Source organism: Equus asinus, chromosome 1 (assembly GCF_041296235.1).
Source record: "Equus asinus isolate D_3611 breed Donkey chromosome 1, EquAss-T2T_v2, whole genome shotgun sequence".
In the NCBI taxonomy this organism is placed as follows: Eukaryota; Metazoa; Chordata; class Mammalia; order Perissodactyla; family Equidae; genus Equus; species Equus asinus.
In genome coordinates, this window is record NC_091790.1 from 161,207,950 (window position 1) to 161,351,446 (window position 143,497).

At 47.1% G+C, this 143,497-nt stretch overlaps 1 protein-coding gene across 8 annotated transcripts; it reads left to right on the plus strand.

Moving 5' to 3' along the window:
• The first annotated feature begins 2,006 nt into the window (after nt 1-2,006).
• ADCYAP1R1 (ADCYAP receptor type I) lies at nt 2,007-61,032 on the plus strand. Of its 8 annotated transcripts, none has more exons than XM_070511467.1 (19): nt 2,432-2,829; nt 6,176-6,335; nt 13,850-13,989; nt 15,429-15,534; nt 29,425-29,535; nt 30,978-30,998; nt 32,296-32,337; nt 34,732-34,841; nt 35,486-35,583; nt 36,060-36,192; nt 37,069-37,222; nt 37,641-37,701; nt 38,259-38,328; nt 42,151-42,242; nt 45,149-45,232; nt 49,109-49,189; nt 52,436-52,565; nt 53,963-54,004; nt 56,157-61,032. In XM_070511467.1, exons 3-19 carry the CDS (start codon nt 13,939-13,941, stop codon nt 56,343-56,345), a joined length of 1,575 nt encoding a protein of 524 aa, XP_070367568.1. In that variant the 5' UTR covers nt 2,432-2,829; nt 6,176-6,335; nt 13,850-13,938; the 3' UTR covers nt 56,346-61,032. The 8 variants fall into 8 exon arrangements, with proteins under 8 accessions (XP_070367579.1, XP_070367568.1, XP_070367575.1 ...); XM_070511474.1 differs by having other exon boundaries at nt 6,176-6,325; XM_070511478.1 differs by lacking the exons at nt 2,432-2,829; nt 6,176-6,335 and adding an exon at nt 2,007-2,170.
• The last annotated feature ends 82,465 nt before the right edge of the window (nt 61,033-143,497 follow it).

Below are 143,497 nucleotides of genomic sequence, written 5' to 3' on the forward strand. Positions count from 1 at the left end.
GGACTAGGCAACCCCCTTGGATCCCAGCTCTGTTGCCTATTTCCTGCTTCACCCAGGCCGCTGCTATTAGGTAGGGCTGGGATTAGAAGCCATCTGCAAGGACTGCTAGGCCATATAGCACCTTGGAGAGAACTGGAGGCGCTCCCGCCAGGAGCAACTAGAAAAAGTGCCCCTTTTGGGGAGACTCTGCATGCCTGGTTTGGTGGGCGGTGGACAGAGCAGGAGCTGGATTTCCACCCCTACTTGCCCCTTGGCCAGGTCCTTTTGTGCAGGGCACGAATTGCACAGTGGTACCCAGAGCCCTGACTGACCCCTAGCTGTGGCTGGCTAGGAGCTCACCCTCTGGCCAGGGACCTTGAAACAAAGGGAGAACAGGCGAAGGGAAAGGGTGTGAGCAGAGGACCGCTGGGTTCCTTCACTGTCTGTCTGGCTGCCCAGGCAGAGGAAGGTGTGCCCGAGTCTGGCACCATGCTACCTGCTCACTGCCCACACCAAGATACATCTGAGGACACAGAACAGAGAGCAGGGGACCCAGAGCCCCCTCCAGAGGGGGACCTGGAGAACTAAGAGTATCGGAAAGGGGATAAACCTGGAACTGAATGCAGAACCTCAGAGCTATGGGGACCTCATCTGGGGGCCTGACTGTGGATGTTTCCAGGGTGAGCTGGCCTGCTCTAGGTGACTCTGGTTTCCACTCCTCCTCACATGCCTGAGCCCCCAACAACCTGCCTTCCACGCTTCCCTCCTGACTCTGAGGCTCCTGGCAGCCCTTCCTTCCCGCTCCTGACATTTCACAGTTTACGGAGCACTTTCACACATAGCATCACAGTTGATCATCACAACACCTGGCTGGAGCCTGATGAAGGAAGCAGGCTCCCAGGGTTAGGGCGACAAGCTAGGAAGGGGTGTAGCCAGGTCCAGAGGGAAGTCCTATCTGTCTGACTCGAGCACAGCACCTGGCCCTCTTCTCTCTAGAGAGGTCCCACTCCTTATTGATACAGAGAAAGACTAACAGTCTCCTCCTCCAGTAAGCTTTCCTGGACTGAAAGGAATATAAGTCATGCAAATCAACAGTGTGGTATACCAGCGGGGCCAGTGTCTTCTGTGCGGTAAAGAAAAACCATCAACTCACTCTGCAGACCCAGGGTACTCCTCGCTTCTTTCTGGGGCCTCAGCTGCTTTCCCTTCAAGTTTCCATTATGGACTCCTGCTCCATCCTCCAGACCTCTTCTCCTCACTTGGCCTGGAATCCCCAAGGAAAGGCTCAAGTCTCTTTTTCCTCCCTCCTCCTTCCCCAATTGGAGGCTTCCCCAATAAGGTGGCCACACCCAAAACTTGGGCCCACAGGGAGGCTGGACGATGACTCACTTGAGTGAAGGGCAGAGCCTGGTAGCATAACTGTGGATGGGGATATTGAGGGAGCCCTTGGGATACTGATGCCTGGGACGGTGACCAGAGACTGAGAGCAGGGACAGGTGGGGGCAGTGGGATGGTGGGTGGGGTGAACAGAGGGCAAGTCCTCTGCCTGGGAGTGGTAACTAATTGTTCTCAGCTAGGGTTGCGCTCCATCACTTACTGGCCGCGCGACCTTGACCTGTTTAGTTCTCCTTATCAAGCCTTAATTTTCCCACCTGTACTAGGAAGAGATTCAGCAGGACCACAACAACAGAAGCAATAGTAATTTATTCACGAGTGAGTAAATAAAGTCAGCGAAAACCTATTATGGGGCGTGTGTTCCATTCTTATTTAACGCTGTTGTCAAGAGGGAGGGGTTGGGGGAGAGGTGGCTCTACCAGTGAGGAAGCTGAGGTTCAGAGAGGTCAAGCCACCAGCCCAAGTTCACAGCGCTAACCCGAGCACAGCCGGGACTGGAGCCCAGACAGCTGACTCCAGAGCAGTATCATTTTCAGTTACTGTAAGCACCCCTGTAAGACACCCCCCTCCGGCCCCCCGCCCCAGCCTTTTCTGGCCATAGAGGGCTTCTCCAGGAGATCACACTTGAGGACATCCAGGCAAGCACCCCAAGCTAGCTGACCTTCCCAGGACTGGGCTGTGGGAGCAAAGGAGAGCCCAAGGAGAGTCTGGGACTTGCCCGGTAAGGAAGGCTTCTCGGAGGAGGAGGAACAGGCTCCGACAGACACGGAATCATGAGGACGTGGGAGAGAGAAAGGTGAGGGCTTTCTCGCGCCGGGTATCTTAGGGAGGGTGGAAAGGAGGGCGGTGAGCCCCGGGAAAGGCCTGACTCCGAGCCCCGGAAGCGGGGCGACAGAGGGGGGCGTCGCCTCCGCATCCTCGCCCCCAGGGTCTCCGCGCCTCAGCTCCCGCTCTTGTCTGCGGCGAGGCCTCTAAACCCCCGCCGGCCCCCTCCCCGGCCTAACCCCTCCCCCGGGCGCCCATTGGCCTGCACCCCACCCCCCAGCCTGCGAAGCGCGCGGGGGAGGCGGTGGTCGGTCGCTTCCCTCCTGCCCCAGGCCTGGCTTCGCGGCGGAGGCGGCGCCTCTCCCGCAGGCAGACCCGGCCGGGAGGGCGAGGGCGGGCGGGGGGTGCCGCGCGCGGGCCCCGGGCGGCGACTGGCGGCGGCGGCGGCGGCTCCAGGCGAGCGCGGTCCCCGCGTGCGCACACGCACACGCCGCCGCGCAGGGACCCGCGGACAGCGAGCGCCGGCGGCCACAGAACGCGGAGCCCCGGCCCGGCGCGCGCTCCTCGGCGCACACGCTCCCCGTCCCCGGGCGGCGCGGGGCGCGGACTCGCCGCTGCGCTCCCTCGCCGCGGAGTCCGCCCGGCCGGCAGGGCAGCCCGCAGCCCCGCGCGAGGCCCCGCCGCGAGCAGGTAAGGGCCGCCCCGCCGCCCTTGCCCCTCCACGCCCCGGCCGCCCCCCCCCCCACCCACGACTCTAGAACCTTCGCCCCTCGTGGCCCGCAGACCCCCCACTCCAGCTCGGCGGTCTCCACTGCGTCCTCCACCGACGGAGAGTGGGCCAGGGCCAGCGCGGGGCCAATCTCCCGAATCCCAAACGAAGCTCCTTCCCGCCGCTGCTCCCTTCCTGCGCGACAGTCTGACCCCCCCACCGTGTCTGGGGGTCGCGCTTGGGGTGACAGATCCCTGCACCCCCCAAGGGGGTGGGGTCGGCCTAGCCACCTCGCGCCCCTCCGGGTGCTGAGAACCGAGAACCAGGGGCTGGGAAGGCTCTGCGGCCAGAGGGACCTGTCTCTGTGCTCCCGAGGCAGACGGAAGCGCCTACGCGAGCTGGGAAGGCGACGCTGGTGGGTCGCCGAGGGCTGGGTACCGCAGTCCTCACCGGGTTTGAGGGGTGGGCAAGCGATGTGCTCGGTAGGGTGTGGGGTAGGAGCCAGCGTAGAATGCCCCCGCTATGGTGAAACATTCGGGATTGTTCAAAAGAGCGTTGTCCCTCGGTTTCCCGCGGCGCGGAAGGGCCGGGGCCAGGATGCATGGGCTTGGGGGGTCCCGCTAGGAGACACCCTGCGGCGGCCTGTGGGAGAAAGGTGCTCGTCTCCCGGGCTGAAGCTGGCCGGCCCGAGACCCCTGCCCGTCCCCTTCAAGGCACAGGTTCCTGCGGCAGCTGCAGGAGGGGCGGGGCAGGGGGGGGCGGGGGGGGCAGGGGGGGGCGGGGGGGGCGGGGGGGGGCGGGTTAGGGCTCAGCAGGGAGCCCAGCCAGAAGCCAATTGTATTTCACAAGGAGCTGGGGAGTGGAGCCAACCCCCTGGAAGCTGCTCAGGCCCCCTTTGGAAGATGCTTCTTGGGGGTGGTAGACCCCTGCTCACTCTCCAGACCATTTCGAAGCTTTTAGTGCAGATGCGTCAGTTCCACTTTCTTTACCTCCCCCAGCCACACAGTGCCCCACAAAGCCAGTTCCTCTCAGAAAAAAAAAAAAAAAAAAAAGAAAACCCGAAAACTGAGACACAGCATTTGGCTTTTCCTGTGAGCAGCCCTGCGCGGGGTGGGGGTGGGGGGGGTGGGTGGGTGGAGGGAGTGTGGAGGCGTGCAGAAGGATGGGAGTGGGCCGCACACACTGTGGAGGGCAACAGCCTTGAAACTGCTGTTGGCAGAGGAGACAAGCATCCTGAAGGTCAGGCTAGAACCTTTTGAGTGGCTGTGGGCTTCTGAAGGGGAGAAAGAACTATATGGGGGTGGGGGGCAGGCTGTGGCAGCACCCACATTTTCTCAGGAGGCCCCAGTTTGTGTTTGGTGCTGGGTGCAGGTGGGGTTGGCGGAGCTGAATCTGGGGCTCCTGCTTCCCACTGACCTTGGGGAGGGCAAGCCAGGCCGCCAGTCTGGATGCAAGCCAAAATTTGTACATACAAATTAGAGACAGAACATACTGGGTCAGGCCCTAGGCCAGATCATCCATCGAATCCATCAACAAGTGTGTGTGGGGTGACCAGGATGGCGGAGTTGTCCCTTCCATCCCCCACCAGGAGTCCTTCATAGGCGGTTCTGTGTCTGGGATGAGACCTGGTGAGTCTCTTTGCCCCTGTGTGTGGTGAGGGGAAGTATCTGTGGGGAGCCTCTCCATGAACCCTTTCCTGCATTCCACGGAGTAATCAGACTGAAGGCTCCATTAAGGTCCTGTTTTGTGAAAGGTTCAGGCTGGCAGGGGGTTGATTGGAGAAACACTGTGGGACCCATCCTTTTTCATGCAGCCACCCCCTCTCTGCCATGCTTTACCTTGGACACTCCCTCAATTTGTGTTGGATAAACAAACACACAAAATGCATGTTTACAGATCAGTATATGCAACTGAGGAGGTAGGAAGGGCAGGAGCTAAGGCCACAGGGTGGCTTTCTTCCTGAGGACGTGGCCTGAGGTTGAGGATCCCAGGTCTGACCGAGGGCTGGCACTGATGAAGTGCAGGATAGCTTGTGCTGCCTGGCCTAGGGCAGGACCAAGGTGTGCCTGGCACAGAGCTTGAGTTCGGCTCTGTGCCAGGAAGGCCTAGCTTCCCCGAGAGCCGGCCAGCGTGGAGCTGACACCTGGAGTAAGTGGTTTCTTGTCCAGGGAGGTATGGGAGCAAAGATCTGATGCCCCGGATAGGGGCTGCCTGGGGGCTTTCTGCACTGGGCTAGAGGCCCTGGAAGCTTCAGCCGTCTTTGACCAAAGGAATCTAAGAGTCCAGGGTCTCAACAGGCTGGGCCTAGTGGTCCAGCTGCCTGGCAACCTGCAGGCTGGAAACTCCTCGCCTGCAACGTGTTTGTACTGAGCCCTGGATGCCGTCAGAGGCACATGGTGACAGCCACCCCCACAGTGACACACAGAGAGGGAGTGACACACTGCTGGGAAGGCATATAGACTTCCCATGACGACTGCCGGAGAGCTGGGGCAAAACATGCAACAGCAGAACGACAAAGGGACCTGGCGACACACCCACTCACACAGATCTGGTCACAACTGGAGGCTCAGACATTTGCCTGAGGAGGATCACAGAAGTCTGCCTTGGTGAAGTCCAGATGCACGATGAATGGAATGGGGAAATTCTGCGTGGGTTGCATGAGACCAGAACAAGAGTTGACAAACTTTCTGTAAAGGGCCAAATAGGAGATATTTTAGGCTTTGCTGGCCGTAGACTCTTGTCACAGCTACTTCATTCTGCTGTTGTAGTGTAAAAGTAACCATAGATGACAAATAAAAAAATGAGCATGGCTCTGTTCTGATAAACTTTATTAACGGACATGGAAATTTGAGTTTCATGCAATTTTTGTGTGTCATGAAATATGAGTCTTTTAGGTTTTTTCTGACCATTTAAAAATGTAAAAACCATTCTTGGCTCACTGGCTGTACAGAAATAGGTGACGGGCTGGGTGTGACATGCTGGAAGGGTTTGCTAACCCCTGGGCTATAAGGTTAGAGAAGAGAAGTGGTTTAAGAGGTGGAAGGAGGGAGGGCCTTAGTACTGAGAGCCTGAGCTGCCCTAGGGGGCGTTGGATGCTTCCCTCCACTCTGCTTGGAGCTCAGAGTGCCCGTCTGCATAATGGGTCAGTGCCAGGAGAGGCCCCCCGCCTGGCCTGAGCACCCCACCCCAGGCAGCCTCCGCTGTGTCCGTGTCATAAATCTCCCACTCTGAGGACACCTCGGCACAACATTCATGGGACGACATCCCAGCGCTGGGACTGATCAAACAGATCCTGAGTCCCCTTTCCCCTTCACCCTCTGTGCCCAGGTCTGTGCCCACCTCCACCAGGAGGGAGACTGCAGGGAGATCTGGACATGCCCCTTGTTTCCAGACAGGACATGAAACTGACAGTGAGCAGCACAAGACCTGAAACAGCCCAGGCAGGAGTGAGGGGCTCTCACCCAGGAGGAGGGAGAGGTCAGTGGAGGTGGGTGCAACCAGGATGGGCTTCCTGGAGGTGGTGGGAGGAGGTCAGGTTGGCCTTGAGGAACACCTGGACGCTCTCATCCTACTCCATGCATTGCCTTAGCGGTCCTCATCGTTCCCCCCTAACAAATGGGCACCGCAGAGGGTTGGCTGAGAAAAAAAATGTAGAGCTCCTTGCTAGGCACCTTGGAACTTCCCAGCTTCTGATTTAAGGCTGCGTGGTGAACCAGGTCCTGCCTTCAGTTTTTTCTTATCCCTTCTGTCCCCTTCTGACATTTCCTTCCTGCTATTTCCCTGGAGGTAGGCCAGGGAGACTCTCCTCTCCCATTGTCCCAAGTCTCTGGATTGTGTCCCCCTCTTTCCATTCCAGCTGCCCTTCCCCACCCGGGCCCCCATCACCTCTACCCTGAATCCGGAAAACGGCCTCAGTGTGGCTTTTCTGCCTGCACTTTCCCTTCCACTCAGCTCACCAGCACTCTGTGGAAGGTTCCTGAACAGGGACTCCTGACTTCACTCTCCTGCCGCACTCTCGTCAGTGCTCCCAGCCCCGTCCCGTGGAACAGGGCAGCGTCCCTGGCATCTGAGGACTGGCACCAGCCTCCCACCCTCTTGTCCACCGCCACCGCCTGATATCTTGCTGTGCCCGTTGACACCCCGAGTCACCTTCCCAGACCCATCCGCCAGGCACTCATCACAGTGTCCTGGGCCCCCACCCCGTGCCCTGCCCGGGCGTGTGCCGGGGGCATATGTGAATGGGAGCTGTCCCTCCTTCCAGGAGACTTGGGACTGCTGGTTAACAGGGTCAGTCCTCCCTCTCCCTGAGCCACACCCTAGGCCTGGGAGGTGCTCAGAGTGCCCCCGCCCTTCCCCCTGTCTTCCAGCACGGCCCTTCCCACCTTACTCTTCCCCCTTCTATTATCTTCTGCTTCCTCCTTCCCCCTCTTCTCCCTTTTTCCTCTTGCTAATGGGGGGGCGGCGGTGCTCTCCTTGCCAGAGAACTCCCAGAACCCCTCCCGGACAGGGGATGTGCCTGGACTGTCCAGGGTCGAAGGGCTCTGCAGCATGACCCTGGGAAAGTCTCCCTGTCTCTGGGGGCCTCACACCCTCACCAGTGAAATGGAATAATATCACCAGCATGCAAGTATGTGCTCCTGCCCCGAGTCCGCGTTCCCTGAGTGTAAATTGTAGGGCTTAGGTGGAATCATCACTGGGGGCCCTTCCAGGGACCTGGCTTCTGTCACCAGCTATGTGCAGGGCCCTGGGGGCCAGGTTCTGAAAGGGGAAGGTTTGATCGCCAAGAGGAGCATCAGTATTATTGATTAATCCCGCGATTGCCAGGATGCGTCTCCTCAAGGTGCCGGGCTCTGCCTTTATCAGCTCTGACCTTCCTGAGGAGGAAAGGGGTTCCGTCTTCCTTCCCAGAAGCAAGTGCAGTTCCCTCCTTTTGAGGGGTGAGCTGAGGGGGAGCAGCGTTTCATCTTTCAGCCTTCGCTCCCTGGTTCCCTGCACTGGGAGGCAGAGGAGGAATTGGGGTGCAGTCCTGCTCAGGTCTAGTTAATAAAGGGAGCATGTGGCCAGCAAGGGAGGCCGTGATCCACTTCTCCTGGGTCATCTTCTGTCTGGTGTCCAGGCTTGGCACTGCCCTGTGACTGAGAGGGATGCTGAGCAGCCAGAGGACTCCAGTAGGAGATTGCCCAGCTGGCCCCAGCTCCTTCCAGGCAGGAGAGGGACCCCAGGCTGTGCGGTCCAATGGAGAGGGAGGGCAAGCTGCCACTCCCACATGGTGGGGGCTTCACGAGGCAAAGGATGGCCCAGAAGGACATGGTGGGAAGACGTCAGAGCTTGCTCCTGAGGGCCCTGGACCAGCTCTGGTGAGGGGTAAGTGCCCCATCCCAGGAGCCGGGCCGTCCTCAGCTGAGATGCTGCAGAAAGGGTCCTGCAGGGTGTGGGGCAGTGGGGGATGGCTGCAGGGTCTGTGAGTCCCCTCCCACTCCATGTGGGAAGTCGGGAGCCCGGTGAGTCACCTCTGGCTCCAGTGTGCTGAGTGATGATGCCATCTTCCTGTGTGCCTGGTGCAGTGGCTCACCGGAGCACAGGACGTGGCTGCTCGTGTCAGTTCCCGCTCCTGGTCGGTCGCTGGGCTGATGAGGCCTGAGGACGGCAGGCCCCCCTGAGTCTGGAAGGGGGCATGTACTTCCCTCCGGTTCAGGTGTCTGTCACATCCCTTTCTGCCAGGCAGGGCTCTAGGACTCTCCACTGTGTGAACCGTGGGAAGCGTCTCCCCCTCTCTGGCCTCGCTTTCCCCACAGGTAAGTCAGTACCGCTAGGAGGTGGCTTTTAAAATCCATTTCAGGTCTGAAATGCTGCGTCTATAATTAACTCTTCCTAAGGAGGGTGTTTCAGATATAGAAATATGGGCAAGGAGTAGCCGAAGCCCTAACCAGTCCCCAAAGGTGTGAGAGGGATCACTAATGGGGTACCAATGGGTTCTGAGCTGATCTTCCTTTTACCAGTGACAGAGAGTGGCAGGAGCACAGGGATGGAGCATGCAAGCTTTGGAGCCAGGCTGCCTGGGATCACTTCCCAATTCTACCATGTATTTGCTTTGTGACCTTGGGGAAATTGCTTAGTCTTTCTGTGCCTCAGTCATCTCAGCTATAGAACGAGGATAATGCGAGTAACTACTTCATAGGTTTTGGGCAGGTGAAATGAGTTAATGCATATTTATTGCTTGGAAGTGCGCCTGGCACATACTGAGTGGTTAATAAATGTTAGTCATTAGCAAAGAAAGGCACAGCAGGCCTGCCGTTCGCATTTTGAATGTGACACAGGGCTATGGGGGTAGAGGTGACAGCAAGAGGATGCAAAAACCTGAACATCAGTGGTAAGATGATAATAGTTACCACACGTGTAGCTAGGACAGTCTATACTCTGTAGGGTTTACTTATATAAATTTGTTTATGCCTCAGAGTAATATCTATGAGATAGGTATTACTAGTATTCTCATTTTACAGGTAATCAGATTGAGGCACAGAAAAGCCAAGTGGCTTTCCTGAGTCCCTAAGGCTAAAAACTCTAGCAAAATGGTCCCTAGCTTCACCACAATGAATACCAGGACATAGAAGTTAATTGTCCTCAGACCAGTTGCAAAAGCCAGTGGCCCCAGCAGAGCCTGGACCCAGGAGACAGCCTGCGTGTGTCAGTGAGCAGATCATCCTGAGCCACTTGTGTGGCTGGGCTGGAAGAACCCAGTGTCCATCCCCAGGGAGAGGGGAGACCAACCCCAGGCTGCAGTGGCTGGGCCTAGTCCTGTCCTGTGAGAGGGCACTGGCTGCTTGGGGGAGTCCAGAGGAGGGGGGCAGCCAGGATGAGGAGGAGGAGGAGCCCCTGAAAGGGCTGCAGGTGGCAGGCCCAGGGGATGCATCTCAGAGGGCAGATGAACCAGCATGTGGCCCTGAGGAGGACCAGGTGCCTGAGACAGTGAGCTCTGAGCGCTGTCCAGCAGGGATGCTGCAAGGTGGCCTCGGGCAGGGATAGGATGGGGGCAGAGGTGCCAGGAGGGGCTGAGGAGATTGTCACCCTGGGAGAGGTCAGAGTAGGTAATTCCACAGGTCCCCAGCGGAGGAGTGGGCTGGTCAAGGCCGGGCAGCTCCCAGGTTCTCTCTCGCTGGTGTCCGTGTGCGCGGTTGGGCAGGAGTGGACTATAGTGTGTGTATGGGGTGTTAATAAGCCAGGACAACAGTGGGCCAAGAGTAGATCTTACAAGTTTTCATCACAAGAAAACAAAGTCGTAACTGTGTGGTGGTGGATGTTGGCTACACTTATTGGGATCATTTCACAATGCGTACAAATGGGGAATCATTATCTTGTGCACTTGAAACTAATGTTGTATGTCAGTTATATCTCAACAACAACAAATAAGAGAGGGCAACAGTGGGAGTCAAGACCCTGGGTCTAGTTCCAGAGAAGGCCCACGTTGAGTTCCCCAGCCCCTCCCCCTGTCGTCAGGTGGAGGGGACACCTCTCCCTGGTTCATGTCGTTGCCTAAGCAGCCTGGTGACAGTGCAGGGAGCTGGGGCTGGTGGGGCTGAGCCGTCTGCTCCAGCTTCTTTTTAATCCACTGCAGGGGTGGCTGAAGAGCGGCCCTGCCTGGAGCAGGGACGAGCCTCCTGCAAGTCTGGCATCCCTGTGTGAGCATGTTTGTGCCCGCATGCACACACGTGTGCATGTGCGTGTGTCTGTGTGTACCTGCGCCTGCCTCCGAATCCAGATCCAACTGCCTCTGTGTATCTGAATGCCTTTGCAGAATAAGTGTGTCTGTATTATGATATGCATCAGTGGTCTGGGAAACGTACCTGAATATCTAAATGTGTGGTTGCACCTGTAGGTGTCTTTGTTCTATATGTGGTGAGTGTGCCTCTGCATTTCTGGGGAGGAGAGAGTGTGTGTGTGTGCGCGCACACGTGTCGTGTCTGCTGGTCCCTGTAGGACTCTCCACCCTCGTGTGTTCTACACATGGCATTTATATGATGCCTTCAGGCGGGCGCCCTGGGGATCAGTGTCTCTCTTTTTCTCGGTGGGATTGACATGTCTTATGCTCTTCTCTGTGGACCTTTTTCTGTGTATTTGTGTGTGTGTGAGAGAGAGGCAGAGAGGGAGAGGAGAAAATCAGAAATCAGCCAGCCCTCAAAACACAAACTCATTCTCTGCTTGCCTGCTGCCCCGCTAACCCTCTGGAGCAGCCAGAGCAGTGGAAGCTGCTAGCTCTTCCGGGCCAGCTCTGCTGGTTCTAATAAAGGTTAGAACAGAGGCTCTATAATCTGACTCTATGCCAGAGTCACCTGGAGAACTGTAAACAACACTGATGCCCGGGCCCAGCCCCGGAGAGGCCCACTCAGTCGGCAGGGGTATTTTTAAATACTTCTGAGTGGTTCTGATGGGCAGCCCAGGGGAGCGCTGGGCTGGGAGGTCAGAGCGCACCTTGGGAGCAGGGTCAGGGCTTGCGGGAGGAGGCAGTGAGTCTTGGTTTGAAGGAAGTGGGTGGTGCTGTTGCCTTCTCAGGGTGTTGCTGGGAGCTCTGATTTCATTTCTGAGTGCTCCTCCCTCTTCCCAGGCCTCCTCCTCCAGGAAGCTTGCTCTGTGCCCCAGGGCCGGGGTCTCTCCCAAGAGACAGAAACAGTGGCTGGCTGATGTTTCTAGTAGCATCTTGCTAGGAGTTGAAGGGAGACAGCTCCTCCGGAAGGAGCACTGTGTGTCCACATAGTGACACAGGCTGTGCATCCGTTTCCCTCCTGTGGCTCTTGTCTGGGCCCTGCTGGCTGTGAGGCAGGCCAAGGACGGAGCTCAGATGAGGAGTCATCTTCCTCTTGGCTAAGAAAGCTGAGACCCGCAGAAGCAAAGGATCTAGCTTGTGGCCCAGTGCTGGGGCCAGAACCCAGGCCCAGGCCGCAGATTGAGACGGTTGGCACCCCACCGGAAGGGCTGTGTGGACCCCTTCCTTACTTCAGACCTCACTAGCCTTTGGCCTGCCATTGTCCTAGGTGTGGGAGAGTCAGCTCTGGATCTCGGAGGCCTTCTGGCTTGCCCACGCTTCTCTAAGCCCTCTGCTGGCTGAGAGAGACTGCCTCCAGCATCTACTGAGGGCCGATGGGCCAGGCACTCCTCTGTTCCAGCCAGGCAGGTCAGAAGTGTCAGCTCTCTGCACACTGAGCTCTGGGCTCCCCAGGAATAGTGGAAGTGACAGAGCCCCCCGGGGGCCACCAGTGCCAGAGGCAGCTGGTGACCAGCAGGGATGTGGAGGGCTCTGGGAGGGGTTACAGAGACTAAAGCCTGAGTGTCCAGGACAGCTGGTACCTCAAGGTGCCCAGGGATGCTGAGCCGGAGCCTGCCCAGTCCTGACCTGCAGGGGACAGGGTGGGCCAGCATCCCCATGGGCCCCTGGGCTTCTCAGAGCATCTCTTAGGGGTACTCACAGCCTCCCTCAGCATCTCTGAGTGGTCCCTGAGCCGGCAGGGCAGCAGGTGGGTGAGACGAGGGCCCCTTTCCTTGAGCCTTCCTGTGGCTGGTTTTCTTTCTCCTTTTTGGGTGCTTGCTTGTCATCAGATTGAGCTCGGAGAGGCCTAGGGGAGCTTGGAGAGGTAAGGAGTGGGGAGGGAGGGATGGGTAGGCAGACAGCCAGGAGCACAGAGGCCCCGGGGTAATGGCAGCTCTGCCCACTGGTCGGAGGTGTGCAAGGACTGATGGTTGGGATGCAGACCCCCATGGGCCTCCTGAACCAGGCACCTATGGGTTAGTGGTGGCCCTGATATGGGCCTACTCAATCTCTTTAATAAGAATTTAATAGTAATGAAAGTAATAATTTTTAAATTACCATGTAGTATTCCATTGTATGAGTGTGCTGGGGCCTATTAACAGTGCCTGCCTGATGGATGCTTTGTTGCCCCGGTTTTTGCTGTTGATGCTGTTTTAAATGATGCTGCGGTAAACATCCTTGCATTTGCTTCTTTTTGTATGGTGCAGATATTTCTCTAGGAAAGACACCCAGATGTGGAATGGCGGGGTTGGAGGGAATGTGTGTTAATGATCCATTTTAGAAGCAGACCAGACTCTTCCCCTGGGAATGTGCCAGGGCTCCCACAGCCTCCTCCCTTGGCTCCCCGTACCCTCTCTGGTCCCCACTCGCGGCTCCCGTTCTTGAGGACCCCCCCCCCCCGACTTGGAGTTCTGCAGCTCTGAGGCCTGAGCGCCCTCTTCAGCAGTCACTTTGGTTTGTGTGTCGCGGTGGTAAAGGCATTATCCTGGGGGCCAGGTGGGCTGAGGCAGAGTGGAAGGAGGTGAGGTTTGTTAGGAGAGCCGGCTCCGCAGTGGAACAGCGGCCTTCATGGAGGGAGCGCTTTAGACAGAAGCGGGTTCTTTCTCATGCATCGGCCTGGAACTGGCTCCACCTGCCGGGCCGGTGTGGCCTTGGCCCCGTCAGCTCACTGAGCCATCTGGGCTCCTTTCGGGGCATCGCTCCCTGCCCCTGGTGTTGCCCCTGCTGCACCATCACAGCTGGTCCAGCACTGGGGAAGGGTGGAAGGACAGAAGAGGAGAGTATGCGATGCCTTGTGGACGGGTGGTGCAGAAGTGGCACTGCCCCCCATGTGTCCTGGGGGGACCTTCGTCATAGGCCTGCACTTGAGGGACCTGGAAAGGTCCTCTCCAGGTGGGCATGCATGGGCCAGCAAAACCAGTCGCTGTCGGGGGAGACTGGGGGAGACAACGTCTGCTGCAGAGGAGAAAGCCATCCAGCCCGTCCCAGGAGTAGGACGGGGGCTCAGCCAGCGTGTTCCCCACTGTATCCTCGGTGCCCAGCACTGAGTAGGGGCTCAGCTGATGTGTGTGGGATAGAAGAATAAAGAACAGCACGGATGAAGGCATGGAGGGGGATTACCCTCGGAGGCTGAGAGCCTTGCTGCAGGGAGGGGAGGGGGTCCCTGCCCCTCCTCTGGATTCACACTTTTCCTTTCTCTCTAGCCCGCAGACACCTTGGGGCTGACCAGCGGCTGCTCTGACTGGGAGGCAAGCAGTCCTGGCCTGAGCCTCCTGCCAGGCTGAGAAGTGTCATGGCCAGGATCGTGCAGGCCTCCCTGGCTGCTCTCCTCCTGCTCCCTATGGTAAGGGCCCAGGACCCTCTCCTCCCTGACCAGCTGGAGCCCCAGGCTCACCTGAGCCCCCACCCCCGGAACCTGTGTCTTTCATGTGCCCTCAGTGAAGCTCAATTCGCCTGGCTGGTATCTCTGCCAGCACCCACAGCGGGCCATCCAGCACCTTTGTGTGAATCAGAAAGGGTGCCCCTTCCTCAAGACCCTGTACTGATTTGACTGGAAATTGTTACATAGTTTACATCCCTATTATGATGGTGATGTGCGGCAACCTTTAGAGTTGTGCAGTACACAACCTGCTCAACTGTATGGAGGGGCCCTGGTCAGGGCTGCAGATGGCTTTTTTGATTCCAGTCCCCAGCCCACAAGTCTTTGCCAGGTTAGAGCTCAAAAGCCTGCTTTCTGCTCATGTCTCTCCCCCAGCTAGGGGGATTGGGGGAGGAGGCTTCCCAAGCTTTGGCCCTTTCCCCTCAATCTGGGAATTCAGCCCTTCAATGGATACAGCAGTCTTCAGAGCCCTGGATGCCGGTCCTGCTTCTGCTCTGCCTTACTGTGACCACAGACAAGCCCATCCCTCTCCCTGGAAGCTGCCTGCACATCTGTGAACAGTCAGAGCTAGACTGGATCCCTGAACACTGCCCTGGAGTTTTGATTAAAGTGACAGCATTAGGATGCAGCTGTCATGGGATGATGCGCGGGCTTTGAAGTTACTTGGTCCTGCGCTTTAATCCAGTATCTGCCGCTAACCACCTGTGTGACCTTGGGGGCGAGTTTCTTAACTGTTCTGAGCCTTGGTTTCCTCTTCCGTAAAATGGGCCGGGAGTAAATGAGCGCAGCTGGTGGGCCCCACTGAAAGCAACCGCTGCTCCTTCTCCTGCAGCTCCTCGGGCTGGGCTGTGCCTTCTTCCTGAGCCCTCAGAGGAGACAGAGGAGGAGCTCTCCCGGCCCCTCCTCTCTCCCACCGCGACTTGCTCCCATAAAGTGCAGTACTAGCCGAGTGGTCTCTGGAGCCACAGCACCTGGGTTCATATCCAGGCTGTGCGTCTACTAAGCCATGTGACTTTGAGCAAGTTGTTTAACATCTCTGTGCTTGAGTTTCACGTCTGTAAAATGGGAAATGGTGAAAATAGTACCTACTTTGTAGTACTCGATATATATATATATATGGACAGAACAATGCATGCACATGGTAAAGTGCCATATATGTGTTTACTAATATTATTAAAGACGTGGCTGCAACTGACACCCAGGGAGGGGGTGGGATCCACCCAAGGCCACATGTTGAGGTGGTGAAGGAGAAGAGCCCTCATGGTATGTCAGGGTCCCTGCTGGCCCTGAAATCTCTGTCACTATCCCCTTCCTGCTTCTGCCACTGCCCCCCACGGCCCCTGGGGCTTAGGTAGCAGGCTTGTAGACAAACCTCCAAGCTCCCTCCTGTGTGTTCCCTGCAGGCCACCGCCATGCACTCGAGCTGCATCCTCAAGAAGGAGCAAGCCATGTGCCTGGAGAAGATCCAGAAGGCCAATGAACTGATGGGCTGGAATGACTCCTTCCCAGGTGAGTGGGGTGTTGGGGAGGGCACAGCATCCCCAGCACACGCAGGCCAGGCTTTAGAACTGGTATCCCAGCCCCCTGCCACCTTGTGGAAAGTGGTAGAAGGTACAGGTCCCTGGGTCCTTCAGAAAAGCCCTTTGTGGGGATGGAGTCCTGAATCTGCTCTGGGCAGTGACACTGGGCTTGCCCTCCTTGGGGACAGCCTGCTCTGGATGCCTCCCTCTGGAACGGGCTGTCCTGTGTGGCTGGAGGTGGCCACCTTCGATCCCATGGGGGCTGGGATAGAGAGCTGGTGTCTGGGCTGGGCAGCGGCTGTCCAAGAGCTCGTTAACGGGCAGCTGGGGCCTGGTGGCAGCAGGGACACAGCTGTTGTTTGTGGCCGAGCTGGAGAGCACCTGGTCCACCCAGGGCAGGAGGTGTGGGGTCATTTCCCACCTGCTTTGTTTGCTCCATTAGAAGCCAGAGAGCAGGCAATGGCAGGAGCTCCAGTCCTAAGCCTGTCTGGGGCAGTGCTTCCCGGGGCTGCTGTTAGCCCTGGGGGGATCCTGCTTCCTCGTAGTGGATGGGGCTGTGCCCTGCAGGACATTTAGTGGCCTTAGCTCTCCCCAGTAGATGCCCGTAACACCCGGGATCCTATGACAGCCACAAATGCCTTGCAACATTTCCAAATGTCCCGAGGGAGTGGCATGGCCCCTGTATGAGAACCAGTCGCCTTGTAACCCGTCTCCTCCTGACTTCCCCACTGTGCAGACAGGACGCCGAGGCCCACAGGGCAAAGGCACCCTCAGCTTCCTGATGCCCAGTGGGGCCAGAGAGAGGCTCTGCGTGGGCATTTGGAGATTTGGGACTGGGGGCATCCTGGAGGCCTCGACAGCCTCACTTATGCCTCAGTCGCTGGAGGGTGTGGCTCTCTGCCCAGACTAGAGGGATCCACTTTTCTGTACAGATCCTCCCCATTTACAGGAGCTCTTCTGAGCACAGTGTTTAAATGGTAATTCATCTGCAGTCCAGTTCAATGTTATGGTAGGCACCCCCCGCCCCCCACCCTACCCTGAGCCCGAGCTCTCCACCAGTCAGCAGTGGACAGGAACTGGTAATGGAACCTCTCCGGCCATGCTGCCTTTTCCCTCCAGCCAAGCTCTTGGTCAGCCCTAACCGAAGCCGAAAGTGGATTTAGGTTCCACCAGCCAGGGAAACTGAGGCAGGGGGCCCAGATGGGCGCACAGTTGCAGGAGACCAAAAGAATATCTGGCCCACGCCTCTTGTCTAGGGGATGGGAAAATGGAGCCCTGAGGGCAGGGACTCTAGACCGCATGGAGGGAGGTGTGTGTGAGGCTGAGGTGGGCCTGGAGCCCAGCTGTCCTGCCTCCCAACCCAGGGCCATTGTTCCTGCATTGTAGGTCTCAGATACATTTGGAGCTGAGCAATAAGAAGCATCCAGGAGGGAAGAGCAGAGCGGGGAGGTGGGGTGGGGTCCGGGCCTGCAGGTGAGCTGCGTGCCATTTGTGGAGCCCTGGGCTGGGAGAGGACGAGAAAGCTCACCCACAGGGGTGTCCTGGCAGGAGACAGGTGTAAGGATGGACACCCTCCCAGGAGGGGGCAGGCCAGTGCTGGGGAGGGGGTCTCACCCCAGGCATGCTCAGGAGAGGAAGAAGGGCGTTCTCCGTGGGGAAGGTGGGCAGGGATCCATGGAGAAGGGGGTATTTAAACTAAATTCTTGGTTCTCCAACCTGGCTGCACATCAGCATCACCAAGGAGCTTTTAGAAAAATGTACCCGAGCCACAATCCAAACCAATTAAATCAGAACCTTGGTTTGTCATAGTCACCTTGATTTTGAAAGGCTCCCCAGGCGATTCTGATGAGAAGCTAGGCTGAGAACCCCTGAGCTGGGCCCTAGGGACCAATAGACACTTGACGTCAGGTGAGAGTTGAGGGATGGGTGAATGGGGAGAACATTCTAGGCTGAGGGAACCACAGCAGCAAGAGTCAGGGATGGGGAGGGGAGGAGTGAGTAACTCCCTGAATCTGGAGCCCTGAATTCGGGTGGGTGGTGTGGGCTGGATATGGCTAAGGGCCCCGAGATCAGGTATCTGTATGTTCCATGTCCATCTCTGCTGGAGTTGGAGGTAGGAGGGGACGGCAGTGGGTGGCTTCCACTAAGCTGGCATCCTTCCAGCTTCCCCCGGGACCCCACGTGGCCCTCCTCTAGCCCTGCCTCGGGGGCCCTGTGAGTCAGGGCTGACCACAGCTCACCCCTCAAACCTGAACTTGGCTCAGGGCCCCCCTAAGCTTGTGGGAGAGATTCACTCACCCACCCACCCACTCCTTCATTCACTCACCCACCCACCCACTCCTTCATTCACTCACCCACCCACCCGCTCATTCACTCACTCACCCAATCCTTCATTCATTCATCACCTCACCCTCTCACTCATTCCATTCACATGACAAGCTGGAATCTTAGGTGTCTGGCCTGGGTGGAGTGAGGGCAGGGCCAAGGGTAGGGGACTGCAGAGAGAGAGGTTTGCACTCTCATAGCCAGGATTGCAGTTCATAGAGGTCATGCCACTGGGGAGAGGTGGAGCTGGTGCTGTGGGAATTCAGTGGAGGGAGAAAGCACTTCCTGCTGGGCAGGTGAGTGTAGGTGGTGGGATCAGGGAGGGCTTCAAGGAGGAAGGGGCTTTCAGGCTGGGCGTGGAGGAGGGCAGAGTGTGAAGGTATCTCCTGGCGGCAAGGGAATGGCCTACCTCTAACCCTGAGTGCCCAGAGGAGAGAGGAGGCTGCACCCTCCCATGGTCTGCCTGAAGAGAGGTTCCCCTGCTTCTTCCTGTCCCCTTTGAGTCATAGGGTAGAGCTCCATAGGATAGAGCTGAGACCTAATTAAGCAGAGTCAAAAGGCAGCCATTAGGTGGAAATGAAGATGAGACTGTGGGCCCAGCTGGACCACTACCTCCGTAGCCTTTTACTGCTCTGTGCCTCAGAACCTCCTCTATTAAAATGAGGTGGCGGGATGGATCATATTCATAGCCAGTTCTTAGATAGGCTTACCTTGTCCTAGTGCTTTTTCCTCCCACTGCAGCAGGGGGTAGGGTCTATCATTACCCCTATTTTATAGTAGAGGAAGCTGAAGGACAAGGAGGTTATGTACGTTGCTAAAGCCAGTCCAGTAAGAGGCAGGGGTGGAACTTGTATTCAGGCAGTCTGTGGCCTCAACCAGTGGGATGCACTGCCTCAGAAGAACGATAGGATACACTTTGAGCCCCAGCCCCCTGTCACCAGCCATGTGATCTTATTAAGGGCACTTAATACCTTCATTTTCTTGCTGCAAAATGGAGGAAAAAATACTATCTACCACATGGGATCATTGCGTTAAATGACAATTGTAACGAGTGCTAAGGATGGTGTGTGGCATTTGCTAAGTACTCAACAAAGACCTCGTCATCAGAGTTGTTGAGTGCCTCCAGGGTCTCCCCTCTTCTGCTGGATCCGAGTTCTTCTGGGGAGGGGTGGAGACATCTCTAGGAAAAGGTTGGTGCAGTTTGGAACAATCTGGAAAGGCTTTATGGAAGAGCAGAGGAGGGGTTGGGGATCAGATCAGGGCTTCAGAGGATGGATGGAGAGGCATGGGGAGGCAGGAGAGAAAGGCCCAGGGGGTGACCTGAGTCAAGGTCGAAATGAGCAGTGGGTATGGTGGGCAGGAATTGTAACAGCTAGCACTTAAATACCAGGGACTGGGTCAGAATCTTTGCACACACCCCGTCGCACAATATGGCTCATTTAAACCTTACCAACCTATGGGCTGGGTAGAGTTTCTGTCCATTTTTCAGATGAGGCTCTGCAGACGCGCTGTTAAGTTGCCGGCCTGGTGCCTAGTAAGTCACACAGCCAGCAAGCGTGGAGCCAGGATGTGCGTTGGTTGGTTCACAGGCCTCGCTCTTAACCACCACACTGCTTTGCAGCTCAGAAGAGGAGTGAGGAGACACACCCACCCCCTGCTGTCCCCTGGCTACAGTGAAAGGTCATAGACAGGCAGAGGAAGTCCAGATGAGGCTGGACAGAGGATTTGGGGGAGGAGGGCCTTGAATGTGCCCCCAGAGGCCTGCACTTTTCTTGCCTATGAAAAGGCCAAAGGGCATTTGCATTTCTAAGAGCCGGGACAGCATAAGGCTCAGCCTCTGGTGACCTGCTTGGCTGGGTGGCCCAGGCCCCAGCTCCAGTGCGCTGGAAGGAGAGGGGCAGCGTGAGGGGGACCAAGGAGCATGGTCGGCAGGGGCTTTTCCTGGCAAGCTAGTGTTGGCATTGCCCTCCTCGAGGGGACTTGAGAGCAGGTGGCCACCGGCACTGTTCCAATGCTGAAGTCCTGGCAGAGTGTTGACCCTGCTGTCAGCCGCCAGGGGAGGGTTTGCTCCAGCCTTAATTTTCCCGTAGGCTCCCTAGGAGCCTCAGGCCGGGTCCTTGGGGCATCCTTGTCATTGCAGCTGAGCTAGGCTTCTTGGCTTCAGATTAAACCTGCTTGTGCAATACAGGCAGCAATCCATCTCATTGCACCGTACGTGCATTAGAGCCCCTGGGAGCATTTACAGAGGCGGATGTCCAGGCCCTCCCCAACCAACGCGATCAGCATTTGGGTTGGGGCCTTAATGAGGGTATGTGTCTAAAAGCCTCCAGATGATTCTAAAGTGTATCCAAGTTTGAGAATCACTGATGTGGCCAGAGAATAGCATCCACCAGGGTTCTCATGCCATCTGGGGTTGGAGTGCAGCCCCCAGGCACAGGTCAAGCAAGCTGGAGCTCAATCCTGGGAGCCAGGAGTAAAATTTGAGTGTAACGGAGAATTGGCAGTTGTGTGGTATGTTGTCAATCTGTGCTTTGTGAATTGAGAGAGGCCCACCACCCTTCCATGGCCCCCCTTCTCTGCACCTCCCCTGCCCCTTCTGTCCCTAAGCATGCACACTGTGCACAGAACGCTGGCCTGAGGTCAGCCGGTGTCCCTGAAATGTACTTGATATGAAAAAAGAAAATCTGTCAGCTTGTTCCAGTGACTGTGTGAACTCACAGCAATGCTTTTATATATTTTTTGTGTATTTATGTATTTTGTGTATCTTCCCATAGTCTTTTTTTTTTTTTTTTTTAAAGATTTTATTTTTTCCTTTTTCTCCCTAAAGCCCTCCGGTACATAGTTGTGTATTCTTCGTTGTGGGTTCTTCTAGTTGTGGCATGTGGGACGCTGCCTCAGCGTGGTTTGATGAGCAGTGCCATGTCCGCGCCCAGGATTCGAACCAACGAAACACTGGGCCGCCTGCAGCGGAGCGCGCGAACTTAACCGCTCGGCCACGGGGCCAGCCCCTTCCCATAGTCTTTTAAATCGAATAAAATGAGTACATTGGAATGAGGACACTGACTGTTAGAGGTGAGGCGTGTCTGTGGCACTGTGTATGTGGTCGGGGGGATGGTGACGGGCTCCCCGGAAGGCACCCACATCCCCTCAAATTGTGGTCCCTCCTGGTCCCTGGATCCCCCACCCCAAAAAGAATATGGCATGGTTAATGCATGTAGTGGCCTTCAGAATGGAAGCTGAGGACGTGCTGGGGGAGGCGCCAGAGCTGGGCAGGCAGCTGAAGGGTGGCTAGGGAAGGTAATGGAGAGGGGAAACAAGCCTCTGACTGGGTGGTTTTGTCCACAGCATCCTTGGCGTGTTTTAAAGATGTTTATTGGGTTGGTTATTGAGGAGATAAATGAAGTGGTTTTGTTCCTCATTCCAAACCCCTGAACGCTAAATGGGACTTGAGACAACATCGAGTCCAGCTCTGTCACGTGACACACAGAGAGGCTGAGGCCAGGGGTGGCAGTCACTGGCCAAGTCACACTGAGGGCTGGAGCCAGCTCTGGGACGGGACCCAGGTCTGCCGTCCCAGCAGGGAGCGCCCTTTGTGCGGCAGGGCTCTTGTGCCCAGAGAGCAGGAGAAAGGACTCCTGTGCGTGGGAACCAGCCTCTCTGCTCTTGAGCATCCCGGGCCCACGCAGGTCACAGGCCCCGCCTGCTGGGCTGGCTGCTTTGTTCTCTCTGCTCAGCCCAGGCAGCCTGCCTGCCCAGGGTGAGCCCAGCCAGCACCTCCTCTTTGCAGGGCTGCAGGCTTCCATCAGCCCGGAGGCTTTGCCTGCGTTTAAGCAGGGCTGGTGGGGTGTAGTCCACCTTAGGAGCCCCCCATACTCTGGAGACGATGGAAGATGCAGGCCTGCAGTGGCCTTGGCAGGGACAGGAGGATGAGAAAGCCTGCTCATTGCTATTCTGACCCGGCCTCTGAGGCCTGTCCAGGGAACAGAGTCCCTCCTCCCAGCCCCCACCTCCACCTCACCAGAAGAGGAGCGGCCTGGAGGAGGGGGAGCCTCCCCAGGGCTGGGCCCAGCCTCCCTGTTCTTGGAGCAAGATCAGCTTCTTATCTGCGCCTCCCAGCTGCTCTGAGACTGAACAGGCACCCAGCATGGGGAAGGGTGGGGTCCGCTGGGACCCTCGCTCTGAGGAGCTCACTCCCCAGATCTGACAGAGGGTTCTGGTTCAGTTTCTGTCCTTTGTCCTGTAGTCCTGAGACTTGAGCCTGCATCAGAGCCCCCTGGAAGACTTGGTAAAACAGATTGCTGGGCTAGCCCCAGAGTTCCTGACACAGTGGGTCTGGGTGGGGCCTGAGCATCTGCATCTCTGGCAGTTCCCAGTCGTGTTCCCAGTCTGGAGTCCACCCTTTGAGAACCACTGACTTCCGGAGGGGAGGGCTGCATCTTGGGTTCTCCCCTGCCCCCCAGCTCTGAGCTCGCAGCTGGTCCTCATTTTAGGGATCAGAAACATTGGCTGGAAAGTAAATTTTAGTAAATGGAATAATTTTTTACCCTGGAATGGTATGCTAAAATGAGGGGTTTGTTCTAACAATGCCCAAGCATCCCGGAGCGGCTTCTCAAAGGGAGGACCGTGCCTTTGTCTGAGTCCCTTTGGTGCCCTGGTCTCACGGGTTTTGAACTGGACAAAATCATCACCATGACAACCCGAGATTAGCTCCTTATTTCGTTCCAGTCGAGGCTAATGGCTCCTACATTCTCTCCGTTCAACCCGCCCAAGTGGGCTTTTTCCTTTCTGCCATTGTCACTGGGCACTGCCTCTCCTTGGCTGCTTTGCGTGTAGTGTCCTCATGGGAGCAGCCCTGGGGGATGTGCACAGCATCCTCCCACCTCCCAGGAATCCCCCCAGGCCTGAATTCCTCTGACCATGTTTCATAGTGGCTTCCGGTGGGATAGACTGAGCCGGGAGAGCGCAGGTGGACTCAGTGTAGAATGGGGGTACAAGTGGAGAGGTGAACAGGGAGCCTTGGGGGTGTCAAAGTGGAGAATTCTCCCAGGGAGTAGGACTGGTTTGATTTTTGACCTCCTATGCAGGGGGACGAGGAGGAGGGGAACTTTCTCCACCTCAGGAGTGTCTGATGGACTTGACCATCTCCTCCTTAAAGTGTGCCCTCCTGGCTATGTCACTCACCTCTCCTGGTTTTCCTTGTGTTTCTGGCCACCCCTCCTCAGTCTACTTAATGTCAGCTCTTCTGAATGTTGGCATTCCTTCTGCGGGCGCCAGGCCCTATCCTTTTCTCTTTTCTTCTTCTCAAATCTCGCCCTCTACACTAGACATATCCTCTGGATCCATGGCACCACATAGCATCCCTCTGCTGACCACTTCCCGTTCTCTTTCTCCAGTTCTGACCTCCCCTCTGGACTCCAGACTTTTCTCTAACTGCCTGTTTGAAATCTAGCTTCACTTGGCTCTTTGCACCATCTCAAACTAACCCTATCGCAAATGAAACCCTTGAGTTCCAGCTTGCCTGATTCCCTCCACCATTTGCTTCCCATCCAGTCCTCTGTCCCACTGTGGCGAATGGCTCATCCATCCAGACATCCAAGCCAGAGACCCGGGAGCCATCCTTGATACCTCTCTCCCCTTCACTGCATTAGTCAGAGCAGCCTAGACTGCACTGCAGTCACAAATGAATCTTAAAATCCCAGCGACTTAGCATAATAACATTTATTGTTTGCACATGTCACAGGCCAGGGTGGTCAGCAGAGGTTAGGGGTGGAGCTCCACTCCAACTCCACATGCTCATTCCAAGATCCAGGCTCCTTCCATCTAGGAACACTGCCACCCTCAACATGTGGCCTCCAAGGATGCTGCAGAGAGGGGAGAGAGAAGGGCTGTGAGGGATGTTTTTGGGATCAGTTCCACCCACTTACCGTTGGTGAGAACTCAGTCACGTGAGATGGGTGAGCACCAACAGTCCCTGGCACACTCGCCGGCCGTATCCAGCCAGTCTGTCACCAAGCTCTGTCAGTCCTGCCTCCAGACTCTCCCACATAGAACTCCTTCTCATCCCTGCTGCCTTGGCTCCATTCAAGCGCCTCCACCCTCCCCTGGACTGCTGCCACGTCCTAATACATGTCCTGTGTTTGCTTTTCTGCTCTTGACATATACTACCTTCCCACACGGCTGAATCAGATCACGTGACTCCCTGTCTTAAATCCATCTGTGGGAGGCGGAATAGTGCCCCCACCAAAGATGTCCACATCCTAATCCCCAAAGCCTTTGAATGTGTTCCCTTACATGGCGGAAGAGACTTGGCAGGTGTAATTAAATTAAGGATTTTAAGGTGGGGAGAGTATCCTGGATGATTCAAGTGGATCCAGTATCACCACAGGAGTCAGAAGTGAAAGAAGAGGGAGAAGAGTCAGGGAAGGAAAGAGGTTCGAGGATGCTATGCTATTGGCTTTGAAGATGAAGAAAGGGGCCACAACGCAAGGAATGTGGGTGGCCTCTTGAATCTGGAAAAGACAAGGAAAAAGCTTCTCCTCTCCAGCTTCCTGAAGGAATGCAGCCTAGCCCACATCTTGATTTTAGTGTAGAGAGACCCATTTTAGACTTCTGACTTATAGAACCATAAGATAAGAAATTGTCATTCTAAGCTGCTAAGTTTGCTTTGTGACAGCAGCAATAGGAAAGTAATGTACTGTCCAAGGGCTTCTCAGCATTTAGCAACAATCCAAAATCTTTCACGTGACTACCGGGATGGTAAGCTCTGTGCAGACAGACTGGGCTGTTGTATTCACTTCGGCATCGCTTTGCGGCGTCTGACTCAGAGTGGCACTTAGTATTTCTTGAATAAATGAGTGAATAAGAGGGAGGGGGAGGGGAAAGTGAGAAGTAAAGAAGGGTGAAGGAGGAGAGGGAGGAGAAGGAGAAAAGGCATCTTGAAATCTTCATTCCCAACGAAACTCAGCTTTATTAGGACCGGAACCTGGAACAGATGGGAACAGAGGAGCTGGATGTATTCTTTGGGCGTGGAAGGAAAATGAGTTGCTGTCTTTAGTTAGAAAAACCCCAGGCACTCTCAGGAGCCCAAATCCTGTCCTCCTTTCTCTGGCAAGGGTCCCTGGGAGGATTCAGCTCCAAGGCCCCATCAAGACAGGGAGAGGAGAGAGCCCATATCTCTTGTCCGGGAGGTGATAACTGCAGGAGAAATGGGCACAGGGCATTCTGGGAAGCCCTGAGGAGGTGACTTGAGCATCTTGTGACCCCAGTGATGCAGGCCAGAGGGGTGGGCGGAGGCTGTGAGCTCCCGATGGAGTCAGGGACGTTGTTCCCTAGAGGAAACTGCTGCTTTACTCACAACACCAAGCAATACTCCAGTTTTCTGTGGACACCAACTGGATGTCCCTACAGTTTAATTCAATTCTGACACTACCTGGAGTTAGGGCACCCTACAGATGAAGAGCTCAGTCTCACGAGTCTGCCCCCTACTTCAGAGGCCAGTTGCAAGTCATGGGTCCCGAGGTTACCGACACTTCTGTCTCACTTGGCTACAAATCAGAGGTTCCCATGACCTCCTCCTGAGGTTTAATAATTTGCTGTAATGGCTCACAGAACTCAGGGAAACACGTTTACCAGTTTACTGTAAAGGATATTATAAAAGATGTAAATAAACAGCCAGATGAAGAGGTACACGGGGTGAGGTCCAGAAGGATCCCAGGTGCAGGAGCTTCTGTCTCCGTGGAGTTTGGGGTGCACCACTCTCCCAGCACATGGATGTGTTTACCAACTCAGAAGCTCTCCGAACCCCATTGTTTAGGGTTTTTATGGGGGTTCCATTATGTAGGCGTAATTGATTAAATTACTGGGCATTAAAGATTAACTCGATTTCCAGCCTGCCTCCCCTCCTGGAGGTGAGGGGTGGGACTGAAAGTTCCCACCCTCTAATCCCATGCTTGGTTCCTCTGGGAACCAGCCCCCACCCTCTGAGTGTCACTTCATTAGCATAAACTCAGATATGGCTGAAAGGGGCTTGTGAATAACAAAAGATGCTCCTCTCTATTGGGAAATTTCAAGGCTTTTAGGAGCTCTGTGCCAGGAATCTGGGATGAAGGCCAACTACGTAATTCTTATTATATCACAGTATCACAGTCCCTAAACCCGGTCACTGGGATGGGCCCTGGAGTGAGGGGTTCTAGTTCTCGGCTTCTCACCTGCGCTGGTGCTGCAGGAATTGCCCCAGGACCCTTAGTCTCTGGATGGGACGCAGGCTGGGAACCTCAGGAGGGCTTTGAGAGTGTGGCAGGCCATGGGGTGGGGTGGGGGGACCTTGGCAGATGCCCCCAGGGAGATGTTGGTCTTGGCAGTGGGCCCAGGGAAGGCAGCCCCAGCCTCCCCAGCCATTCTCCTGGGTACCAGAAGGTCCTGAGTGAACCGCTATTCCAGATTTGAGCTCTGGACACTCAGAGTTGGGAGTACCCTCAGGGACACCCAGCCCTCGCTGTGCACACAGGGAAACTGAGTCAGGGTGGAGGGGTAGATAGTTGCCAGAGGTGTGCAATGGGTCTTTAGCAGAAGTCTTGTGGCTGCTGTGCAGGTGCTGAGGGGACCACTGTAGCCCTGGACCTGATGGGTTGACACTTAGTAAATAGTTGTTAAGAGAATGAAGCCTCGCCGGCCCAGCCTCCACACCTCTGACCTCCACCCTGGGAGCTCCTTCTCCCCTCATGCCGTCCCATCTGAGCCCTGTGTCCCTCCTGTCCCTCAGCCCTTGTGACTGTGCTCCCTCTAGCTCAAGTGCCCTGGGACCCCAGGAACGTCAGCTGGCAGTAGCAGCTGGCTGTGCCAGGGCCTAATGTTCCACATTAAGGGAACATCTGTTGGCTGGGGCTCCCCAGGCATGGGCCACACACAGCCACGCTCTGCGGCCATTCCTCGGTCAACACAGGCCACGGCAACCAAAGATGAGCGGTTGGGTCTCTTTCAAGGCCATGATGTCATAACCAGCACATGCTGGCTGCCTGGCCTGCTGTGATGGATGGACAGGGATCATCAATAACAGGCCTGTGGCCGTGAGACCTGGGACCTGGCTCCTCCCTTGTGGCCCCCAGTGTCCTCGCCTTCTTGATTTGTTGTCCTCAGAGCTTCCTATGGTGCTTCCAGCTCCCAAACTTGGTCATTTTGGGAGCAGGATGCTATAGGCCAATGTAACTGGGTGTGAATTCCCAAATAGCCAGGTCTGAGTTCTGAGAGACAAGATTTTCGGTGCCCTGAAGCCATGGGTGCCTTCTGGTCCAAACAGCACCCACAGGTCAGTCATGGACCCCAGCAGGGAGGCTGTGAACTCATGAGGCCTGGCCCAGGCCCCCTGCAGGCTGCCTCTGTGACCTGTCAGCGGCCTCCCCTGGCCTTCCTTCTCACCTCACGGGGCTCTGGTTCATCTCCCTGCCTGGGCCTCTCTCAGGGGAATGATTCCCAGGGACACCTAATTGAAATAATGAAATTAATTTTCATAACAACAGCAAACATGCTTTGAGTGAGCCCAGCGTTTTTCTGAGGGCTTTACATATATGAACTCATTAATCCTCACGGCAGCCCGTGCGCTGGGACCCTATGGGTCACCCGCTGGCTGTCTCTTCTCTGGCAGAGTAGCCCTCTCCCAAGGCTGTCTTAACAGATGGCTCAGCAGGACGCGGTTCCTCTCCTGAAACTTCCCTCTGCTGTCGCACACTCACTGCTGCCTCCCTCCTACCCCTTTGCCCCTCTCTCTTGATTGCATCACAACATGTACTTCCTCTGCCCTCCCCGTAAATATGGGGGTCCCCGGGGTCCCCTCCTCCACGCTCTTCTCACTTCATATCCCTTCCTGGGGTAAACTCTCATCCCGTGGCCTCACCCACTCCCCATGGGCGTGAGTTTAAGGAATTGAGGTGACAAGAGCACTGCAAGGTGTTCACTGGGGGTGGTGGGCTGTACGACCCTACCAGACCTTCCTTTTGAAGAGAGCATGGTCACAGCTGTGTGGGGTTGAGTGAAGAGGACCCTGGAGAGGCTGTCACCATGGTCCCAGTGCAAGGTAGGTGGCCCTGAACTAGGTAGGGGTGCAGGATGGACAGCAGGGCGTGGATTCCACCAGTATTTGGAGGTCACACCAGCAGGACCTGCTGGCCGATTGGATATGAAAGATGGAGGAGACGGAGGCAAAGCAAGGTGACTCCAGGTTTCTAGCTGGGGCTGAGACAGGAACCAGGTTTCAGCAGGAGATGCTGAGTTGAGTCTTGGACACGCTGCATTTGGACCATCTTTGGCGCTTCAAGGCCGGGATATGCGGCAGGCAGCTGACTGTGGGAGGCAGCCTGCAGGTGGTGCAGGAGATGGGATTGGAGTTGTCTGTGTGGTTCTGTCCTTAAGTCCAGGAGCCAGGTGATTTCATTCAAGGTGAGTGGGGCAAGGGGCCAGCACCTGCCTTCAGTCAGGGTGGGGCCCGGTCAGTAAGGGCGAAGAGAGAGTTCGCTGGGGGCCCAGGAGAGAGGCATTTCAGTGGAGAGGAAGGACAGAATCAGAGAAGGGAGTGAAGCATGAAGGGGAGGTGAGGAGGTGGCCACGAGGGATGCAGAGACCTCCATGGAGAGGCTGGCAGGGACCGCCAGGAGAGAGTGCATGGCAGGCAGAGGGGTGAGAGGGTGCACTGAGCCCTCAGATCTGAAAACCTGGTCGTCAGGCTTGACATCTTCCTCCTCCTCACGGCTCTCATCCACTGTCACCAGTCTTGATACTTCCTAAATACTTCTCACTTTGTCCTTGCTCCCTCTCTGTCCTTTGGCATTCACCTGATCAGGGCCTGTGACTTCTCACAATGTGGCCACCAAAGTGGTCCTTGCCTCCTGTCTCCTTGTGCTCCGGGTCCTTTCACAGTTCAGGGCCTCGGCTGCGCAGGCCTCTGCCTGGATGGCTTTCCCCTTTTCCCCATCTGGCCAGTGTGTGCTCCTCCTTCAAGTCCTAGCTCCATACCATCCCCAGAGGCAGGTGTGGCTGTGGAGCTGCTCCCTCAGGCTAGTCAGTTCCTGCTATTCCTCCACCTAGGGAGAGAGAGGGCCCATAGAGGAGGACCACAGAGAAGCTGGACCGCACAGGGATGGCGGAGCCTAAGGATGCGGAGGAGTTGCTGCAGGGTGATGTGCGGGGAGGGCCACAGAGACTCCCAGCATCTCATTCTTAGGAGTCCTGCCCTGGGCTGTGGCTGGGCCTGCTGCTTCCTTCCCCACAATCCTGCCTGGACCATAGGGCTGTGGGCTGATGTAAAATCAGATGAGGGCTCCCTCCTCACCCCAGAAGCTCCTGAAATGTCTTCTCTTTGAGGATCTTCCCAAGACAAGGCTGAGTCCTGCCTCAAACAGTAGGCCTCACCTTCTCTCCCCTTAAACGCCTCCCTCCTCCTGCAAGGGCGTGGCTCTTGAGCGTGTGATGGGCATGCTCACGGATGTGTGTATGCATATGGCGGTGCCTGCAGGTGAGTGTGTGAGGGCTATGCCCCCTCTCAGCAGGGTTCTCTTCTGCGCAGGCTGCCCCGGGATGTGGGACAACATCACCTGTTGGAAGCCTGCCCACGTGGGTGAGATGGTCTTCGTCAGCTGCCCTGCTGAACTCTTCCGAATCTTCAATCCAGACCAAGGTGGGTTTCCCCTGGGGCCTCTTCAGGCCATCCTTGGTCCCTCCTTCTCCCCTCACTCGGGCCCCAGGCCTTCCTGGGGATCGGCACCAAGGACACGGGGCGCCCTGCAGGCAGATGTTCCCCACTTCAGAGCTGCTTGGGTGGGACCTTGGTTCAAGGAGGGTGGAGGGCAGGGCTCCTGAGGGGGTCAGAGGGGTCTAAGTCACATGTGTGGCCATGCACAGGTCCCTTGCCAACTGGGCCTCAGCTTCCTCCTGCACTTGCCTAAGGCTTCAGCTGATGTCTTTCTAGAAGTAGAGAGTTTCCACGCTCTATGCTCCGCTCCACTGTGGAGTCCTGCCTGCTGCCCTCCTCTGTCCTGTCTGTGAGGGGTGGAAGGCAAATTCTCTTTCACACCTGGAACTCCACCAGCCTTGGCTCTGCCTGGAGGGGAAGGTGATGCAGGAGGTGGCAGAGGGAGATGGTGGGTGTCTGTTGGGGTGCCAGGCCCCTGTCTCTGGCCCCCATCCCAAGACCAGAGAAAGCAGGGTTTAGCTATGATGTACCCCACCTCGCCTCCCCTCTTCCCCTTCTGGGGCCTCTTAACCACACCTCCCACCTCCAGACCTCCTGCTGGCCCGGACTTGGGGATTGAGTGGGACCCAGAGCAGGACAGGAAGTGAATTTTGAAAGAGGAGACCTACGAGGGAAGTCCTGAAGTGAGAGGCACAGTGTGAATGGTGGGACGTCAGGCTCAGTGGCAGCCTGGTGACTCAGCCCAATCTCTCATTCACTTCCATAGAAGCCAATTTAATCACTTCCTCCATTCACATTCTCCTTCCATTCAGTCATTCATTTAGCGTTTATTGAACATCTACTCTGGGTCAGTACCGTGGCAAGACAGCTTCTTTTCAATAACAAAAAAAGGCAAAATGAATCAGCAGTAAAATAAGATTTTCTTAAGATGAACTTGCCTTCAGCCTCTCTCCCTCCTCTGGCAGTTGCACAATGAGCATGTTATTTACACCTGGTTCTTAATGGCTCATTAAGGCAGGGCCTTTTAGCAGCTCTGTTCGCAAAGCTGGATTAGTGAGACTTTCCTTACTTAGAAAGCTGAGAACGGCATTTGTCCTTTCATTTCTTGGCCCCCTGGCTGAAGCTGGTGTTCACTGTGACAGTGGATGCTTTGCGGGTTATTGGAGATACAGGAGCACTGATCTCTCCTCCTCTTAGGTGCCGCTGCTCCTTCTGTTTAACTGTGTCCTGTTCTGGGAGGTAGAAGCCTTCACTGTCTGGCCAGTCCCCAGCTTGCAATCCTCATGCCTCTGGGCCCCTAGTGGAGCCTTTGCAGAGTTGGGGAGTGGGGAGGAGAGGGGAGGGCATCGTCAGCGGGGCCCCTGAGTGCAGACCCCCTTCAGCTCCCTGGCTCACCCCTGCATTCTCTCTCTCTTTGTCTGTTTCAGTCTGGGAGACGGAAACCATTGGTAAGAGGAACCTTGGAGAACACAGGCTGCTCCTCATCTGACCCTCCAGGGGCATCCATGCTCTGACTCTGGGAACGGGTGGGAGTAGAATGAGAGGGACCAGGTTCTTCCCTCTCCCCCCCACCCCACTCTTGGTTCTCCCAGAGGTAGGGAGGATACAGGAAGATGGAAGACACAGCCCTTGGCCTCAGGGTGCTCATGAGCTTGTTTGAGAGGACAAGACTCACCCATGGAGGGTTGGAAAACAAGCCCACCCATGGGCATAGGCTCATGCGTGTACAGACCTGCAGGCCTGAATGTGTGTGTGAGCCCGCACAGACACTGACATCCCCAGTGGCCATGAAGTTGGGATCTACAGCAAGCTCAGGAGCAGAGGAGACCTAACTATGCATAATGCAGGCAGAATAATGAAGAGGTCAGGGGAGGCTTCCTGGAGGCAGTGGCATGTCAGTTAGACCTTGGAAATAGGATTTTGAGAAGTAGAGAGGAAGTGGCAGTTCATTGCTAGCAGGGGATTGGGCATAAGAAAAGGGTAGAGGTGAGAATAAAGTCAGGAGAGAAAGAAAGATGTCTGAGGATGAAGTCTTTGGAGTTCTGGTTTCCCTTTGATGAGAGCAGTTTCGGGGCTGAGGTGGAGGGTTGAGCACCAAAGAGGAAACACAAGCCCGGAACCCATGTTGCTGTTCCTTGCCCCCCCCTTTTTTTTTTTCCATAAGGAAGATTGTCCCTGAGCTAACATCTGTTGCCAGTCTTCCTCTTTTTACTTGAGGAGGATTGTTGCTGAGCTAACATCTGTGCCAGTCTTCCTTTATTTTGTATATGGGACACTCCACAGCATGGCTTGATGTGCAGTGCGTAGGTCCAAGCCCGGGATCCGAACCTGCAAACCCCGGGCTGCTGAAGCGGAGTGCACTAACTTGACCACTAAGCCACCAGGCCGCCCCCTCCTTCCCCTTTTCTTGAAAAGGCCCCGTCATCCTTTTCCATTCCTCTCCCACTCCCGAGGCCCTCCCATCGTTCTTTCAATGTCCCCTTTCCACTTCCGGTGGTCTAACGAGGAGAACTGAGTCATGGGCTGTCCTTAGCATCACAGGAATTCAAGGGAGATTGGCGCCAGAAGGGGCGGTGTGTCAGAAAGGTGTGCGGCTCCTGTGTGTGATGCTGCCTCTTGGCCGGGACCCCAGCCCCTCTTTCAGAGCAGGGGCCACCTTGGCCTTCCATGGTGGAGAGTAAGCCGTGGACGGGTGCAAGCCGATGCCCGAGCGTTCTGACTCATGCCCACGTCTGTGTTTTGCAGGCGACTTTGATTTCACTGACACTAACTCCTTGGATCTCTCAGGTAAGGGGATAAGTTGAGGTTGGCCATGGGCGGGCTGGAGGGAGGGCATTGGCTGAAGTGTGAGCCTGGAGACCCCCCCCTTTCCAGGATGGGCTATGCCTCTCTGTGGCTGTGTGATCTCTGGCAAGTTGCTTTCCTTCTCTGATACAGCTGCAGATTTTCTCCATAGAAAGTTTTACCCAAGGGCACAGACAGAACATTGTGCGTGCAATTTCAGGGGAGCACAGATCTCTAAGCCCCATCGTGGAGCCCAAGTAAAGAACTGGATTAGATGGCCGTGATAGATTTGAACTTCTGTGTTGTAGTGCAGTGGTTCTCAGACTTTGTGATCACTCACCCAGGGGGCTTCTTAAAACTTGGATTTCTGGGCCCCACTGCTAGAGCCTCTGATTTAGTAGGATTGGGGAGGGGCCTGAGAGTGTGCATTTCTAGCCAGTCTCCCAGGTGATGCTGATGGGCTGGTCTGGGGGCAGGCGCCCACTTTGAGAACCGCTACCCTAAGATTCTGTGCTCCTAGGAAATCACTGGGGCAAAAACAGCCGAGTGAAGTGGGCGCAGTCACTGCGGGGTTTTGACAATCTGAAGAGCCCTCATCTTCCGGAGATTTGTATGTGCACAATAGAGTGGCAAATTCATGGAATAGTTCTGAACAAAAAGGTTTATATTTCTCTGAGCCCACACTGTATTAGAAAAAGAAAAAGAAAAGGAAGGAAAATAAAAGAAAGGAAATGGCTTCTACCTCTAGAACAGTTTAAAATGTTTTTTAAAGCAGCCTCCCTTCCCTCTTTTCACCACCCTGATGTGGGCAAAGCCGAGAGGAGATGAGGCCTGGGGAGGGAAGAGGCTTGTCCAAGGCCACGATCCCCTAGGACGTGCAGACTTGCTGACAGAAGTGTTCAGAGGCACTTGGAAGGAAGTTGCCAGTAGCAGCCTGAGATGGGTTTGCTGGAAGAAGGAACGGTTTGGCTTCAAACTGTGGGGCACAAGTAACTCCTCTCCCTGGGCCTTCCAGAGGTCCTCCTTGTCCTGTGTCATAGAACTCAGAATCCGAGAAGTGATGGAGACCCATGTCCTGGCTCTGGTCAGAGCTCTCTTCATAGCAGGGTCACCCCCTCTGCAGCTTCCAAAGCCCCAGGAAGAGGTTTCTGACTCTCTTGGCTAAAAAACACTGGTCTTATATCTTCCAACTCAACTGGCAAGGATGTGAGGTTGGAAAAGTAGAGGGGTCTCCTGTCTTGGCCTCTGCCTTTGCCTCCTTCCTGAGCTCCCCAGAGGTGGCCTGGTCACAGAGTGGGGATTCTTCTAGCGACATGGGTACTGGAGCCCCATTTGTGCAGATGCCTCTTGTCCACAATTTCCTGGCCCCTGAATTCTGTGAAAGGAAGAAGCATCCCCATGTGTGCTAAGACACCAGGTAAATTCCCAGGAAGCCGGTTTTGGAGCAGAGGGCAGTCTGAGGCCACACTCAGATGCTGGCCTGGAGGTGGAGCGGGCTTCTTGCCTTCTTCCTATGCCTGGACATCCCAGTTCACCCTTACAGACAATCAGGAGAGGGGAGGATGAAACGAGCAATCTTTAAACGCTAAAGCAGCCCCAGGCGTGGTGCAGACTCCGTTCTGCAGCCAGCAAATGACTCCCACCCCCTCCAGTGCCCCACAAAATGGCCTTTAAAGTTGATCAAAAGAAAATTAAAGTACATTAGTGACAGGAAGCAGCACTTGAAACCTGGAAAGGCAAAAGTTATTTTAAAGAAACCTAAATGTATATCTTAATAAGATCTGGTGCTAGGTTCATGGAGATCTGGTCCTTGTTAGTTAAGCAAGCCATGTGTCCCCTTGGTGCCGGATATTACAGCTGCTGGGGGCCCCGGAGCTCCCAGTGAAAGCATCACGCAGAGCTGAGCTTCTCCAGGTGTGATGGGAACTCCTGCCCCACAGTCACCTGAGGTGATTCCTGGACCAGAATCCCTGAGTGGGTGGGCCGTGCTGGAATCTGCATTGTGACCCCAGGTCATCGTTCTACTCGCTGAAGTTTGACAACTGCTAACCTCGGGCCTGGGCTTGGGGCGGGGGCCTTTCTCTGGCGAGCGTTTGTCAGCTCCAGGAGGAAGGAGGCTGGATCCAGCCCGGCTCACCCCTCACCCCTTGTCAAGGGGTCAGCCTGTGCCTTGTCCCCCACCCCCACCGTGTCGTTTGTAAAGACTGAGCTGGAGGTCACCAACAGTCACTCTTTTCCCTCAGACAGTGAAGGACTTCATGAACCCTTGGTTGCCACGCTTCCCAGGTGGGCATATGGGTTTTCAGGAATTCCTACTTAGGAAGTAATTTTTGAGTACAGATTTCAGAGTCCTCTTAAATCATTTCTGTGCCTCACCGAGTTCTCCTTCTGCTGCAGACACGAGGGTCGTGAGCCGGAACTGCACGGAGGATGGGTGGTCGGAGCCCTTCCCTCATTATTTTGATGCCTGTGGGTTTGATGAATATGAATCTGAGGCTGGGGACCAGGTGAGTGTCTGCCCCCCACCTGAAGGTGGTGAGGGTGGGCCTGAGGAGGTGGGTGGAAGGGTGTTCCCATCAGGGGCCTTGACTCCTGATGGGACTACGGGACACTCAGGTCTCTAGGCAGCATTCATGAGTACCTGCTATATACCCACGCCAGATACACGGAGAGCAAGACTTTCGTTGACTCATTCTGGGCTGAGAAGCAGGGGTTTGCTTCTTGAGCTCCTCCATCCCCCACCAGTGTCCCCAACTTCCCTGGCTGCTCTTGTAGGACACCTAGCCTTCCTATGGCCTAGCACCTGAAGGGTGAATGCTGGGCTCAGCGGGGGCCTCCTGGACCCTTCTCCAGGCCAAGGCTGGTGACTGCTCTGATTGGTCAGTGCTCCTGCCTTTAATAAGCATTCACTGAGCATCTGCAGAGCGGGACACTGTGCAGAGGGGAGTACTCAGTGGGGGATGGGGAGGTTGGCGGGTCGGAGTGGTGGAGGAACTGATGGGGGAGTGGAGGAGGTGAGGTCCGTAGGAGGAGAAGAGAAGGAGGAGCTGGGTGTTGGGCCCAGAGGTGGGCAGGCCCTGGCCTGGGACGCTTTCAAGGGGGGCTGCCCCAGCCCCCATATGGAGCCCTGCATGTCTGCGCCCTGCTCTAGGATTATTACTACCTGTCGGTGAAGGCCTTGTACACAGTTGGCTACAGCACGTCCCTCGTCACCCTCACCACCGCCATGGTCATCCTGTGTCGCTTCCGGTGAGACCCCAATCAGTGTCCAAGTGAGCGCAGCCCATCCCAGCTCAGAGCCCTTGCTCCCTCCCTCCCACCCCAACGCCTTCCCCTGGGTGCCAGCCCAGGAGCTCCCTTAGAAGGCATTTCCCCCACTCGTAGGGTAACAAATGGGAAACTTGACCCCAGAGAGGGCACCTGGCTTGTCCGGGGCCATATTATAGCAAGGCAGAGACCTGTATTCCTCACTTTTATCTTCCTGGTTGAGATAGAGAGAGGTCACAGGAGGGAAAAGTCTGGCCACATGCATGGTGGGGCCAGGCAACAGGGGCCTGGAAGGGAGTGAGGATTTAGAGAGGTTGGAAGAAGGGAGTGATCTAGGTGGGGGACCTCTGTGAGACAGAGGCGTGGGGTTGGCCCCAAGCAGAGCCTGGAGTGGAGGGCTGGAGTGCCGTGGGGTTCGTGGCTTCAAGGCCTCTTCCTGCGCTGGCCCCCTGGTGTAGGAAGCTGCACTGCACCCGCAACTTCATCCACATGAACCTGTTCGTGTCGTTCATGCTGAGGGCCATCTCCGTCTTCATCAAAGACTGGATCCTCTACGCGGAGCAGGACAGCAACCACTGCTTCATCTCCACCGTGAGTGAGCCGAGCCCTGCCAGCTTTCGCGCGCCCTGCGACGCCCCGCTGTCCGCGTGTTTTCCTGCAGGTTAACGCGTTGTCCCCAGGGAACACACAAATCTAGGAGTGACCATGAGGTTGCTGGTAGCCAGTGAGACACCCCCGTCCCTTGGCCAGTGTGTGTACTTGGCAGAGCAGATGAGGAAGGTCAGGTGGCAGTGCCAAGTCCACTTAACTGCGGGGGAAACTAGGCTCAGAGAGAGGGCCTGCCTGGCCCCTCATCATTTAACTTGCCCGGGACAGAGCCGAGGGGCCGATTGGCTGGTGTTCTTTCTAGACCACCCCCCAATCCTCATACTTTTGGAGGTAAGTAGAGAAGATAGGCACTGATGGGGTAAGATGGAAAGAGCAGGCAGTCCAGAGCACGGGGCCTTGATCTGGGAGCGCACACTTAGCGGGGTCTCTATGAGATTCTGGGGGGCCACAGGTATCCTCCACCCTTGTGATGTGTAAAACCCTCATTTTACCGAGGATCCTCCAGTGGGGACTTAGCTTGCCTGTGGGGGCTGGGGAAGGGGCAGTAAAGTGGGGGAGGCTGAGCTTGGGGATGGGGGGCTCTATGCTCACACCCCCACCCTTTCCTTTTCTGACGGGTGCAGAGTTGCCTCCACCGGTGGCTTCAACTTGGAACCCTAGGATGCTGCAATTTTAAACTCTTCAAATCCACGAATGCTGAGTCTTTCAGACCCGTGGGGTGTTGGAGCCTGAGCACGCTGGAGCTCAAGGGAACCTCAGGACTCTCCCTGGTCCTGCTGGGCTGGATTTTCAGGGCTCGGCGCGGGGCCAGGGAGGGGAGGGGGGCTCACGTTCCTGCCCTCACGGCTCTCCCTGCAGGTGGAATGCAAGGCTGTCATGGTTTTCTTCCACTACTGCGTGGTGTCCAACTACTTCTGGCTGTTCATCGAGGGCCTGTACCTCTTCACCCTGCTGGTGGAGACCTTCTTCCCCGAGAGGCGATACTTCTACTGGTACACCATTATTGGCTGGGGTAGGTGACCGGCTGTGGCCAGGACAGGCTCAGGCCTCATGGCCAGGTGTGTCCTGGGTTCTGCTGTCAGGGAGTGTCAGGTGAGAGGAGGGAGGTGCTCTGCTGGCCCAGCTGGCGGCATGCTCTGTTTCTTGGACCCTTTCTTGCTCTTCCTGCTCATAGGAAGCCCACCGACTGAGACAGGACATGCTTAGGAGTCCTTCTGAGAGGAGAGATAGCCCGGGTCTGGGGGAGATGTGGACCCCCAGGAGGCCTGGATGTGAGAAGCACTTAGGGTCTGAGAGGGAGACATGCCCCGTGGCTCAGAACCCCCACATCTGAGGGTGAATGATGGCCCCTGGGAGGCCCAATTTTGAGGGGGACCCTGGGCCTGTTGGCTTTCCTGTTATCAGAGTGCTCTTTTCCTTGCTCTTCTCAGGAACCCCGACCGTGTGTGTGTCGGTGTGGGCTGTGCTCAGGCTCTACTTCGATGACACCGGGTGAGTACATGCCCGAGGGCCGGGGCCAGAGCCCCAGGTAGGTTCCCACAGATGAGTTCTCAGTGGCTGCCCTGACTTCATGTTAACTGCTCCAGACACACCATCCAACGCCGGGCCCAGCCTGCACCCCGAACCCTGGGCACCACTGCAGGTGGACCCGCATAGTCACCTCTCAGCCGGAACCCAGTGAGAGAATGTGCACGAGTTTGGAGCCCTACTCTGCTCCAGTGTCTGTTTTCCTTTTAGGGAGGGGAGGAAGAATGTTGAGGGTGAGGCGGCACCCCCAAGAGCCCTAGGTCTGAAGGGGAAATGTGGCCCTTGCCCAGGAGCCCATTGGCAACCTTTACGCTTGGGTTCCAACCCCTGCCTTGAAGGGGAGCAAGGCATTTGAAGAACCAGGCTGGGTTCAGGTCTGCAGCCTGCCCAGGAGCTCTCCTCCCAGCCAGCCCTCCTCAGGGAGCTGCAGGGGAAGAAAGCACCACCCACAGAGCCAGGGGAGTGTCCTGCAGGCATCCCCGGCCCCAGCACATAATCTGTGTTCTTTCTCTGTCTTTCAGCTGCTGGGACATGAATGACAACACAGCTCTGTGGTGGGTGATCAAAGGCCCTGTGGTTGGCTCCATAATGGTGAGTGTCCTTGGGACAAGGAGTGGGGAAGAGACAGGGGTCTGGGCAGAAAGGCATGACAGGAGGGGAGATAAAGAGGTCACCACACATGCCCAACCTCCTTCTTTTTCATGGCTGCATTATATTCTGCAACATGGATGTACACATCATTTAGCTATCTCAATATTATTGGACATTTACATTATTCCATTTTTCCTCATTACAAAAGACGCTCCTAGGAACAATTCTGTGCATAATTTTGAGGCCATGTGAATATTTCTTTAGACTAAATCCCTTAAAGTGGAATTCCTGGGCCAAAATGGGTACCCCGTATCATTGTCTGAATTTATAATATCAGTCATTTAAACTTTTGCACAGTCTTGTGGGGGATAATGGCAGCTCAGTGTCTTACTGTGCATTTCTCTGTATTGGTAGTGCTGCAGAGGATTTTTTTCCCAAATGTTTATTGACAATTTGTTTTTATTCTGGTTATTACCCATTTATTTCTTTAGCTCATTTTTCTAGCCCAGTTGTCGTCTTTCTTACTCTTTGAAAGATAGTTAACACTGTATCTGGAATACATATTGTAAGTGTTTTTCCAAGACAGTGTAACTCTTACATAGTCAAACCATTGGGCTTTCTCTTTACTAATTCAGAGCCTTGTTTTCTGTTCATAGAGGCCTTTCCCAACCTGAGATCTAAAAATATTCTTCTTACTTGTTTTATAACGTTTTTGTGGATTGGGTTATTACATGCACATCTTTAATCCAGCTGAAATTTTATTTCTTTGTCTGATATGAAATGATACTTAATTTTGTCTAATTTAATTTTTTTCAGTGGAGAGACATTCCACCCTCTGAGGGTTTTTTTATTGAATAGATCATATTTTCTCCATTATGTTGAAATGTTGTTTTATCATAAACGCTAAATGTCATCTTCTTGTGTTTGGCGCCAGACTTTCTATTTTATGTTACTAATCTATTGGCTGTTCCCATGGCGAACTCCCCATTGTGCTAGTTACTGTAACCTGGTAGCATGTTTTGATAGCTGGTATGCTAATTTCCTCTTCTTTATTCTTTTTTTTTGTCAAAATTTTCTTGCACATTTACTTTTTCAGGTGGATTTTCAAATACCCTTGTCAAGTTGCAAAAAAAGTCTGGTTGAGATTTTTATAGGAATTGCATTGGATTTATAAACTAATTTGGAAGATAATTTTCTTAAAACATTGAGTCTTCTTCTCCAAGAACATGGCATGATTCTCCATTTATTCAGTTTCTCAGTGTGTCATCTTGTGCAGTTTTTCAGTTGTCCTGTTGAATTTACCTCTGAGGTGTTTTTTGGTCTGTGCTTTTATTGTGTCTGGAATCATTCTTTCATTTATTTTCTAGTGGGTTACGACTGGTGCAGAGGGAAGCTATTAGTTTTTATTTATTTTTTCTTTTCTTGGTTACCTTTCTAAACTCTCTTATTAGTTCTCATCCCTTTTCAGTTGTTTCTTGTGGATTTTCTAGGTAGAAAATTACACAGTCTATGAATGAAAATAGTTTATACTCTTCCTTTCCGGTATTTATACCATTTATTCCTTGGTTTTGTTAGGATGATGTTTGCTATAGATTTGGGACATTCCCCTTCAGTGACTTAGGAAAGTTCCTCTTCCTGGCTTGTTTCAGTGTGTATTTTTTTAAAGTCAGGAATAGGTGTCGAATTTTGTCAAATGTGTTTTGGAGACATTTCTTGAAGCCATTGTTCCCTTAGTAATGGACGATTATAGTATTCCAGTTTTTCTTCGTTATGAACAATGCTTCAATGGATGTGTTTGTGCCTGCCTTTGAGCATGTGTGAATATGTCTTGAGAATAAATCTCTGGGAGTGGAATTTCTGGGACAAAGCATGTGTACATTTAACATTTTCATGGATATCAAATTGCCCTCCATGAGCAGCCTACAGGAGTGCTCCTATCTTGTGTCTTGGCTGATTTGTTTTTAAATTTCATCTTTGTTTTGATTACTGAACTATTCGCCCGTCTTATGCGGGATAATGGTAGCTTATTGTTTTAATCTATTAATGTAACGAGTATTAGTTGATTCTTTTTGCATTCCTGGCGTAATCTTTATGGCTATGATCTGTTCGTTTTTTTATTACACTGCTAAATTCTATTTGTTAATATTTTATTTATAATTTTTGCATTGCTCTTTGTAAGTTCTCTGGTTTTAGGTGTGTGCCTGTGTGTGTGTGTGTGTGTGTGTGTGGCTGTGTGGCTGTGTGTGCTTTCTGTCCTTATCTGGGTTTTGTAGCAGGATTTTGTTAGCCTCATAGGGAATTTGGGAGCCTTTCTTTTTATTTGCTTTTAAACAACTAAGTACAGTCATGTGCTGTATAATGACGTTTCAGTCAACGGCGGATCATGTATATGACGGTAGTCCCGTAAGATTAGTAGTGTATAGCCTAGGGGTGTAGTAGGCCATGACATCTAGGTTTGTGTGAGTGCGTTCTGTGATGTTCCCGCAGTAGTGAAATCGCCTAATGACACATTTCTCCGAACATAGCCCTGCTGTTAAGCGATGCGTGACTGCAGTAAGTAAATTACATTTCCCTTAAGGTGTTATGAAACTGGCCTATAAAATTATCTGGCCCTGGTGCCTTTTATTGCACATATCTTTGATTACTTTTTGAATTTCTTCTGGGGTCATTGCTTTACTCAGATTTTCTACATCTTTTCAGATTTGATTTTGTTAATTTATATTTTCCCATTTTGTTTGATTTTCTCCGTTGACTTAAAATATTGTATATATCTGTTGTCTTGTCCTCTGTCTCATCCCTAAATTTGCTTACTTGCATTTTCTCCTTTTGGGTGGACTAACACATGCACTTAGCACTGTTTCCTGTGCTAAGTTCCAGGTACCAGTTAGACAATGGGCAGGTAATAGAGGACACGACCACTGGGCCCCTGCCTTCGGGGGCATACTGCATCACTTTCATTGATCTGTGAAAACAAACAACTAAACGAAACCAAAATTGAAATTTATTTTTATTGATCAAGTCTACTTTTTTCCCTGTTTCTTTATAATGAATTTTTATCTTTATTAATTTCCTTCTCATATAAGTCAAGTTTGTGGTGCTCTTTCCCTGGCTTTCAATTTGAGTTCTTAGCTATTTTGTTTTCAGTATTTATTATTTTTAATAAGTTAGTGTTAGGCTCTACATTTCTTTCCCTGGGCACTGCCTCCTCTCCGTCGGGAAGATGTTCCTGTGTGGTCCTCTCGTTGTGCCTCGTTTCTGTGTATCTGCTCCCCTCCCGCCTCCTTTCTCACCATACACACAGCTTCCCACTTGGCTTAGAGAGCTTTTGTCCCTGATCTTCCTCTGAGGGTAAATGCTGCTCTTGCTGTTCCCAGCTGTCCTGTAATTAATAATGCTCATGGTTGTCCTTTCCGGTTCTCCACATTCAGTGCCTCTGAACTTGGAGTTTCTCCAGAGGACAGCTCTCACCTCTGCGGTAGCCTCTTCTCTGTTTGGCATTATAGCTTTTCCATCATCCTGATCCTGTTTGCCCTTTCTCTTCCAGAAATTACTCACTTTTCTGGCTCACTTGTAACTCTCTATCCTGTTTCTCAATACTCCTATGGAATTCTTTCTCTTCTATTTCTCTTGTCATTTCAATGATATCGTAGGAGGCTGGGAGATAACGAGTGTTCCCATGCTGCCATCTTGGATTATAAGTCTAGATGGATCTTGACTGGAGGTGGGAAGGCCCTGTTGGGGGAATAACAGCCTAGGCAGAGGCAGGGGTATGGAAAGTCTTTGCCCAGAATCGTTTCCATCCACTATTTCTTTGTTCCTCAGGTTAACTTTGTGCTCTTCATCGGCATCATCGTCATCCTTGTGCAGAAACTTCAGTCTCCAGACATGGGAGGCAATGAGTCCAGCATCTACTTGTAAGTACCACTGTGTGAATGCCACAGTCACTCCTAACAGCTATGTGGGCCCTGTACTAAGGTCACGGGCAGGAGAAGGCCTGGACTTTGCTCATAGGGTCACCTAGCGTGGGCATTTGCAAGATTTCCTTCTGATTAAAGTGCCTTTAAAATATAGTTGCCCTCCCATCCTTCAGCCAACCTAGGAGTTCCTAATTCACATGCTGATTACATCGCAGGGAAAAAGAGAGAGGAAGAGACTGGTAGATCCCTTGTCACACTAGGAAAATCAAGATGGAAAACGCCAGATCTCCTAGGGTGGTTTAGAAGTTGGATTTCCCTTGGGGATCTTAGTTCCATGGGAAGCTTGTGATCCCCACTCTCAGCCCAGCGTGTACAGTTTGCTCAGCCCCCACTAGCGAGTGAGGTGGACGTTCTTGCCAGTCTGGGTGTTGGAAGTGAGGATTCTTTTCCTTCCTCACCTCCCCTCAGGGCAGCTCTACTTCTGAATCTGGTCCTCCTTGTGCAACTCCCTCCTCCCTGAGCAGAGGACCGTCTGATATGGTTTTGGTTGATGGGTTTGTGGGCAACCTCTTACCATTGAGTGTAGGGTTTTGTCCACTTCTGTAGCCATTTGGTTTGTTTCCTATGAGAGTTTTTGCAGTCACATCCCTAACAGCTCACCCCTGCTTGCTCTGTCCCAGCCCTCTCCCAGCCCTCGATCCATTCTGAGTCAGACCAAGTAGCTTGCACTTCACCCTTCTTACCTCGTGATCAGGAGCATGACCAGCTGGATGTGTAGGATGTGGGGACACTTCTGATGCTGAGGAGGAAGGTTGGTCCCCTCTGGTTGGCTGGAGGGGTAAGATGAGCATAGAGAATCTGAGGACAGTCTCTGGGGTCCATCTGTGGGCAAGGTAGAACCCATATGTGTTGCTTCCTCAGGTTGAGAAGAGAGCAGGTTAGAAGGGAGCTGAGGTGTTCTCATGGCCTCAGTGGGTGCTTGGTCCTGCCTTCATCAGAGACCCCAGTCTGGGGCTCAGAACCTTGATTGTCTGCCCAGTGGACAAGTGGCTCAGCAGAGACCCCAGCAGAGGATTCCCTCTATCCAGCCATTCTCCTGGAGACAGGCAGAGGCAGGAACTGCTCAGAGACCAGTCCCAGATCCTTCCCTCAGGCTCCTTGGGGCTTCCCCGGGGAACAGAGCTTGCCCCTGGTCTGTCTTCCAGCCTGGGCCCCTGCCTTGTGGAACACCTTCCCCAGGGGTGGGGGGTCGGCCCAGGGCCTGGCATGGTCAGCCTTGTCTTCCCTGCATGTAGGATGATGTCATTACATTGGAAAAGACCCCCCATCCCCTCCCTTTTTCCTGTCCATTTATTGTCTTTTTTCCCCATGTTCTTGCAAGTTTTTACCAACTTCTGTTTACATGTATGTTATGTTATGTAGTCGAAAGTTGTTCATCCATGTGAGTCATAGTCTCTGAGGCCCTGCACTGGGGGGCCGGTGGGGCCCATTCTCTGCAACCAACTAACTGCCCTAGAGACATCATCCCTGCCTTCGTCTCAAGGACTCACAAAACAGGGCACTGCTGCTCCCCTCACTGTCCTGTCCAGGGTCAGGAGCTGTGTCCCTGTGTCTGGCCCCAGTTTCTTCTGCTAGGGAGTGGATTGGCTCCTCCACTCTCAGTTGCCTGGGACTTCTGAGTGGTGGGTACCTAAGTCTGCCTCGTCTCTACTTGGAGCTCTAGCAGCCTGGGTCCCGCGCCCTGCTTCCTGCTGGATCTGTTTCTTCTCCTGGCTTCTCTGGGGGTGCTCTCCTGGCTTCCCCTCACTCTGCATGTGCAGGGACGCACACAGGGGCTCAGGGCAGCCTAAATAAGGACACGCTACTAACCGCTGAACACGCTTTACCAGCCCAAACATCTTACCCCAGGCAGCAAGGACCGCCCCCCGCCCCAACCCTGGGTCTGGTGGGAGGGAAGTGTGGGGCCAGGGTTTTCAAGTTATCCCTTGAAGCCTGAGAGCTGTAGGGTCCTGTCAGGCCTTCCTCATAAATAGATAAGAACCATTTGTAATTAGTACATGGTTTATACACTTAAGTACAAACATTGAAAGAACCAGCTAGTTGGTTTGCTTTTACTGTGTAAAAAATCCCCCTGTAATATCAGCAAATCCTTTTTTGTTAGAGAAAGCTAAAGCCATGCTAGTCTCAAGCCGCAAAGATTAAAAGTTCAGATGGATGTGGTCTGCCAGCCAGGTGGGAGGGCTGACGCAGGACAAGGGATCCGCTTAATCCCATTAAATTCAGCAACGTGTTTGAGTGTTTCTGGGGTCAAGGAGAACCTGTTGGCAGACGTGAGGGATAGATAGTCCAAGTGACAATGCTGCTAAGAACTGCAGAGCATTGAGAAACATTTGCACCTCAGTCCCTGAACAGTGGATGCTCAGACACCCAGCGAATCTGTGGGATAGGTAACCGACTGTTAAATATAATCCCCATTTCACAGCTGAGGGAGCTAGTTATCAGGGAAGTGAAATGAATCCAGTAGGAGAGAGTGAAGCCGTCGCTGCAGGCAGGCAGGCCGGCCCTTGACTCCAAGCTCCACTACACCATCATTCTTGTCTGCAAGGAATTTGCAGGGAGAAGATGGTGTTAAACAAGTACATAAACAAGGCTTCCTGGAAGATGAGGCCCCAGTGGGTTCTAGCCTTGTGTAAAACGGCCCCACGGGGAGTGCTCTGAGCTGGGAGGGGTCTGCTATGGGGGAGGGGAGCCTGTGGGGGGATTGGAAAGGGCAGGGTGTGGTGGGAGAGGGGGATTCCAGAGCTGTGCCCAAGTACCCTTGGGCCACCAGAGTTATGTGTTAGGCTGAGAAGCCCCTTCAGATCTGCCCACAACAGCTTTCTGGTTTTTTCCTCTGTTTCCAGAACAAATTTAAGACTGGGAGTCCCCAAGAAAGCCCAAGAGGACCCCCTGCCTGTGCCCTCAGACCATCATTCACTCCCTTTCCTGTAGGTTGGTTCCAGCTGCTCAGATGCTAAGGGTTTGTCCTCCGTAGTCGGCGCCCCTGACCCAGCCTCAGAAAGGCCTGGTGGGGGCTGGGCCCCTGCAGGGGGCAGTGGCGCTGAGCCACCCACGCCTTCTCACCTGGTGCGTCTGGCAGAATGAGTGGCTGGGGTCTTGAGCAGTGGCCAGGCATGGAATGTGGGCCTGGGTCAGGGCTCCACGTTGCTCTGGCTCGACTTGTCTGGGCCATGGGTTAGGGCTCAGCTCGATTCTGGGGTCAGGGTTAACCTGCCTTTTCCTGGGTCCAGAGTTTTCCTCCTTGAGAAGCCAGCTGGCTCAGAAAGGGGAGGGTGAGGTTTCCGGGCTGACGCTGTGTTGGCAGCATCGCAGGCCTGGCCCTGCCGGGAGCTGGCTTTATTCCCAGTGGGCTCCTCACTGCAAGGTGGGCATCGGAAGCTGCGTTTTGGGTCTGGGGTCGGGGAGGAAAACCCAATCTTTGTCGCCCTCAGGGATGCCACAGAGCAGGTCTCCACAGCCCCTCAGGGTAAAGGAAGGAGAAGAGAACAGACACTGTGGTGCCCTAGGTACCTCAGCAGGGCTGTGACGTGCCCAGTATCAGAAGGACAACGTTCACCTCCAAAGACAGGCTCTTCCGTGGCTAGGCAGAGAAGCAGCCAGGAACCTTTCAGTCCTGGGACTCAGCCACAGCCTAAGGCTTCCAGTTCACATGGGGCTCCATCTTCCACTTCCAGAACACCTGCTTCCCTGTCTAGGAGTGCCCCATCCTCACAACTCCCGTTAGGGATGGGCAGCAGGGAATGGGTACCCTGGTTTTGCAGATGGAGAAACTGAGGCCCAGAGAAGGAAACGATGCCACCTAAGATCACCCAGCAAGTCTGTGGCTAAAAAAGCCTTGCACCCAGGTGCCCCGACCCTCCAGGCTGGGCAGGTGGCAGAGGGCTTGCTCATCCTCAGTGGCGGGAAAGGAGGGGGTGGGCAGAGAAGCTCCAAGATATGCTAAGCTGGGCTTCTGACTAGGGTACCAGTGTGGTGTGGAGCGCTTCCCTGGGGACTGGGCTAGGGTCTGGGGATGCACAGCATCTTAGCATCAGAGGGACCCTATGGAGAATGTGCAGCTCAGTCCACAACGTTCTTTGGGCCTGCTGTGTGTCCAAGGCTATGCTGCTCACTAGGGATCAGGGGGAAATAGGGCTGCTACCACAAGGGCCCCCCACAGGGGTCTGTGTCTGGCATCCTGTCAGGTGTCAAGCCTTGGCAGAACCAAGCCTGGGAGCCAGGGCTCCCTGACTTCCGGGTGCTGTCATGGGCCCTGCACCTGCTGTGGGTGTCTCCAGTCTTCTGATGCAGGCTGACACTGCTCTCCAAGCAGCCCCTACCCAACACCCTTGGCTGAATTTCTTATTATCTCTTCCTCTTGATTGAATTCCTTTTCCCCTTTTCACTAATTGTGGTGACTTTTCAGAGATGCCGACATGGCTTTCTTTCTCATGCTTGTCTCTGGCTTTTCTACCCGCCTCTTGCTGTGTTCCTTTTGCACAGAATCATTGAATGTTTGGGGGTAGGGGGGCCCTCCCAGGCACTGGGTGCCCTGTTTCTTGTCTGCCCCCACCCCGCCCCCCGCCTCATCAGAGGCACACATCTTTACCAGGAGCCTGATTTTCTAGCTAACTTGCCACTAAATGGCCTTTAACATACTTTGAAAGAAATGGGAGGAGTCTGTATTGACTGTCTCCAGGGCCCAGGACATGCAGGGACAATTTGGGAGTTCAAGGAGGAGAGGTCCCAGAGAACAGCTGAAGCTTTAGAATTTGGGATGAGGAATTAAGCCTGGCATATCCGAGGTGACATCTGATGTTCAAGCTCTTGGGCTCCTGGACCCTGATTTCTGTGGTTTAATCAAGTCAAGAATGAGGAATTAGGCCGTTGGCTGTAGGGAAAGTAGCCAGCCTTTCAATCTGGGCAAGGGAGAGAAGAAATTTGAAGACTAGAATGGCTTCCATTTCTGAATACCCAATTAAGCTCTTTTCATTACTGAGAAAAACATGCTTATATGTGTCCGTCTGTCTCTTTGTATGTACATGAGACAGACCTTTGACGTTCATTGAGGACACATGAAGAAACTTCTTAAGTACGGGACTTCCTCACAAGTGCTTCTTGAGCTTTGATTTGCATCCAGATCACTTAGGGATCTTGTTAAAATGCAGATTCTGAGCCAGCAGGTCTGGGCTGGCACCTGAGATTCTGCATTTCTAAGAAGCTCTCAGGTGGTGCTGACCCTTGCTGGTCTGGGGACCCGACTATGGGCAGCAGAGCATCATAACTTACCTCACATCCTTCATCTGTAAAGTGGGCCAGTAGCACTCGCCTCACACTGCAGTATGAATTGAAAGATGCTGTTTATTAAATGAGAACCACAAACCTGACTGAGGCACAGATGCTGGGTAGACCTTGACTGGCCCTGTCTTTGAAGTGTGTGATTAAAACGGTAGCTCAGCAAAATGACACATCACCACATGTCAAGGACCTTCAGACTTGCTCTCAAAGGGTTGGGATCACAAATAACGAATCCATGAATGCCCAAGGTCTAGTCTCTTGGTGCGTATCTGTGTATCTGTTCTCCTTTGCATCAGATCCCCCTCAGGTTGATGGGTTCGTTGGCGGGTACCAGGAGCTCAGCGCCACGCAGTGCTGAGGGGGGTTTGTGAAGTAGGCAACTCTTATACAGTCTGATGAGATGACACAGCTCTTAATCCATCTTTTCCATGTTTGTCATGGAAGGAAAAGAAGTGTACAGCTTGTGCCAACCCAAGCATAAGCAGGACCGGGAAGGGCTAGAAGAGATAGAAAGGCAGCCTGAGACCTCTCTGAGGAGATGGAAGCTCTGTGTCCCACCCAGTGGCATGGAGGGCTAGGCTGGCTCCCTGGGCCCACTGTGGATGCCTCCTTCAGATGACCTGTTTCTGCAGGCAGTGGGGCAGTGCCCCATAGGTGCCCCTCTCAGCCTTCAGCCCCTGCCCATTGAACATTCATGAAGCAGTCTAGGCCAGCGCTGTGCAATAGAACTCTCAGCAGGGATGGCAGTGTCCTAGATCTGTGCTGTTCAATATGGGAACCACTAGCTGCATGTGGCTGTTGAGCCCATGCAATGTGGCTAAGGGCAACTGAGGAAGCGGATTTTTAATTTGACTTAATTGTAATCCATATAGCTGCAGGTGGGTAGTGGCTGCCATGTTGGAAAGCACAGATCTAGACTAAGTAACAATCTGCTCCGTCCATCCTATCTCTTCTCCCCCTGTGTGTCCACACGGAGGTGCCTAGGAGACAGAGAGGAAGAAACAGACAGGAGAGTGAGAGGTGTAGACGGGGAAGATCAGTGGACTCAAGTCTGTCTTACAGCCAAACCCAGACTGGCCTGATTTCAGGCTTGGTCTGCCTGGGCTAGGCAGCTTGAGGTCCGTGGTGTGAGTTTCCAGCTGCTCATCTCACTGAGTGACCTCCCGCCAGGCCATGCTCTGAGCCTGGAGCTGATTCTGGAGACAGCTTCTGGCCTCACCTTCCGACACATGCATTTCCTCGAACCCTGCCACCTGTCAGTGGTCCCAGTGTGAGTGCTCGTGTGTGCATCTATGTCCAAGCACACACGTGCACACATGTGGGTGTGCAGTTCTATGTCCAGAGTTGACTGCGTCTTGGCCCTTGGCTTCCTCATTCTCCTCCATGTCACTGCCCACCCTGTCTCCACCCTTGGACCCTCTGCCTGCCCCCCTCCCGCGAGCCATTTTGCTCTAAGTCCCACCTCAGTTTCTTCGTTGCCCAACGCCCCCAGCTGACAGAAGTGCTGATCTTGTCACACCCAGCAGCTGCGTGCAGAAATGCTACTGCAAGCCACAGCGGGCTCAGCAGCACTCTTGCAAGATGTCAGAACTGTCCACCATTACTCTGTAAGTGTGCGTGGCGTGGCTGTGGCTGGGCGTCCTGGAGGGGAGGGGGACGCATGCCGTGGCTGCCGCCTGGAGCTTGCGTCCACCGGGCTGGAGGAGAGCGGAGAGCAGGCTGTGCCTCCAGCCCCGAGCCCTTTCCCGGCTGTTGCATGTTGAGTCCGGTGTCTTGTGAGTTCTCTGCAACCTCGTGCTCATAGGGCGGGAGGGGAGGTGGCGGGGAGGGAGCTGCGGCCTTGGTGGGAGCAGCTGAGGCTTGGCAGGTGCTGAGGAGTCAGCAGCTCTGAAGCCTGTCCCTTCCCTACATCCCCTTCTTCTCTGGGCTTCGGTCTCTGCAATTGTCAAATTATTTCTAAGAGCCTTAGAGCTTGAGTTTCTGTATGCTGTCTCCCTGCGTGGGACAGGACCCTCACCCCACTGAACCTCACTCACACTTCACGTGCCGTGTGGCTTAATCCCCACAACATCCTGGTGAGGTGGGTACTTGTATTATCCCCATTTTACAGATGAGAAAACTGAAGTACAGAGAGGTGAAGTGACTCACTCAAGGTCACACAATTAGCGGGGTGAGGATTTGAACCCAGGGAGTGCTGTCACTAGCCCCAGGGCATCTCTGACCAGGGCATCTGCCTCAATCTGGACATCCCTTTAAGTGGGGGAGCCCACTCATTGGGCAGCTCTGACTGTTGGAAGTTCTTCTTGGCATTTTTAGAGCTCTTCTGCCCATTGATACCTCCTCAGGGCAGGGTGACAGAGGCCAAGGCCCTGGGTCATTGTCTCTCTGGGTTAATCAGATCACATGGTGATTTTGTGATTGTCCTCAAAGAGGGCTCTTGAGGCTCATGCTGCATGTCCCCCTTCCAAGGCCACTGGTCAGCTCTGAAGGATAGAGGTCCCAGAACTCTGGGCCCTAGTGACCTCCTCATCTGCCCCCACTGCCCTGTCTACCAATGGGGTCACTGGGATGAGCTGGGTCCCTGGCAAAAGTCCTGACTGTTCTAGACTGTCACAGCATCTCCAGGGGGGGAAGGTGTTGCCCTGGGACTGGACTGTGGGACGCCTCCGCTGCCATTTGTCACATCCACCTGGGGCCCGGAAGGGCCTGAGCCCAAGCCTGAAAGGTTGCTGTCTCACACACACTGAACTCGTCACATCCACTGCCACCACGAAAGCTGGAGAGATTTGGCCTTTGGTCTCCAGGGCACTTTTCAAACTGCAGGGGCGAGTCCCTGGAAACGGGCCATTTGTGGGAGAGGAGGCAAGGCGGGAGGAGGGCAGGGGCCACAGGCGTGTCCCAGGGCCACCTTCCCTCCTGAGCCCCTCCAGTTAAGCTGCTCTGGCAAGGTAACTGCTTTAGGCAGGGTCACAGAGGGACCCCCCCAAGATGTCCACGTGCCTGCACTTCCAGCCTACTTCCCTCTTCTTTTTGGATTTCCATTCTTCAGCCAACACTCCCTGCTGCCCTCTGGGCCAGGCCCTGGGTGCCCGAGATGAGCAGGAACCGAGCTCCCAGGTCATGTTCCATTTTCAGACTCTGAGGCTTTCATACCAGCCCTGCTTGGCCCGTTTATTCTTTCATGGACAGGGATTTTCTGAACGTAAGCGCCGTGCCTGGCACGTGCAGGCCACGGAAGATAGCAGCTCAGTGAGGTACCACGCCTGCCTCCAGGGAGCCATGGTCTGAGAGAGGACAGGCCACTCCAGGACTGCACCTGGGCTCAGAGTGGGGACTGGCTCAGATCCTGTTGGCACCGGCTCTGGTCTAGGGATCCCAGGTTCTGCAGAACGGGCTGCCTGTGAACAGGATGGAGAAGGGGTGGGCACCCAGCAGTCGAGCGACTTCTTCATTGGTCCACCTGAGTCTTGGTCCACCTAAGGTGTCCCCAGGCTACGCCTGTACCTTCCTCTCTGTCTCCTGGTGCTCTTCTTTCTTCCCCTTCCCCTCCCTCCTTCCTTCCCTCTCAGGAGACTCTGGGAAGCCAAGGGCCTCACTCAGACTCTGGATTTGGCTTCTTCTGAAATCTGGAGCCCCCACATTCAACAGAACATTTTCTCCCAGAAAGACTGGGGTGGGGAAGAGGAGGGGGCACACAGTGTAAATGCCCCAAGTCAAATGGTGCCCCCACTCCCAGCTGTCCACCCCGTGGACCAAGCTTTGCCGGGAGAGGGTGAGGCTGACCCTTCCGCTCATGCCCCCATTCAGAGGGCCCAGGGGGCAGGCTTCACCTGCAGGGCAGGGCTGGCTGTTTGAGGAGACCCAGAAGGGACCATTGTACTGGGGTGGGCAGAGAGGGGGTCCCACTCTTGGAGACCCTCTGGGTGCACCCCTCCCAACAGAGCAGGACCCCCAAGTGCATGCACTGTGCATACTCTTAATGTCTTAGCATGGCTTCTGTGTCCCTGGCCCCTCAGAACAGAGCCCCACCCTACTGGGCCTCGGAGCCAGTTGCAGGCAGAGGAACCCCAGAAGAGCTGGCCTCAGGAGGTGCAGAGGTCCCTTTGGCCCTCTCTCCCCTGCCTGCCCCACCCCCAAGCAGATAGCCTTCTCTCCCTTTGACTCAGTTTCCTGGGTGGCAGGTTCCTCGTGCTTGGGTGGTGATCGTTTATGCCCAGAGTCAGTAAGTCCTTCCTAGGATCCCTCCCAAGTCTCTCTCTCTGTGGCCCACCCACTGTGCCCCCCACCCCGCCTCCCTGTTGTCAGCACCTCCCCACCACTCTCCGTGAGTGTCCTGGGCTAGCCCCAGACTCAGAAGAGCCGACTCTCTCTGTGCCTCTTAGGGGCTGCTCTTTTCAGGCACATGGAGCTTCCTTCCAGGGCAGGAGAATATTTACGTTGCTTGAGGACCCCTCACGTCGCTCAAGCCTTCCTAATCCCATCCCTGTGTTTTTCTCTGACTTCGTTTTCCCCAAGGGCTTTGCACCTCCCACGAGGGGTCTCTGTACGTCACATACTCACATGTTCGTGTTCAGTGGTTCTACATGATACCGACGTGGCCTAGAGGGATAGGCACCCTGCAGACTGGGGGATGTCCCCCCAGAACCTCCCAGGGAGTTCTGGAAGCCTGGGCTCTGTCGTCCACTGTCTCTCCCAGGTCCCACACCTCGGGAGAGGGTCCTGAGGGGGTCCATGAACAGGGGCCCCAGCTTAGGGGGAGAGAAAGGGGGGTGGGACTGGGGCTCTCTGCCCTCCATGGCTCTGGCATGAAGCCTGGCAGCCCCTGGAGCAGATGTCTTGCTTTCTCCTGACAGACGGCTAGCCCGGTCCACCCTGCTACTCATCCCGCTGTTTGGAATCCACTACACGGTGTTCGCCTTCTCCCCAGAGAATGTCAGCAAGAGGGAGAGACTCGTGTTTGAGCTGGGGCTGGGCTCCTTCCAGGTAGGCCTGGCACGTGCAGAGGGCAAAACTCACAGGGAGCCAGGGCCCTGGCCCCTAACCTGCTGGTGGTTCTAGAAACTTCTTTAACCCAGAGCTGGTCTCCATGATTCTGTCTCTGAAATAAGTGTACTAGAATTGTGGGGCGCTGGGAGAGCCCTTGCTGCCTTCTCCACTCTGGACCCCTGTGAGAAGACACTGATATCTTCCTTTGCTGCATCCAGTGTCCTGAGCCAGGCCTCCCTTGGGTGCAGCTCCCCATCCCTTACCATCGGCCCTGGATGAGGGCCGAGTACCCCCCAAGAGACCTCTGTGTCTACTCCCTGACTTCAGCCTGTAGACCATGTGCCCCGTGAAAGCTGGAGCTCTGTCTTACCCAAGTTGGGGTCCCAACCCAGGACCTGGCCACAGAGAGCTGAATGAGCTGAACGGCTGGATGAGCAAACGGATACATAAATAAGGGATCCAGGCAATGAGAGAGTGGGTGGATGAGTGACTCCGTGCATGAAGGAGTAAGCAGATGGGGTTGTAAACGAGTGAGTGAAGGAGCTGGTGAATTGGTACGAGGATGCATGATGAGTAAGTGAAGAGATGGGAGCACCAGTGGGTCAATGAAGGCGGGTGGCTCCCTTGAGTGTCCCCAGGATGGAGCACCTCTCCCTAACCCAACTGTTTAGATGAGTATTTGACCTTGGTGGTCAGAACGTTACTCTGTGTATCTGACTTGAGTCTCTCCTCCCCTGTGATTTAATTCAAGGCCATTTTACCTGTTCAGGTTCTTAGCCTGACGAGGCTGGGAGTTTTATAGACAAATCCCCCGCCTGGGAGTCAGAGCTCTGGATTCCTGTCTCAGCACAAGAATTCTAAATGCAAAGAATACATATGAAGAATGTGTGTAGAACAGCCACACACCTACTCTGTGCCGAGTGCTCATTCATGGGGTGTTCTGCGTGTGCTGTGTGCCAGAGTGTCTGGCCCAGGGAAGGCAGAGTGGGGAGGTGAAGGGCATAAAGACACAGATCTGTTCTGGCCTGGAGGCTGCTGCCCTCAGGGGGACTGCAGGCTGGTTGAGGAGCCCGGAGAACATTCTGGGGCGTTCAGAGAAGGCTTCTTATAGAAAGTAGGATAGAGCTGGCCCTTGGGAATGGGAAGGATTTCACCAAGGGAACATGAGATGCAAAGCCAGGGGTGTCAGTGGGAGGGGACTCTCTCACCAGCCACTTGTCTTCATGGGTGTCACCACTTGTGGCATCTTAGCCCAGTTTCTTGAGCAGGTGCCCTCCATGCAGGTCATTGCATTTTTCTGCTTCTTGGTGTCCCTCCTTGCCCCTGCCACCATCCACCCCCTGCGTGGAAGGTCCCTTGCTGGCATCCTCATATTGTTTGCTCTTTCTCCCTAGGGCTTTGTGGTGGCTGTGCTCTACTGTTTTCTGAATGGAGAGGTAAGACCCTGGCCCTCTGGTTTCTTAGTGATGGAGGTGGGGCTTGGTGGGGAGCAGACAGGGGCTCGGCCTGCTGGCCACTCAGGACTTATTCCCCAGACCGGGGCCTTGCCAGGCTCCCAGCACCTCCAGGAGGGGGATGGCAGTGGTGCCGGGGTCTCTTGACGGTCTCCACTGCCAGAATCTCTCCCACTTTGCCTGCTGTGCAGCTGAGTCTCAGCCTCTGGAGCAGAGCTCCATCCATGCAGGCATCAGCTGCTGAGCACAGACCCGCCTGGGAGGGCTCTCACTGTAGGACACACCTTAGTGAAGAAGAACAGAAAGTGAGGAAGGGCAGGGCACAGGAAGTGGAACCTGCAGATCATGAGGCTGTGATGGGCAGGTGTGCTGAGTAGGGAGCTGCCCAAGTTCAGCACTGCCCTAGCAGTCCAGCCTGTCTGCCCAAACCCATCCCCTGTAGGGTAGGGACTGTGGGGACCTGGGAGAGACCCTGGGGAGAGGCCTGGAACCTTCTAGTAATGCTCCATTTCCAGAGCCATGGTCTCGGATCCTCCTGCTCTAGCCTGTTAGGGTGATACTTTTGAGCAGAGCCCAGAACAGAGGCCGTGAGAAAAGGGTGGGGGCTGGGTGGATAGATGGGTTTAGAGAGTGGGCAGGGGTCCTCATGCTAGTGCTTGGCTCTTGGCTGCAAGAAACAAGAAGAGTGGGCTCAGTGATTGCCCCGACAACCTGTAGAGGGTCAGATAAGGACAGATAAGGAGAGGCAGACGGGGCCCTGCAGGGAGTGGCTGGGAGAGACAAGAAATGGGAGTAATGGAGCTTGTCAAGGACCTACGGTGGAAGTGGGAGCTAGAACTGGAGGGGGTGGGTGCTGGTACTGCTGCCATTTATGCAGTTCGTGCACTGCCCAAAGGGGCTGGCCTGAGGGGCCATATGGAGGCTGAAACTGGGCATGCTCTGCACACACCATGCTAAAAGCAACATGGGGGTGTGTTCACCCAGAGCAAGTGCCTTACTTAGTGGATCTCAATCCTGACGGCACATTGAAATCTTGGGGAAGCTTTAAAATATATGGACGCCTTACCCCAGAGATTCTGATGTAGTTGTTCTGGATTTTTTTTCCAAATTATTTATTTATTTATTTTTTTATTGCAATAAAATATACATAACATAAAATTTGCCATTTGAACCACTTTTATGCATACAGTGCAGTGGCCTTAAGTACATTCACTTTGTTGTGCAACCATCACCACTATACATCACTAAAACTTTTTGTCATCCTGAACTAAAACTCTGTGCCCATTAAAGAATCACTCCCCATTCTCCCTTCCCCCAGCCCCTGGGAACCACTGTTCTGTATTATGTCCTTATAAATTTGAATACTCTAGATACCTCATATAAGTGGAATCATGCAAAATCTGGACTTTAGTATCTGGCTTATTTCACTTAGCATAATGTCTTCAAGGTTCATCCACGTTGTAGCACGTATCAGAATTCCATTCCTTTTTAAGGCTGAAGAATATTCCATTATATATATACACCACGTTTTGTTTTTCCATTCACCAATTTTTTTAAATTGAGGTCCCATTGGTTTATGACATTAAATAAATTTCAAGTGTACATCATATTTCAGCTTCTGTATAGAATGCATCATGTTCACCACCAAAAGTCTGGTTGCCATCTGTCACCATATATGTGTCCCTTTCCCCCTCCCCCCCGGCATCTGGATTTTTAAAGCTCTCCAGGTGATTCTAATGTGTAGCCACTGTTGCTAGTCAGTGAGAGTGGGGATCCTTGCCCTGATCTGTCTTCCCGGGAGCCTGCTTTTTCAAGATTCCCTGAAAGACCCTCTGGGCTGGTCTCTGATGGTAGAACACCAAGGGCTGGGACAGAAGCTCACAGATGACAAGAAGCCATTAGAGGGCCTTGCTCAGATAGTGACTTGGGAAAAGGGCCAAGCTCAGCCCCTCAGAGGCATGCCTTTCCCATTGATGACCTCCAGGGCTGCAAGCTGAAATTTGGGAGTCAGTGAGGTGATGCTGGAGGTGGTAGTGCCACCCTGGGAAGGGCCTCAGGAGAGGGCAGGTGGGTGGATGAGGTCGGAGAGGAGAGGATGTCCATCCAGAGTAACGGCCCAAGTTGCTCCCCGCAGGTGCAGGCCGAGATCAAGCGGAAGTGGCGGAGCTGGAAGGTGAACCGCTACTTCACCATGGACTTCAAGCACCGACACCCATCCCTGGCCAGCAGTGGGGTGAACGGGGGCACCCAGCTCTCCATCCTGAGCAAGAGCAGCTCCCAGATCCGCATGTCCGGCCTCCCAGCTGACAACCTGGCCACCTGAGCCCCCCTCCTCCTCCTCTCCTCCATACACAGGTTGGGGCTGCAGGCGGGCACCGGCCCACGCATGCTGTGCCTTTTCTCTCCCTTTGGGCAGGCCCTGGGCTGGCAGCTGGGCTCCCCGAGGGGGGAGAAGGGTGCAGGGTGCTGGCCCCACCCACCGTGGGCCCCTGGGCCCTGACCCCAGATGTGTAAATACTCCTCAAATTTGGAAAAGTGATCCCATCTCTACCCTTTGCCCAGTGTCCCTGCTCACCTGGTGCAGGTCCCCAGCTCTACCCAGCCCTGTCTCCACCAGCCTCAGAGATTGCCTGACCCTGTGTGTGAGGCCTTGTGAGCTGAGGCTGATCACCTTGCTTTGGGGGGTTTGGGGTGGTGCCTGCCTGACAGCCCCCTGCGGTGTCTGACTCTCCATGTGGACTCCTTGAGTCTGCTTGCCACCCTGGGGCCCTTCTCAGGCCCGGCCCAGTCCCTGAGGCCTGCCAGAGGTCCAGCTTGGATGGCCATTGTCCTTCAGTGCAGGCCAGACCTGAGGCTCCCTCATGCTCCCTCAACATCTTGGTGTCCAGGTGCCCAGCTTCTGGGTGTCAGGGCGCTGGGACAGCTCTGGGGCTCTTCCAGTCAGAGACTTCAGTTTGAGTGTGGGGCTATGGGTCAGGGAAAGTTCTGGTGCTTTTTATTTGGCCCAAGAAAAATGGCTAACAGCCAGAAACGTGAATGCGGTTGGAGAGGAGATGGGAAGAGTTTGGGAGGTCCCGTGCAAGAAGACCCTCACCATCCCAATCATTTTACCCCTCACTCGAGGTGGGTGGGGTTCATATGGGAGCCTTTCTTCTGCCTCTCCGACCCTCAGGCATCAGCTGCAGAAGGTGAGAGATGGATGCCCCAGAGAAACTGCTCCCCAACCATGCGTACCACATGGAGCCCCTAACCCTCCTCCTCCCCATTGCCCTTAAGTCAAAGCCATGACTCAGATGAACCAGCCACCTTCCTGTGATGTCAGTGAATCCTGAACCACCTTAAACCTCCATGTGCCCAAGTCCAGGGCCCAGGGCTCGCCCTCACCCCCGATCCCCATGGACGATGAGGAGCCCCAGCCACCAGCTCGTGAAATCTCTTGAAGACCTCTGCAAAGACTTCCCTCTGTGTGCTCTTGACATTGAATCACCATGGATGCTAGGGTGTCCTGGGGTGTTGGGAGAGGAAGCCGTGCCCACCATGCCCGTTAGCAGAAGCCGCTGATGGGAGCAGTGGCTGCACCCCACACCTGTCCTGGCTCCACAGCGCAAGTTGCAGGACCACAAACTCAGAATTTAAAATGGGGCAGAGCCAGGTTAGGGAAAGGTGGAGAGAAGTGCTAGAGTGCCATGGCCCATGTGTGGGGCCCACTTCATTCCCTGTCAGCTTTCAGTGTTCCTGTCCAAGTGTTTTTGTAGACTCGTCTCATGATCATGTTCTGGAATTCCTGGGGAGTTTGGGTCAAGGGGTAGTGTTGCTTTGCTTGGTTTTATGAAGAGGAAGGGCCTGGGGCGTTTGGGGAACTGTTTCTGGAGAGGCCTTCCAAGTGGCCGGAGAAGGGCTTAGTTGCTTGGTTCAGAGCCCTGTGTCCTTGGCTACTGAAGCACTGTGGATCTTGGGTCTTTGGCAAAGCCAGAGGGAGGAAGGGAGCTCTTCCCCAGGGGTGTTTGGTGACTCAGGCTGGCCATGGCCCTTCCATCCTGCACCTGGCCTTGTGATCCCCCTTGTCCTGTTTTGGAGCCATGGGTTACCAATGTGCTGGGCAACTTGCATTTTGGACACCGCTGGGGAGCCTGAGTGGCTTGGAAGGAACCATGGGCTGGGATTCAGAAATGTGGAATCTGCCTTGTCAGGCTCAGACTGCTGAGACTGTGTACGCAGTGCTCCCTGTTCTGGGCCTCAGTTTCCCCATTCGTGAGATGAGGCGACTTCTAATGCTTCTGTAGGCTCACTCCTTCAGTTCAATATGAAGGCAGGGAAAAGGACATGCATTCTTGTTATGTGGACCATATAAGGTTTGGAAGTGCATATGTTTGTGCATGTGAGGAGGGAGGGGGAATGCTGTTTATTTTCCCTTTCTTAGAAATGGGACTTCTGTCTCTTCCATTTGGACACCATGGTGGAAGCTGCTGGGCTGGAGGGAAGGATCAGGCTGGGGACAATTGGACAGGTGCCTTGGACATGAGGTGCAGAGCCAGCCATGTCTCTAGCCAGGACAGGGTGCCATGACTGGGTGGGCAGTGGCCACGCCCATATCCTAGGAACTGTCCCCTGAGTGCTGTGGGCCCCGCTTCCTCATCCTCGACCCCACCAGCAGGTCTGCTTCACTGTGAAGAAGAGGCTTTGACTTTATACATACATCATCACAAAACAGCAAAAACAAAACCATCCCCCAGCTCCGTGTGCCATGCTGCCGCCTGAGCCCTGGATCCGCTGCCTCATAGAGCTTCCAGGTTCCTGGCGGTTTGTGGGTTTGTTTTTCTCTCTGAACAGATTATTGGCAGTCTTGTGAGCAGATGTATCCGATGTGTTCTGAAGGTCCCAGGAGGTTAGGCAGCTGGCCTTCAGGGCCACAGGCAGTGGAGAGATAGCAGGAGGTCTGGGCAGAACCCTTCCATCGCTGACCCTTTGTTTTCAAATCTGTAAAATGGGCAGTAAGACTAGGTGAATTGTATAGCCCATAGCATCTCTGGACTTCTCTGTCTAAACACCAGCCATCTACTGGGAATGGGCCTCGGGCAAGGATCGTGGGATTTGGAGCAGGAAAGGATAAATCGTGTTGTGTGAGGAGGGCTCGAGGGCCTTGGGAGTGGTTAGGCTGGAGAGGAGCAGAGCTGTCCGACTCCATGTCTGTAGGAGATTGCTACCAGGATCGGGGTTATTCTTGTTCTATGCAATCCTAAAGGACTGAACTCGCCCGGGGGAGGCTGAGTGCTCCTTGGGATGAAGAAATCTCTCATCCTCTGTCACGACTGTCCCACTATGGAACAGGCAGTGTCAAGATAGAGTCTCCAGCCCTGGGGGAAATGGGACTCAGTGATGCTGAGGCTGTCAGGGAGCCTGTGAGGGGTCAGAGATTGGGATTCAGGCTTTCAGTGGCTTTCTGGTGGTACCCAGCACTACGGGCGTCATGGCTTTCCATCGTGCCGGAGGCCAGGCCACATTCTCTGTCTCAGTGGGCAGCTCTGTGACCCTCCTTGACCCCTGCGCTGGTCTGCAGCGATTCCTTCTCTAACCCGCACCCCTCCCCAAACCGGCTTCTCTGGGGAATGGGGCCAGGGAGCTAGAGCCGGGACCAAGGCTTGAGTCCATCATCACCCACTGAGGGCACTGGCTCACCTCATTCATCTGACCATTTCCCTTCCTGGAAGGAAAGCTAGAAGAGGCTCTCTTTGTAACTCTGTGAGTACCCTTGACCCCCTCAAGGCCACTCCAAAGTGAAAGCAGTGAGTGCTTTGTCATCATAAACTCCTACCTGAGCCCAGTGACTGTGGAACCCTGCTGGAAGACCCTGAGCAGGGACCGGGGGACCTGGGCTTCTCCCAGCTTTGCCGGATCTACTGCTTGACCTTGACGCCTTCACCCTTTATATTTGGGAGACTCTCCAAGTCCTAGAGCTGGGAGGAGACTTGGAGAGCTCCCCACTGGGCTGATGAGAAAACACCCGGAGGTGGGCTTAGCTCGGAGCCTGCACCACGTTGGGATCCAGTGCGCTTTACAACATGAAAGAGGAAGTGGGCCCGCCACCATGTGCCCAGCCCTGCACGTGAGCCAGAAGGAGACCCTCGATCAAGCTTCCATACAGAGAACAGTCAGCCTGCGTGGGAGAGGGCTCTGGCCATAGAAGTCGTTAGGACTCCAGACTACAGAGGAGCGATGGAGTGAGTGTAGCCTGGGTGACCTGCGTTCTGGCCTGGGCTTCACCACCTGCTCTCTGCTCCAAGGCGGAGCCTCTCTGGGCCTCTGCTTCCTGATCTGACAAGTGGGAGGACGTGATTTGTGGTCTGCCCCACAGGCCAGGGGTGAGGCTGAAGCGAGATGCCCTTGTGTGGGAAAGGGCTTTGGAAACTGCCCGGGTGTTACTGGGGTGGAGGCCCCTGACAGGGACTCTGTGCTGTTTATCAACTGCTTTGAGCCTTCCTGGGTTAACCTTTGCCCCATTTGTAAAACCACCAGCACTGGGGGCGAGGGGGAGGCTAGGGGACTCTGATGGATGCAGAATTCCAGGCTTATCTCCGTCAGCTGATTTGTTCTTGTGGTTGGGATGGGGATACTTCCACGTGGGTGATGTCTGTTTCCATGCCACCCCCATGGGAATCCTTCAAGGATCTGGGACATCCCTCAAGTGGGCCACGTGGCCATTCCTTCTCCTTTCCCTGACCTCGAGGTCCTGGGACATATCTGTGCTTGGCCGTGTGTGTCTTGTCTTATATCTGTCTTCTGTAGCTTTGCCCCTGTGAGGGCTGGAGTGGGGGAGCCCCTGGAATCCCAGACATGGCGCCAGGCTCACTTGTGGGAGCCAGGTCCGCCTGGGTTTCATCTCCCACAATAAAGATAAGCCCCACAGACCTCACTGCTCCTGCTGCCCCATTAATGCTGTGCTCACAACCTTGTCCGGGGTTTCAAGGATGTCAAACTGCTGTAGATGACTCAATAAATGTCTTACCATTTTTCCTGGTGACTGTAACTTGGCGGAAACGGAGGGCAGGGAGGAGAGGAGGTGGAAGGGGAGGAAATCTGATCACCCAGAAGAATCCAGTCTACAAGATCCTGTGGCCTTTCAGATTCCAAGGGAGATGTTTGAGAATGGGCCTGAATGAGCTTAGAATGGACTTGGAAAAGGTAAGTCCTGGCCTCAGAAGGACTGGCAAGGATCATGCAACTTTGGTGGAATCAAGGTCATTTGGAGGTTTTGGGTTCCTAGGAATGGAAGCAACTCACCCCACAGTCTTTGATGCCTCATGACCTTCATATTCTTTTGTGAGTGTGGCCACCAGGTATCCCCAAAGCTTGCCCACAGTGAGCATTTCATCCCAGGTAACTACAGGTGCGTCGCTGGCTGCCGGAGTCCCACCCCTAAGGCATCTGGATGTTCAGAGCCATCAGCCCCAGCCAGACCAGACAACCAATTCCTGGTACTCCCCATTTCCTTGAGGTTCTGTTGATTGTCACAACCTCCAGGTCCTATTTTCATCTTACAGTTTTTAGTTGCTAGCAACAGAAGATAGTTTGATTGATAAATCAGAAAAGGAGTTTAGGAAAAAGATATTGGGCAGCTCATAGAATTATTGTGAGGCTGAAGAAACCAGAAAAGGTGTCTCAGGCCATATCACGCCACAGAACTGATGAGGAAGCTTTTGCCTACTGCTGCTGCCAGCCCAGTGGTGTCTCTTCTGTGCCAGGGACCCAACCTCACAAGGACCATTTTGAAAGCAGTCGGCTTTGCTGCCATTCGTACAAGGAAATCAGGTTCCACATTCAGTTTCTTTCCTCAAGTTGCTCACTTCTGAATCAGTCTCACAAGAGTCCATTGGAATGGCTGTGTTCTAGCTGTAAGGGAGGCTGGAAACTTGACTTTTCTGGATTTGACCTTGGGGTCAGGCTCGTAAGTCTGGAAATTTTCTAAACTTAACAGTAGGATTAAAAAGTCCTGAAATAATAAATTTCCACCACAGCAGACCTAAGATCTACAGCAGTTGCAGGCTGGCTCCCTTCAGTGATCAGGTGGGCCACTCTGAAGGAGTCAAGTCAATGAAAAGATGGCTACCAACCCAGTAGTGTGTGAACCCTACTGCAAGATAGGGCACTCACCAAATGCACCCAGCTGTCTGGGTGGGTGGGTGGGGGTGTTCCTCAGCTGGGAGGCTGGCTGGTTCTGCTTCCTGAGATTGGCCCTGCTCTTTCCTTTCCAGGTCCACCTCTTCTTTGAATCTTAAAGGAGATTACCAGGCTAGGTCATATGACCCATTTAGCAGACATCTTGAGCTACTTTCTAAACTGGAACCTACCCTCAAAGGGTGAAAATTAAATTTCTGTGTCAGACTATCCTGGCTGCTGACACAGAAGACTTCCCTAGTGTTTAGAAAGTATTCTTACTGGTGTGACATGGTAAGTCGAGGTTCCATATTTTCATTCTTAGAGGTCACCTTCAAGAAGCAAAGATAAAGAGCCAAAGGTAAATATGAAAGGGTTGAATTCCGTGTTAGACTTGAGTTTCTTGGCGACGGTGAAGATCATCAAACTACTTTGTATGAGAACTTATAAATCCTATTTCCTCTGTCTCTTCTCCCAAATCAGTCAACTATTCCAGCCCTCTTTTCTCTCAAGCCCCTTAAAGAATGCCTTCAACCCTGGTTCTTCCTGATGATGACCTTTGCCCTTGGTAACGTGAGCAATTCCTCTTGGGTGTCTAGTGGTTCTCAAGCTTTAGCATGCATCAGAACAACCTGAGGGGTTGTTAAAACACAGATTGCTCGACCCACCCCCAGAATTTCTGATCCAGTAGGTCTGAGATAGGTCCTGATACTGTGCATTTCTAAAACATTGCCAGTGCTGCCGCTGCGGCTGCTGCTCTAGAGACAATGGGAACCACTGCTCTAGATCTTCTACCTGAGGACACCTGCTGGGCATCACAGTCCCTTTTTGTGAAACTTGGGGCTGGACCAGTGATTCATTTCCCAGGAGGGGGAGGACATGCTCAGACATCAGCAGCATGAACTTTAGTTGATTTTTCTTCCCCAGGCCACCGTCTTAGGGACAGAAAGCTGGAAGTTCTAAGAGGAAATCAGCCCATAGATATCCATTTAGTCTCAATCAGAGAAGGTATAAGACCATCTCTAAGTCAGCTAGGGTCAAGTTCAGTGGGCTATAAAAAAAAAACCCCAATAAAAGGTGGCTTCAAGAAGTTAGAAGTTTATTCTTCTCACATTGAAGAGGTCCAGGGGTAGGCAGTCCAGAATTGGTATTGTGGCTTTTTGTTTTCTCTAAGAACTCAATCTTCTCCCTTTCTGTTCCTCCATCCTTAGCATATGACTTCCAGTCTCAAGGTCACCTCCTGGTCCAAGATGGCTCCTGGAGGTCTAGATGTCGCCAGACTCAAGGGGAAGTGAGAAAAGGCAAGAGATACCTCCTCCAGATTTAGTTATTTTCTTTTAAGCAGCATCACATCTGCTTACATCTCACTGGCCAATAGTTAATCATGAGGCCACACTTCACTGCAAGCAGGCGATGTTATGCGCCCCTAATAAAATTGGAAGGAGTCAATAGATATGGGCTGGCAAACAGTAGTTTGTACCATAGTCTCAAACCCCCAAATATTTAGGGATTTTTGAGCTCATCCACACCTGCAAAAAAACAGAGACTGAGTGATTTCACTGATGCCCTACTCTACTACATTGGGAACAAATTAGAGTACACAGTCTCCAACCTGGACCACAGAATGACTCTGGAGGGTCCCCAGTCAGAATTGAGGGAACTGCTTATGCCCACCCATAGGAACCTACTCTGGTGTGAGGTGTGAGGACATGTCTGCATCAATTCTGGTTTCCTCCATCCTTTTTGCTCTCTCATGACTGCCTTTCCTGAGGAGATTCTGTTCGTTCATGGCTTCCACATTGTTTAATCTCTTTTTAACATGGGAGGTCATCAGAGTGATGTATTTATGTAGTTCACTTTATTTATTTATTTTTTTGTCTTTTAATTTCTGTCCGTTCAGCCCTCAAGTAAACTCAATTTAGGTACTTCTGAGCCTCCCAACTTTTTAGACTGCCCCCTGGTGGATGCCCATTGTAGCTGTCCCTCAGGTCTGAACATAGAGTTGGCTTTTCCCCCGTCTTGGATGCAAGATTATGAATTCAACGTGTGAAACTGAGTCACCAAGAGCTCTTCTAACTTTTAGGATATGGTCTTGGAAATGCTCATGTAGAGATTGTTGTCCAGGCCTCTGAAATAATGGTTTCCTAAATTTCTATAAAGGGGACACTTAGGGGTGTCAATCTTTTTAGAAGGTGGATGGTATGTGACTTTCACTTATTTGTTCAACAAGTAGTTGTCGAGCATCTAACTTCATTTAACAAATATTCCTTAAGTGCCTAGTATGTACCAGGAACTGTTCTGTCACTGGCGAGTATCACAGATAAGGCCCTTGCTCTCAGGATCTTATGTTCTAAGGAAGGAAAGAAAGAAATGAGGTGCCTTCAGAAAGAGGAAAGTGTTATGAAGACAATAAAGCTGTTGATAAGTAGAGAATATTGGGAGTGGTGGGACAGGGGACTATTTCAGATAGGGCAGCCAGGGAAGGCCTGTCTAAGATGCAGACATCCAAGCACCTGACAATTCTGCCCCTCCCGGCCTCGTGTGCCCATCTCCTGTGGATCCCTGCAAACACCTAGGGGAAGAGCATTCCATGTAGAGGGACCAGCAAGAGTAAATGCGCCGAACTATGAAATAAACAAGCATGTTCAAGGAAGGGTTTACTGGTTTCTTGGGGCTCCCTAACAAATTGCCATAAACTGGGTGCCTTAAAACAACAGGAGTTAATTCTCTCACAGTTCTGGTGGCTAGAAGTCTGAAATTGAGCTGTCGACAGGGCCATGCTCTCTGGAGGCACTAGACGAGAATCTGTTCCATGCCTTTCTCTTAGCTTCTAGTATTCTGTCAATTCTTGGCATTCCTTGGCTTGTAGATGCATCATTCCTGTCTTTTCCTCAGTCACCACGTGGCTTTCTCCCTGTATGTCTGTCTGTGTCTCTGTGCCTTCTATTCTTCCTATAAGAACACCAGTCATGTTGGATTTAGGACCCACCATAATCCAGGATGACCTCATATTAATTACATCTGCAAAGACCTTATTTCCAAATGGAATTAGGACTTCCACATGTCTTTGGGGGCACACAATTCAACACACATCAAAGGGCAAGAAAGTTTGAAGCTTCACTGGCTGAGCTGGCACATTGCTTTGACTTAGATTATTTGGAGGAGGTGAGGGTGGTGATGGAAACGTGGGGCAAGAGAGGCTTACAGCCTCCTCTCAACCACAGTCACCTCTCAGCACCACCAATGCATTTCAGCAAAAAACATGTATCAGCTCTGACCCACCCTGGCCTTTTTGAGCATTTTTTGTGCTTTTCATGGAAATGGACTGACTCCTAGATCACAACTCCCACAGCAGCATCCAAATCGTTAGGGGGCCCGGCCTCAGACAGTCAAACTGGAGGAAATTCATTCGAGTGGGCCAGACACTTACCTCCTCTCACTATCCAAACAACCCCAACTTTTAAAGAAACCGAGTGCTTATTTCAAGGCACAAGCAAAAGCAAACCAAAACAACATTCTGATAGTCAGCCACACTTGCTCGTGGATGCCAGAAGACTTGTATGAAACCATCATTCACATCTATTCCAACTCATATAGACTCTCACATGGAGTTTGGAAGTGAAGTCTCTGGGTTGGTCAGCTTATCCTCCATCAACTCAGTGGGAAAAGTCTTTGTTCTGGCACTCAGGGGTCTCTCTCAGGTCACCCGTCTCAGTCATTCTTCCCTCTTTTCCCCTTCCAGACAGCCCCTACCTCAGTCTATTCTACTCTTGCTACCTCCCCTCTTCACCCCATGTCCCTCCTCTCTGCCCTTGATCTAGACTCAGGCATGGCTTGGTGGTCAATGTTTTCCTTGAACTGATACACTCTTAGTGCTCCTGTCTTTTGGGTTTCCCTAACACTTGGGAGTCACCTGTGGCTTTTTCTTCAGCTCTCTTCTCTTTATACACTTTCTCCATGGGCAAAAGCATCCATTCCTGTGCATTAACCATGACCTCGGTTGGTAATTCCAACTCTTCATCTCTGAGCACAATCTACTGGCACAGGCAGGGGCTTGTGCAGTAAGTACCATGGAGAGAGCCGAGAGAACTTCAGGTCCAGCACCACAGACAGTTCCATGACACTGCGCCTACTTGAGAGCCGAATCTTTGTGTGGCCAATTTATGACATGAACAAAGGCAGATCTAGGTTGTATGGGGTCTGAAGCTCATATAATTTGGGAGGGAGTCCTCTTTAATAAAAAGTGCAAAAATTTAAATTTAAAATTAGGTATAAAAATGAGTTTTTGTGTTTAGAATGAGAAAAGTTGACAACTGTCATAACTATTACACAATCCAGAAAAATAGCATAATATTTGTCTTACTCTATGATACTGTTTGCCTACCTTTTTGACTGTATACTCCTTGATCATATCTTTATTGGACAATAATTTTTACATCATTTTCTATATGGCAATTGAAACATAACTTAGTCACATGATTAATTAAAATAGGTGTTTTGTTATTGATAGTTTGGACTCAGCACCAATGAGAACAGAATCCTGCACTGAAGATTTTACCTATCTGATAATTGGAAGATTTTTTTCACAGACTAGTCCCTGGCTCCATACATGTCAAACTTTGTTTCTTTGTCACTACTCACAGTGCCAGACACTGTGGGAAGTTTTCCTATTGTGATATGATCTCTGGCCCGCTGCCTTTGTATGTAATTCCGAGTGGAATATAGGAGTATTCCTGGATGGAGAGTAGCAATCTGACTTTATAATGAAGCAATAGTGACTACTTCTAACCCAAACTGAATGACTCTCCAGCTTCGCTCCCCCTTTGCTGGATCCCCCAAATGCTCATGGTCAGTTCAACACAACCCGACACGTGAGACTGTTAGGTTTTCAGTCTCTTGTGACCTACAGTGTCTTGACAGTTAGAAGCATTGGTTATCGCCGGGGGAGGGGGTTGGTAAGTAAACTTTTCCAAGGGAATTTGCTCTTGAGGCTGAGTATTAATGAGAAAAAGAATAAGAAGAGAGGAAAGAAACATTAGAGGCAGAGAAAGTAGTATTAACAAAGACTTCTTGACTTTCTTCTGAAATTCTTTCCATGAGTCCAAATCTGGTTAAATGCCTCTCAGATGTTTTCTCATAAAATTCTATGCTGAAGCCGCACTGAGTTTTGAGCACCCACACAAGAAATAGTAATGGCACATCTATTAAGTTCTATGTGCTTTAGGTGCCTGGAACTAAATCATGAGTTAAAGATAAGACTTTTTTTCTTGTAAGGAATATATTCTAATCAGGAAGGCAGAAAGTACATAGGCAAAAATGTTAACTAATAAGGCAATTTCAGGTAGTACTATGTATAAAACAAAACAGGATAATAGGATGGAAAGTAGGGGATAGAGCAGATTTTAATAGGGTGCTCAGGACAGGCCTCTCAAGAAGGTGACATTTGAGTTGAAACCTAAAAGATAAGGAGTTGGTCATGCAAAGATCAAAAGAGCAAGGGTCAAAACAGCAAGGAAAGTGCAAAGATCCTGAGGTAGGCACAAATTAGGTGTTTCTATAAACAGAAAAAAGACCAGTGTGGCTGGAATGTCTGGTCAACAAGGGTGGTAAGCAACCTTCAACTCCCAGCACACAGAAATGCTGGATGAATTATGACATATATAAATATGTATATATTTAGAAATAAGAAATATAGCTGAACTCATGCAAGAAAGGGAACGCTCCAGGTGGTGGAAATTAGGAGGGATCTCAAAGATAAAGCAATGAGTGTAGGGAGAGGATCATAATGTTTGAGAAGTAGGCAGAGACCAGATCATGTGGTGTCTTATAGGCCATGATAAGAGATCTAGACTATTTCTCAGGTGCGATGGCGAGTCTTGGGAGAGTTTTAAGCTGGAGAGTGAAGCAGTGCAGTTTATATGTTCAAAGCACTCTGACTGCCTTGTGGAGAATGGACTGTGGGTTGGTCCAGAGGCTGCTGCCATTGTCCAGATGAGAAGGATGGTCTCTCTCTTAGATTGGAGTGGAGCTATAGCAGTGGGGATGGTGAGAAATGATTTGGGGCATTTGGAGCTCAAGCCTACAGGGGTTGCTGTTGTGTTGAGGGTGGTGAGGGAAAGAAGATGATGCTCAGGTTCTTGGCTTGAGCAGCGGGGGGTGGTGGTGCCATCAATGAAGATGCAGAGGACAGGTGAGCGGACAGGAGAGGAGACCCAAAGAGTTCTGTTATGAAAGGGCACCTTAATGCCAGTGACTTTATCAGTCAGGGGTCAGTCAGAAAACAGAAGCCATTATAGGTATGCCAAGTATGAGGGATTTTAACAGGGGGCATTAGAGGCTCACAGAACCTTTGGAAAAGATGAAGGAAACCTTCCTGACACCCTCAGCACTTAGCAGCAGCCTGCATGGTTTCCAGGAGCTCACCTGGAAGCACATTTAAGTGTCATGGGACTCTGGGAAGTGCTATGGGCTGTCTCAGGCTGCAGCAGTAAAGTGGGGGGTCCTGAGAAGCTCTCTTCAGTGGTCCACAGTGCAGAAGTGGGCTTTTCATGGGGGCTGCCCAGGAAGCTATGGAGAGTCTCAGCTCCTGCTTGTGCTCTGCCGCCCGTCCCTCCTGTCCCTGCAGGGCCTCTGGGAAAGAAGGCCTCTCCCCTTCTCTTGGCCCCAGATTTCATGCAAGAGCCTCTCATTGGCATGTCTATCCCCTGCCTTATGGGGAAACAGAGCCTGAGAAAGCAGCTCAGGCCTTCTCTGTGATGTGGTGGAGACCACTGAGCAGGTGATGATGGTGCCAGCTGACATAGGAAAACCCAGGACATTGACACAGGGGAAGACCAGGGGAGTGTAGTGACCTGCAAGCCGAAAAAGGGTTCCAGGAGGGAAGGAGTGGTCGTCTGTATCAAGTGCTGTTACTGATTTATGGAACTGAGGACAGAAACCAGCAGCCGGCTGGAGGGAGGGTGGGTCTGTTGGGCATCACCCCCAGGCTCCACAGGGGCTGGCCTCAGTGCTTGTAGGAGCCAGAGTGGCTTCCCCCATAAGAGCCCAGGACTCATCCCAGCCTTCCCAGGGGTTCGAGACCAGAAAGTCACCTGATGGTGGCAGGACAGGCAGCTGGCCTGAAAGGGGACTGGCCACTTTGCCATCCTTGTTGACCCTGGTTATTAGGGGCAGGCCTGAGCACCTTTAGGAACCACAGGCCTCTCTCACCAAAATCCTGGCCTCGCCCCAGGCTACCCCATGGTTCCAGAGCTGAGACCAGGCTGCAGAAGGGACTGGCTGGGGAAGAACTGGCAGCTGGCCCGGGGAGGGGGGCTCACTGGGAGTCTTCTCTTGCCTCCAGGATCGGTTGGGGTGAGCCCCAGTGTTGGTAGAAACCATGGAGAGTTCTGTGAGAGCCCAATCGACATCCCTACCTCTTGGAGGAAGGAGGGGTGAATGCCAGGCATAAGAAGCAGGCCCTGGAGGCAATTGGCTGGTGGTAGAAAGGGCCCTGCCTGAGAATAGGACCCACCAGTTTTCAGCCCTTATTTGCCCTCCAGGCAAGAACTTTGCAGGAGTGAAAGGAATACAGCTGAAGGGACAAGGTTGAAGACGGTATGAATTTTAACTTTAGTCAAATTTAAGGAAACATTGCCTCATATGACCCGCTCAAGCAATCAAAATGTTGGACCCAGCCCTGGCCCCTGAATGTTCGCATCCTTGGCTCTGACTAGACCCCCAGGACCCACTGGAGCCCCATCCCTGAATGGAACCACACAGAGTTCTGAGGAGAGGTCTAAATGCTGTGTGGGCCTCCGTGAGACCCAGGCTGCACTGAGACCCCAGGGACATCAAGGCCTGAGGTGGGGCCCTGGCCCACAGGGCAGGCAACATGGAAGCACAGAGCACCGGAGAGAGGCCTCGTGCCCTCTGCAAATGGCCTGTGATCGGCCCTGCCTCATCACTCATTTGCATCACAAGCAGAGAAGTACTTAAAACAGGTCACCACACAACCAGTCATTTAACCCCAAAGGCGAACAGGTGAGGCAGCAGCAAAGATGAAAAGCCTGGGAAGTGGGAGTCAATTCCTCCCCCAGCCAAAACATCTATGGGCGGGCTCCTTGGTGTTCATTTGTTTCCAAGGAAAATCAGTGTGTGGGTCTGCACTGCCCTCTGTTGGTCACTCTATTATCAACAGTCCCGCGTTCCCTTCTGGAATCATAGCTCTTCTAGCGCCGAGTTTTCTGCCAACCAGGCTTGTTTCCACACAATGACTCACACATGAGATAATGGGGGGGGGGGAGCAAGTTAAAATATTTACTGTAATTAACATTGGGAGGAAAAACTTATATCTTAAATGGCTGTGGAAAGACTGGCCCAGCGAGGGTTTGACAGTGAGTATAACCCTTAGCATCTCTTGTTTGATGGAGCACACGCTAACAATTTTTTCAGATCATACCAGAAAATTTATTTTTGAAGACCGTATAAATAGAAGAAGCATATGTTTGGTGTCACTGAGGAAGTGAATATGTGTCTAAAAATTTTTGCACTGAATTGTAAACAGGAGTGTACTCATTTCTCGGTTCATTCATTCCTCAGATTTTCATGGAGATGTTTGCTAAGTCCTCCTTCCCATGCCATGAGGGACACGAAGGTGAAAGAGATAAGGATCCTGACCTCCGGGAGCTTTTTGTTTGTGGGGAAGTTGATAAATATGCTAAAAGAAGGCAAACAGGGAGTTGTGTCCCAGCAGAGGCTGTGGGTGCCTGCCCCCAGCTCCTTTGGTGGTCCAGCTGCTGCAGGGGTGAGCTGCTGGTGGCATCACCTGCCCCTTCTCCAGGCGATTGCTGAGGGATGCCTGAGAGGTAACTAACGCCACCCTTCCCTCCACACTTCCCCTCCCCAGTGGCCTGTGTCCAGTGACCGACTGATGCAGGGGGTGCCACAGCCCAGCCCCTCGCCTCTGGGTGGGACAACCTCTGTGGTGCAGTGTACACCCAGAGCTCCCTGTGAGGTCAGGACGAGGCTGATTCTGCTGAAAGGACATCTTCACCCAGCTCCTTCCTCTGGCCCTCCCTGCTTTCCTCAGTTTCTCCCGAGGGCATCCCCTCCACGAGTTATTTGCTCAAGAATCTCCGAGACAAATGATGGACAATTAGATGAATTCAGATAAGTTCTGTGGTGAAAATAGAACATGATAACTAGTTAATGTCACCAGTTCTCTTTCTGTAGAGTTTCCAAAAATTTACCCATGGGGACAGGTGATTCAGTTCAATCTTTCTCCCAATAGTTCTAATTCTTTACGTCCAAGGTTTCAGATTTCAGTCAGTGTCGACTCCTATTGAGTTCCTATTGTGGATGGTCATTTTAAACCATGGCATTGACCACCAAACATATTTCAAACTCTTGCAAGGCCTGTATTTGGGATCTTGAAACATTCTCTAGACTTTTCAAATAACATTTAAAGCACTGAAGTGTTTCATTTAGTCTCTGGATTCAGAGCAGAGAGTCCCTCTAGAGGCCCAGGGATGCTCTAAACAGGAAGGAGGCGAGCCCCTGCCGTTGCTGGCAGTGAATACCTGTGGTCACTTGAGGCGACGGTCCTTGGGACAAGGGCAAGTGGGCCTTTCTGGGATCCCAGGACTGACATGTCCTGCCTGAATCTCAGTTCCATTCTCCATGCCAGTGTCCCAGAACCATACTGTCCTTTGGTCCAACATGCCTCCCCAAGACCCATTGCCTTAGGAGCTAAAACTTCCCCTCGCTGGCCTGTAAGCTCTCCCAGACAGAGGTGTGTTTTATTCATCTTCCTATACCCCGTGGGCACGAAACAAGTCCTACTGCCCAGGAGTTAACCAGTGACGTTTGTGGAAATTAGAGAATTCCAGGGCCCTTTTTAACCCCTACTTGCCCACCTTACTCTTCGTGATCGCTTACGGCCAGCCCACAGTCCTCTCTCCATCCAAGAAGCCTCTGGCCCTTTCCAGCCACAGTGCCTTTGCTTGGCCTGTTCTCCTGCTCAGTGGTGGCCTGGGGCACTGAAAGAAACCCCTGGGCTTTGGGAATAGCCAGGCCTGCGCTGGAATCCCAAAGTGTGTGACTCCTGCCTGTACACAGCAGGTGCTCAGTGTAGTTCATTCTCTAGCTCTCCCATCTTCCACCCAGTCAGTACACATCTGAAATGTCCTCCTCTATTTCCATAACCAAACAGCACCCACCTTTCAAATCTCACCTCCACCGCCAAGACTCCCATGATCTCTGGGGCACAGACTGACCTTAGAGCCAACACTATTTTTCTGTAATTTGTGTGGGATAGGATCTTCCTAATGCAGTGTTAACAATCCTAGGAAATTCAACATTCTTTTTACATCACACTTTGAGTTGTCATTAGGGCTTTTCTAAAAGTTCTGATCCTTCTCTTTCTGGGGACAGACTTGGTGCCCAGATACATTCACTCAAGGTCTTTGAAGTCAGGCGTGGCCGTGTGACGTGCACTGGCCAGTGAACTGTGAACAGAAGTGAGCCAGGCCACTTTGCATTGAAGCCTTCAGGAGCTGCGTAAGATCTGTCATGCTCTTGTTCCCTCTGCTGGAGCAAAGAACAATGTGCACCTGTAATTTGTGCCAGAAATAAACTGTGGTTGTCTTAAATCACAGAGATTAACACAGAGTTGTTAATTCCTGCAACATAACGTGGCTCATTATGACCAATGCACTCATATTATAGTATATATGTGTGTGTTTACATAAGTGTCTATATGTATATGCATATATATTGACTTAATTTTCTTTTTTTTGAGGAAGATTAGCCCTGAGCTAACATCCGCCACCAATCCTCCTCTTTTTTGCTGAGGAAGACTGGCCCTGAGCTGACATCCATGCCCATCTTTCTCCACTTTATATGTGGGATGCCTGCCACAGCATGGCTTGACAAGCAGTGCACAGATCCACACCTGGGATCCAAACCAGCGAATCCTGGGCCGCCGAAGTGGAGTGCATGAACTTAACTGCTATGCCACCGGGACGGCCCCTACTTAATTTTTTTTTTTTAAAAATCAGTATAATCGTCTAACTAAAATATAAAGGAGAAAGAAAGGAGCATTAAATTGTAGGGTTGCGTATTCAGTAAGTAAGTGCCCTCAGCTGACAACGTGAGCAGACATAAAGAAGTAGGTGCTTGCTCCCCCACACCTGATCACTGTAAATCCAGCAGCCTCAAATGCGGACCCTTTGAGATTTGCCAGTGACTCCAACAACTAGCAGTGCTGTTGTCACTCACATGATTATCTAAAAATAGGAACAAACCTCAATAAAGTTTTTGATGAGAGTTTAATCCTCCCCTGATTAACAAAGATTTGCATTCCTGGGAAAATGTGATGTATTTTGAAACTATGCCCCAACTACTTTGCATTTAAGTATAAAAGGATTTGTGTTCTTGTAAAAATGGAACCTACACGTGGCCCAGGTTTTAAGTAAAAACCTACATGTTTTCACTACATAAAGTTCTATTAGGATGTTGTTAAGTCGTGCGGGAGGTGGGACAATTTGTTGTCGTGTGGACTTGCCCTGTGGATTGCAAGATGGCTGCCATCCCTCGCCCCTGCCCAGGAAATGCCAGTTGCACCCCAGCTCCAATTGCTGTGACAATTGAAAAGACCCCCCTAAAATGTTAAAAATGGCCCTCAAAGGCTGGTTTCTCTCCTTGAGAAGCAGTGAAGTCTTTGAAGAAGGGTGCGGCTCCACACTTCTTCAGGATACCTAACACCACGCAGCACTGAATTGGTTAAAAGTAGCTTCCTAACTCTGTTGAGCTGATTTTTTAAAGTCGATTCTGTTAAGCTGATTTTTTCTTATTAGTACATGCGGAATGATTGCTCCTATGGCTTGATCCTCCAGGACTCTATCACGGATGGTGGCACCAGGGCCTGTGATATAGGGCAGCACAGTGCTGCCCAGAGGGCTGGATAGGCAGATGCCCTCCAGGCCAGCATCCTCAAATGCCATGAGTATTTCCCAAGTATCCCTAACTTTCCCTCATTTGGTTGTTAGAACTCATCACGCAAGTCCTTTCCCCATTCCCATGACGATCTCTGGGGTTTCCACCCCATCTCAGTGCCTTCCCATTATTCCCAGTTTTAGATGGCCAGACTTGGTTGAGGAGATCGTGGTACTTGGGCTGGGCTGGCTTAGCTGAGACTAGCTGTCCATGGGGAACAGGAGTACACTGCAGGCAGCACATGTTCTTAGCTCCTTCTGGAAAGGATGGTGTTCCCAGATTCTTGTGACCCTCTGTGCCTTCCTTCTCTCCCAACCCCTCATTCACCCTACCTGGCTTACCTCAAGCTTTCTCCTGGAGGGATTTCCCTCCTGCCTTGTTTTCCAGAAGTGGAGCATGCGAACTCAACCACTACACCACCTGACCAGCCCCTGGGTGGCTACTTTCCTGATCTCTGCTTCCAAAAGTTAAAGAATAGACTTGTATTCGGCGGTGGAGGGTAGAGCCCATCTGTTCCCTGCCTCCAGACCCCATTTCCGGCTGGCACTCCATGATGGCAGCAGGCATGATCTCTGGCAGACAGCTGGCGGTGGGAGGGGGCTGAGGATCTCATTTTCTAATTTCTTTGATTCCTCTCTGGCCCGAATCTTATTTCCTGCCATGTTTCCACATTCTGTCTCTGTTTGCACAGGCTTTGGCACTCGGCAGACATTTAGCTTTTGAAGTTCTGTAAGATGTTTAAGTCTCTGATTTCTGACTTTATGGACCTTCTTCACAAGGCTGAATCCTGTGTCAGTTCTCATCTCAGATAGGCCAGCTTGGGCCAAACCATATTGCTTCCTTAAAGAAACTTACTAGAGTAAAAAGAAATGAAAGACCCTACACTATAGTATCTAGGGATACATATTGGTGTAATACAACTTTAAGGAAACCAAAGAAGTGATTACTATAAGTGAGGACAGTAGTTAATTTGGGGGCAGGGACAGGATTGTGATTGGGGTGTCATATGGAGGGGCTTCTGAAGTGGCTTGGGAAGTTCTATTGATTTGAGTTCTGGCTATGAAGGTATCTACCTTATCATAATTTATTAAAGCTATACTTTTTTTGTATAGTCTATATCTGTATTTATCTTACAATAAAAAGTTAGATCAAAAAATTTTATCAAAAGGCAGAGATTGTCAGACTGGATTAAAAAACATGATCTAACTATATTCTGCCTGTAGGAGACACACTTTAGATTCTAAGAAACAAGCAGGTTGAAAGTAAAAGGAGGAAAAAAGATATGCAAACAGCAACCACAGGAAGGCTGGAGTGGCTATACTGATATCAGACAAAATAGACATAAAGATTTTATAATGATAAAAGGGTCAACCAATTAGGAAGATATAATAATTATAAACATATATGCACCTAATAACAGAGCACCAAAGCATATAAAGCAAAACCGACAGAAATGCAGGGAGAAATAGACAATTCATTATTTGTTGAAGACTTCAATACCCCAGTTTAAATAATGGTTAGAACAGCTAGAGAGAAGATCAATAATGAAATAGAAGATTTGGACAAACACTATAAAAGATGATGTTATAACAACATCTAAAGAACACTCCTCTAAAGAACAGAATATACATTCTTTTCAAGTGCACATGGAATGCTCTTCAGGATAGATGATATGCTAAGTCATAAAATAAGCCTCAATACATTTAAAAAGATAGAAATAATACGAAGAATGCTCTCCAGTCACAATGGAATGAAATTAGAAATCAATAACAGGAAAAAAATTGGGAAATCTGTAGAAATTCAATAACTTACTCGTAAATAACCTATGAGTCACAGAAGAAATTAAAGAGAAATCAGAAACTGCTTTGAGATGAATGAAGATAAAGATACACTAAAAACTTAGAGGATGCAGCTAAAGCAGTGTTGGTGGAGAATTTATAGCTGTAAATGCCTATGTTAAGAAAGAAGAAAGACCAGAAACTTGTACATGAATGTTTCTAGTGGCATTATTCATAATAGCCAAAGGTGGAAACAACCCAAATGTCCATCTAATGAATAGATAAACAAATGTGATATATCCATACAATAGAATATTATTCAGCCATGAAAAGGACTGAAGTGATACATGCCACAACATGGATGAACCTTGAAAACATTATGCTAAGTGAAAGAAGCCAGTCACAAAAGCCCACACCTTGTATGGTTCCTTTCATATGAAGGGTCCAGGACAGGGCAATCTATGGAGACAGAAAGTAGATTAGTGGTTACTTCGGGCTGGAGGAAGTTTGTGGGTATAGAGAGATGATAGCGAAAAGGTGTAGGGTTTCTTTTTGAGATGATGAAAATGTCCTAAAATTGACTGTGGCAATGGCTGCAAATATCTGTGAAGATACTAAAAAGCATTGAATTGTATACTTTAAACAGGTGAATTGTTTGGTATATGGATTATATTTCTATAAAGTTGTTTTTTAAAAAGTTAAAAAATGAAACAACGCTGAAAAAGAGAAACATTGCTGTAAGCAGCTTTGAATACATTTGAGGCAGACGTGTTTGGGAAGATTTGTAAACTCAGGCTTAACTAAACAACAACAATAATAATAATAAATGTAAACATTAAAAGTTTACTTTTTCTTACCTTTATCCAACTTAAACTGTACCTGTTTTTATGTAAATGAATACTATCATAGACTAGATTCTTTTATATTTAATCTATCTTCAGTATTTTTTTAATATTTCAATTTAGCCTTTGTAATTAGCTATTTTAAAAGGCTGTATACAATTTTAAGGTGTGAATGTACTAAAGTTCAGGTAATCATTCTTCCTACTCTCTGTAAGAAATTGTCAAACTGTTTTCCAAATTAGCTGTGCCATTTTGCACATCCACCAGCATGGTATGAGAGTTCCAGTTGCTCTGTGTCCCCATCCACACTTGGTGATGGTAGTTTTTTTAAGCCTCTCTAATAGGTATGTAGTGATATCCAATGTAGCTTTAATCTGTATTTCCCTAATGAATTATACTGACGAATATCTTTTCATGTGTATTTGCTGCTCATAACTTTCCTTTGGTTAAATGTCTGTCAATGCCTTTTACTCATTTTTCAAAAAATTGGGTGATTTGTTTTCTTATTATTGAGTAGCGAGAGTTAAAAAAAATTCTTTATACAAATCCATCAGATGTGTGATTTACAAACATTTTCCTGCAGTCCATTGCTTGTCTTCATTTTCTTAATAATATTTTTAGAAGAACAGACTTTTAAAAATTTTTATAAAGTTCATTTATCAATTCTGAAATTTATCTCGCTACTTTTGTTTTCAGAGACCTTTTTATGCAATAGGAAATAGAGAGATTTTAAAGCATTTTGAGCAGGGGAGCAACATATTGAAAGACACTAAAAAAACAAAACAAAGGGGCTGGCCCTGTGGCCGAGTGGTTAAGTTCGCGCGCTCCGCTGCAAGCGGCCCAGTGTTTCGTTGGTTCGAATCCTGGGCGCGGACATGGCACTGCTCGTCAGACCACGCTGAGGCAGCGTCCCACATACCACAACTAGAAGAACCCACAACGAAGAATATACAACTATGTACTGGGGGGCTTTGGGGAGAAAAAGGAAATAATAAAATCTTAAAAAACAAAAAACAAAAAACAAAAAACAAAAACAAAACAAAACTTGGGAGCCAGCCCTGATAGCCTAGTAGTTAAAGTTCGGTGCTCTCACCACTTTGGTGGCCCAGGTTCAGTTCCCAGTTGCAGAACCACACCACTGTCTGTCAGTAGCCATGCTGTGGTGGCGGCTCACACAGAAGAACTAGAAGGACTTACAACTACAATATACAACTGGGTACTGGGGCTTTGGGTAGAAGAAACAAAAAATGAAGATTGGTAACAGATGTTAGCTCAGGGCGAATCTTTCCCAGTCCAAAAAAAAGAAAAAGAGCATGTTGCTATTTTAAAAATAAAAACAACTTGGTCTGATTGTAAACAACACTATCAATTGAAGTAGAAATAAATCTAGAGTAAGAAAAATCAACTGTAACAATAAATTAGATATGAAATAAATGAGGATTTAGGTAAGTGTGGTAACAACAGGAATGGTAGTTTACTAAAATTTCACCTCTGCTTAACTAGAATATACTAATGATTGACTGGAGTTACTTACGGTCAGGGCTGGATGACTCCAAAGGGAAATCAAGAGTCCTCTGACCAGCAACATGAGAAGGCATAGCTTCCTTAATTCCGTCTGGCCTGTCCGTCAAGTGTGCTCCCTTTTTTTGTATCATGATTTCCTATTCAGTCAGAAAATATAATTTTCTAAGATACAATTTAATCATAATGCTTATGTTAGCTATTACTGTGTTACAAATCACCCCAAAACTTAGAGTTTTAAAACAATCACCAGGGCCTGGGGGCTGAGTGGTTAAGTTTGGCATGCTCCACTTCGGCAGCCTGGGTTTGGCTCCTGGGCGTGGACCTACACCACTCATCTGTCAGTGACCACGCTTGGTGGTAGCTCACATACAAAAAAAGAGGAAGACTGGCACAGGTTTCAGCTCATGGCCAATCTCCCTCAGCAAAAATAATAATAATAATAAAATCAAATCAAACAATCACCCTTTATTTAGCTCTTGATTCTGAAGACTAGCAGTTTGGGCTGGGATCAGCTGGCTGGTTCTTCTGGTTTCTGCTGGGCCCTCTCATGCATCTGTGGATGGCTTTGCACATCTTGGCTGGGCTCTGCCATGTCTTAGTATCTAGCTAGGATGGCCTGTCTCAGCTCCGTGTGTCCTCACCTGCTCCCCCAGGCAGACCCGGAGTTGTTTACTTGGCAGCTGGCAGGGTTCCAAGAGATTGAGCTGAGGTATGCAAACCTGGTGAGGCCCAGGCTCAGAACTGGCAAGTGCTTTCCACTGTGTTTTATTGGACAAAACAAGGCAAAGCCAGTACAGGCTCAAGGAGTGAATACAGGGAAGGGAATAATGTAGCCATTTTTACAGTCGATTTCAGGGTCTATCTTATGACCTGATCTAAGGTCATTTTGTGACATTTCTTGGAAATAAAACGATCTTAGAGCCCCTTCTTCTGGGAGTTGATGGTGAAGGGATAATTTCTAACACAAACTTTCATTAGATTCATTATTGCAGGATCTGGGTCCCTTAAAAATGAACTGGAATTATGATCTGAAGTAGAAATCCCAACTCTTGTTATTGGCCTCCCACCAGGCTAAGAAACAGCCACATTAAGTGCTGTACTTTGCTACAAATATTAACTAACAACAATTGACCCTCTCTGGGATTTTCCATTTAGTCATTTACTGGAAGCTGTTTCTGTAATTTTCAACAGTGCTGTTATCCATGAGATTATCTTTTTCTTTTTTTTTTTTTTTTTTAGCTGTGCTGGGTTTTCAGATGCATTAATACAGCTTAATATCTCTTCCTGTTGTTTCTCTAATTAAAAGCTTGTTGGATTTCCAAATAAGAAATACTATATCCAGGCATGAGTAATAAAGTCTGCTAATAACCAGGAGAAAAAACATCAGCAAGGGACGACATCAACCAGACATGAGAGATCTCCTGATCAGGCAAAGAACAGGGACCAGGGGTCTGGGGAGGATTGTAGGGTAATGATGTGGCTCTGAGATGCCAGCCTCCTGGGACAGCGGCCGCTGCAGATGGAGGACCGCCAACAGGCAGCCTGAATGTAGTTCAGGTGCCCTGGTCCAAGCTGGATGTTATAAATCCCGGGTCCCAGAAGAACAGCCCATGTCTGCCTTTCCAGTCATGGCCTCTCTCCCTCCCTGCTTCCCTAATTCCCCCATCTCTCTCCTTTGGCTGCCTTTGCCCTCTTTGGTCCTCACAGCAGGAAACACTTCCACTAGTTATAGGAGTCAGCCACTAGATGGCACCAGCTGTTCAGATTAAAGTGCTTGACAGAGCACGCTCCGTAGATTCTTCCTTGGTGAGTGAAGGCAGGGTCTGGAGATAGCTTCTCTGCTCTGCCACTGTCATTCTCTTTCTCCCGCTTCTCTCTCCATCTTCTCAGCCCATCCCCACCCCATTTAAAAATTTGCTTTCTTCCAGCAGCAGTTTTTGCATAATTTTGAAGGCAGAGGAAATGTGTGTGTACGTATGTGTCCTTGTGTGTGTGATATGGAATGGTGGTGGTGGTGGAGGGAGAGGGAATTTGTGGGTTCCCAAGGAACTTTGAATGGCCCCTCTAAAGGCACAGATTTAACTCTGGGCAAGAAACAAGGAACAGCAACTGCTTCCTATTCTCATATTTTGAGCCCTCTCCTGTCTTGAGCATCCCCACTGGGCTGTTCCACAGGCACTTCCGACCACCATTTCAAAGACTGAACTCACGACTTCCTTCTCTCCATCCTCTCCCACTCCAATCTACTCTTCTTTGTATAGTGCCTCCTTATTTATGACACCCTTATAACCCGATCATTTCAGGAACCTAAAAGCCATTCTATTTTCTTACCCAACTCTCACCTTCCTGGCCACCCTGCACCAGTTAACGTTGCTCTGCTTCACGTCCACCTCCTCCATCCTTCCGTTCCTCACCATCTGCACTGGATGCTGCTGCTGTTTGTTTGCTCACCTCTGTGTTTGAATACAGCGGTGGTATTGACATTGAGGATGCAACAGTGACATCTAACCTGAAATCTCAAGGATGAATTGAAGTCGTCAGGCAAATGGGGGTAACAGCATTCTCGACAGAGCAGCGGTTCCCATCTAGGGCTGATTTTGCCTCACAAGGGGACTTTTGGCCATGTCTGCAGACATTTTCGGTTGTTACAACCTGGCGAAAGGGGGAGGTGGTATTGGCATCTCGTGGGTACAGGTCAGGGATGCTGCTAAACATCCTACAACACACAGGACGGCCCCCACAGCCAAGAATCATCCAGCCAAAATTTTCCATGGTGATGAGGCTGAGAAACCCCATGACCGAGGAAGCAGCAGAGAGGTGAGAGAACATGGCTCTTCTGAGAAACCAGAAGAGTTTTCTTATGGTGGGAAGAAGTGGGGAGATGAGGCTGGAGACTGGAGTGTGCAGAGTTGTGCTCGGGATTTAGACTGTCTCCTAAGGCCGAGGGAGAGTTCTTGAAGCCACTGGGGCTGCTGGAGCCTTTATTCCAAGGGTCCCTGAGATTGGTGGGAGCTGTGGAGCCTCAGAAATAGTTAGTGAATGAATAGTCACAATTTCAGTCACTGGTTGGAGTCAGGCCTTCTTGTCCGGATCTCTGTAGAAAATATATTGGTATGCTATGATCCTTCTGAAATAAACTAGAGATAATCGTATTCATTAATTTCATTAGACAAATAAGCACATTAATTGAACTGACACACCAAAGCACTGTTCCAAGCTTTTCATAAAGATTTTTGCCTTTCATCCACCCACCAACCCTATGTAATAGGGACCTTTGGATTTTTGTTTTCAAATCCTTGTTGTTGTTGTTTTCTTTTTCAGAAAAGGACACAGAAGCTGAGAGAGGATAAGTCACCTCCCAAATATGACCCAGCAGGTAAGTAGTAAGGTCAAGATTTTCACCCAGAGCTGCAAGATGCAGAGCCCAAGGTCTTACCATCAGCTATACTGTCATTATACTATTTTGTCATATTTCCAAAGAGTGAGGGGAAGTCAATAATCATCCACTTTTTGTATATTTACAGTAGCCTTGAAAATAGAACATGGATTTCATGTACTTTCTTGGGAAACTTTGTTGTGTATGTTTATTTTTAAGTAGTATAATCCAATAATATTTTGAAAGAATTTGAAAAAAACCCCTACATCCCAAATATTTATGGTCATAAAAAATAAATAGGGCAAAAAAAAGAATTAAACACTGGATTCAAAAGTTAGAAAAAAAGTAAAACAACAAAATTAATCCAAGAAAAACAGAAAAAGGAATTAAAAGCAGAAATTAATGAATGGGAAAAGAGAAAAAAAATATAGAAACCTTAAATAGTATAATGCAATAATGTTTTAATCCAATAATATTTTGAAAGAATTTGAAAAAAATGCTCATATACCCTGAACACTTTATTCAGGTGTTGTTCAGGTGTTTATTCAGGTTAATTAAGCATTGTTTCAAAAGTTAGAAGAAAACAGGGGCCGGCCCGGTGGCGCAGCAGTCAAGTTGGTGCGCTCTGTTTCTGCCCAGGGTTCACTGGTTCAAATCCCGGGTGCAGACCTAGACATCGCTTGTTAAGCCATGCTGTGGCAGGCATCCCACATATAAAGCAGAGGAAGATGGGCACGGATGGTAGCTCAGGGGCAGTCTTCCTCAGCAAAAAGAGGAGGATTGGTGGTAGATGTTAGCTCAAGGCTAATCTTCCTCAGAAAAAAAAAAGAGAAGAACATAATAAAACAGACCCAAGAAAAAGCAGGAAAAAAGAATTAAAAGCAGAAATTAATAAATTGGAAAACAAATACTTATAGAAACTCTAAATAAGCCATGAGTTTGTGGTTTGAAAAATTAGAGAAATAGATAAACTATTACATACTCTAATTTAAAAAAAGGAAAACACAAAATCATGTATTAGAAATGATAAGGTGAAACTGATTGCAAAACCAGAGAAAATTAAAAGAATCAGAAAACAACATTTTTCCACAATATTATGCAAATACATTTGAGCAGTTATACAAAATTGGTTGATATTCTAGGAAAATATGGAGGAACAAAATCAGTCCTAGAAGAGTTAAAAAATATATAAACCAAATACAATAGAAGAAAGAGAAATTTGCCAAAGAGCTACCATCAGGTCCTACAAAAGGCACGACACCCAGATGGTTTTGGTGCTGAGCAGTGTGCTTGCTCTGCTCACCGTGATCTGAACCAATTAATCACAATGAGCTAGAGATAGAGAAAGAAAGTTTAATTAGATTAGCCAGCAAATTGGAAGATGGGTGACTAATGTCTCAAAAACCCATCTTCAAGGGTTACAGAATCTTGAGGCAGTTGTGTAGGGAAAATGGGCAGTGAGGAGGGGGTCCAGGGATGTTGGTCTCCAGGTATGACATGCTCCAGGCATCACATTGTTCCATTCTCTGTCAGCTGTGATGGATGCCTTGTAGGTGTGTTTCCCTTCTGTGGTCAGTCTGTTCCTGTAGAGAAACTCATAGAACAAAGTTTTAATTTATCAAGGTATGGGGGAGCACATACATAAGCCAGAGGCCATCAAGTAGGAGAAGGAGAATTTTTTTAGAGTATGTGCAGAGCAGTGAGTAGTCACACAGACGAGGGGCTCTGTTTATTCATTTAGTGAAACAAGATGGCCTCACTTTTGCTAGCTTACAGTTTCATGGAAATATCTTACCATATTTTTGATGCACTTATAACTCCAATGCTGTTTAGTATTCTAGAGCATAGAACAGGAAAAAAAGGAAATCTTCCACATCTATTTTATCATGTGAAAAACATGTTAATATCAAGCCTGTCAAAGAGAAAATAGAAAATTGTAGACCGATCTTTATTTTGAATACTGTTGTAAAAAATAGTGAACAGAATTCAGTAGCAGATTAATGCAAGTAATATTCCACAACTAATGTGTTTATTCTAATAATGTTAAGATTTTTCACTCTTAGGAAGTGTGATTAATTTGAGTCGAGTTGGCTGGACCACAGTGCCCAGAGAGTTGGTCATAAGGTGTGTATATGTTAAGCTTTAAGACATACTGCCAAATACTTTTCCAGAGAGGTTGGTGGTACAACTTTACACTCCAACCAGCAGTATGTGAAATTTAAAATTGCTTTATTTCCTCACCAACACTTAGTATTATCAATCTTTTAAACTTTAGTTATTCCTGTGTATGTAACAGTATATTTCATTGTGGTTTTAATAGTCATTCCTGTGTTAAATAATGACATTGAGCATCTTTTTATATGTTTACTTGAACACTTGGATCTTCTCTTTCGTCAGGTGTCTGCTCAGATGTCTTTATTCTTCTATTGAGACGACAGTCTTTCTTGGATTGGTTTGGAGGTATTTAAAAATATTTTCTGAATACAAATCTCTTGAGCGTTATGTATAGTTGTTAATATCTTCTCCCACTATATTGCTTCCAGTTTCACTCTCTTAATGTAATCTTCTGATGAACAGAAGTTTTTCATGTTAATGTAGTCCAAATTATCAATCTTCTCTCTTCTGGTTAGGACTACTGGGGTTCTACCTCAAGTTCATGAATATGTTCCCCTATGTTATCTTTTTGATATTCTTTTAAAAATCATTTCCATTTATATTTTTGATTCATCTCAAGTTTATACTTGTGTGTAATGTGAAGTCACACGCAACATTCATTGTTTTCCCTATGGCTATTCAGTTGACCCAGAACCATTTATTGACAAGACCATCCTTTCTTCAATGTCCCACAGTGCCACTGTGCTAGTTTCCTGAGGCTGCTGTAACAAATTTCCACAAACTTGGTAAATTAAGGCACCAAGAGAGAAATTCATTCTTTCACAGTTCTGGAAGCCAGAAATCCAAAATCAGCACCACTGGGCTGAAATCAAGGTGCTGGCAGGGTGCACTCCCTCCAGAGGGTCCAGCTTCAGTGGTTGCCAGCATCTTGCTTGTAGCCACATGACTCCAGTCTCTGCCTCCATCTTCATATCGCCTTCTCCTGTGTGTGTGCAATCTCCCTTCATCTCTCTTTTATAAACACACTCGTGATGGTATTCAGGGCCCAGCTGGATAGTCCAGGATAATTTCCTCATCTCAGTGTTTTTAATCATATCTGCAAAATCTTTACCATATGAGGTAACATTCACAGGGTCTGGGGATTAAGGCTTGATATCTTTGGGGGCCGTTTTCCAGCCTACCACATTCACCAACTATCATAAATTGTGCCCATATATATGTGTCTGCACTTTCTATTTAATTCCATTGGTCTGTTTGTCTCTCTTTGTGCCATTATCACATTATGGTGATTTTATATGGTGATTTTATTATATATCTTGATATCTGTTAGTGTAAGTCTTCCAATAAGATTTTTTTCCCCTCGAGATTGTCTTGGCTTTTTTTCCACTTTTACACTTCTTTATAAATTCTAGAATCAGCTTGTCAGTTTCCTCAGAAACACAAGCTAAGGTTTTGATTGAAATTCCTTTGCATCCATAAATCCATTCTGGGGTAAGTGACGTCTTCAATAATTTCAAGTCTTCCAATCTAAGAACATGGTAATATTTATCCATTTATTTTTTTTAAAAAATATTTTTTCAGTAATGTTTGCTAGTTTTCTGTGAAGAGATAACATCTTTTCTTAGATTTTAACTCTTTGATATATTTGAAGATGGAATAATATTTAAAAATTTTATTTTCTAATTTTTTGTTGCTTGTCTAAAGAAACATGGTTAATTTTTGCATTAAACTATTTTGTTAAATTTATTTAATAAGCACTATAAATTATCTGTAAATTTTAAAATTTTCTACACACAGTCATGTCATCTGCAAATGCTGACTTTTTAAAGAGGAACATAAATTAATACTTTAACCACTTGTCTCTTAATGCGAAGACCCTAGAATTGTTATCATGTATTTTAATTTTACATACTTATTAATCCCTATAAACAATGATTACTTTCATACAATTAATATTTATTTAGATTTACTCTCATATTGATCTTTCTTTTGCTCTTTATTCTTTTCTGCATTTTCATGATTAATCTGGGATTGTTTTCCTTATGCCTTTGTTACTCCAGTTATAACAGATCTTCTGCTGATGAGTTCTCTCAGTTTTTCATGATCTGAAATGTCTTTTTTTTGAAGGATGTTTTTGCTGGAGGAGATTCAAGTTTGGCAGTTGTTTTCTTTCAGTGCTTTTAAGATGTTGTTCCATTGTCTTCTGGGTTCCATTATTTTTATTGAGAAGTACGCTGTAATTCTTATTTTGCTTCTTTGAAGAAAATGTCTCCATTTTCCTCTAGTTACTTTCAACACATTTTTCTTGTTTATATTTTTTCCAGCAGTTTTACTGTGATAAATCTAGATGTGTCTTTTCTTTATATTTTCCTGCTTGGGATTCATAGCGTTTCTTAAACCTCTGGCTTTATGTGTTTCCTTAGTTTTAGAAAATTTCTATCTAGTATCACTTCAAATATTGCTTCATCTCATTCCTCCTCTACATTCTCTCCTGGACTGCAACTATACATATTACATTTGTTTTTTGCTATGCCTTATATGTCTCTTACTCCATCCTTCCTTCTTTTTTATACTTCACTTTTGATATTTCCTTCTGCTATATCCCCAGTTAACTAACTTTCTCTCTCTCTTTCTCTTTCAATCAATAGACAGATAGATAGAGATAGAGATCTCTACATATACATATATACATAATATATACATATATTGCTGTTAGTCGCATCTGTTGAGTTTATTTCAGTTTTGCATTTTTAAATTCTATTTTTTGTGTTGTACAGTTTACAATTCTGTAATGAAATATGCCATCTTGTAATTTAATTTCTTGAACAATAATCAGTCACTGTTGTCCCTCAGAATCCTTGGGGGATTGGTCCCAGGACCCAAACCCCCCCCCCCCCCACAGATACCGAAATGGAAGAATGCTCGTCTGTTATATAAAATGGCACAGTATTTGCATATAATCCATGCACATCCTCCCATATACTTTAAATAATCTCTAGATTACTTATAGTACCTAATACAATGTAAATGCTATGTAAACAATTGTTACACTGTATCGTTTATGGAATAATGACAAGAAAAAAAAGTCTATATATATTCAGTACAGATGTAACCATCATATGCCTTTTGAGCCATGGTTGGTTGAATCCTCAGATGTGGAACCTGCAGGTATGGCAGGCCAACTGTATTTTAATGGCCATGTCTGATAAAACCAGTATTGAATTACCTGTGGCTCTGTGTCTATCTGTTTTTGTTTTCCTCTTGGTTTAAACCACTTGGTTTTATTTCTTGATGTGACAGTAATTTTTGACTAAATCCCAATTTAATATAAAACACTTTAGAGATGCTCTGGATGGTGTTATTTATGCCTGGAGAGGGTTTATTACGCCTTTAGTAGGCAGTTAGGATAGGATACGATCATTTTGATCCAATAAGATATTTGAGTCAACTTAGAGCTGGGCTTCAGTCTTTGTAAGGGATGGTCTATTTCTGGTTCATCCCCATTCCTACAGTGCAGCACCTTTAGGGCTCTTGGCTGAAGTCCCAGGGTGCTTACTAGGTTCCCTCCTCCAACTACTTCCTTCAAGTCTTGTAAGAATGTAAGACATCCTTGCTCAGCCTCTCTCTTGGCTACCACTTGTGAATCATCGAATTCCTGTATCAGAAAAGCAGTATGAAATTAATGACAAGCTCACCTCGTTGTAAATTCCTTCTCTTCAGGATCTCGTTTCCTCAAGTTCTCGCTGCCATCGTAGTTCTCCAATATCTTCAAATACATATTTTAAAAACATATTCCCAAGCATTTTTTGTTGATTTTAGTGAAAGGGTTGATCTGAAACCTGTTACTCTTTCATTACCAGAAGCATAAGTCTCAGATTACTCATCTTTAAAGTATGTACAATTTTCCTGGATGAACTTTTTACATGAGGTTTCCGTAGAAAAATAGTTAGGGCTCTGTATGGAGCTAGGTAAAATTTTTCTTATGATCTAGGGTTTGCTATATAAGTTCATTTAACTTTTGTTTCTTTTCTATGAACTGGATAGACGTATGTAATTTTTCTTTTTCCTTGCTGCTACAAATAAAATGTTTATCTTTTCTGTGTTTATATTTCCTATTCTTCTTTTTGCGTTTCAAAGACTTCTAGGGAAATAAAGGGAAAATTCTAACTTTATAATGCCATCTTCATATTGGAAGTCTCATCTCCTTTTCATTTTAAATCTATCACTCTGGCTGTTGTCTGAAACATTATTTCAAATAAAAAAATATTGGAATGAACCTAAATGTGCATGAATACAGGGTGGTTAAATAAATTATGATAAATTCATGTAGTAAAACATCATAACTATTAAAAATAATTAGGTAGCTTTCTATGTAATGACATGAAGCTATTCCAAGAGGTATTGAGTGAGAAAAGGAAAGTGTGGAACAATGTGTGTGCTATTACTGCTACCATTTGTGTGCAAAAAAATTATGTATACATATATTTTATAAACACATAAACTGTCTTTGGAATAATATACAAAAACTAGGGAACGTTACTACTTTCTAGAAAAGTTACTCCTAGGGAGCGGAACAAGGTCACTGTGAGACAGGTCCAAGATGGACACTAACTTTTCAATGCATATCTTTCTGTATCTCTTGAATCTTGCACTGTGGGCATGTGTTACCTATTCAAAAATGAAATATTTTTAAAACATAAACATTCATTTTACTCTACTTTAATGAAATAATTGTAATTTGTGGGCATAACTCAACTACCTATATCCTTCCATTATTTGTCTATTAATATACATGTTTTATATAATTATAATCAGGGACTTATGTTATTTTTCTTACTATAACTTTTTAATACTTTTATAATCTTAGAAATTATTACTTTAAAGTTTTGCATAGTATTTTGTTTAGTTCACGTACCATAATTTACTTACCCTCCCCCTAGTGTTGGTCACTTATGCATGTATATGTCTCCTTATTATATGTAACATGAAGACGAATGAATATCTTTGTGAATGTATATTCATCTGGTCTCTATAATTAGCTCTAAAACTTTATGGTGAGGCTGAATGAAAATAAAATAAGCATTATGTGGAGTAGAAAAAAGGTCAGAAATGATTATAGATGATCCTTTGAGATACCTATGATAAGCACCGTGATTTTCATTCATTCTAACATTTGTCTATATGGGTAAAACAAACAAAGTTGTTGCGCTTTAAATATACATACAGTGAAAATTGAACTCATAGGAAATAATGCACTTAAAGAATCATTAATTATTACCTAATTACTTGCACCACTGTGGCATGGACAGAAAAGTGCTCTGCGATGATGAAGTTGTCAATTACAGTTGATAATTAAGGGGCCAGGTGCATGTTTAACTTAACAAGATAAATATCTGCCCAGATGTTGTTTGTCTGCTGCTTCATTACCAGGTAGGTTAGAGGATTTTCATAAACTAGAAAGACTGTTAAATGCATAACCTTGCTACATCAAGAAATCTTTCACAAATCTGTTGCTATAGCCAATATTCATTTAAGAGGGCTGTTCATCAGACTTCCTAGAGAGCTGAAGAAGTATGTGTATATAATACCATACTTGCAGACTCTCAGTGGAATGGCTATTTGAATATAGAATAGGGCAAAAATACAGCAGAACTGAAAACTAGAGAAGATGCCTCCTGATGCAGAAACGTGAAGGAATTTTATGCAAGATTTAAAATGCCATACTGAAAGAAGATAACAAAGAATCAGTCCATATTTGGACCATTCCACAGAACACAAGATCTTTGGATGTAAGTGATGAAGACTCTGGCAGAGTTATACTAAGATATCCTAAGTCGAAGGAGAGAGGCTGGGCAGAAAGGACTGGCTGCAGGAGAAATGGAAAGCAGATCATGTCACTCCTTGTGTTAGTTTGCTAGGGCTGTCATATCAAAATACTACAGACTGGATGGCTCAAACAAATTTATTTCCCAGAGTTCTGTAGGCTGGGACTTCAGGATTAAGGTACCGGTAAGACTGGTTTCTCCTGAGGTCTCTCTCTGTGGCTCGCAGATGGCCTCTTCTCGCTATGTCCTCACATGGCCTTTTCTCCATGTGTGTGCATCTCTGGTGTCTCTTCTTCTTCTTATAAGGACACCAGTCATATTAGATTAGGGTCCCACCCTCATGATCTCATTTAACCATAACTACCTCTTTAAAGGCCCTATCTCCCAATACAGTCGCATTTAGTATTTCAACACATGAATTTGGGGGGGAACATAATTCAGTCTGTAATAGTCCTCTCCTTAAAACTCTCTGAAGTCCTTAAAATGGCCTACAAGGCCCCATAAAATCTGCTTCAACACTGTCTCTCCAACTTTTTCTCCTAATGCTCTTCACCTTTGTATATTCCACTCCAGCACATTAGCCTTCGTACTGGATCTCTTGCACCAAGCATATTGTAGGACCTTTGCAAAGGCCATTCTCTGTCCCTGGGGCACTTTGCCTTCACGGAGCCACAGCTGGGAGGTCTCCGTCCACAGAGCAACTTGCCAATGAGTCTTTTCTGATCATCACATAAAATAGAACTCACTGTCACTTTCTCTTCTTTATTACCCAGCTTTATTATCTTTTTTCATAATACTTAAATCTTGTGATATGTATTTGTTTAGCATTTTTTTTAATTGAATACAAGGAAAACCAAGAAGTAAGTCTAATAATTCTTTCATTGAAAGAGAAAATAACATAGATGAGTCTCTGGCTGGTTCTGTCAAGGAAAAAAGAAAACAGACACAGAATTGCAAATGAGAAAAAGAATATTGGCCACCAAACTCAAGGGGCAGACTTGTGCTAATATATTTGAAAGCCTTTATGAAATGTATGCCATTTTTGGAATGTGACAAAATGATCCTGAAAGTCATTTATGATAATAAGTGGAAGGAAATTACTGAGAAAGTTTTGATAAAGAGATAGAAGGGAACGACTTTCTCTACTTGTTATTAAATCTACTTATAAAATCATAATAAGTAAAATACACTCATACAGGAATTACTGAGTTTGTTTTTACTGTAGGGTATATTATACTCAATATAGGATTATTAATTTTTTACAATATATCTCTTCTCTTTTAAGAACATTATTTGAATTTATGTCCTATTTTTCTACTATATTTATAATATATAATTCACCAAACATATTTTAATTTTTAACTGATTTCAGGGCTCACTGCTAGTCTATTTTTTTCTACATCTTTATTAATTTTTAAAGTTCTTTTTTTGATTTATGTCATTATTGTCTCCATAGCACCTTATCACCACTGATATATATTTATTTTTGTTGTTTTTGCTTAATGCTTTGTTTTTAAGATTCATCTGTGTTGTTGTGTACAGTAATAGTTTATTCATTTTCATTACTATATAATATTCCATTAAGTAAAGATACTATAAATTATCTATTCTACATGGATAACATTTGGGTAATTTCCAATTATTGTGTCTATTATGAATAATGCCTCTATGAATGTTATTATATATGTATGTAGGTATGCATAAGCATACATTTCTATGAGGTAAATAGCTAGGAATAGAATCAACAGGTAATAGTTTACAGATATCTTCAACTATAGTGGAAAAATTCAACCTGTTTTCCAAAGTAGTTTTATTTCATTTTATTTATTTTTATTTTTTTTGCTGAAGAAGATTGGCCCTGAGCTAACATCTGTTGTCAATCTTCCCCTTTTTGCTTGAGTAAAATTGTCCCTGAGCTAACATCTGTGCCAGTCTTCCTCTATTTTTTGTATGTGAGGTGTCGCCATAGCATGGCTTGGTGAATAGTGTGTAGGTTCCAGACTCAGATCTGAACCTGCAAACCTGGGCTGCTGAAGCGGAGCACACAAACTCAACCACTACGCCATCGGACTGGCCCCATGTACTTCACTTTAAAGTAATCCAGCAGGTGTGTAGTGACATCTCATTGTGGTTTTAATTTGCCCTGATTACTAATGAGGATGAGCTCCTTTTCACATGTTTATCGGTCATTTGAATTTCCTCCTTCAGGAAGTGTCTATTCAAGTCTTTTAGTCTTGGTCAGCTGACGTTTTCTTATTGACTTACGAGTCCTTTACTTATTCTGGATATAACATGTATTGCAAAAATCTTCTGCTACTCTGTAGCTTACCTTTCACTCTCTTAATGACTTCTTTTGATGAACATTAAGTATTTCTTTTCTTATTGTAATGGTAAGTGTTTAAATCTTTTCTTTCTTTGTTTTTAAAGATTGGCACCTGAGCTAACATCTGTTGCCAGTCTTCTTTTTCTCTTTCTTCTTCTCTGCAAAGCCCCCCAGCACATAGTTGAATATTCTCGTGCTAGGTCCTTCTGGTTCTGTGACGTGGGACACCGCCTCAGCATGGCTTAATGAGTGGCACTCGGTCCAAGCCCAGGATCCAAACCAGTGAAGCCCTGGGCCGTGGAAGTGGAGCACATGAACTTAACCACTCGGCCACGGGGCAGGCTCCCCTAAACCTTTTCTTTAATAGTGATGTTTATGTCTCTTTTAAAAAGTCTTTCTCTAGGACACGTGAGCCAATCAGAAGGTGTTCCCAATATCCACAACTAAAACAATTTAAGCAAAAAAATAAGTAATGAGAATGTTGTATTATAACCCACAGAATAAAAGAAATATCTATGAACCCATACCCATATAAATAAATCATTGAATAAATTTAAAAAGTAGAAGGAGGGATAGCCTTTCCTTATAGAAGAATACTAATTTAAAAATGTAGAAGATATGAGGAAATACGAAGTCACAAATAGGCAAACGCCCCACTACTATTTGTTGTAGGCAAGGTCCCTGAATGGATGCTAACTTTGGATGAAACTTTGAGGAGACATAGGATATTTGCTTAGTTTCAAAGTATTTCCCCCACGATATTTATTAGTTACAAAGGGAAAAAGAGCAACTTCATAGTAGAGAAACCCAGGTCACAGCACCTTAACCAGGTGATCAGAGTTAACATCACAGGTTATAAGACGTGCTAATATCATATACCCCCGGTGTGATGCACTAGAAAGAGAACAGCATCATTTCTACATATTCTTGCCAAAAATGCATAATCTCAATGTAATCACGAGAAAGCATCAGACTAACCCAAACTGGGAGACTTTGTATGAAATAATGGGCCAGTACTTTTCAAAAGTGCCAGGGTCATGAAAGACAAGGAAAGATTGAGGAATTGTTACAAATTGGGGCACCCTAGGGAGACATTAACAGCTAAATGCAATGTGGGATCCTGGATTCAATCTCAGAATTTAGAAAGGACATTTGTAGAAAAACTGGTGAAGTTTGAATAAGGGCTATAGCTTTGTTCATAGTGTTGTACCAACGTTAGCTTCCTGTTTTGATCATTGCACTGTGGCTGTGGAAAATGAGAACATTAGGGAGACCTGGGCACAAGATTTACAGAAACTCTCTCTCTCTCTCTTTTTTTTGCAACTGTTATAACTGTAAAATTATTTCAAAATAAAAGTTAAAATGTCTGTGTCATCTATTCTTGAGGTCAATGGGCTGGATATAAAATCTTTTGCTTATATTTTATTTTCCGAAGTATGTAAATTATTTCTCTATTGTCTCCTGGCATATCACATTACTGTAAAAAATAAAACGACAAACTGGTTTTCTTTCCCCTATCAGCGACTTAGTCGTTTTGTCTAGGTATCCAAAAAATAATTTATTTTTATCAAAAGTTTGATAAAATTACTAGCCTATGTCTTGCTGTTGACCATTCTGGATAAATTTTCCTGACATTTAGTATGTCCTTTCAATACGGAATTTTCCTTTTTTTTTTTTTTTTTTGATGGGGAAGATTGGCCCTGAGCTAATATCTGTGCCGATCTTACTCTATTTTTTCTATGAGAGATGCCACCACAGCATGGCTTGATGAGCTATGTGTAGGTCCATGCCCAGGATCTAAACCCGTGAACCCCTGGCTGCCAAAGCAGAGTGCCGAACTTAAGCACTATGCCACCAGCCTGGCCCCTGCAATTTTACATTTTTAAATTTACTGTTACAGTAAAGTTTTCCCCAACTTTTTATTTAAAAAAATTTCAAATGCCCGGAGAAATAGAAAGAATATTCGCATGAACGTGCATGTGCACTTCATCTGTATTTAGCAATTGTTAACATTTTTCTACATTTGCTTGTATCTCTGTCGATAAGCATATCTGTATTATTTATTTATATTTGCCTGAACTTTTGCAAGTAAGTTGCTGAAATGATGATATCTCATCCTCAAATATTTCACCATGTATTGCCTAAGAACGAGGCTCTTGTCATATATTAGCACAAAACAATGATCGTGCTACACACTGGTAAAATACTATACTCTAATATAGTCATCATATTCAAATTCCCTCAATTGTCCAATAATGTTCTTACTGGTTTTCTTTTTTCAATCTGGGTTCCAACGAAAGATTACACATTGCATCTAGTTGTTGCGTTTCTTAAATTTTCTTTAAGCTAGAACAGTTCCTGCATCAAATGAACAGCAGGTATAAAAGGTCTACCAGTCTGGGGGGCTCCCATGGGCCAGTCTGTACTGGTTGAGTTGAAGGACTGTTTTCTGAAGCTCCAGTCCTCTTGTGCGGCATAGGCCTCCCCTTAGTCTCCAGTTCTGTGGGTATATGAAAAGAAAACATTCGTTACCCAAGGAGATTCCTGTGTGAAAGGGCACCATGCAGCCTGGCTTTCCAGAGAATCTGTGCTTGGCCCCTTCTGAGGCAGGCCTGGGGTTTCCCCCCTCAGCATCTGACACTGGCAGGCTCTGCGTGTGGCAGGTGCCCACACTGGAGTGCTGTGTCCTGGCACATATGGGCTCCACTGCAAGGAATGGTGCTGACTGGGTGCGGGCTTGAGTCCTGCTGTCCCCCGTAGCGTCACCTCTGGGAGGAATGACTTGGCTTTGGAATTCTGTCCCTGTTTTGGGGATCAGCATCTCACTTATATACTTCCTTATTTTTCTTTTTTTTAAATCAACTGCATTGAGGACTTGCTAATCTGTAAATCTTCATAGAATTGATAAACGAATAAATGAACAAATAGAGTTTTAAGTGACAGGCCCTTTGTATGCATTATCTCATTTGGTTCTGTTAAAATAAAATAAAGTTCATTTGAAAGGGACAATGTGTACTGTTCCACTGCTGAATTCAAGTCATGAATTTCATACTATCAATTATTTATACAAATATTTAATAAGAATAATAATATTAAGAGTTTAGGATTGTTATGTGCTCTGAAGAAGCCAGCTGCTTTTCTTTTTATATATTAAAGTTGATTTGTCTTCCATCATACTCTGTTTTTACCATCTTGTGTGGGTACTTTTCTTTCTTGCGCCCTTTAAGACCCTCCTGCTCTATTCAGAAGCATCTTGTCAGAAATTTCTTCTCAGTTCTTGTTGGATAGCCTCTGCCTCGGGTGGTCATCATGTGAGCATTGTAACATGCACCTTAAAAATCCAACCCAGCCAGTCAGTTACTCCAGCCTCCTTTCTCTTCCGGGGTCAAAACTTTGGAAACACCACCTGAACTCTGTTCTGTTTTCTAGTCGGGTCCCTAGGGTTGCATTCTAGGTTTCTCCCGGCTTTGTACTTGTTCTCTGAGAAATTGTGTAAGTGGGAACAGTCTGTGGGGTTGTGGTACTTTGGTAGCTTTTTCCTCACGAATGGCTGTGAACATGCTGTAGGTCAGCCATTTCCATCTCCTCAGGGTCTTCCCTTGGGTCCCTTCTTGTGCCCCCCTTGGATCGTCACCCGTCCCATGGAGAGTCACACTCTTGGTGCTCCCGTCTGACTCAGCCGCAATCATGCAGGGGCAGCCTGACCTCAAATCGCCCACGGGTTTGTAGCTTGACCTTGAAGAAGTTGGTAGAACTTCCTTGACCACCCGGGAGATGGAACTTACTTCAGAAAGAGAATAGTGAATTGAGAGTCGTGGAATCAAAGGTCTTAAAAAAAAATCAGCCGCTAAAAGAGTTAATTATGCTGGTGTTTCTCCACCCATTTTGTTGATGAAAGAGCTTTCAGATCACTACCTGTCAATCTGATCCTTCAGATAAAAGACTCTCCCTTTGAAAACAGTCATCATATGAAAATCTGAGAGCCAGTATCAATATTTATTAAGGGACGCACACCCCTCCTGTCCTGTTGTATCATGGATTTACAGTACGATCAGTTATCCTGGGCTCCCTGAGCTCTTTCAAGGATTGTGCTAAAATTAAACCTGTCGGCTGTTCCTTGGGAGAATCGCAAAGTTTTCGGTATTTGTGTTGCTGACTTGCCTGCAGAAGCATGGAAGCAGTGTTTTGTTTTTTTAAATCTCTACTTAGTAAAATATTTCTTCTTTTATTTCCCCTGCCCCTTTGGTTCCTGGTGATGGTTTGTGAAGGCCGTGTGCTCTGGGAATGGCTGACACATTCTTCTACAACTACGGAGGTCAAAAGGAAGAGATGTATGTTGGCCGCTGAGTGAAGGGAGAAACAGAAAGGTTAACAGTCACTGAAAGCTGTGCTAGAAGGAATAAGAAAGTTACAACCATGAGAGGAAGAAAAAGTAAACTTTCTCTCGTTAAAATTGATTTTGGAGAAAGATTAGGCCAATCAGGAAAGTTAAAGATGCTCAGCAACTGAAGTGGCGAGCACCAAATGTTCCCATGGTCCGTGTGAACTGAAGTTGGTGCCACAGCCGATTTAGAAAGAACTAGCATGGCTTTTCCCTAAAGGAAAATGTAATAATCCGTCAACGGTCAAGTGTGTCGAGCTGTGTATTAGATGCAATTCCCATTTTTAAATCTCTAAGAATTTTGTAGCATCAAGAATAGAAGGTGCTGTTTGTGAATGAGTTAATGAGTGGGTGGAATGAATGAAGTGAACAGAACAGGGATGGTGATTTTCCCTCTCTGACCTGGTCAGACTTCATTTGGAATATTGTCCTCCAACTGCATGACCACTGAGATGGTGATGGTCTGGGAACCATATTATAAGAGGGATTTTGAAGAAACAGGGGAAAGTTAGCTTTTAAGAGGGACCTTTAAGGCTGTGGAGGTATCTCATAGCTGCTTCCAAATATTCAAAGGTTTAATGAATTAAATACAAAACGGAGCACCAACTCAGGGCTAGGTACTGTGCATTGAGCCTGGCATGTGTAGAAGATGAATATGGATATGTCTTGCCTTCTGGACACTTCTCATGCAGGAAGGAAAGTGAGACAGATTCTGCATGCTTCTAAAGAGCAAGCTAGGATAATAGTGGCTGCTTTAAGACAGGAAGATTTCAGTTTAATAAAAGGAAAAGGGTCTTTATAAACACACTTGTCCCAAGTTAGAAGGGGCTACTCGAGAGACAGTGAAGCTCCCCGTTGCAGTGGCTCATGAGGGTTTAGCAAGACAAGGGATCTTAGATGTCCTATGGGAAATATTCCGGTAGAGAAACGAGGACCACCTGTTTGGGCCGTCCTTGGACTGGATTGTCTGTTCCCTTCCACTTCTTGTGACTCTGTGTGTTTTTTAACAAGATTTGGGAGAAGAATGAGGATAGAGCAGCCAAGTAATAAAGGGAGCACAGTTCGAGTTAAAGCATAAGCAGTAATTGCTAACTTTTATTGAGAGCTTACTAAGTGCGTGGTGGTGTTGGGCAGTACCCATTTGAGGTAGTACTGTTTTATCTCCCTTTTACAGCTGAGAAAACAACTAAAGGAACTTGCCCAAAGTGCCACAGCAGGTCAACTAGCACAGGAACTGAGGCACATGGTCTAACCTCCAGGCTGTGTCGCCTCGCTTACCGATACCTTGTGTCATTTCTTAACTCAGACCTGCATTTGTGTGCCCGCCAGGAATGATACCTGCAAGGATTCCGGGGAATGAGTCTAATTTGCTACAACTTGCATAAGCTCATGTGAATGCACACCAAACGTACAAAGCTATAGGAATGTGAGGAACTGTGGAAAATTACTTAGAGCAAGGGTTTTTTACGTGGTATCTATGTCTCTGTGTGCGTGTTTGTGTGTGCGTGCGCATGTGTCCCTCTATATGAGAAGATTCTGTAGCTTTAATTATGTTCTTAAAAGGACAACCCATAACCTCAAAAGTTTAAGAAACATTGCTTTAAGGCCTTCTATAGCTTCTGTGCGGAAAAGAGAGCTTGTCTAGATATAAACGTTCATTCACAAACAGGAATTAGCTAGTTTAGAAAAGCAAAAAAACCAAAGCAAAACCCCAGCAACTGAAGTTATTAAACCAATTCATTCGGATTGTAGGGACCATCTAGACCTAACCTTTTGGGATTCGCTTTCCCAGGTGTTTCAGACTCTGCACGTAGGCATTTAATCAATGTTTGTTTTTCCCTAGAGGAAACTGGGGATGCAGGAAGAGCACAGGAACCGTGTCGGATAGGGGAATGAGGATTACTCACTGGCTTTTCTTAAGTACCTCTCCCCTAGAGTTTTGCAATATTCATCAGTGGAGTCTCTGAATGATTATTTTGTTTCCACAAAACTTCATTTTTCCCGCCTTCGATCCTTGCCTGACACTGTCAAGCATCACACAGCCGCAGAAACATAGGGAACACAGTGCAAACCACATAGATAAAAAGCAATCGGATTTCCAAGTAGAAAAATTCCTCTCTGTTTCTAAGCATCCAAAGATGCTCCCACCACTCTTGCTGAATGCTTTTGATGCCAGAGAACTGCAGGAGAAAAAACCTCTCCTTGCACAATAACCACATGCTCGCTTGTGCTAGCTGTTGAGATTGTTCTTTGGCAGAAAACTTTTGCAAAAGCCATTGAGAGAAGAGAGGGTTTGGTTTTATTAACTAGTCTTATGTTAAGCATTTAATGATTACATTTCCATATTTCTATTAACACTGCATAAAATGCCAATCCCATTTTGCCTTTTTATTAACAGTCCCTTCTCTTGCAGGAAACGACCCAGGAAAAAGAAATAAAATTAAATACTTTCAACTAATGGAAAAGATCACTTCTCTCTGACTCAGCTTTTTTTCTTCCTTGCTTAATTCTCACATCCGCTTTGGGAGGATGGCCCCTTGCCTAAGTGTCCATCTCCACTCTACATTAACTTGCTGAGAGCTCCCTTAGGTAACCCGCTTTGGGCTTCCCAATATGGCTTTTGCAAATTGAGGTTTCTTAGTTGTTACCAGCAATACTCCTCAGTTTGTCTGCTCTGAGGCTGTAGATCAGTGTATCCTGGTTCTGTTGATGACATCAAGGGGCTAATGAGGTAGAATGATACAACTGATATATGGACAGTTGACCGCAGTGTACGAACTGCTCTCATATTCAGATCTCTTCTAATCCTAAAGAAACGTGTGTTTGCTCAAAAAAATCTTGTTTTCTCAGCAAAATATTGCCTTAGGTGACTGCCTTGCAAAAATGTGCAAAAAGTGACCATAAATATAGAGTCTATTGCTTCTGTTTCTCTGGAGGACCCTGACTAATGCATTATCTCCCTCACCCCCCGCCCCGTCTCTCTCTCATTGCTCCTCTCTTTGGGGTTGCATCTTCTGGGTACTAGTGTGTAAAGTAACTGGGCCCTCTTCCATGGAGAAGCGACTCACCCCAGTCTCACCGGAGACGGGGGGACTTCCAAGTCCTGATCCTGCTCTACGTTCTACGAGCCATAGTCGGCTGTCTCCTGGGCACCTGTTTCTTGACTCTTTTTTAGGTTTTGTCAGTTTTACCAGTTTGTGGGCTTAACTAGTTTGATGGGGGGGGTGGGAAGGGGGTAGTCTATGGTTTGTTCCGTGGGTCAACTATGCTAATGATAATAGAAAGCACATAAGCTGCTGCTGTTATGGTATTGGCAATTATTTTTTTAAAAAATCCCAATTTATTTTTAATAATGTTTATTCTTTAGAGCAGTTTTAGACTTATGGAAAAATTGACAATATAGAACACAGAGTTCCCATACACGCCTCCCCCTCCCCCCAAGCAGTTTCCCCTATTAGTAACACCTTACATCAGTATGGTGTATTTGTTATAATTAATGAGCCAATATTGGTATGTTATTACTAACTAAAGTCCATAGTTTATTCAGGTTTCCTTAATTTTACCTAGTGTCCTTTTTCTATTCCAGGACCCCATCCAGGCTACCATATTGCATTTAGTTATCATGTCTCTTTGGGCTCGCCTTTGCTGTGACAATTTTTCCGAGATTTTGGTGGCCCTGGCAGTTCTGAGGAGTAGTTGTCAGGTGTTCTGTAGAATGCCCCACAGCTGGGATTTGTTGGGTGTTTTTCTCACGATTAGACTGGGTTATGTGTTTTGGGGAGGGAGTTCACAGAGGTCAAGTGCCATTTTCGTTACATCATTTCAAAAATACATATTATTGACACGATTTATGGCTGTTGATGCTGACCTTGACAACCTGGATGATGTAGTGTTTGTCAGATTCCACCACTGTGAAGTTGCTCTTTCCCAAACCCGCTGTGCGCAGCCCGCCTCTGAGGCGTGGGAAGTTCTGCGTCCCCTGCTGGAGGGTAGAGTGTCTACGGATATTATTTGGAATTCTTCTGTGGGGGAAATTTGTCTCTTTCCCCTCACAAATCACTTTTCAAAAGGTATTAAACTCAAGAGTACAAAAGCTTTTAAAAGAAAGATATAATATCATTTCTCTACAGTGTTATTAATTTATCCATCTAAGGCGTATATTTTGAATCATTCTATAAACCTAAAATTCACTTACGGCTATAGATGTGCCAGCCATTGTGCAAAAAGCTGAAGGTTAAACAGTCTATGCTGTTCTCAGTTAGTAGAGAAATGTTGGAAGAGTCTCTGGGAAAACTCCTAAATGGGATCTGAAATCCCCGGGGCAGCCCTAAGACAGGCAGGTGGAGGAATAAATAGATAATCAAATACACTGTGATGAAGGTTGACAATCAAAGTACGGTACACAGAGTGTGCTCTGGGGCCCTCCGAGAGAGAGTAAGTTCCCCTGGGGGACATCTAAGGAGGCCCTAAGTGGTCAAAGGTGGAAGGACCCATCAGGCAGGGGTGGGTGACCAGAAGTGCTGCCGAAAGATCAAGTGGAGCCTGAAGAGGAGGAGGACGGAAGGAGCTGATAGGGACGGTGAAGCCTGTACAGGGAAAGAGTTTGGGACAAATTGCCTACCTTCTCGCTCTGCCCGTTTCTTAGCTTCCTTACCTCTTGTTGCGAGGATGTGAGGCAAGGATCTCAGGTGAATAGAATTCAGTTAATCACACTCCTCAGTTCATGCCAATGAATACTATTGGTCCATCTCTTCTGTTTGGTTTTATTTTATTTTTCTGCCCTTTCCTCATTCTCCCCAGTCCCATTCTCCTTACCCCACATGCACCCACTCTGGTATATTCAAGCCATGTCCTTTCAATCTACCTTCCTAGTATTCTTAAAGGTTATGCAGTGTTGTTTGAGTGTGTTGTTTTAAAATTTATATAATAGTAGAATCATGTTATAAATCTTACTGTTTTTTACTCTTTAAAATTTTTTTCTTACTGTATTTTCATTCAATGTTATTTTTAAAATCTATCCAAATGGTTGTACATAATTTAATCCATTATTTATGACTGCTCCATTGTATCCTATCCAGTTCATAATCCTACCTTATCTATTCTCCTGTTGTTAGACCTCAAGGTGGTTTCCAATTCCTTGTTTCCATAAACGTTGCTACAACGAAAATTCTAACAAATGTCCTCATGTGACTGTGAGAAAGTTTCTCTGGGTTATATACATATAAATGGCATTGCTGGGACTTCCTGTATTCGTATACCTAATTTCATTAAGTACTACCAAATCATCGTCAGGATCACCAAAGATCATGTTGCTGACTCCAAACATTAATCCTGGGTCCTCATCCTAAGTAATCTCTCAGTGACATTTGTCAGAGTTGTCACTGCTGTCATTTTAAATTTGGTTTCATTTTGGTTCCATTAAGCTAGATGGTTTTCACTCTTCTTCACTGGCCACTTCTTCCCATTCTCCTCTGCCTTTTGTTGACCTCTACATGGGGGAAGCCCCAGAGATCTGCTCTGGACCCAGAGGAGCCCCTCTCCTCACTATTTACATGCAGGACCATAGGTACTCTCATGCACCCTAATGGCTCTTAATACCGTACCCACGTCAATGCCCTCAATATGTTTGCACAGCCCTGACCTTCGCCCCAAACTCCAGGCTCCTGGCTGACTGCTAACTCAGTGTCTCCATTTGCGTATCTAGCATCTCACACTTAAGATGCAATTAAACTCTTGATTTTCCTCTACAATCTGCTCATCCCATTTGCTCCTCAATTCAGTAAACAGCAACTCCATGTTCACAGTTGTTTACGTCAAAATCTTTGAGCATCTTTGATTCCTCTCAAGTTCTCACACTCCACATCCAATCTATTAGCAAACTCTGTTAGCCCCACTCTCAAAGTATGTCCCAGTCCAACCTCTTCTCCTCATCTTCTTGCACCATCCTAATGAGTCACCGCCATTTCTTTCCAGAGCAAATGCAATCATCTCCAATGCTTCCTTGCTCTGTCTGTCCCGTTCCAGTCCATTTCCCACACAGTAGCTAGAGTGTTTCTGAGAAAAAGTAAGTCAGATAATGTGGCTCCTCTGCTCAAAACTTACCAGTGGTTTCCAGTTCATGCAATGAAGGAGGTCACATTCCTTGTTATGGCTACTACTTTACAGAATCTGACCCTCTGTGGCCTCTCTGCCCTCATTTCCTTTTTGTACCATCCTCCCTGTTGACTCTCTTTCAAGTCACACCGACCCCTTTGCAAATTCTCTAACATGCCAGCACCACCCCATCACAGGATCTCCGCATCTGCTATTTCCTCTGCCTCTTTGCCTCTCCAGAATGAAAGTTGCACAATCATGATGTATCATTTTTAAGAAAAATATTCATCAAATAGCAATAGAGGAAGGGCAAACACCGGTCTTCACAGGACAACATGGAGGAGAGGAGCTCTCTGCAGGCGCTGTCCCTCTGCGGGCCCTGGCCTCTCCTCTCCTGGCAGCCACTGCAGCTGGCTATCCCCTCACACCAGCACTTATCTCCTCCACCTCACTTTTCCCCCCTGCCCAAGGATTTCTTGTGGTGTTCTTTTGAGACCTGATGATGACAATGAACTCCATGAGCCTGTCTTTCCCATCGCATGTCTAGGGAGGGTTAAGGGAGAAACCTTGAAACACATGCTGATTAACCATCTCGTTCTTGCTTATATATAGGTACATATATATACAAATTTGTTATAAGGAATTGGCTTGCATGATTATGGAGGCTGAGAAGTCCCACAATCTGCCATCTGCAAGCTGGAGACCCAGGAGAGCCGGTGGGATAATTCTAGTCTGAGTCCAAGGGCCTGAGAACCAGGAAAGCTGATGGTATAAGTTCTAGTCCAAGCGCGGGAGAAGACTGATGCCCAGCTTGAAAGTAGTTGGGCTGAGAGAGCGAATTCTCTCCTACCCTGCCTCTTTCCTGTTCAGGCCTCCCAGGGCTTGGATGAGGCCCACCCACACTGGGAAGGGCAATCTTCTTTACTCAGTCAACCCACCCAAATATTATCTCAGCCAGAAATACCCTCACAGACACACCCAGAATAAATTTTAGCCAAATATCTGGGCACCTCATGGCCCAGTCAAGTTGACATATAAAATTAACTATCTGAGAAAGAGAGAGAGAATGAGAGAGAGAGAATCCATTTAATTCTATTCCAAGAAGGTTCTCTGTTGAATGTTAGGACCTAGTCAATAGGAAATATAATTCAAAAACTCTATGTGGGGCAGCTGTAAATAATATTTAAATTTAAGTAAAAGTTATTGATTTTCAATTTTTCTTTTGATGAGGAAGTTTGTCCCTGAGCTAACACCTGTGCCAGTCTTCCTCTATTTTGTATGTGGGACGCCAGCACAGCATGGCCTGATGAGCAGTGTTTGGGTCTGCACCCAGGATCTGAACCTGCGAACCCCAGGAGGCCCAAGCGGAGTGCACAAACTTAACTCCATTCTGCCACCAAGCTGGCCCCTGATTTTCAACTTTTAAAGTCAATTGATGGACAAAGAATGGATGACTTGTTTTCAGTTGCAGAAATGAATGTAAATGGTAATGAAATTAGCGATGGTCAAGTGCAAGGTACAGGATGGAAGGTGGAAGGGGAGAGTGTTAGTTGGAAGAAATGGGAAGTATGCTCATATCCTTTTTGTACTTAGAAGGGAATTGAGATACTGACTTATATTGATACAACAAAAACTGAAGTCATGATGTCAGATGGAAGCTAAGTTTTTCTCTTTCCCTCTTTCTTGAGGCCTTAATGAAATGGTAATACAGGAATAATCCCATAATAGCAAAGAGGAAAAAAAAAAAGAGATTAGCGGCAAATAGAGCTTTCGATAAACTTGTGGATAATGAAAAAGTGGAAGCCCCTTGCTAGTTAAAGTAGAGCAGGGAAGCTGTGGCCCAGAATGTCTAGAAGGGGGCCCATAACACAGAGAGCACCCACTCGCAGGACAGAGACCTTGAGGGTCTTCAGGATCAGACATGAAGAACAAGTACAAGAGTTGGTGTGAATGAGAATGAAAGCTGGGAATGGTGCTGGGGAGAGGGGGCTATTTAGTTGAAAGTCTGTCTCCCACTTTCTCAATGGAGGCACTACTGGCATTTTGTGCTGTATCGAACTTCATTTAATGTGATGGTCCTGTGTATTATGGGTCATTTGTCATTCCTGGCCCCTCCCATTAAATGCTGGTACCAATGATTTCTTAGTTATTATGACAACTGAAAATGCTCCCACTTCTTTCGAAATAAAAGGGGGTAATGCCTCCATCTAAGAAGCACTAGAAGATTGACTGCCCTGATCCCACAGCCGCTTTTCCCTTCTGTACAGAGGACAAGTAGCCTAGGTTTTTATCCCCTCTCCTTCCCTGAGCCACACATCAGATGTCTCTCTAAAGAAATTGGATAAAGCCTTTGGATAGAATTAAGGCTGCAATGTGGATGCCAGTGCCAGCTTGTTACCTTCTCACGGTGATGGAATTCTGCCAGCAACAATCCCCACCCATATGCATAAAATTAGTCAGGTAGGTTTTCTATTCTTGGAAAATACCTAGTGATGGGGTGATGGAAAGGGACATGCACAAATACAACAGCAAAAAAGGCATCACTACTAACATTGAAAATTCAACCCGGTTGTACCAACAGTGGTCACCAGATCTAAAGAAAACCAGCAACATGAAAACAAATGTCATGACAGATCAAATAGAACAATTCTCCTACAAGAAAATGGTTAAATCTGGGAACATGAGAAAAGTTTTTAAAAATCCTCTACTTAATATCTTTGGAGAGGTTCAAGAAGGTTTTGTATCCATAAAATAAAAACAGTATGCTGTGAAAAAAGGAATAATCAGAGAATAAGAAAGAGCTCTTGGAAACTAAGGATTTATTTTCCAAAACTAAAATTTTGAAAGAAGAATTGAAAGGTAAAGGAGAATTTCCCCCAATATGAAAATAAAGAACAGTGATAGAATGCTTAAGATAAAAACATACTCATTCTGGGAAGTACAGTATCTGACTAACTCAATTTCCATTAAATGCTTCTATAGATAGATGTCATATACACATCTTATTGATAGAAATAAATGAATGCAAATCTGTTTGTATGGAAAGAAATTCTTGGTGTGTTTGTTTTGAATTTGAATGGATTCTTCTCTCGTGCGTAGAGGATCTGTTGTAGGATGTCAGACTCACTCCTTTCCCTTTGGTGTTTTGAGCGCTTCTGAAAACTAGTCGTCTTAACCACTAACACAGCCAGAGCACTTCTGGGATGTGGACTGGCAGTTCCTACAGAAAGGAGACCACCAGGAGTACCACCTCCGCTCGCTGTGCTCGGGGGGTCACTATGGGAACTGGAGTCCACCTTCGCCTCCCTGACTCGGGGACTAGGCACTTAGACACTTCCCTCCCAGAAAATGGCCCTGCAACTTCCCTTGGTTATTCATCTGGATTCTTCTTCCCTTTAGACACATCTCGGCTCAAATACTGGCTCCTAAAAGAAGCCTTCTTTGATCATCTGAACAAAAATTGGCCTCTCCTACTATCACTCTGCTCACTTAGCCAGCTTTCCATTTCTTCATGTAACTGCCTGGTGTGATGGTACATATTTTCAGTCTTCCCCATGGGAATGTGTGCTCCATGAGGCCCAGGGCTTTGTTTCTTTGTTATGGTATTCCTAGTGTGTGGCACAAGGTAAACGGTCAGTAAATACTATTATTTGCAGACTCTGGACAGGAATACTACGAGGGAACTCCCATGGTATCTTTATCTTCTGGGGAGCCCCTCTTTCTGTTTTCCACTCCTGTTTTTAGCTCCTGTCCTGCTGGGGTCACTGTGGGAACCAGAATGGCTGGAAGGGCAACAAAAATGCAGACAGAAGGGTGGGGACGCCCCAGTTGTGACTGTGGGACTATTTTAGCCGCAAATGCTATTCTGATGGAAAGTTTAACCTTGATCCTTCAACACAGCCCAACCACGTGGCTGTGTAAAGTGCCCGCGTTCAAGCTCTTGGGACTGGAAGTCTTTGAAGCTGGGAGGAAAATTTATAGAATTCGGATCATATGCTATTGTTCAGCTTCAGATACAAATGAGTTAGCAAAACAAAGTTTAAAGTTCCCAACTGAGCATTTAAAATAAAAATAGAATTTTCCAAGGAGCATAACACCTTTCATTGCAAGAAGGGATAAGCCGGCAATGAGACTTTTCTGAAAAATGGCATGACAGAGCAATCCACGGTGGTTGTTCAAGGTGACTGGAAATTTGTGTGAGACCCTAGAAAATTCTAGCTACTGGTAACCTCCTTGCTCTTGCAAAACTGAGAGAGATGGTCAGCAAGGAATGTGCCCAGCTACAAATACTTCTTAAGTTCTAATGTGTCTAAGGGCTGATCGAAAAGGATTTGTTTAATGGTGGCTATTTTGGCTCTCTATCCAGAAAGTTTATTTCCTTGTACTTTTGTAAGTTAAGGGGAGGTCTGCTACCGTCTTGCTCCTTCAGTCATTGGCCCATAAATGAGCAATTATAAGAGTCAGCAGTAAGAAAACAAATCTTGTGAGTGACCTGAACCATTCATTTGGGAGGGACAACAGTCAGAGCTATAGATGATCTGATACAGAAGGTTGTGAAGCTGTAGCAAGAGGCTGAAGACTATTCCTCTGTTTTCAAACTTGCTGCACTTTCGCACATGCGGTTCCCACTCCTGGGAATGACATTTCTCCCAACTTGGTAAACTAATCTCGTGGAATCTACTCACATGTCACTTCCGTTGTGCAGCCTTCCTCATCATTGCTTCCCCCCAGATGGAGTTAGTTGCTTTCTCCTTTGAGTTCCCACAGCCCTTTTCTCCATGCCTCTGTTGTAGACCCTGCCATATACTGTAAATGAGTACTTTCTCTTTGTATCCTCCACCAGCTCATTAAGTTGCCAAGGGTAGGGGCACAAGTCTTCTTTATTCTTGCATCTCTAGTGGTTTTAGCACAGCAGCTGGCCCAGAAAGTGAACAAATGCATGAGGTCATTCATCTATACTGTCTGTGGATCAACCATCACTCCAATTTTATAACCAAATTCTCCTATGGCATACTGTGCTAATCTTGGTCAGATGCTGCCCCTCTGCACATGGATGGGTCATTGCAGCAGAAGTCCTCCTCTGCAAAGCTCTGGAAGGAAATTGCACGGAGCAGCCAAGGTGGCAGAGGCCACACTGACTCCTATTGGTAGCACGGATCATTGCTACTAGGTGCACTGTTCTGAGCTTCCTTCCCATTTTGGTGATTTCCCAGCAGACCACGAAGGTTTACTATTTAACCTGCCCCAGACGCAGAATCACGGCTTGACAGGAAGCTTGGATCCATTTCTTGTGTCCTCTGCCTGTCTTGGGTGACACACACATTCTGCTGAGATCAGCCATCAGCAGGATGTAGCTGCTCATCCTGCTCCTTTGAATTAAATTTTTTCTGCTGTTTTGAGCCTCTGCCTCCTCAAAAGAGTGACCAGATGTCTTTGAGTGCCCCGGCAGGCTTGGCACCAGAGGACACTGCCATCTCTCCAGTATACCTCCATCAGGATGCCTGGCCAAGATGCTGGAGTAGGCTCTCCTGCCTCCCCTGAGCATGGACACTTTTCCAACACCGTCTGAGTCCTTAGATGTGTGTCTAGGGCCTAGTCAATATGCACTTGTTAATTTACCAACAGACCTTTAAGATAAACTCACAAAACCTCACTGAGGTCATCTTGTCACAGAATGGAGATATAATTAAGTCAAGTTCATTCTTTCAGACCCCTGCATCGGTTGCTCAGCAAGTGGTTGTAGAACGTATCCACGTCAAGCTGGTGCTGTGCCCAGGACCGAAGGGCTAACACGCCCTCCCCAGAGCAATGCCAACGAGTCACATTCATGCCCGTTAAAATTGCAAAGTCCCATTATTTACCAATCAAGTCAGCTGACTGCTATCTTGACTGCTAAGCTGGCTTTTGAGTCTTGGTTTCTTAATCTGAAAAATAGGAGAAATTAGTAGCTCACTGGAGGACTTATTAAGAACATTGTTGTGGCTCCAGAGGTGCTGTGTTTTGGAAACCTCAAGGCCTGGTGGAGTACAAATTGCAGGGCGACAGAAGCCCTGTTGTCTAGGTCTGCTTCTGCCAACATCCAGCTGTGTGACTTTGGACCAGTTACCTCACTCTTCTTGGCTTCACATTCATCTTCTAGGAGATGAGAGGCCCTCCCATCTCCAATAAATCCCAGGTTGGAGAGATTACTGGAGCAACAGGGATTTGATTTTCTGCCTACGCAGGAAGGTTCTGCCTCTTCCTCGGGGCCTTTTTAATCCCTCGCTCAACAAACAGGCTCCAGGCGGTCTGGCTGTTTTGTCCAGATCTGGCAGGAAGGCCCTGTGCTCCAGGGAGCACCATTTGCACAGAACAGAATCTGCAGGCGCCCCTGGATCGTGAGACACAACGTACATCAAAGACTGCTTTTTCTTTTTCTTGAAAAGACATGTCTACTTTCAATTTTGTAGCTGAAATTAAATCGATAATGATGTGCAAATCATGAGGCAAAGCATCACTTTGTAAAAAGACATCTGAATATAGCCCATAGCAAATAATGTGCATCCCAACACAGCTACATCAAATATAAGAGCATGCATGTCCTCCCCCAGCTCAGTGATTTAAAGGAATTATTCTTTCTACATCTCTTCCCGAGTTCAGAGCTATCTTTGATGGTTTCCCTTCTCTGGTCATTTAAACCCAATCTGCTGTTTGCTCCTTATGTGTTTTTACTGTCTTCATTTCTGATGTCAGTCTCACTATTTTCTCTCCCATCAGCCCTGGTGGTCTGGTGAAGATTCGGTGCTTTCATTGCTATGGCCTGGGTTGTTTCCTGGTCAGGGCACCCCACCACCCGTCTGCTGGTTGGCATGCTGTGACGGCTGCATGTTGCTGTGCTGCTAAAAGCTATGCCACTAGTATTTCACATATCAGACAGACTAGGAAGAAGGACCTGGTCACCCACTTCTGAAAAAATTGTCCTTGAAAACCCAATGAAGAAACGGTGGAACATTGTCTGATATAGAGATGGAAGGTGAGAGGATGGTGCAAAACACCAGGCAGGGTTCCGCTCTGCTGTACACGGTCGCTAGGAGTCGGAATTGACTCCATGGTGCTACCTACAAAAATTTTTTCTCATTCCTTCGTTCAAGCCTTCACCATCTTGCATTTAGACAACTACAGCATCTTTTGGTTTCCCCAACTCCAGTCTCTTTCCTTTCTAAGCCATCTCCTGCACTACCGCCAGATGAATCTTCCTGGAGCACAGCTCCGATGAAGCCCAGCCCAGACCGGGTATCGGCCACACACTGCCGGCCAGCAGTGGTTAAGACGGTGGGCTGTCTACTCGGGCTCTCTGGCTTGGATCTTGGCTTCTCAGCTTGCTCACTGTGCGCTTGCGTAAGTTGCATACCTTCTGTAAGCGTCACCTTCTTCTTCTGAAGACGGAGTTAATTATCGATCTAACACTAAAGAGTGTTAGAGAAACTATATGCTCGGCACAGAGTAATTGTCAAAAATGTCAGCTGCTCTTTGTATTCTTGGTATTCATGGCTCTTCACGACCAGGCCTCCTCATTTCTGCCCAAATGTGTGTGTCCCCACCCCTTTACATAACCTGTATGAATCTACGTGGCTCACTGCTCCTTACAGTGTGCCTGGATGTTCCCACCTGTGCACTGAACACACATATGTCCTTGTGCTTGGTTCTATGCTTATCGGTGGTTAGAACAATCATTTATAAAAAAAATATATTATGGAAAATTTCATATGTATACACTAAAATAGGGAAATGAACCCTCATGTATCCATCACCCAGCTTCAACAATGACCAATATATGGCCAATCGTGTTTCAACTTTACCCCTGAATGGATTATTTTTAAGCAGATCCAAGACATCATACTGTTTCATCTACAAGTACCTCAGTAAGTATCTCTAAAAGATAAGGACTCTTTTCAAAATCTTAACCACAATACCATGATCACACCTAAAAAATGAGCATTCATTCTTTCTTTCTTTCTTTTTAAAGGTATGCTTTTCTTTTGGTGAGGAAGATTGGCCCTGAGCTAACATCTGTTGCCAGTTTTCCTCTTTTTTCCCTCCCCAAAGCCCCAGTACATAGTTGTATATCCTAGTTGTAAGCCCTTCTAGTTCTTCTATGTGGGATGTCGCCACAACGTGGCTTGATGAGCAGTGTGCAGATCTGTGCCCAGGATCCAAACTGGTGAACCCCAGGTGAAGCGGAACGCATGAACTTAACCACTAAGCCATGGGGCCGCCCCCACGAACAGTCATTCTTTAAGATCAAGTATCTAGTCAATGTTTAAATTTCTCCAATTGTCTCACAAACGTTTGTCAAACATTTTTTATACAGTTGGTTATTCAAATCAAGATTCAAAGTCTGCTCATTGCATTTGGCTGATATGTCTCTTAAATCTCTTTTAATCTACACAGTCTCCTTTTTTTTCTGGTAATTTATTTATGAAAGACACTGGATCGTTTGCCCTATAGAGTTTCCCACATCCTGTGTTTTGCTGACTGCACCCCTATGACACAGTTCAACACCTTCTTCTGTCTCCTGTTGCACTTATAAATTGGTGGCTAGGTCTACAGGCTTGATCAGACTCAGCTTTGAAGTTGCGGGCAAGAACACGTCACAGGCGCTCGGAAGGACCACGTCTTAGCCACGGAGCCCTGGGCGCAGTTCTGGGTGCACAGGAGGATGAGCACGAGGCCCACATCAGGTTGGATATTCCTCCTTCAAGGTCCACCTCACTGACATTTTCTTGTAAATAAATTTTTGCCTGGTACCACAACTTTGACTTACGAATCTTCCATTTCCTTTCTCTGTAGTGGGCTTCCCAAGGGAACCAGCCATGTGAAAGTCCACTTCATAAACGTCTTTTTCTCCAGCACCCTGCACCTGCATAGCCAGGTTTCAATAAGAAGCAATAACAACCACATTAAAAAAATCAAGTACCTTTTCTGAGGGCTTCCCCTGTACCAGCTCGGTGCTGCGCCCTGAACAGGAATCATCTCACGGAACTTCACAAGAACTTGACTTCAGTGTTCCTATTCTAGAGATAAGGAAACTGAGGCCGAGAGTTTAAGAATCTCCTTCAAAGGAACTTTAAAGTGATGCCCCAAGTGACTGGGATGGGTCTCCATTACCAGCGGCTGTGATCCAGCCCTGTAAACAACGCTGCTTCTTTTCCTCCTCCATGAGAAACCCTTGACTTTTCTTTGTGAACTGGGAATGCTGCGTTACCTGAGTGTTAACAGAATTTTGCTATTAAGGGCCGAAGTCGTTGAGAGTTTAAATTCAGGTTTGACAAAGGTCTTTTGAGAGCTGCAGCTGAGAAGGGACTGTGGTACAGTAATTAGGGGAGGGGGCTGTGGAGCGGAACCCTAACTCTGCAACCTGCCAGCTGTGTGACCTTGGGCAAGTCACTTAACCTCTGTGTCCATAATAAAATATGTATGCTAAACGAAAGCACTTACAACAGTGCCTAGCATATAGTAAGCGCTCAGTAAATGTTACTGGCTACTGTTGGTGTTATTGTCCCAAAGAAAAGAATAAAAAGCTTAAAAATAGCTTATTTTGTGTTTGTGTACCTTGTATTGTGAAAAGGCCATCTCCATTTTCCTTTAGCTGGTCATGTCTTTTCTTTCTGATAGAGGAATTAGAAGTACCGAGGTCTTGAGGTCTCTCCCCACTGTTCTCCCCCCACTACACACATTTTAATTAAGGTATCTTTTGAGAAGGAATACTTTAATCCGAAGTGATCACTTTGATACTCAAAGAGACACATTTGGAGGCTACTCGGCGAGGGGGAATTAAAGACGGAGAAGCTGAATAAATAGCAAGCAAAATGTTAATGTTTTGGCTTTGTGGCGCCTGCATCTGAGAGCCCTCGGCGCAGATTTCCCGGCCGGCTCCAGCTGGAAGCTGCGGCGGCCCCTTTTGTGCGCGCAGGAGCCGGGCTGCGGACCCCGCTCCGCCCCGAGGGGCCCGGCCCATCCCCCGCTGTCCGCCTCCGCGGAGTCCTGGACGCGCGATGGGGGGTTCGGCGCCCAGGTCCCCGGCCGCAGGGAGGATGGCGAGCAGGGGCGGCCTCCCCGGGCATCCCGCCCCCGGGCCCGGAGCGTCCCCCCTCCCTCCTCCTCTTCCTCAAGGCCAGTTTGGGCAAAGTCAGAAGAGGTCGAATTTTTCTTCAACTTCATCAATGACTGGGGTTAGCCTTCTGAACGGCAAAAGAAAAAAAGAGAGAGGAGAAAGATAAAAGTATAAGTATAAATAAGTAATACTTTCTAATGAATTCTAATTTTTGCTTGTGCTACATTCAACCTGTGGCATCCAGGAGCCGTAAAATGTTGGGGCTGTGAGAGGCCTGGAAACAGTTTAATGAACCGACCCTTCATCTTGCAAGGAAACCGAGGCCCAGAGAAGAGGAGAAAATAAACAAAAAGTCCTGGGTATCACACTTGAAGTCTCAGCTCTACTTAATATTGTTCGTTATTTAAAAAAAAAAATCTTTGGACTGATTATTAGTTTTAAAGGCCATGAATTGGTATAAAAAGTTGTTAGCTGGTTAGATGGCAAAGTAACATGCAGTGGTTTAGCTGGTGGACCTTGGAGGGCGATTATATGTGCTCAAATAGGGGGTAGGGGTGGGGTAGGGTGGGGTGGGGAGGCAAAAGGTTACTACTATTTGTGAGGTCCCAGGTCCTAACCTCTCTGTGCCTGAGTTTACTTGTCTTTACAACAAGGGCAAATTGAGAGGATTCATTAAAAAAGGCAAACCGTATAGAATAATTCAGTAAACATTCACTGAATTAATTATTAGGATTAGAAGCATTACAAGGGAAGTCTTTGAACTTGGAGAAGTGGCAATGCCCTGGTTCATCTTGGGGAGCCCCGTTTTACTCCTTCCAGTTGGTCCCCCAAATGACAGCCATTTTTAAACACGTTTTGTGAGTCCCTTCCCCCATCCTAACACAAAAACTCAATGCCCAACTAAAGCAGGAATGGCACTTGGGAATCTGGTGAAGGAGACAGGAGTGGGGTGATAAGGATCAGGATGGCAGGTGTGGGAGACATTTTCAAGGAACAATTCCCAGGATTTAGCAATGCCCTCAAACTTCAAATCTCGAAGGAACAGGACCTGCAAGGAGACTTTGGATATTTTATTTCCTGCTCTGTGATTCATTTAGCTGTGTGTTGTTCACGCTCAGGTTGTCCAATCGCAGCTTCCTAGAGGACAGAGGTTGCATCCCACTTTGACTTCATGAGCAGAGGATGCTTATGAAAATGCCTCCCTGTGGTGTGGGTTGCTGGACAAGATGCTCACTGCAATCTCCTCCTCTCAGACTATCTTGGGTACCATTCTTTCTCTGCAGACACCCTATCCAAGATAACTAGTAAGAAAGTCAATCTGGCAATAGACCACTGCCTTTAGGCTTTTCTGTCTTCTTTCCATTGATTTTGCTACAGTTGTGTTATTTGAAGATTTTGACACGTACACTTTCCTCCCATTAGTACTTAGTCTGCCCTCTGGAAGGGCTGACATCTAACCCTTCTTTCATCTGGCACGTCTGGAGATACTCGAAGACAGCTACCCAGGTTCCTTAATTCCTCTTTTTCACAGGTCTCCAGGCATTCAGGTTCACTATTATCCTGGTCACCATTTCCTTCTAGATCTTTTCCAGTTTGAAATGTCTCTCATCCCCTCTTAGATATTGGTACCCAGAAGTGAGCTCAGAACCGTGCATAGGATCAAATCTTCCCAGAGTGCTAGTTTATCACTTGCTTCCTTCTGAACACTACGCTGTCATTAACAGATTCCAGGAATGTGTTAGTGTCTTTGAGAGCAACGTTTTGCTCTTGAATCATGGAGTGTGTAGCAAAATATACTCCAAAGTCTTTTCCACATCAGTGGCCGTGGAGCCACATCGCTACCATCCTGTACTTGCTTAGCTGACTGTTTGGGTCCCAACACTGGATTCTGTATTTGTCTCATCAATACCATCTGGTTAATGTTGCAGACTGTTAGTCTCTTTGGCCAGACTATGAGTTCCTTGAGGTCAGAGATTGTGTTTCTCATCTCTGTGTTTCCAGTGCCCGTGACAGTGCCTAGCATTTCATAGGTGTTGTGGAGTAGAATAATGAGCCTATTGAGAGTCTTTGAATTTTATGTTTCTTATTCATGATTTTTGTAACATGTAAGCATATTAAGTGTTCTTTTATGTTTTCATCTCGTCAGTAATATTTTGATGAAGACAGATCTATATAGGACCTAACCAGACATCATCTTTCATAAAATTTAATAAGAATAATAGTAATAAAATCAACACTACTTGACCAGGGTTGATGAATGTACCATACATTTATTTCATTTTCTGAAACCTAGCTTACATTTTCAGATCTTGAACACAAGGATTTTAGGAAGTTTTGTTGAAGGCCATGTTGAATTTAAGATGGATTATATCCACGGAATTCCTGATATTCAAATATAAGAACTAAGCCATGGAAATAAGGTTGGGTATCACAACTTGAGTTTTGGTGATTTGCTGCTTCCTTGGGCAAATTGCCTACGTTCTCAGTGTTACTACTGCCTCGTTTGAGAAATATGGGTAAAATAACACTACATCACTACGTTGTTGTGTGGACGGCACAATAATTCATACAAAGCATTTAGCACAATTCCTGGCACATACTACATGCTTAAAAATGCCAACTACTCTTATTGTTACTTTTCTTTGGCCAGTTATGAACCTGCTCTATTGGATCCGTATCTAATAAATTGTGCATTCATCCAGTCAAGTCTGTTTTGATGTTTTAAATTAGTTTAGCCAATTTGGTGTTCTATAGCCAAAAATCATGGTTGGCTCAACTTTTATCATATCAACCTTTTTTGTTTACTTGTTTGTTTTGTTTCTTTGCCTGGAAGAGACAAAGACCTGAGTGTGCTTCTTCTGAGCAGATGCGTGTGTTTGTTTAAGCCAGTGGCACAGGGCTGGGAAGAGAACGAGGTAGTACGGCCAACAGGGAACCTTGTAAATACAGGTCAGGCCAATGCAAAGAAAGTTTGTTGCCTAAATCATTTGTGTCTCAGGGATTTATGAAAATGAGATGCGGGGAGCTTTCTGCATCTATCAGCTAGGTAGTTTAAGCATATGGCAAAATGTCCAGCATTTTTAATGCAGTTGTCTAAATTAATAAAATCTAAAATCCCATATTGACTGAAGTGTGGTCACTTGCCTCTATATGGTTTGATCTTTTGAGTTTTATCATATGATAAAACTGTTTGCTGCCTCAGTTGAATGCATGTCTTGATATCCTCACCTATCACAGGTAATTGTCAACATGTATTGGTCCTGACCATGGCATTGTCGTAGATTTTTCTCAGTTGTTTTTGTGGTCTTAGTATTATTTAACCCTTAAAATATTCTTATGAGTTAGATATTATTATCCCAACTTTACAGAGAGGTTGACTCATTTGTCCAAGGTGACACAGCTAGTAAGTGACAAAGGAAGGTCTGTTCAACTCCAACAGTCATGGTTTTAATCATTATGCTCTATCAGCCTCCCCCTGAAATACTTCTGTCTTTTAGGAGATCTCAGCGGCCTCTTCAGTTCCTTCAGTGAGCTTTGAGAATGCTTTATGGAAGTAGGAGTAGCATGTGTATTATTAAAAAGAATGAAAGGGCCGGGGCTGGCCCCGTGGCCGAGTGGTTAAGTTCGCGCGCTCCGCTGCAGGCGGCCCAGTGTTTCGTTGGTTCGAATCCTGGGCGCGGACATGGCACTGCTCATCAAACCACGCTGAGGCAGTGTCCCACATGCCACAACTAGAAGGACCCACAACGAAGAATATACAGCTATGTACTGGGGGGCTTTGGGGAGAAAAAGGAAAAAATAAAATCTTTAAAAAAAAAAAAAAAGAATGAAACGGCCATATAGCTTCTTGTTTTAATCTCTGGGAGAAGGAGAACCAAAGGAGAAGTCGGGTATAAGTTATTCATAAATAGCCATTAATTATCTTCTTTGACTTTTGAAGTTTGATCTTCAGTTACTCGATTCAGAATTGATTAATTAATAATTTAATTAACTCAACAAATATTAATGAAGCATTTATCATTTACTTGTCATTGTCTGAAGTGCTGGGGAACTGTGCTGATTCAAAGGCTTTTGACAGAGCTGGATATTGGTCTAAACTAAGTACAGTCATGCTCCGCGTAACGATGTTCCCGTCAATGATGGACTGCATATACGATGGTGGTCCCATACGATTAGTACCATATAGCCTAGTATGTAGTAGGTGGTACCGTCTAGGTTTGTGTAAGTAAACTCTATGATGTTCACACAATGACAAAATCACCTAACGACACGTTTCTCGCAAGGTATCCCTGTTGTTAAGCAGCATGTGACTGTACTCACTTTTCAGGAAACTTAGATTCTAAACATCATTGCAACTTAAGTTCCCACTAATCAAAATATTCTTTATTCCTCTAGTGTAATTTATGTATATGTACACCTACCCATGAACCCTGGCCTCTCCTCAACTCTCACAACCACTTGGCTAAACCCTACCTCTCCTTCAGGGGCTCGGGGCCCACCTTCCCCTTGAAAACTCCCGACAGCAAGGCTCTGGGATATAGGTTTCTCTTCCTTCTCTAAACCTCTAGTTGGTGTCTGTAACACTCTATTTTCCCTTAAGAGCAAGACTGTTGGGTTCTCATATTTCAATGGTTCTTAATTTGGGGTGGACCCAGAGTCATCTAAGGAGTTTGGTCAAAATTCATGTGCCTGGCCTTCATCTTACTGAATATTTGCTGATTCAATGTTTCTGTCACTGGAGCCTGATGATGGATCATTTGAAATAGCTACCCGAGTGATTCTGAAGCCTGAAGCAGGTTAAGAAGCCATAGTCCTATATTGTTGTCAGGCATTATGACTGAGCCCCTACATTTTATATACAACTTTGTATTTCAAGTATTACCTCTTCAACTGGATTTAACCACCTGGAAACATTGTGATTATAATTCTTTGTCTTTTCCTAACTACTAGCACAATGCTGAACAAATAGGCCATAGTTAATCACTGAATGGGTCATGAGTTAATAGGACGATCCTATTTCCTCTTTCCTCCCAATGCACTCAGTAAATTTCAGGAGTGAATTACATAGTCTGATACCCAAGTCTGATACCTTAGAGGCAAACTCCCTGGCTCTGGCTTGTGTGGTAGACATGGGGGTGGTTCTGGTTTCCTTCCTTCCACACATAATAGAATAGTGCTTCCCACACCCTTGGAGTTATTCGTGTGGCCATGTGACTTGCTTCGTTCTAAGACTCGTGAGTGGAAGTGATGGGCGTCTCTCCCAGGCTGGAGGATTGAGTTGCTGGTGCAGTGCCCTCTTGGGTTCCCTTCCTCTGCTTGGGCAACCAGCTATGCTGCAGATATGGAGGTTCCAGCACCTCGGATCCCCACGTGAGGTGACATGAAGCTGACCCTCCAGCTGACCCATGTGGGATGTGTTGCATGAGCAAGAAATAAAGCTTTGTGGTGATAAACCCACAAATCTGGGGGATTTTTGTTACTGCATCATAATCTCTCCTGACTGACCCAGCGTGGGCCAAATCCATATTAAATTATTTGTCACATACATTATACAAGACTTTTCAATTAAAAAAATATGTGTGAAGGGTTAAACTATTTCTGGGAAGGAACAGTGGAAGCAAAGCCAAAAACTAAGGCCTAGGTGCTGGCCCCGTGACCAAGTGGTTAAGTTCGTGTGCTCTGCTTCGGCGGCCAAGGGTTTCGCTGGTTCAGATCCTGGGCGCAGACATGGCACCACTCGTCAGGCCATGCTGAGGCGGCGTCCCACATGCCACAACTAGAAGGACCCACAACTAAAATATACAACTGTATACTGGGGGGATTTGGGGAGACAAAGCAGAAAAAAACCCAAAAAAACAAAAAAGATTGGCAACAGTTAGCTCAGGTGCGAATCTTTTTAAAAAAAAAAAAGCAAAAACAAAAACTAAGGCCTAGTGTAGAAAGTTAACGTATTTGGGACTTTTGTTTATATGGCCACTAAGGTGATGTTTTCTCATACATGTGCTTATTAAAAACCAGTTGAGGAATTGTTTGGGGGGGAGGGTAGACACCATCTTCAGTCCTCTAATGTGGAAGATTGAACAAAAGACCATCATCCAATGAGAGTTAGTACCATGGTCACATTCTTGATTCGTCATGGGGGATAAATTCCACTAAGCGAGATGGCTGGGTGACAGGTGTGCCACTTTTCAGGCACTTTGATGCTTTTTAAAAAGTACCGGGAGGACGGTTTTGCTTTACATAGCCACCAGCGATTTATAACAGGCTGTGTTTCTTTAAACTCTCCCCCGTAATGGGTATATTCTCTTTCTCAGTGTTTGGTAGTTTGATAGGTAAAAAACTGTATTTTGCCTTAATTTGCGTTTCTTTGGTGGGTGGTGAGGTTGACCAACATGACATGTGCTACCGAATCTTGATTTCTTCTGTTGTGAATTGCCTCTTTGAGTCTTTGATGGAGGAAATCTTTAAGGAGGTGGGTGGCTCTCTTGAAGTCAGGACACAAAGACCTTCAGCCCCTCTGCTCACCTTGGGGCTTCATGACGGTCCCCCGCCAGCATCTCAGCACACAGGCTGGCAGAAGGGCAGGGGGAGGCCACCAGTGCAGCCCACCTGGAATCCTCGCCTCCCCGCCCGGGCCTCTGAGCCTCCCTCTCCTTCTATTCCCTGAGCTCCAGGGTCTGATCAGGTGTCTGAAATGCCACGGAAGGTTGGAAAGGATCTGAGAATAAGGCTCAGCTCGGGACATTGTGAGAATCCAGTGACTCTTGTGTTCAAAGTTTCTCTTCGTTTCCTTTTTTGAACCTGTCTCCCTCCTTTTCCAGTTTCCCTGGAGCAGAGGGTCGGGTGGCTGTAGCAGGACTACAGCAGCTGCTGAGACCCTGACCCTTGATTCTCTGGGGAGCTGCCAGCAGCTTGTTCTACACCACATGCTCCTCTGCAGGCGGGTGCGGGCTCACTCACAACCCTCCCGACCTTGCAGAAGGTCACATTCCAAGGAAGCTGTGGCTCTCCCTCCTTCTCACCTCCCCATCCCACCTCTGCTCAGGCTACGTCCATCCTGGTCTTTCACCACACTGACGTCTGTGTGGTCTTTTATTGTAATCGTCTTACCTCTCCCACTGCTCAGACCCCATCACCTAAAAGGCAGATGAAGACCCCTGACTTCATCTGTAAGGTCTTTGATCATCTAACCGACCAGTTGATCAGGAATTTTGCCTGTAGCTGGAAGAATAGATTAAGGCCAGATTCTGAATGACCTTGAATGCCAAGCCAAGAAGTTCAGATGGAATCCTTTAAGCTATTAGGGAAACAGTGCAGGTGAGCGTGTTACCATCAAAGATGTCCCTTCTCGTATCGGGGGTGGGCAGGTGACCTACTGCTCCCTCTTTTGTTTATAGCACCTGACAAGAAACAAGTGGCTGCCTTCCTGCACTGGGGTCTAACATGCAGTTTACTAGGTGGGGCAGCCCATTCCTGGGAGATCTACTGGAGAGAGGAAGCAGGGAATACTTTGGCTATGATGGATATTAGAATTGAGAGTTTTGTTCCAAAAGAGAAGATAGAGCCTTCCTCTGATCTCTGAGGAGAGTGCCGTGTTTGGTTGGGACTTGGCTTTCCTGTGGGGAGACAGTGAAGAAGGTGTGGCTTTGTCCTGGGACCTGAGGTGAAGTCGCTGTGGAGGCAGTTTTGAGCACATGGTGGGTGCTATCTCTCCACTCTCTCCTTACCCAGTCTAGGGGAGACTTGACAAACTCTGCTGAAAGAGGGACATAGATCAGATTGCTCCTTACTCACAAGTGCTGGAATGCTGGTGGTGTTACCCTGTTATTACCTTCATCTTGGTAATAAGCACAAGGTCCATGGCCCAAGGGTCAAGAGGATTGATTGTGCTTTCATGGCTCTAAAGGAGCATGAAAAAGTCAGCTGGGGTCCTGCTGCCAGACCAGGAGAGAGGGCTTGGAGTAGGAGGAGTTCAGTGACTCCCTAGCCCTGGGGCTCTGGCTCAAAGGTAACGAGATCGCCTCCAAATCCATGATTGTCTTCTGCCTTCCCTATACATCAGTGAGGGTTCTGGCAAGAAAGAGCACATCCAAATTAGGTAATTGGAAGGAGTTTATATACAACAGTGCAGAAAGGTGGAATAGGGTATAGGGTAATTCAAGGGATAGTTAGTTAGGACTTTCTCACCCCAAGGGCGGAGAGGGAAGAGGCGGGAGCAGTTACTAAAACCTGGAGCCAGAGAAGTTGCATAGGGTGGCTCCCTGACAGGAACTAGAACCCTCAGTGGAGGTGCGTAGCCCATGGTGAGCCCACAGCGCCAGGGAGAACTGGGGGAATAAATACCACGACCTCGTTCTTCTTTCTCTGAGCTCTTCCTGATACTTCCCATTGGCCAAACCCAACTGGAAACCAGAGGGAGCTTGTTAAAGTCGTCCACGCAGGTGAGTCTCCTAAGGCAGAGCTGAGGGCAGAAGGTAGAGGATGGGTCTAGAAGGGCAAATGAAGACGCCTTGCGCAGGCTGACCCACTGCAGAGAAAGAGAGCTTTCCCTTTACCTTCTTAGGTTCAGGACTTGGGGACCTTTGAGTTAAACTGACAAAAGACAGCCCAGCAAGAGAAAAGACAGATTCAAAATGTTCTTAAGGGAGTTCACAGAAAGGTGTGACTCAAGGAAGGGGTCAGAATTGGAGGCTTATACACCATCTTAATAGTGAAAGGGGAGAAGGGCACTTATGGAAAAACAAATGACTTTTTGGAAAGATAAATGGGCCTTTAAGGGAAAAGATGGGAGAGATGATAGTTTTATGACAATGTCTCATCTCTTGTGAACAGTCAATCTTCTCCAGTTGCAAGAAATTCCCTAGGGGGATTTATGGCAGTTGAGTTCTTTTGGGAGGCTCTGCTTTTAAGCAGATAAGGGATTTCAGGAACGGCAAATGCCTCTGCTCAAGATAATTTTTATGCCACAGTGGTGTACTCTGGAGCCCTTCACCACCAAAGGTAGTATGGTCCATGGGGGACTGCAGGGAGACCAAAGTTTCCTATTTTCCTCCACACAGAGAACTGATGGAGTGGCCCAGCTTCCACGATGTGCTATCCTGACCAATCTTAGATTTTTCCGCAGCATGACCAAGGGGATTGCACATGCGTTTCCACGTAACCCATAGGATACGGCCTGTGGCCTTCCACTTGCTACGAAGTCAGTGTCCTGTTTATCTTGGAACTTCAAGAAATTTTACTGCTTCTAGGCCAGGTTCTGGCTGGAGTAAGGAATTCCAGGCCTCATTTTCTTTAGGGTTTGGAGAACATGTGGAGCCTTCTGAGCACTCTAAGAAGATTCTATGTACAATCATAAAAGTTTTTTGGAGTTCAAGAAGAAAGTGAACTTCCCAGGTGTGTGCTTGTGTGTCTTCCAGATGGCAGGAAGAGTAAAACAGATAAGGTGATAGAATTTCCATTGTTAGATGCCTCTTGTTTATCTACGAAATACGCATGAAGGAGCTATACTGGGCCATGAATACTGAAAACACTCGAGTGTTTTTCCATGTGTGAAAACGTTACCCTTTGAAAAATCTGAGGCCCACCCTGGGCCCCACATGCTGAATCTGGAGCTCAGCTGTCAGGCAGCTCCTCACCTGTGCCAACAGCAAAAGCAAAAGTGGTAGGCACAGACATTGTTGAAAATGGGTGTGTTAAAAATACCATCTCGGCTTCACAGGTTTCTGGAACTGTGAGGAGGCAGCCTCATTTATGTACTCCAAGGAGGGTAAGTCTGGGAGAAATGCACAAGCCCCATAAGTGGGTCTCTAATTGGATTATGCAACAGCAGCTTTTGAATCTCAATGATCTATATTTTAAAGAACTAACAACTTCTTAGAGCCCAAAAGTGTGGCCTGGAGCAAAGCTTCGGGGCATCGAAATGGGGAGGGGCTGGCAGCTCAGTCAAAGTGTGACTTTGGTGGTGGCTTCATCTGTAAGATGGAGTAACAGGACCATTGTGGGGAAGGAGAGAGATCCATTTATGGGGAAGGCTTTCCTAGGTGTCGAAGGGAAAACAAGCCACTGGTATGTTGAAGGGAGGGATGCAAGGATTCCAGGAGAAGACGTGACTCTGGCTGTTTGTTCCCAGCGAGGGAAGTTGTGATAATCTTGATTCAGGTTCACTTTAGAAGTCATGAGAGCTCTGCTCCCTAAAGCTGCGCATGGCACTTGTGTAGTCAACTACCCCCAAAACCCAAGTCACGTTCGTGAGCTTGGTCTTCTTTTTCAGAATGCATCCATTTTGTGTCCCCAGGCAAAGATTTTATGAAGGTCCCTCTAACCTCCTGTTAACTGCAACCTTAGCTACATACCAGCCCACCAGCCTCTCCTCCCACTTGTTTGATGTGAGGTTGGCTTGGCCAGGTTCCATTCCAATGGCACAAGCCTAACGGGCTTGTCGAGGACACACAGACCTTCTGAAAAGGGACACTATGGCTGTAAAGCCAGTGGTATATCTGGCTTCAAACCAAACTCTCTGTTGTCTCCATTCTTTATTTCTCCTTCTAAGCACTACTTTATTCTCTAACTGGCTTTCGAGGTATAGTCAGAACTGCCAATGTTTCTGAAGTTCCTGCCATCAGAGGTGGTGGAGATTGCCATTGAGGCAAGAGGAAAAAGGAAGGCTTAAGAAGGATGGTCAATGTAGTGGCCCTATGGGAAGATAACCTCTAGTATTTACTCCTGAAGAGTGGAACAGTTGGCAAACCACCCAGAAGTCAGGAGAAACGATTGTAAAAACAGAAGAAAGATGAAAAGTACTCAACATGTGTTGATTATGAATTTTAATTACTGAGTTATCTGTTCAGTCAAACAGGCTGGGAAAGAAATGTGGGCAGGAAGAGCTCTACGAACGTTACAGATGATACAATTCTGTCTTTAGGAAATGAACAATTCGACTGTATCTACACAACTCAAAGTAAAAGCAGATGTATCCATCATCAGAATATTTTGATTAATGGGGAACTTTGGAGCTTAAATTATCTGGTTCCGCTAGCTATGTTGATCAAATGAACTGGATCATTGCCAGATATCCATTTCCCTCAGTAGGGTGTAGACACAACTTTTTGGGTGAGGCAGTTAAAGAGACAGGATTCATGTGAAGAAGAATCTAAGTGGGAGGGAAAAAACACCACCAAGTAATAATGACACTCTTACATTTGGATAACCCATATGAGAGGTCATGGACTTAGTTTGCTTCCAGATGACATAATCACAGGTCCCATAATCTCTGGTCTGGAACCATACTCTTCATATTCTCCCTGGGAGTTGGCTGTCCAATTGGGGAAAAGGTCCTCATCCTATTGGTCTGTGATCAGTGGACAGAGTGACTGGAGAGAAGTAGAAGAGGTGATAGGAAGCCCTTCGACACCCAGGGTAGACCTCTTTCTTGATACCTTGCTCCAGAGAGGGGGCTAGTACCAGGAAGATGGATCACTTCTGCCGTCTTATGACCAGACCAAATTTCTCTCTTGATATGATAGACCATATTGTCTGCCCTCGAAAGTTTTTGCTGAGCCACTCAGGGTATTTTTTTTTTCCTTCTCTGGAACATGTTTCTTTGTTTGTTTATATATATGGTCACTTGCAGGTTATGAAGTCAGTGTATCTTCTTCCTCTTGTACACTAGGGTTGTTTTTAGAGTATACAGTTTAAATGACACCATTCTCTGAGAAAAGAGAATGATTTGAGTCATGGAGGATACTGTTGCACTGAAAAATATCTTTGAAATAAGGTCCTGTTGGAATGTGGGTCCTTTAACATTAACTGATGGGTTGAATGATCTTGGATGTCTTTTATTGAAAATAAGAGAGGCAAATTAAGGGCAAAAAGGAATAACCACACTGGAAATCATTAATGATAATGAATGATTAAGAAGTGGCTGAAAAAGCCCAAATGTCCATCAATGGATGAACAAATTGTAGTATATATACATACATAAATATATATGTATACACACACACACACAATGGGGTGTTAGTCATAAAAAGGAATGAACTGCTGATACTTGCTACAACATAGATGAACCTCAAAAACATGAGAAGTGAAAGAAGCCAGACACAAAGGTCACATAGTGTATGATTCCATTTACATGAAATGTCCAGAATAGGTAAGTCCATAGAGACAGAAAACAGGTTGGTGGTGCCAGGGACTAGGGGGAGGGGAAATGGGGAATGACTGCTTCATGGGTATGAGGTTTTCTTTTGGAGTGATGAAAATGTTCTGGAACTAGATAGAGGTCGTGGTTGCATAACATTATCAATTTACTAAATGCCACCGAGTTATACTCTTTAAAATAGCTAATTTTATGTTATGTAAATCCACCCCCCCCCCCAAAAGTGGCTAGAAAGCAAACATGTTTGAGTCATGCTCCTCCCACACTTATTCCTTTTTCCTGATGAAGAAATACAGAGAGGTTAGGACCATTCTGGAGATGTTTCCTATAGCCAAACAAGGTCAATGCTTTAAAGGACCTTAAAATCATCTTCTTGCAGTCTCTCATTTTGGAGATGAGAAGTCAGGCAATAGTTCTGTGGGAAGTTAGGGAGAGGGCCAGGTTGGTATGCAAATTGCTTGATTCTTACATCAGTGTCTAATCCAGGAAATGACACTAGGTCCTGAGCTTAGGGGAGGCAGATACCCACCCTAAGTGCTGTAGAAAGTTTCAACAGCTTCTTTTCTGCTATGCTTTGGAGCAAGGTGGTAATAGTAGTAGTAGTAATAATAACAATAATAGTAATGAACTGACAGTAACATAAGTTTATTGAGCTCTTATTAGGTGCCAGATACTGGGTGAAAGAAACGCTTTCTATGCAATACCTCATTGAATTTGCCAAAAAATCCTGTGAAGTCAGTGAGGAAACCGAGGTCCAGAAAGGGTAAATAAATTTCCTCCAGAGGTTAGTAGTAGAGTTGGGAAACTGTCTATTTCCAGGGCTATAGTGCTCTTAAACAATACATCAGTGATTTCTAGAACTTTGGATTTCACAAAGTAATAAAATTTCCAGAAACTAATAAAAGGTAGTCATATTTTATTTTGCCAAGTATAAACATTGAGTAACAAATAAAAAATAAAAGAAAGAAAATCTAGTATTTCCTATATTTGTTATGTAATCAAATAAAATATATTTTCACACCAGAAAGTGGAAAGACCTAATCTCAGAATAAAGAATGATCTTGTAAAGTGGATCTGTTATGCTTTATGAAAAAGTTCTTTACTTCCCAGGAAGATGTCACAGCGGAGGCTCAAAGTTGGTCTTTGCTGATGACTGGTCACTCAGCAATGGAGGTAGTCAAAGGAGAGAAAGTCTATGTCGTTGTGCCCATGCATGCCCTCCCTCTCTGCCACCATGACCACTTTGTACATGGGACCACTGAATAAGTATTGGGGTTGCTGGAGAAAAAAGCTGACAGATGTCCAACAGACAGGTCACATTGTCCTCCAGATTATTGATATCTTCCTTCTCAATGGATGTTCTATGGTAGAAATTTATGTGGGGAATGAATATCTTCATGTGCTGTACCCATTCCTAGAAGTTACCTACTTACTTCTCCTTCAGACCTCCTTGCCACCACTTTTCCAATATTGCTCTTTCTGAACACTTAACCTACTGGCCAATCCTTTGGGCATTGCTCCTGAATCAGCATAGATACACACATGAGGCCATCTCTCCTTGCCCATAAAGTGGATAACTAGATGTACCGCCCACAATTTGGCTCACTGGGAGGATTTTTCTCCTCTACTGTCCTTCAGAGCTACCCCTAAATAAGCTGCAATATAACTGCCTTTCACTTCTGGCTGGTGCCAGTAGATTGGAAAACACATCAGTAAAACAACCTGTGCCTTTCCTTTCTGTTAACTAGTAATAGAGAGTCCTCTAAGATATCATAGGTTCAGGCTGGAGAAGAGAGCACAGTACGAAGAGCAAGTACCATGGCACTCTGAGCCACCTGTCTGTGCTCCTCACTGTCCCTTCCAGATTTGCTCAGGCCAAGTCTTACATAAACCATTTCCATTTGACAATGAAATGCTGCTGTGCACATCCAATTTTCTATTTAGTCAATCAGAAAACAGTCAAATAACATGCAGTTCATGAGAGATAACCACTTGATGTTCCACGGTCAGGTGTTCAGTCTCCACTAGGCTCAGTAGCAAGTCTGGATCTGCCTTTCTAATGGTGAATTCTTCTTGGCAGAAGTTGGCACGGCCATACTCCAAACCCTAAGGGAGATGTTCTGTGCTTCTCTTACTGGGTCTTGCTAAGGACTTCATTGAGTATCTCTATCTACCATAAACACTTCCAGTCCAGTTGGATATGGTTGGTCAGAAGGTCCAAGTAGCTAAGCAGTCTGAATGGCAGCCTTGTTTTTAATCAAAACAGACAGGCTCCCAGATGATCTGGAACTTGGGTCAGAGCAGTACACCTTTCTTGAATCCAAAGACGCCCACCAAACCTTACACCTCTTTGTGGAAAGTGAGTCAAGGTAAAAGATTTCTTTCCTAGTTTAGAAGAGATACCTGGCTATGCTCCCAGACTACTGGACCCTTGGAACCTTCACCAATGTAGCAGGCCCCTGAGATTCTGTGGAGATTTTCTCCCATGCTCTGGCATGCATATGTCTTTCTAAGACATCTGGAATTCTAGCTGCTTCCTGTTCTCCAGATCCAACTTGCATGAAGTCAATGATGAACTAGACCAGTGTGATATTCTGGAGGATATCAAGGCAATCAAGACTGTCTTATGACGGAGGGCAGAGAGTAGACAGAGCCCTTATAAAGTGTACAGTTGGCCCTTCCACTTGAAGGCAGCCTGTTTCTACTTATCTTTCCTGATCTCTTCCGTGGCTTATTGGGGTAATTGCACTGCCACCTGGTTTCTACCATCCTGAGATCCATTATTTCCATTGAAAGGAAGTTCAATGCCAGCTTCCACCTCTCTCTTCTATATAATATCACCACCTCAGGGACTTTCAAGGATGCCAGTGCTTCTCTTGTCAATGCATTTCCAAATGCCTTGATAAAGCATTGCCCAGGTCTTCTTAGGGGAATGGTTAGGTGATGTGATAATTTGAGTGTTCATGATGGTAGCACATGACATGAATTACCAGTGTCTTATTCTTCCCTGGCAAGGAGTCTGTTTGTCCTTTCTTGAAATATGTGGGCCACTCATTCTCAGAATCATATTTTGAGGGTCTGTTTTCTGGAACTACTCTATATTGGTTAAGGTCCTGACAAGAAACAGATGGCACACTTGAATGGGGTAAAATATAGTTTAATAAGGGAAGAAATCCTCACCTTTAGACCCGAACAGGCAAGAGGAGGAAACTGTTACCAGAATGTGGAAAGCATTATGTCTCTGGGAAAAGGATTCCTGGCAGGAACTGTGGCCTTAAGTAGAGAAATACAGCCACTTCCAAAATCATATTCTGGCAGGGAAGGAGAATGCAGCTCTCTCTTCTCCCACTGTTCAATCAAGGTCCTCACCAGGACCCTTTGACTTTTCCCTTGGGTTAAACCCAACTAGAAGCCAGAGAGCAAGAGTTCCTAGTGTTCATCTATGGAGGCGAGCCTACTGTACGGAGCAGAGTGGAGAAGAGTGGAGAGCGGATCTGGAGGGGCAAATGGAGAAGACTCAGCCCTTAGGCTAAGGATGTGTTTATGCATTCTGGAATCACTGGGAAGTCATGGCAACTTTTTTGAGTAGAGACATATTATTGGACTATGTTTTAGGATAATGGTGACATGTGAATTGAAGTTTGGGTAATTTAGAGAAGGGATATCTACCAGTAGACTAATAGCCTGAATATTCATAACATTCAGGTGTCACAGTGGGAATGGAGATGATGGGGGAAAAGCTTGGAAGGAAAATATTCAGTGTGTACATGTCTTTTATGCCACTCAGGTGATCTAGAGTTGCTGTTTGAAGACTAGAGCTTCTATGTGATGCTCTATTAGTGAACCCAGTCAGGAGGCTGTGAGGGCTGCAGATTGCCTTGGAGTTCTGCTTTTGAAGTTAGAAAAACAAATAGATGTGAAGAGCATTTGGCTTATCCTCATTTCTATGCACACGGAGATCTCATATTAATATCAAAGGAAGTCAGTTGTGTATGTAAAGGAGAAATAATTTACTTTGGGGTCCTTATTTGTCAAACTCTATCAGGATTTTCTTCTTCTTGCTCATGAAAATGACAGAGTTCACTTTAAAAGCTTTGACAGCATGTGATGAAATTTGATGGCAGAGGTGGTAGCAATAATAATAACAGCTAATATTTACTGAGTACTTAGAATGATCTAGGCAGTGTGCTTTGCATTATTGCCTTATGAATAACTGGCAACAAACCTATTATCTCCATGTTAAAAATGAGGAAAGAGAGACTCAGACAAGTTAAGTTTAAACTTTCACAGAGAGGAGGAGAAAAAGTTGGTTCTCTAAGGCAGTACCAGCCAGCTCTAAAGGCCCTACTCTTGACTTTCATTCTCTATTGTATCTTGATCAAATTTACCCTGATGGTTGTCTATTGTCTTCCATGTGCTTATGTGTGTGTATATTCTCAATGCATTTGAAACTTCAGCTATATTTAATGATGCCATCAAATTCAGGTTTTTAAACATGTTAATAATTAAGATAATTAAATTTCTATTGGATGAGAAATTGATCAGGCTTTGGCTGAGTTATTTGGGTCTTAGTTAGGAGTGAACGAAATGACTATAGCTAATGTTCACCAAGCACTTACTTTGGGCCAGGCACTGTTTTAAGTACTTTACATATTATCATCTCATTTTGTCCTCACAACAATTGCGGGAGAGAGAGAATAATAGGGTCTTCAGAGATTTAGCAATAATTAACAAGGGGGGAAAATGGCCCTCAGATTGAAAGGATGTTAACACTGGTTTTAATATTTCCACATAAAGTGACACTTGGAAAGCAGAATTTTGTCAGGATCAGTCAATTACCCATCCATACTTTGAGGTTCATTCAAAAAATACTGCCAGCTAATGTCAAGTTCCATTCTTGGTAATGGGTCTATTCTCAGGAACAGGACACACCCATGAATAAAATAAAGCCTCTGCTTTTGAGATGCCTCCTTCTTGGCAAGGGGAGAACCGAGGCCCATGTACACGCCACCAACACTCCCAGCCCTGGTCAAAAGTAGGGAAAAGAACCTACATCCAAGCTTGATTGAGCAAGAGATACAATAACTAAGATTTTCTTAAGAGATACAATAACTAATAGTTTCTTAATATTTAAGATTGAATTGTTAATTCAATTTTGGTTGATATCATGGGACTCTGATTATGCTGCCTTGCCCTAATAACTAACTCCTATCTCTCATCAAGTTCTTGACTTCCTTCCTACTCAGATGTCCAGAAAATGCACCTCATTCAAATGTTTTCTTTAAATAGGACTCTTTTTTACTAGAAACAAGTTATCTTTCTTTAAGAAGAAAATAGTATCATCACTTCTCAATGTTTATTCTACCATTTAATATAAGAACTACCCACAATTCTTTAAACAATTATTGGGGAGCAGTAAATGCCATTTAGTCACCCCTATGAGCAAGGGCAGTTGGATAACACTACAAAAATACTTCTGATGTTTTCCCCCTTTTTGAAGAAAGAGAAAGAAATCATTTCTTATGTACCAGTGAAGTTCTCTCCTATACATTAGATTAATATATCTTAGTACTCAACCTGCATCAGAGTGGTGTGACACATCATCTTGATCATAAAATATCAGTCCCCAGGAAAAATTTAGCTAGGAACACTGGCGAGATCTGTAGTGTGAACACTGTAAACCATTTGTGCAAACCATTGCTTCAACACAGCACCAAACTTATCCAGGGAGAAGAAATCACATTTCGTCAGAGAACAGGTTTTCCATCTGATTTGTGCCCAGAACATGTAAAAAACACAGCAGATTGCATGCTGCATTGACTAAGGAACATACATATGCATTTAAATCACTTATGTTTCACTTTTTTATGATGCGTTGGTGAATTGTATTCTTTTTGCGTTTGTAATTAGAAGGCGGAACAGATGTGATGGCTTCATTTAAAGTGATATGTCCATTAAAATAACCTATACTACCAAGTAATTGTTTCCTTTAACAAGGGAGTCTGTCCATTGTGATGTGGTTTTTGAGCCATTTAAATAAAGGATGAAGAAAAACGTGTGTCTTCAGGAAATGTTGACTGATGATGGAAGTTAGAAATCTTTGTGATGGGGTTCAACTGTTTTCAAACATTTGTTTGTTTTTGTTGTTTTCTTCTTTTTATCTGGAGATGGGACATCATCGAAGAAATGGTCATTCCTTCAACACCTCTTTTTGTTCTCAAACTGATATGAATAATCAAATCTATCTGTATTTCAAAAGAGACTAAGACATTTTAACAAGCTGTGGAGTAGTAAAACTGCATCTTCAAATATCACACACTTGGTGATCAAATATAGTTGATATTAGCACTGGCTCTTTGTTTGAACCCAAATAAAATGGGGGTTTTTATTTTGATCAATAACAGCTCTCTGAGATCTGCAGCTTTGCTTGATTGAGACAGACTCTGACAGGCAACGCTATAGCCGGCAGACAATTCTTTAATACATGAACTCAACTGACCCAATTCTTTAATATATGAACTCGACTGACCCACCCCCAATGCAAATAGCTTCTCTAGCAATCTTTTCACCATTTTATTCTTACAACGTCAATGCACTTAGGATAAAAATTAACTAAATTTAGTCTTTGTAGAACAGATGCATATTAATTTCTTGTATCCCTTTAATTAAACACTTCTGTCTTTGAGTCACCAATGCTTGTAGACACATCCTCAAGTTCAAAGTTGAAATTTTTTTTAAGGGAAATTTAAATGTCAGGAACACTACAAGGTTGGCACCCAGCTTAAAAAGATAGTATGGTTTCACACAAATTCCATTTAGGATATATTATTGCCAAAAATAATTCTTTGATGACATAAAGCATTCAGAAAGGCTTTATATGGGAAGAAATGTTGGGATGGAACATGCGATGATGATTATGATGTGGTTTTGTCTTCAAAGATAAGGATATTCTTTTCCTCCAGGTGTAAGGAGGGCATCTCTCACATGAGGGTTTACGACCTGTTTCAGGAGAGAAGGATGGGAGGGAAGGTCAAAGTGACTTTCCTGCTTCTGCCATTTTCTCAAATTCCTTCAGCTTAAAATATTCAATATAGCAAGGTGTCATATTTTGGGGTAGCGTGTCTTGAAGCCCCTTTGTTGGCATTTATTGAAATATACAAGAATGGCCAACTTTCTGTTCTTTGCTGTAGAGGTTTATCTCCATTTCATGTTTTTCTTGTTTTTTTATTCATGGCTCTGATTTTCCATTTCTATAAGAAACTTATTGGGTGTGCACTATCTGTTGATAATAGCTCTCAAGTCTTATTGGGAAGGAGAGGTATAGACACACTCAGGTCAATGACTATGAATTGATTTGACCAAAGAAACAAAACTTTTAATTTTTCCTAGTCATTGATTTCCCATTTACAAAGGAGAAATAGTGATAAATTTTCTTCAACTGCACTATACTGTCTGTGTTTTCTGGACCTGTTCTCAGACGAAATGTGATTTCTTCTCCCTGGATAAGTTTGGTGCTGTGTTGAAGCAATGGTTTGCACAAATGGTTTACAGTGTTCACACTACAAATCCCACCAGTGTTCCTAGCTAAATTCTTCCTGGGGACTGATATTTTATGATCAATGTGATGTGTCACTCCACTCTGATGCAGGTTGAGTACTAAGATATATTAATCTAATGTATAGGAAAGAACTTCACTGGTACATAAGAAATGATTTCTTTCTCTTTCTTCAAAAAGGGGGAAAACATCAGAAGTATTTTTGTAGAGTTATAAATCCATGTTTAATAAATGCTTTAAAGATTATTCAAAATGCCAATTAAATAGTTGTTAGCTAGTGATTGATAGATGTTAATAGCAAAGATCTTGTAATAATAATAATAGAGTCCATTTATTGAATTGATACTCTATCGGTTTGTTAATTATTTCTGGATATCATATGAACAGACACTCAGGAAGTATGTTAGGGAGCCTCTTTGGGGAATGGCTTTCCGTATGACAGAAGTCCATCTGTTTGAAGTTATTTAAATATAATCCTATCCGAAACTTTGTCTTTTATGGGTTGTTTCTAAGGCTTTTCTTTGTTTACTCACACCACTTTCATGTTAGTTTTAACATTCATTAGAAAGTAAAATATTTTTTATCCCTAAGATCTTCAAAGTAAAAAGTTAACTTGTCTGGGTTTATAAATTAATTTTAAATTAATTGATATTAAATATAAATGCTTTTATTCGGCAATAGCCAAAGATGCACAGAAGGCTCAGTACCCTATAAACTTTACAACTGCCCATAAATCCACTTATATAAAATATAATCTCTTTCAAACTCAAGGGTTTTGGGAATGAAAAGGAAGAGTTTAAAAACAGTTTTCTAATCAATGAGGAAGTTTCTCTTTGGGGCCCTTCTCTATGAGCATTGCCTTCTGTGGGGTCACGACTATGAGCCCCTGGCAACCACGTTTGTAGGATGGGAAGATCCTGCCGCTCTGCCCACCGCAGATCAGATGGGCTCTGGGCACTCCTTGCATGTGGTTGTAAGCAGGGACATCTAAACACAGGTTCTACAGACAGCCCTGTGCAGAGAGAAGTAAAGAAGAGACCATGCAATGTACCAGAGAGAGGAGTTTTATAAGCTTTGATGTTTATATCAATGTTCTAACATTGATGGAATGAACACATGAAAAGCCAGTAATGTGGCCTCCATTGAGTTCTTTATTTTATTTTTTAATTGTTTTATTTAGGTCATATTGGTTTACAACATTGTGCAATTTCAGGTGTACATTATTATATGTCAGTTTCTGTATAGACTGCATCTTGCTCACCCTCAGTAGTCCGGTTTTTATCTGTCGCCATATATATGTGCCCCTTTACCTCTTTTGCCCTCTCCCCCACCCCCTTCTCCTCTGGTAACCACTAATTTATTCTCCTTATCCATGTGTTTGTTTGTCTTCCACATGTGAGTGAAATCATACGGTGTTTGTCTTTCTTTCTTTGGCTTATTTCGCTTAGCATAATACCTTCCAGGTCCGTCCATGTTGTTGCAAAAGGGACGATTTTGTCTCTTTTATGGCTGAGTACTATTCCATTGTATATATACCACATCTTCTTTATCCATTCATCAGGTGAGTTCTTTGGTTTGAATTCTGCCGCTTCTTGGGAGAAAGAGGGTAGGTTGGATTGCTTCTAGGACCAAGACTCTATGAGGCTGTATTTGAAATTTTTTTACTTTAAATTTTATTCAAAAACACACTTACTTTTATTAAAGGAAATTTTGAGGCAAGCGACAGCTAGTAGCCAATAAGTTCTCTGATTTTTGATATTTTTATTTAGATTTACTGTAGCTAAGAAGAAATCGAGACCCTTGTTTCCTTTTCTAATAATGCAAATAAAAATGGATCTACTTCATTATCTAAAACAGGGGGAATCCTTTCATCTGTTCCATTGGAAATTTTAATCTGTTAAATGGATACACTCGGAGGGGATCTTTTCCAAGGTTCCGGAGCAAGTAGAGTGGCTGAGTGGAGGTTTTCTGAAGGGTTGAGGCACTCCTCCTACCTCTCCAAAGAGTGTACGGCTTACTTCTCTTTTGATTCTTGTTCCCTAAATGGCCTCTATGTTCTTTGGCCAAACTTCTCTTCTGTTTTTGTATTACTTCTCCTGGCAATTTAGTCCCCTCTCATGGCTTCAATGATGACCCAGAATCTATGTCTCCACCTTTACTTCTAAGACTGTCAATGTCCCAAGTATATATAAGCAAATTTTTCCAAAAGCCAATATATTATGTATTTCCAAACAAACATTGTGCATATATAATGTATGTGTAGATATTTACATATACACAATTTACATATCAACAGTTCTGTATTTGCAACTACATTTAAAATTGTCAGTCCTCAGTAGCTTTAAAACTGTACTGATCATCATTGCTCCTTGACCTGTTTTTCCACTCTCTTCCTATTTCGGTGATTAATTCCATCATCCCATCCTCCCAGATCACAAAATCAGAACCTCTCAGTTCTTCTTCTTTCCCCCACCTCCCATAGCAAAGCCATCTGCCAGGTTCCAACGATTTTACCTCTTCAGTGTCTGTCTTTTCTGAACCTTCTTCTTTACTCCCTTACTCGACTCTCTTGCATTGGGTTGTCAGCTGTTCTGCACCAACTCAAATTGCTTCCCAGTTTCAACTGATCGTTGTGTGATTTCCAGATTAATCCTTTTAAAGCACAGCTATGATTTCGTGCCACCAAGATATTTCAATGGCTTTCCATTGCATTCAGGCTAAAATCCAAACTTGTTTTCTAGGCCTTCATTATACTTTTGGTCTTTTCTCCCACTCTGCCAAGGTAAAGAGCCAGCTACTCTGTTTTTCTGCAGCCATGCGGTTGACATGCTCTTCCCGCTGTGAAAACAGCCAACTCCTCCAGCGACTCATGGCCATCTTCTCCTCCAAAGTGCATTACAGGAGCCACTGCCTACATAAAGCTTTCTCCTATCCTCCCAGGTGGAAAGACATTCCCAGTTCTCTGAATCAACATAGCACTCTTTTTTCTTTTTCCTATTGTGTTAGTTGCTAGGGCTGCCATAACAAAGTACCAAAGACTAGTGGCTTAAACAACAGAGATTTATTTTCTCATCATTCCGGAGGACAGAAGTCCAGGATCAAGGTGTCAGCAAGGTTGCTTTCTTCTGAGGCCTCTCTCCTTGGCTTGTAGATGGCCGTCTTCTTCCTGTGTCTTCACATGGTCTTCCCTCTGTGTGTGTCCGTGTCCTAATCTCTTCTCCTTAAAAGGACATTAGTCCTATTGGATTAGGGCCCATCGTAATAACTTCGTTTTAATTTAGTCACCCCTTTAAAGAACCTCTCTCCAAATACAGTCACATTCTGAGGTACTGGGGTTTTGGGCTTCAACATAGGAATTTTAGGGGGACACGATTCAGCCCATAACACCTATCTTTGCAGTATATCTCACTTTAGACATGGTGTTCTAACGTTTTGTGTACATATCATAAGTTCCCAAGTTATTCTTAAAATGAGAGGGCAGGGTCCACATTTTCTCCATGACATATGTCTACGTAAACCCCATAAACCTCAACACAGTACCTTGTACATAGGAGATATGTGATACACTTTTCAAGATGATAAGAAAATAAATTAAAGCTTTTTTTCAAGGTACATCTGGCAAGTGAACAATAAGGGCTACATTCAGACAGATAGATTTGAATAGGTGTCAATAGTTGGATAATTCTTGCAAATACAGCTACTAAGAAACATGAAGACTTTTAGCTAAGATTTCGCACATTGTTAGCATTGATTACACCAACTAACGATCTGCTGTGTATTCTGCTGATGGGGAAGGAAGGCGCTCCCTAAAGGAGGCTATTCCATTAGTACATTAAAAACCCCAAAATAACAGACCAGCCTCGTGGTGCAGCAGTTAAGTTTGCACATTCTGCTTTAGTGGCCCTGGATGCAGATCTATGTACTGCTTGTCAAGCCATGCTGTGTCAGGCATCCTATGTGTAAAGTGGAGGAAGATGGGCACAGATGTTAGCTCAGGGCCAATCTTCCTCAGCAAAAAGAGGAGGATTGGCGGCAGATGTTAGCTCAGGGATAATCTTCCTCAAAAAAAAAAAAAGTGATTAAAAAACCCAAAATAAGAAGAATTAACATTCCTAAGCCCTGCTACATGCCAGGCACTGTTTCAAACACTTTGAAATTATTAACTCATTTAATAATCACAACAACTCTGTGAGGTAGAAACTGTAATTTCCCAATTTTGGACATGACAAAACTGAGGTACAAAGAGCTAAAGTAGTGTGCTCAAGGTCACACCAATGTCATTGAGTGGCAAACCATGCTTTGAACCCTTGATAATCTGTAATCTGACTCCAGGCATAGTATTTCTACTGCTTGTTAATTCAGTTCTCTCATGATAAACTGTAAGATTCTCTAATTATTTCAAAACATTGTTTAAATATCTATGACAAATAGAGCAACATTATCTCCTAAGGGTAGAGTAAAGTTCTGGGTCCTTTTAGGAACTTTGGAAATATGGACACAATATATTTTAAAAAATGTTAAATTCATTAGCATAGACAAGCACATTAAGCAGTTTAGGCCACAAAGTGGATTCTTCGGTCTGAATGATCTGGCCAGCATTTCGCAATGATCCTTGCCAAATGTCATACTTGAAGTGTTACGGAACAGGCACGGACTGTAAAAAGACTCAGTTTTGTCCCATGGCCAATCTCTTTAGTATAGAAAGTTGACTCTGGCATGTAATTACAAACTGATAGATTGCTTGGTGGATGGATGATTCCTTACTACAAGTGAAGTATTTGGTAAATACAGATCAATGACTAAAAATGACGTAGATCATTAAAGATGGGCTAGTGGGGTACCCTTTTAAAATCAGCATCTATGGATCTTTTGAGATATTGATCCACCTTTGCCATTGGAAAATTTGAATTAAAAAAACACTACAGAATTAGGAAATATAGATTGCTGCATAATATTTCTTCTGACTTTGGCAGGCGCCTGTATTAGGATAATTATCCAACTCAAAGGAGTTGAAGAGTGGAGGAGAAAGATTGAGAGACAGAAAGTGAGAGAATTTTCAGGCTCCTATCACTGAGAAGTTCGAGCCAAGTTGAGCTGACATCAGCTTTATGACTCCCCTCCCACCCCCCATACCGCCTCTGGTCAGAAGAGATCTCACTCATCATAGCATCAAAGAGGAGCAAAGATGGCCCCCTATTGCCATAGAGCCTTACTATTCATTATTTTAGAAGCAGAAAGAACCTCTTTTCCTTGCCATACATAGCAATCCCCCTCTTTAGGACTTTGAGTAGCCCCATCCCCCAAAAGGGCAGAGTGGGAGGATGGAGCCTCCTGATGACAGCCCCATGGCAGGTGGGGAGGAAGAGTACATCCAAAGAAAGGAAAGTACAGGTGAGGCAAAAAAGGAACAGATGCCTCCTGCAATTGCTGAACTATTTACAAACAAAATCTATTTAACCTCGTTCTTGGGAAAATTCACCATCTTTTTTTTTTTTTTTTTAACTAACTCAAAATACATCAGAGTAGAAAAGATAATCCTTTTAAAAGATAGGAAGTCCGTAAGAGAGTAAAAATTAATACAATAAACTAAAATGAAATGAAGATGAAACATCCAGGCAGTATTTTGTGACTAAAGCAGATGCTGCCATATAATAAAAATATTACGTGTTGGATAGACTCTGGCCTTCCAAGGTGAGTTTTTAAAGAGTAGTAGTGGTAGCCGGGTACATTAGAATACTTGAAAGCCTTGGGCGAAAACAAACAATCTGGATGTGTTTCCTGGCTCCAAATCTTGCTCCTGCTGCTTGCTTATTGGAAATTTTCATTTCTTTCTTTTTCACTATTTGAACAAGGGACTTAATCTCTTTGGGTTTTGCTTTGTTCGCTTGTCAAATGAAGATAATTACACCTTTCTTGGATGGTCGATGCAAGGTTTAAAAGAGATGATGCACACAAAACACATGTCATGTAGTAGGTCCTCAATAAATGTTAGTTTTCAAGCATGATGCATATGCTTAACACAGTTGGGTTTGATTCCCCTTTTCCTGTTAGCCATTTGTTCCCACTTGGCAGTAAACAACACAAATGGAAACAAAAGTAGTTTGTTCAGGCAGTATGGAATAGAGAATTAACAATAAATTATACTCACTGTATTTCTGGCAATGAAAGAGACAAGCATATAAAAAAATTAATTACACCTTGTTATATGTCAGAAAACCAGTAGAAAGGAAAGACAGAGCTGGACACCCACTGAGTCACAATCATGGTATGGCAAGCATTTTGATAAGAGAATATTATACGTCACATTGTCACCATCATTCTGTCAGTCATTGGTGACTGTGGCCATATGAGGCCCAGAATCATGCACAGCTGCTCAGCACAGCATCCAAACCAAAGGACATAGCAAGATCTTATGTTTGACCCATTATTTAAAAATTCAAAATAATATTTTCCTTTAATAATGGAGAAGTGAGTTGAATTTTTTAGTTTGTAGCTTTGGATTTTGCATTCAAATTTTAAAGATGACACAAGCTGCTTGTACTCTTATTTCTCAAAAATAGGTTACTGGTAGGCTGAAAATGTATTTGGATATATCTAAAAAATATTCCTTTCTACTTGCAAAATGGCAAACCTCTCTTATAAGCCTATAGAAAGAATATTTAAGGCAGAGTGTCAATAGTGTTAGTTTTGTGTAGCTGTCATTCCTTTGGGCCTACAATCAAGATTAAATGACAGGTATGGGATTTTCATCAGAAGAAATCTCTGGAAGTTGGACAAAAAACAGAAAAAAACCCCTGAATTAATTTGCACAGCCTAACATATGATCATAATTTTCTTTGGATGTGGTTTATTGTTGGTAAAATTTAGAAAAATCTGAATGTATCCTTTTAATCTGAAGTATATTCTCATGGAATGTACATGGTTGTGTGGTTAAATGTTTACGGGAACTTTTCAGTTTTTGCTGTTCGGTCCGCTTTCAAAATATTCAAATGTATTTGGCTTTTGTAACTTCACTAATTAAACCTTCTGAAACAGATGGAACCATAGAAATTACAGAGTTTAAAATATCATTTTAATTGGTTTACGATCTATGTGACACACAGTGCCATTCATACTGTATAAAATATATACGGATGGCTTGAAAGAGATAGCATGCCAATTAATTTTTCTTTAACTCCTTCAATAAAATCTTGTTGTCTTCATTATTTCATCCCCTTTCTGTTAGCCTGGCTTCAAGAAAGTCTGGTTAACCCTAACTGTGAAGATACAGGTTGTCGCGTGAAACCATATTGGAGAGATTTTTTTAGAATGACTGAGGGGTGGGGAGAACCTTACTTTCCCTTCTTTACAAAGAAAATAAATGATCCTGAGAGGCCTTTAAGCCTGTGTATGGCAATCGCCTGGAGTGACGCATAGATTAATCTTTCTTCTTTTAATATGATTGCCTAATGTATGTAGGCAACCAGCTTCCTCTGATTTTCTGGAATAGTCTTGATTTCAAATATTCTATTTTGCTGCTCCACTAAGAACACTTGCATTTATCAGAACTGTTCAGACTTTATCACATGTTCAGATTTTTTAGTTGAAATGGGAAGCAATAATCATTGCACACAGATTTTGGGGAGATTTGTATAGGCTGCTTCATGTGTGTCTACGTGCCTTGAGATCAAGAATCTGGTGGAATAAAGCTCACTGGGGCCCACAAAGATTCTAATTTTGAAGCCCTCAATGAAGGCCTCGATTAAATAAATCTGTTTTACTCAACAAAATAACATGCAGTTTTAAAAAATACTATACTATGATTTTTTGGCTACTGTTGGCTAACAAAATTAAACCCGACTGTTTCCTTCAAATATCTCAATTTGCCATTTAGATGTGATTTTAAACACACTATGCCCCTTTGTTGCCATGGTAACAGATTTGAGCCCTCATGGGTGACAGAAAAGTATCACAGTACTGATTCCTGTTTGAACACACGCACTCGCTGGGTCCCGCCTTGCAGCGGGAGGATGAGGAGGCTGGAATCCTGGCGCTTCCCACACTCAGGTAAATCCACGTATCACATCACACTCGGGGCTGGGGAATCGCCCACAGCGGGGTCAGAGTACCCCTTACAGTCACTATGGAGAACGATTCAAACTCTCGCTTTAATGATCCCAGATAGAGTCCTTCTCCCCACCAATGTGACATTTTGCAGGCATTTTATATATCAAGGAAATATTTAATTGAAATGTGCTTCTGAGAATGCCTACCGAGCTGGCTCCAGGCGTCTTCCAACGTGGCAGGGGTCAATTAAAAGAACCAATCAACTGTTTTAAAAACTTTAAAATATTAAAAAAAAAAGGTAGGGGGACAAGAAAGTGGACAAAAAGTAATGTTAAATAGCATGGAGCATGACTAATGGCGCTAGCATGTTAAAATCATTGGGAAAATGTCCTTGGAAGACAAATGAATTTTCAGCAGAATAATTAACTTAATTAACAAATTTGCATGCATATTCATCAGGCTATTGAAGTCTTTCCAGCCCAGCTTGATGAGCGTTGGTGTAATAATTGTCTCATTTACATTCTGCAATCTACTACCATTTAGGGCATGCAAAAAAAGGCGACCTCTTCCCTTTGACTTTCTTTAGGACCCACAAACTCCTAATAACACGGCCATCACCCACTCAGTGGCCTTAAGTTCTGGCCTTTTGAGAGAACCCCCAGAGAGAGTTGACTGTGGTTTTCCCATCCCACAGCCTTCCTCTTCTTTCTTTTTTTTTTCCTTTTGGCCCAGGTTCTCTGTTTTTGCCTCTGCTTGCTCTCCTGGGTAAATCTTGGCACCAGTTCTGACTTCAAATCTCCTGGGTCACCAGACTGCATCATGTAAAAATTGCCATTTCCCTCTATCTCTGCAGGGCAATCTTTAAAGGCAGTAAGGTGTGACGCTCCAGACTGGCAGCTTGGCAAGACGGAGCCCATGGATACCAGCACACGGGAATCTGGACCGTTCGCTCTGACAGCAGTCAGCACTGGGAACAAAAGGAATGGAGGGAAAAAAGCGCAAATGTATTTTTACATATTGTAGGCATATGGCCACAAGACCAGCAGAAATATATTTAATTACCAATTGCGCGCATTGAGGAGAAAAACGCTGGGAAGGAAAAAAAAAACTGTGTACACAGCAATATTATTCTGCTTTAACTTTTCACCTCTTTTGTTTTTTTTAATTGAAAATGGAAAGGATGTGGATTAGAATTGCAAAAGCTTGTCTGTTAGAATCCTAGCAAAGGTGATGAGGGTTTTCGATGTGCCTTCCTCGCTAGTGGAATATTATATAAGGAAATAGAAAAGGTTTCTTTTAATCACTTTAATTATAAAATTATTTTACTAAGGTATTGTTCTTGGGGTTCATGGGGAGCTAATTTGAAATATAACTATTAGATAATCTTGCTGTCCTGCTAAAACTATACTTCTGATGTTACATTAGTTTAGGCCTTCACAGTGAACAAATAACCCTTGAAAAACTATAGTCTTGTTCTTTCCTATGAAATCAAGACAGTCCAACCCACATATATTGCCTGCTTCCTGTCTGTCAGGCACTGTGTTAGCCAATGGAGGGACAGGGATGAATCAGATATATTGCCTGCACTCAAGAAGCTCCTAGTCTAAGGTGGGAGACACACACATGTATAATTATAATATTAACTTCATAAATATATTAAAATTATAGCTACAGTTAAAAGTGTAATTATAGCACGAATAATAAAATGCCTGTAAGGTAATAAGGTAGGTATATTGATCCAGGGGCCACAGAGAATTGACTGTTAGTTCAGCCTGGGAGTCAGTCACCCAGGAGGGCCAGGGAGGTGACTTCCTCCTGGTGGCATTAATGAAAAGGAGCTTTTGATTTGAGCAAGGTTGGAGGTGAGAGGTCCCACAGGGTCCCCCGATCCTGTGCATTCTGCTTTGTTAATCATAAAACTGCTGGAAAATTGTGTCTGAGTCAATGTGCTAGAACTTTCCACTCCCCTAATCTCCAGCAGTTGGGGAGGATGGGGTGAGCAGACACCTATTGTACCGTACAGACCTTTGGGTCTTCTGGCTGCCAGTGGGCTGGCAGCTGTGGCTGCAGCTCAGAGCTGTGTCCAGGGAGGGTCTGTGCCCAGGACGTCACAGGCCTCCTCTGAGAAGTGCTGGGGAGCGAGACCTCCACCAGAGGCAGCAGCCTCAGCATTGAGGTAGGGTTGGGGGACTTGGTTGCATGACCAAGTTGGTGGCAATGAACTCTAGTCAGGAAGAGGAACCCCAAAAACCAGAGCAGGTAAACCTGTCCCAACAAACTAGTAGCCAGGCCTTGGGTTTCCCAGCCCTGATTGATGATACCTGGCAGGTGTGCCCCTCAGGTTGACATTTCTGAGAATTGTGTGGCAGCTCTCTTCTCTTTTCCTCCTGGTCTCTGAAGGGTTTTTTTGAAAGACAGTTATAGAAAGGGTTCCAACCTTTGGGATGGTTTAGTTGTGAAAATCACCAGAAGCTAGTCATACCTTTACTGGAGCAAGTTTGGTTTATTTGGGGCTTGGCCTTGGAGAGGCCAACACTTCAGAAAAAGGCCAAGGTCATTGAAGGGCTCAAGTGGATCCCATTTCTTGCAAAAGAGTTGTACTGACTCTGTTATTAGGGAGCTCAAGTATGCTTGGGTAGTGGTTTAACATGTTAAAATTGTCATGGGTTGGGAGCCTGCTGGTAATTACTCTCCTGTAGCTCAAATTTAATGTACTTTGAGAAAATAAAGACTACATCAGCAGACTTCTAATGTCCTTCACTCACTTACTCATTCATCCATCCACTCATTTATTTATTCATCAGATTTATTGGGGATCTATTATGTGCAGATATTGTGCTTACTGTTGGAGGTACAAGGGTGAATGAAAGAGATACAGTGCCTGCCTTTCCAAGGCTGCCAGTCTGGCAGTGGAGCACGGTGATTAAGCAAGCATAGACAACTAGGTGTGAGAAGTATAACAATAGGGGGAGCATATGGTGGGACAGCTAAGCCAGTATAGAGGGACCAGGAAACTTTTCTGGAGAAAATGATCTCTCATGTTAGAGATTTTAGCCCAAAAAAGGCTGCAAGAAGGGCAACAATCCCCATTCATTGAGGCTTACACTGTGATCAACACTTAAGTGGCTTGACCAACCACACTCTATAAGCGGCGGAGTCTGGATTTTTCAAAAGCCGAACTGTGTTCTGAATTTCTTAGCTCCTCTGTCAATATTGAAATTATTATTGAAGAGGCCCAAATAC

Bases quoted from the DNA above. Each gene is read 5' to 3' on its own strand.
- ADCYAP1R1 (XM_070511478.1), top strand. From the start codon at position 13,939: ATGGCCAGGATCGTGCAGGCCTCCCTGGCTGCTCTCCTCCTGCTCCCT. The intron at 38,329-42,150 runs GTGAGTGTCCTT...TTTGTTCCTCAG, and splicing joins CTGTGGTTGGCTCCATAATG to GTTAACTTTGTGCTCTTCAT. The intron at 52,566-53,962 runs GTAGGCCTGGCA...CTTTCTCCCTAG, and splicing joins TGGGGCTGGGCTCCTTCCAG to GGCTTTGTGGTGGCTGTGCT.